At 41.3% G+C, this 144179-nt stretch overlaps 2 protein-coding genes across 4 annotated transcripts in view; one reads left to right on the forward strand and one right to left on the reverse strand.

Moving 5' to 3' along the window:
- Positions 1-2838: 2838 nt before the first annotated feature.
- On the reverse strand, positions 2839-82590 carry Mapk8 (mitogen-activated protein kinase 8). Of its 3 annotated transcripts, none has more exons than XM_055612430.1 (12): positions 82465-82590; positions 31123-31291; positions 28965-29094; positions 22589-22614; positions 22351-22489; positions 12492-12657; positions 9888-9959; positions 8454-8636; positions 7717-7841; positions 7085-7148; positions 4460-4537; positions 2839-3001 (listed from the first exon to the last, which is right to left on the reverse strand). In XM_055612430.1, exons 2-12 carry the CDS (start codon positions 31242-31244, stop codon positions 2856-2858), a joined length of 1251 nt encoding a protein of 416 aa, XP_055468405.1. In that variant the 5' UTR covers positions 31245-31291; positions 82465-82590; the 3' UTR covers positions 2839-2855. The 3 variants fall into 3 exon arrangements, with proteins under 3 accessions (XP_055468405.1, XP_055468404.1, XP_055468406.1); XM_055612429.1 differs by having other exon boundaries at positions 22589-22647; XM_055612431.1 differs by having other exon boundaries at positions 2905-3006; positions 22589-22647.
- Positions 82591-104371: 21781 nt separating this feature from the next.
- The window catches only part of Frmpd2 (FERM and PDZ domain containing 2), a 101280-nt gene continuing 61472 nt past the window's right edge, over positions 104372-144179 (forward strand). The window contains exons 1-12 of the mRNA XM_055612436.1: positions 104372-104408; positions 128363-128488; positions 129915-130072; positions 132742-132807; positions 135011-135202; positions 135414-135546; positions 136865-136949; positions 137238-137251; positions 137773-137897; positions 139134-139205; positions 140546-140720; positions 144064-144179. The exon at positions 144064-144179 is cut by the window's right edge and continues 32 nt beyond it. Of these exons, the coding sequence (XP_055468411.1) occupies positions 104384-104408; positions 128363-128488; positions 129915-130072; positions 132742-132807; positions 135011-135202; positions 135414-135546; positions 136865-136949; positions 137238-137251; positions 137773-137897; positions 139134-139205; positions 140546-140720; positions 144064-144179 (1287 nt within the window). The 5' untranslated portion in view covers positions 104372-104383. The remainder of the gene's footprint in view (positions 104409-128362; positions 128489-129914; positions 130073-132741; positions 132808-135010; positions 135203-135413; positions 135547-136864; positions 136950-137237; positions 137252-137772; positions 137898-139133; positions 139206-140545; positions 140721-144063) is intronic.

Consider the following 144179-nt stretch of genomic DNA (forward strand, 5'->3'; position numbering starts at 1 on the left):
TTTTTTTAATCTCAAAATGCTGTGCAGGCTAGTGCTTAGGCAACACTGATGGTTGTCTTCATGTGCATGGCAGGAACTGGCCAATAGTGTAAACCAAGTTCTTTCTGTAACTCAGTAAACAGCTTCACCTGCCTACTGCTCATTCTGCCAGTGTCCTCTTGGCCTCCATGTCTTGGGGTTAACAGAGTGACACAGGCTGACAGGTAAGCTGCTGCTATGTACAATCAAGCTTCTCTTAAAAGCCGAGTGTGAGAGCACTGGGCCTTTGCTTCTTGTGTGCGCTCTTCCAAGAGTTGGCAATGAGCAGCACGACATGACAACTAGTATGAAAGCGTTGAGATGCTCTATTTATAATGAAGCAATCCCAACAACATCGTCATCTTACAGATGGTCAGTATATATGAGGATAGGAGAACTGTAACCAGGAAGACATGTAGGAAGAATCAGGTCTCTTTCCTGACCCATGGAGTTGAATGTGAATTCTCAGCTAAACAACTTCTGGACAGTAAGACAATGAGTATCTTAAATCTATATAATTGAAAAGTCAAATTACAGGGTGGCTTAACAAGTACTGCTAGACAGAAATGTTATTTGTAATTTCTTTAAAAAAATACTTAGGCTTCAAGACTCTAAAAGTACCAATATGATTTATGAAAACATATTTGAGCAAAAACAGGGAGATGTGTAAACAATGGATCTTAAAAAGCTGGGGCAAAACATTTAACAAACAGACTTTGCTTTTAGGGTATATTTGTGTTAAGTATTTCAGTTTACATTAAGCATTGAAAGCTTGTTAATTTTTGTTTGTTTGCTTTTTTAATTCAACTGAAACATGATGGCTGGCAAGTGGGAGCTGGCAATTACATGATACAATCAGAACAACTGGTATTCCTTACTTAACCACAATCTGCATCATGAAAGATGGCTTCTCAGCAATCAAACATAAAACACAGGAAACGAATGAAAGCATGTCAAGCTGTCAAAGTGCAATAGTGACACATCATATCCTAGGAAAAACAGAACCACTTAGTTGTAAAACTAACACAAAATAAGGACACACTCATGCTCCAATTTCCGCTAATATCCTGACTCCAATCTTGTACTTCTACAACCCAGGAGGCATGTCTTAAATTTATACTTATCAAATAAAACTAATGCACCATGTTGTACATGTAGAAAAGGAATCACTAAAAGGTGGGAGGCTAGAAATTATGATAAACTAACTTGCTACATTTAAAAAGATATAAAAGGCTAACATAGCTTAACCTTAAGTATTGCACATCAACAATGACTTAAAATACCTTACTTGAAAGTAATTCTACACTAAATTAAAAAAAAAATGTTAAACAAACTTTCAAAAATTTGCTGAGCTGTGCTTGTTCTTACTCCTGTTGGTTGTGGGCTCCAAGGGGCTTCTTCCCACAACCTTGCAGCTCATGAAGTATGCATTTCCCAAGTCTTTACATGGAATCCCTCTTATTCCAGACAATACCAAAGGTGCCTGGGCATTACAGACGTCATTTCAGAAATAATGAGACCTTGATGACATTTTACTTAGGAAGAATTCAGTTACAGAGAAAGGGTTCTGCAGATATAAAATGTAAACAGTTAACACACACTTGTCAGAGCAGCACCATTTACACTACTCAACGTCCACACTGCGTATTGTATTGGAAATCAAAGCCCCGGACTAAAGAACCACCACTATGCCTGCTCTGCTCGCTGTGAAGAAACAGTCCTTAGAAAATGACATCCTACATATATGGCTGTGTGCTACTATTTTCAGATGAACGGTATATTGCTCATTTAAATGTCACCTACACATATTTAAGTAGGCTTTGGAACCTCCTGACAGCTAGTAGAAATAGGATTATGCTACAGGTAGAATCAAATGGCCAGAAACACCACAACAAACTAGTGCTCAATAGACTGACCCTCCAAGGAAACAGGAACTAAGAAAGGTTCAGAGGCCAGAAACTGTACAAAAGAGAAAGTCCAGACTTTTGACCAATGCCAGGACCAACATAGCCTGAGGAGATTAACTCAGTGTATACTCACCAAGTATCCTCTTGACTTTATGTGGTCAAAAGCTCTAAGCATGCCACCAATGTTCAAAGCATACCACATTTCTTAATTCAAGTTTTCGCTGGGGAGATTCAAAAGGTAGAAGATGTGCCCAACATCTTTAAAGACATGCTCGGAGTTATTCTGCCATTTAGATAACAAGGTGTTTGCCAAAATTTAGGTAAGGTTGTCTATCAATTGTTTAAACTAAGTTGGGATTGGCAAGTAGCAAATATTGGAGGTTTCTTGACACGTTCATCATTTACAGTAGTTATTCCTGAATATAACTGACTACAGGTTATTTTCCCTTACTCCTCTGGGGTTATTTCATTGATAAGCACATAACCCTGAAGGATAGCATCATGAACAAACATCTAAAATAAATTCTAATAAAAAACTTATAAACATCTTAAATAATTCATGATATATGCAAGTCACCACTTAATAGTTGCTTTGATAAACAAAAATCTTACAAATTCAGTTAAAAAAAATCAGCAGCATAAGATAAAGCAAATATGCAAAAATTTAAACCATGATAAAATAATTAGGTTTACATTATACAGTTAATTACAGCAAAAATACAATACAGTTTTGTTGCTGTTTAAAAACACAACTTAAGTTTTAAATTACAACACTTGAAATTAAAAAAAATAAACTACTTTACTACAAAATGAATTCTACATTTTCTGAAAAAAATCACTCAAAAATATGACCACTGAATTGTTTCAAAAGCAGTTCTATCAATGACTAACCGATTCCCCACCCCTCCCACCCTCCCAAGTCCCAAGTAGTCATCTACAACAGCCCAGAGGTCCGGCCGATGCTTCTAGACTGCTGTCTGTATCCGAGGCCAAAGTCGGATCTGTGGACATTGAAGACATGTCATTGACAGACGGTGAAGACGATGGATGCTGAGAGCCATTGATCACTGCTGCACCTGTGCTATGAGAAACAAAACAGCAAACCAGTTGCAGAGAGAGTTGCAGACTGAGCTGCCTGCATTGTTTTGCCTACCTCCAGTGTCAACATCCTTCTCTTCCTGGGCTTAGTGGGGTGCCAAGTCATATTGGACCTAACACTAATGTTTTCTTGTCCACACAAGCTATGGGAGGAGAATTCTGCAAATGTCTAGAAACCAACATTCCTGTCCTTTCCATAGTGCATTTTTAGTTTAAGACAGAAGTTAAAAGTCCACGGAGTTAAAAGTAACATGGAGAATTGCCCTATAGCAAGATCCATGAATGTGCCTCAAGGTGTGTTCTAAGTACACACAAAACTGATTACATTGCATTGTGTTGGAAAGAAAATCTCAAATAACCGAATGACTAAAAAAAGTCTGAGAATTAAAATTACCTTTGGTAGTGTTTCACACACACACACACACAAAAAAAAAAAACAAAAACAAAAACAAAAACAAACAAACAAAAAAAAAAACCAACAAAACAAAACAAAACAAAAGCCACACAGTAGCCACGTGACACTTCTGGTACATCTGACACAACAGAAAGCCAACACAAAGAAACCATTTTGATTAGGGAGGACCTGAATCCAGTGCCCCAGTCTACACGAGATTGTGTGGCTTGCCACAGTAACACAAACAGCCTAGTTAGGGAAATTCAGGTCTTTGATTCTACACTTGCCTGGTAAATACTAAGTGAATATAAATACAGACTTACTAAACAAAGAGAGAGCAAATGTTTTTCTCTGCTAAAAGCAGTATTCAACAAGTATTTCTTGCAGTTAAAGAAACCCAAACCTCACAAAATAGGAATACCTATGCAGAGATAGAAATCCTTTTAAGGGGTAGGCCTCATTCTGGGGTAGGACTATGTTAAAACAACTCAATAATAGGTAGCAACTTTCAAGCCATTAGCTTACTAAATAAGGGTCTCAAGAACACATTTATATAATAAAAACAGTGGGTTCAGGGCCCCAAGGTGCTGATAGCAAACAGGTAGCAACTCTGCTAAGCTACACCTCGGAATCTAAGATCATCCTCATTCTGCATAATGATGAACCCAACACTTAGATACAAGAGGTCCTCCAAGAGCCTGTTTTCAAGTATGACAAAAGTACCAAAAAGAACATCAGTACTTGATAGTACATGGAACAAATTTTGTAGTGATGTTTTTATCTACGCCAACTGAAGACTGTTCAAATCAAAGCATATTGACTGCTAGGGAATTCTTCTTTAAAAACACGGCAGCAGTGCCAATGAAAACCAGGTCTAAATCAGTAGAACAAAGCCAACAGCCAATGTATTGAGATAACAGTGTGCCAGTGCTGTAAAATCTAACTATCAAAGTGAGTGGGCATGAGAAGAACTGCAGGTCTCAGGCCCCTGAAGATTTTAACACAAGTTGTAAACCTCAACCAGGTTTATATTGTAACCAACCTAAAGGAGATGGCTGCCCTCTTATGACTCCATTCTTAGTTCGCTCTTCCAAGTCCATTACCTCCTTGTATATCAGTTCTGAAAAAGAAGAGGAAAAATACATTTTTTGAAATCAGAGTATACAGGTATGTAATTAAGTCAAAGCTTGTGTATCTGTTAGGTGCATCAAGCTGGGTCCTTGCAATGACAGCAACTGCAGGGGATCAAGCGAGTGTTAGCTTCAGACTCATGGGTGTTAGCAATTCAGATCTTCAACCCCAGACTATGTTGACATAAAGCAAAGCTCTCTGCTCTAACTTCAAGCTGGTTAAAGGGCAACTGCTGTCAGAAGCCAGCAACTGCCTTCAGTTTATCAGACACACAGCATTCTGCCTTACAGATGCTTGTCTAACTCTGTCAAAGTGAGGGCTGGGGTCTGTGCTTATCTTCCTTCTACTTCCTAAGCCCTGGCCTTATGCAACATGGGTATAATTACAAAGATTTATAACCAAAGCAGCATTTACAATTAGAATGGGACAGAAAGGTGTTTTTACTGAAGAAAAAGCAGAAGCAGCAGCTTTACCTCCATCCAAGCAGCCTATAGCAGGCGTGAAACCAACACCCCTTTCTAAAACTCTTGTGTCCCTGAGTGTGGGGGCAACAGCAGATCACAGCAAAGAAAGATTTGACTGAGAAAAGACAGTGTGCAGTATGTACCCCATACCCTAATCTTCCATAGCATTGTGACAGTCCATGAACATTCCATGTTCATTACCATTATCTATGACCTCTGGGTCATGCATTCTTTGAAAAATTAAATAAAAGTAATTCTGTGAAAAAGTATGAACCAAAAATGTAAAGATTTCCAAAAGGTTTGTATAATTCCTGAAGTTCAAGCTTTTTATAAAGAAGCCTTTGTGGGAGACTAGGCATGGCACACCTGTAATCCTAGAACATGAGAGGCTGAGAAATCATAGTTTGATGCAAGCTTGGGCCACTTACATGTTTTTATTTTAACATTACCACAATCATCAAAAGCATTATCAAAACTCAATCAATCAATCAATCAATCAATCAATCACCTAACCAATAAATGGAAAATTTCTTTTCAACTATAGAAAATTCTCAAAAAAAATATAAATAAACAATAGATATATGAAAAAATGATCAACATTCCAAGCCACAAGGGACATACAAAAACAGTACCAATATTTTATCCAACATTAATCAAAATAGCTACCATCCACTAAAAAAAGGCAACAAATACTTGCAAAAATGTGGTTAAAAAAAAGGAACCTTCATACATATTACTAAAAATATAAATTAGAATAGTTACTACAGAAATTATTGGTTCCTCAGAAAAAAAAAATTAAAAAACAGAATTCCATTAAAGGAGTCTAAGGCAGAATACAACAAAGATGTCCAAACACCCATTTTCACTGAGGTATATTATTCACAGCAGCAATATATGCTATTAGCCAGATGCCCATCAACAGAAAAATGGGTAGAGAAAATGTGGTGAGCAGGGGTGTGGTGGCATATATCTTTAATCCCAGCACTCCAGAGGCAAACAGCTCTTGGTAAATTCAAGGCCGGCCAGAACTATGTAGTAAGACCCTGTCTCAAAAGAAAAAGTGGTGTATATGTATGCAAAGTAGTTTTAGCCAGCCATAAAGTAGAATAAAATTATGTCATTTCCCAGAAATGAATAGAACTGTAAAGTATCATATTAAGTAAAATAAACTTGACTCAGAAAGATAAATATTACATATTTTCTGTCTTATGTGGAACGAGATTTGATAATATAAATAAGTACGACACAAAAGCATACAGGGGCTTATTAGAGGGAGAAAAGGGTCCAGAGAGAAAATAAGGGAAGACATAAGAGGGTAGTAGGTTTATACGAACAATGTAAAGTGATACACATATCTGAAATGTTATAATGAAACCTGTTACTTTGTACACTAAAATAATAAAGAAAAAGCATCTTTATATATAACCATATTCATAAAATAGAAAAACTAAATCTGATGTTCAAAGATGATAAATTAAGCCATTCTACTGGTGACAGTGAGGATAGATTGGCACTCTTGTGTCATGCTCATCAAAGCGAATTTACAATTTTGTTGATAAAAACCGGGAAGAAACTAACATTTACCATTTGGTCCAGCCTGAGGCTTTGGACTGCTCTCATGAACACAGCAATGGACTGCGTGAAGTCCACACATGGACTTCTCACATGGGAGTGCTTCTCACATGGGAGCTGGACGCAGACAAACTTCTCTATAGCTCCCCACATACCAGCTATTAAACTGCACAGGTAGCTGTGTGGGCCAAGAGTGTCACATTTGAGCTGTATGGATGCATCAACAGACAAATGTGTATAGCATACTGTGAATATAACCACAGCGATACCCCAAACATGGTTGTAGAAACAAAGAAGACACGTAAGTGCCTACAGCTGAGGTGGAGGAGAATTTCAAATATTAAGGAAGGAAACTGACTTCCCACTTTTGTAAAACAAATGAACAAAAACATTACTAAGTATGTTATCAAAACAGAATGTAACATTAATTTCCTTAACATGAAGAAGTCACTGCAGAAAGCCAGAGGGCCAATCAGTGTTTAGACTGTGTTGAGCCTTACCTTTCCACTCCTCTATTGTGTGTTCCCTCTCATCTAACTGCTTGTCAGGGATCTTTGGTGGTGGCTGAAAGACACAAGTCAGTAACAACTGAGTTAGTTTACTAAAAGTATAAACCCTATTAATTATTTGAAGTATCAGCCAGACCTAAGACTTGTAAAAATAAATCATAGTCAAATACTGATCAGTCATCATTAACTTTCTGAAAAGTAGCACTGCAAAATTCTTTTGTAAGAAATAAGATGCTTTTCTTTTTTTTCTTTTATCTCCCCAACTTTTGAAATTGTCCTATTTTACCTGTACTACAGAATTCTGCTGTTTTTGTGTACAAAACATTTCTAACTAAGAAAGCACCCACAGACATCCTAGCTCCTCTAACCAACTATCAATCAGTTCAATAGAGTGAGAAGGTTAGAGAGAAATAGAGAAATAGAGAAATAGAGTGGGAGGTTACTTGACTATGTGCGATGGCTTGGATATATGCTCATTAACCTAAGATTTGCTTCATAAACAACTAGGATAATATTAACATCATCTATCACATTTTTATTTAAAATGATGTTTCCCTTCAAACTCAATTTTAACCATCTCTAAGATTGCAGTATGTTCTTCAAACATTAAGGAAATAACTTACGGCTTCTGCTTCTGAAGGATCATACCAGACGTTGATGTATGGGTGCTGGAGAGCTTCATCTACAGAGATCCTTTTGGATGCATCTATTACTAGCATTTTGGATAACAAATCTCTTGCCTGACTGGCTGCAAAAATAATGATATTAATATGTACCTGTCCATGAGATTCTCCAATTATTCATTTTAGAAAGTTGAGGTCACTTTTATCTTTGCCAAGCATGGTGATACATATGCTTAAATTGGCTGAACTGAGGATGCAGAAGCAAAAAGAATCACAACTTCTAGGCCTGCCTGGTTTACATGAACTTAATCAAACCAAACCAAACCAAAACAAATTCTATTTCTAAAAAGAATGCTTTTATTAATTATTTTTGTGAGTACTAAGAAAAGATTTATTGGTTTTTTTGTTTGGTTTTGGTTTTTTTGAGACAGGGTTTCTCTGTGTAGCCTTGGCTGTCCTGGAACTCATTTTGTACATCGGGCTGGCAATGAATTTGAGATCCATCTGTCTCTGCCTCCTGAGTGCTGAAATTAGAGGCACCACCACAGTCAGCTTGATTTATTGCATTTTTCATTTGTGTGTATATGTGTGTATAAAGGAAAGGGGGAGGCATAAGAACAACAATTTTGTATTCGCTGGCAGACATAATTGAGTTAGATCCTTTAAGAATATGACTAAACATTCCTCCCACACATCCTGCCCAAACAGAATGTAGTGTACACATTTATAAAACTTACCTTTAAGTTTGTTATGCTCTGAGTCAGCTGGGAAAAGCACGTCAGGGAATAGTTTCTCAAAACTATATCCAGCATATTTAGGTCTGTTTTCGACATAAGTCCTTACTGTTGGTTGTAGCTTCTTCATAAACTCAGGACAAGGTGTTCCAAGCTGTTCAATAACTTTATTCCATTGATCAATATCTATTATAAAGTAGCTAAGAAAAATACTCCATGTATCAAATGTTCAACACTTTAATCATATCCACATTAAATACAAGAAAAAGGAAAATTTAAAGATCCTAAAGAATGTGGCCATTATATGTTATTATGTATTTTGTATTTCAAAGCCACCTTGCAAAAGGCATTGATTTACAGTGAATAAGAATAATCAATAAATAAGCTTTGTTAATCTTATTTAGTGTGCAGGTATATATAAACACTAATTTTACCATAAAATGGAGGCATAAACAAGCAAATTCAAAATAAAAATTACAACTATAAACTTTCATTACTATAAAGACTCAATAAGCAAACTACACAAAATTTTAATATGTAAAAATTCACCTTTTTCTTAGCTCTTCAAAAAAATATAAATGCACTGCCTACAGAGTAAGAACTATTTCTAGTCTGTCCTGCTTTTCTGAGTTCTTTACACTAACAGTGATAAATATGACGACTTTGGTAAGTGTAGCATTTTCTTTTGCCATTCTCAGGTTTGCCAATGTTAATCACGCTTGTTAAGCTCTGAAATGCATGAAAATGATACCAGTATCTCAGTATGTTGTAGGCTAGGATTTTCTGGCCTTATTCCTTCTAGTCTTTATGCTCCAAACCTTAGAAGACTAATGTCTTACACATTCTAACTGTAACGTGGTGAATATTCTCATTTTACCTAAAATAACTGTTACTCACTGATCGACACATCATTGTTAACATAAATTAAAAAATTGATGAATTAAAAGCATGAATCTCAACCTAATTACCAACATAAGAAACTTATTGCCAACATTCTCAGCATATTATGTTAACGTAATGAAATAAGACATAACACAAACAGAACAGTAACAGAAAGATACAGAGAACCAAAAAAAAAAAAAAAAGACAAAACAGGAACAACAGATAATTTCAAACTTCATGCTACCTTTAAAGTAGTTAAGGACTTCCTCAAAAGTTAGAAATTTTTAGTGAAAGCCATAATTTCTGTATGTTAATCAACTAAAAGTCATCAAGAATCTGTGAATAGTCACACTTGAGTACGTTTCAAAATTAACATATGACACAATAAATGAGAAAAAGGAAAGTCTATGTCAAGTAACAGGTGGTATTCTGGAAGAGTAATTTAACAATACTTTGTATTAGGGAGAGACAAAATACATTCCACCTGACCAGGTTGACATGGTACCATACATTTTGACCTTTAGAAACTATACTTTAGGCCAAAGATAAGGATACGATCTGTACCTGGGAACAAAACACCACCTTTGATCATTTCTCCCATGATGCACCCAACTGACCAAATGTCAACTGAAAACAAAATGCAATGACATTAACATAAAGATTTTGGTTAAAATAAAAAGAAAAAATATATAAACACTGAAAAAAAACCACACACACCATATACACTTAAAATTATAAAAAGCAATACAAAATAAAAATGAATGACAGTGAATGTACTCTGACTACCAGCAGAGACTGTATGTCCTGCTGCCAGATGCAGCCTACGAACACTTCAGTTTCTTAGCTCAACAATTTTTTGAACTGTAACAGCCACAAACTTTACATCTATTTAAAAACCTCAATGTACAAATGTAGCACATATCCCTTTTCATTAGCAAACAAAAGGAAGCTCATCACCTAGCTGATTAATCTGCTGCAGTAGCACAAGGATACAGTCCCTTCCTGGAAAGAGGATTTTGTGGCAAACCATTTCTCCCATAATGCACCCCACAGACCATAAATCCACTATATGTTTGCAGCACAAAAGAAGGAAAAGCAAAGCAAAAGGTCATTAAAATCAAAGAAGCATAATATGACTGCATCATCTAAAAAACTGCAGAACATCACAAAAAAGGTGGCTTTAATTTCAAATAATGGAATAATTTAAAACAGAAAATATTTTTCAAAAAGCTCTGATTCACAAAAGAAAACATGAAGTATGGCATTTTAATTACATACACTAATTTTAAAGTGAGAGTTATGCACAGAAATTGTTTATTAAAAACTATACATTTTATAACTGAGAATTTGCTTGTAATATACAAAGAAGAACCAAAAAAACTTTATATATAAGGTTAAGAATATATAAAATTACAAAAATAAGATATACTATTTTGAGGTCTAACTGTGCATTTTACTCTCCCTTTAAGTTAAATAAAAAAGCATGAGCAGAAATAATTTAGTATATTAAAAACAAAAAGAATGCCTCTGGATTTCAATGAAATATTAATTTTTCTCAGAAAATTTCAAACTAGATTTCACACGGTTATTCAACTGAAAAAGCTTTGTTTATTCTGAACTAAACAGTAAGTTATTTTCTTGGCAACATCACTTTACATTTATACCCACCTCTACCCATAAAGGAACAAATGCAGAGAAAGAACAGCTCATCTAATGAGAAACCTTGGTAAACAAGTGTTTTTCATTATTTCTATTTAAGGTGTTGTTTGTTTGTTTGTTTGTTTGTTTTTAACTCATAAGACCAAATTGCTTTGGGTTTAAAAGTTAGTTTTGGGTGAATGCAGTATCAAAGGACCTACAGATCTGATCTACAAAGAGCTGTCTTGCAGACCACCATACTTGCTACAAGGGGTCTAATTTTCTGTCAGGCAGTTTAAATAGATTAGATTACCCCAAATTTTCCAAAATATTCTTAAGTACTCTACAATAAAACAAGACAGGAAGTGTGTGTGTGTATGTGTGTGTGTGTGTGTTTGTGTGTGTGCGCGCGCGCACGAGAGAGACAGAGACAGAGAGAGGGAGAGACTGATTGACTGAAAGAACATCATCTGTATGTCACCCCTAAGACATAGTGAAATTTCTATGATAATCAAAAGTTTCACAGCAAAACCAACAGCAATTTGTTTATCAATTCTCAAAACAAAACTTGAAATCTTATGCTGAGACTAAGAAAACAGAACAGGATGTTTACTTAAAAAGTGATAGTGCTGTTTAAAGTGTTTTTAATTAGCTCAAAAAAGAAGAGGAAATTAAACAAGGACCCTAATTTCAATGGTATCATATATGTGCATATGTATCTTGTATGTATGTATAGAGTCTTCAAGACTGACTTAACAGTTTTCTGGTTCAAAGTGAACAACTGTTGCAATTTCCTTCCTAGAAATATGCCACACATAAAAAGTTATGGTCTAACTCAACATATCCACACATCATACCACATGCAATCTCCTTAAGGCGAGATACAGGCTGTAAGGCGAGATACAGGCTGTAATCAAACACTAGTGTTTTGCACAAGAGGTTGACTCCACTAGCTTTCCAGAACTGGGCCTTAATGTAGCTCTTGAATTTATAGTGAGTGCTACTATATTTCATTTGTTTGTTTGTTTTTGAGACAGGGTTTCTCTGTGCAGCCTTGGCTGAATACAATTTGTAGACCAGGCTGGCCTCAAACTCAGAGATCCACCTGCTTGTGCCTCCTGAGTGCTGGGATTACAGGCCTGTACCACCAAGCTCTGCCTGTGAGTATTACTGTAACAATGACTAAAGGTGTTAAGAGATATGAGCAAATATGATTAATAAAAACTAGAATTATTACTAAGATTAAATTACTAAGAAGTGTATGCTCATGTTTAAGTTACAGACAAGCAGAAGTCATAAATCGTGGTTTTAGAATTCTTTATCTAGGGGTAGGACTGTTAGAAAGTATTCACATTTAAGACCTCAAACCTTCCCAAACATTTATGGGAAGATGTTTAAATACTTGATACACAATGGAAACAGTGATGCACACTTAATTCCATGCACTTCAATTTAAATATATAAAAATCTTATTGATAAACTAAATCAGAAGAATATTTCAAAGTGAAAGCATATGCTGACCGTTCTCCTTGTAGCCCATGCCAAGGATGACCTCTGGTGCTCTGTAGTAGCGAGTCACCACATAAGGCGTCATCATAAAACTCGTCCCTGCAGTCCTTGCCAGTCCGAAATCAAGGATCTTCAAAGTGCAGTCTGATTTGACTACTATATTACTAGGCTTTAAGTCCTTCAAGAAATAAACATTAAAATGATTGCTAAGACACAGATTTTACTACTTAACTGAGTTACATAATCTGTCAAACAATATGTTAATTGTTCATTGTTTTCACTGAAATACCACTGCAGAGATTTATTACAAATAGGCAAACCCAAAAAGTCAGATTTAAGATCATTTCATTTACATGAATATAAACCCAGTACAGACATCAGTAATGTTTTATTTCCTAGAAATTAGGACGAGCTAGGAATTCTTATACAAATACAGCAAGAGATAAGGAAAAGCATCATAAAACTCACTTAAGAACTTCTGTGCTAGCCATAGTGGCCTCATCCTTTGACATCCCTGTACTCAAGGACAAAACGGAAAGGCTGGAAGTTCAACATACACAGTGTACTGCTCAGTTGTTTTACTAACTTGACACAGAAGCTAGAGACATCTGAAAAGGGGAACAACAACTGATAAACTTCTACCAGAATGGCCACTAGACAGCTCTGTCCGGGTATTTTCTCAATCAGTAATTGATGAAGGATGGTCCAACCTATTGTAGATGGTGCCATCTCTGGGCAGGTGATCCTGGTTGAATAAGCATACCGTGGAGGAGCGCACCAGTAAACAGTACTCTTCCATAGCGTCAGCTTCCTAATCTAGGTTCCTGCCCTGACTTTCCTCAGAGATAGAGACTGTTACATTAAAATGTCAGATGAAATAAGCCCTTTCTTCCAGATTACTTTTGATCAGTGTTTTCAATGAAAGCAAATCATGACACATAGCAAGACCCTATCTCAGTTACCAATCAAGGACAAGAATTAAAGCTATTATGGTAAGAGTCATCATATATTAGCATTTACATACTAAATTAATAGCATTAAAAATATCATTCTAAAGTTACAAAAAGCTTTATAGCACTCTAAAACCACTATGGAACATTCTGCCAATATTCATGCAATCTTGATATAATCCTGGTATACGTTATTTGGTCAATGATCGTCTCTCATACATATTCGACTTTGTGGGGAGAGAGGCTTGGGAATCAATCTTGTATAATAGATGCTTGGTTGAAAAGAAGAAAAAGAAATTATCAGCCTGCCCATTTCTGACTTCCCACATAATGTCACCAACATTTGCTCACAAACTTTGTTCACACAGAGTGGACACTAGTGTGCTGGTGCCACTAGTTTATAAAATTACTTTCTGTTAAAAGTACTGAATAATGTTTTCGTAAAAAAAAAAAAAAAAAAAAAAAAAAAAACTGCCACTCCGCTCCCGCCAGAAGAAAATCTGTGTGATGCCTACTAAAATGAAGGCAGTGGCATAAAAACCCAGGGCTTTACATCTTCATGCTTTTGCTTGCTGGCTTTGATACATAATCATATCCATAGGATATTATCTCACATGCACAGATGAAGAGCAGATATAAACACTCAAAGCTAAGGCCCTCAAGACAAAGATCTCTTTTTAAATTGGATCTCTTTTTTAAATCTAATCTCTTTTTAAACATGCAGGAATGCTTGTATGTGGTTTCTTATTCTGACAAGCCATCTTAAGAATACAAGGTCACTCCAACAGAAGACAAAAATGTTGTCATTCCTATTCTGCAAATAGAATGTTGCTAACATTTCTAAAATATAGGATATAAAACAAAGAATGTCCATGAGTAAGAATAAACATTATGAATTTCAGTATCACTTTCATGTCTGTTGTTATAGCTGGAGGTTACTGGCTCTTTATACTAGGAAGTTCTAGTCTAGAAAAAGCTCAAAACACTCTTTGTTCTGGAACAATTATGAGCAAATAGATTATTTAGAAAAAAAAAACAGTTTAAGGAAGTAAACTGCCAAGGATATTTGACTCTAAGAATATTAACTAAAATTCACCTTTTTCTTTTAGTGTTTATCTTTTTATATCCTAACATTTTTTTAGTACATATGGGAAGAATGTCTTGGAGATTACACTTATTCGTGCAGAAAGAACAGAAATATACTCAGGGAGGCAGAAGCAAGTGGATCACTGTGAATTTGAGGAAAGCCTGGTCTACAGAGTGAGTCCAGGACAGCCAAGGCTATACCGAGAAACTCTGTCTTAAACACCAAACCGAACGAAACTGGAGACAGAGACACAAAGAGAAAGAGACTAGAAATAATTTAGCATTCCATTTTTAAGCCTCTCCAGTCAGGCAAGGTGGCAAGAGTAGACCTAGTAGGTAGTGTCAACGTGGGAACAAAGTGGAGAAGGAGCAGCATGTGATATCGTACAGATCTTCTCTTGCTTTGGTGATTAGGAACATTCTAGATAGTGGGCATCTATACATTAAGCTAAGTGCACATCCCCACCATGATCTGCTTGCACACATCATGTGGGAAATAAACCTTAGTCATATTTAGCTACTAAGAGTTTGGTATTTGCCTGGGTAGTGGTGGCATACACATCTGATCCCAGCATTCGGGAGGCAGAGGCAGACTGATCTGAGTTTGAGGCCAGCCTTGTCCACAGAGAGTTCCAGGACAGCCAAGGATACACAAAAAAACCCCTGCTTGAAAAGAAACAAAACAAAACAACAAAAAAAGTTTCTGTTACTGTAGCCAAGCCTAGCTTATTCTGGCTGAAACTGACCCATGAATGAGGAGTTACTATTACATGTTGAATATCCCTCATCTAAAATCTGAAAGGGCCAAATATAAGTCTTTTTTTTTTTTAAGTGTAACTGGCAGTATTCAAAGGTTCTTATATCTACTTTGATGTCTATGCTAAAGAAACTTAAAGATAGCCTCAAATCAGTCCACAATACAGGGTCCATAATGCCAGTACTGGATTTCTGATTTTCAGATTAGGGATGCTCATCTGGGAGAATCTATGAAAATATCTAACATTCAAAAAATTCCACAATCAGCTGGGCGCAGTGGTGCATGCCTGTAATTCCAGCACTCAAGAGACAGGTGGATCTCTGTGAGTTGGAGGTCAGCCTGGTCTACAAAGTTGAGTCCAGGACAGCAAGGCTACACAGAGAAATCCTGTCTCAAATATATATTAAGAATTCCACAATCTGAAACACTCTGGTGCCAAGCATTTCAGAGTCAGACAATTTATGCAAGGACACAGGACTATGAGCTTGTGACTGAAGAGCACTGAAAGCAGTTATCAAAATGAAAAAAGACACAAATCATGCAGAAGCAAAGTATTTTATGTCATCTGCACAGGACTTGCATAATGACCAGGGGCTGACAACTGAGAGCCTGATTGCTTTTGCAAAGTTAGTTTTATGCAAACTTAACAACACTAATTTCACCCCGTGTTATCTATGACTGCTTTTGTGACAGAAGGGCAGAATACAGCTAGTAGTTGAAACAGAGGTTATGTTCACAAAGAAAAAAGAAAAGAAAAGCCTCCCAGAATGTCATCTTTACATAAAGTTTTTAAGCCTTGCTCTGTAAGAGGTTAGAAGGCAGAGTGTTGTTGGCGGCAACTGTCTGCCTGAGAAGGAACTGGCAACTTGGAAAGTGGAAGGAAAGGTAACAGTGTCATTGTTCTGGACAAGCTAGATGCGAGTGGAAACCAGGAAAAGGCAACAGATGGCTTAGCTTATCCCTGGACCACCCATCATGGTTTTATATGCCTATCCTTGTGACCTGTTTTAATTAATGGAACACGGACTATAGGATGCTCAGCAGATCTGAAGAAGAATTGTGAACATGCTCAAGCTAGCGGTTGTACTCTTCTCCCAAGGGAAAGGCTACCCCTGGAAGGAGGCCTGCAGCAATGCTGCACAGCCAACACTGCAGACCCTGAGCAGGCACTGTGCTTTCAGGTCGTGGGCACCTTGGCTTATTTCTATGCATCATTTTCCCGTAACAAACAAAGCTCAAAGCCTCTGCCCGTGTCAAATCCTCAAATTGAGGAAATCACTTCAGTCTGTCCAAAGAAGCCTGGAAGCCTGAAGGTAGACTTAAGAGAGCCTCAAGTAACTCCAAGAATATACAGCCTGTCAGCTAACTAATATGCTTTTAAAAGACATAAAATCAAAAAGCTGTAAGAGAAGCTGCACTGCAAGAACAAAACTCTATGTCTGCTGTCAAGAAAGCTGCTAAGCATCTTACATGGATAGGACAGTAAGAAAGAAACTCTGTTCCAAATGTAAATAGTTGTATTTCATGGGTAGGAAGCAGGCCAAAAAGGCTGAGCAGCTCTTTAGTATACAGCCTCCAATATTTACTGGAGATTTATTTAAGAAGAATAAGAGAAAAGGGACTCCTCTAGGGAGCAGTCAGGTAATATAAACAACAGTTCCTCAGAACTCTTACAATGTCCATCCAGCAGAATTCCAACTGCAAGTAATCAACCAACTACTGTATTTTTTAGTTTTCCAATGAGATTGTTGTGGCTCCCCTGGCTCCACCTGACTAGTCTATGGAAGGAACCTGAGAGGGAAGATAGAGCCAGTTCCTATGTTTCTGGGCCCAAAGGATCAATGTCTGAATCTGATATAGACATTAATGTGTATCCCCTTTAAGGTGGTGTAGAAGAGAGCTGTAGTGTGTCAGGTAACAGTTGATGCAGGACCGGTACTCACGAGCATTCATGAGTGGCCCCTCCCATCTCCCTGCTCTTTTATAAGGCAGTCTTCAGGACTGAGTAGTCCGCTGATGCCCTAAGTAGGGGTATGGCGTCACTCCCAGGCCAGAATGTGAGGCAGTGCACTACCGCAGCTCTCTTCTGCTCACAGTGAGGGCTAGTTAGAGAAGTCTCAGCAAGGGCTTGTAAGTGCCTACACGGACATGCAACTGCACTTCCTGGAAGGAATGAAAGTTTTAGATTGTATCCTAAACCAAGTGAGTAATCACAGAATGGTAGAGTTAAGGGGAACCTAGAAAGGAAGACACAGCTACAATTATTGTATCAATTTCTTTTGGTAGTTGTTTCAGAAAAAAGATGGCAAGAGAATATCTGGCAGGAACAGCCAGAATTTAGTGCCCTAAGAGAGTGGGGAAGAGTGATCCATCCAAGGAGTGGTTTCCATAGGCTCTGTGAGGTCTGTTCAGACCCTGGGCTCAGAGACACTTAATTCTTTCATTTCCTAGGAGGGCTGGCTGCTGGTGGCCTTCAGTAAACTCCTCCAGTAACTGATTTCAGTGCACAGGTTAAATAGGAGCTACCAGCTGAGGCTTTTGAAATACATGTAGCCAATGTAACCTCTCCCTTTGTCTATTTTACTTTGTTATGGACACTGATCCTAACAGAACTCTCCAATAAGCTATTTACTTATAAAGCTCCATCCTAGTTTCGTGCATTGTACAGCCTAAGGTACAGGTCATCGCAACACCAGATACCTCTCAGAATGCCTATTGTTAGCTCAACTTTATACATTAAGAACATTTCTATAGCCGAACTTTATTTTTCCTAACATCTTCAAGCTAGACAAGAAAAAAAATAAACAGTAAAGAGACAGGAAGGAATGCTTCCTTTTACTGAGATTAGCAATACCTTGATACCAAAGTCAGAGTAAAACCATCTTCACAGGAAAACTAGAAACTAAATCACTAATGAATCCAGGGGTAAAACTCAATAAAAATACTAGCAAGCCAGTTCTAATAGTATACTGGAAAGATTATATATACAATGTCTAAATGAGATCTATCCCAGAAATAAAGGGGAGTTCAAAATACAAAAAATTTATCAATGTAGTATAATTTATTAGTTGAAGGGAAGCCATATCTTTAGTAATTTAAATTGGTACATAAAACCTTTGGCTAAGTTCAAATCCTTTGTTTGTTTGTTTTGTTTTTGAGACAGGGTTTTTCTGTGTAGCTTTGGCTGTCCTGGACTCACTTTGTAGACTAGGCTGGCCTTGAACTCACGAAGATCTGCCTGCCTCTGCCTCCCAGGCTGTTGGGATTACAGGTGTATGCCCAGCTAAGTTCAACATTCTTTAATGACCAAAAAAATATGCAAATCAGGAATCAAAGATAAATAGAGAAGAATTAATATTCTATAAAAGGGGTCTAACCTTTGCCCTGAACTGCAGGTGACTGCAACCTCTGGAAAATCCTGCTTGACAGGACTGCTCTCTTAATGTACAGGTTTTGGTCATGGACAATCAAACAACAAAATTTATGGTAAGGGCTTTGGAACTTGCAACAGTTCCAACCTCTGGAGGAAATGAAGATGCAATGTATTAGCATGAATCAGAATGATTTGCTGATTGACAGCTAGGAAAGTGGTATGTTGCTGTGACCAAATAAAATACTTGGATCACAAGTCTGGGGAAGTTTCCCTGACTGGTGTCACGACATTATCATGCTTTGTAGCCAACAAGATAACTAAAAGCTCTATGTTGGACTCAGATCTGCATACAAGCCTCTTTCTCACACTGGTCTGACTCTTACCTGTTATAACAACAGCTTAAGTGTGCTACCACTAGAAGTTCTGTGGTCACTCAAGTAAAAACAGTAAACCTTGGGGAGATGGCAGAATTGCTGATTTGTAACCAGATGACCGGAAATGAGGGTAGTTATCGGGACTCTTGAGCCTATACACATTATTATATATTAAGCACACTTTTATGGGGTCTATAACTTCTGAGTAGACAGTGTGATAATAAAAAAGAATATTTATAGAAGCCCTACAAATGGAACCATATTTAATGGTGGCTACAGATTAAGACTGTTTGAGTGTGTTTCCCCAGGGTCTATGTGCTAGAAATTTGGTCCTCAGAATGGCAATGTTAAAGTGCTGGAGTCTGTAGAGGGTGGGGCTATTGGAAAGTAGTTTAGTCATAGGCATTGTTCTCATAAGAGCCTAATGTTGGTCTGTGGAATGGGTTAGCTCTCATGAGGGAGGGAGTGTAAAAAGCAAGACCACCCTCCACACTTGGCACCTTTTTTACACACAATCAGATTTGCTTTCTGTTTCTCTGCCATGCTTGTAACTAGCCTAAGTGGCCTTAGGCTAGAAGCTGGTAATGCTACCTGATCTCAGATTTTCAGCTTCCAAAACTGAGCTAAATAAATTCTTTTCCTTATAAACATCTATTGTGACAACACGAAACAAGAGTAATACAATGGTAAAAGATGGAAAGCTTTCCCATTACAATGACAAGCAAAACAAATGTGCCTATTTTTACTACTGTTCAACACTTTACTGTAAGTTCTAGCTAGAGCAACTTGGGGAGGGGAAGGTACCCAAATTGAATATAAGTAAAACTATGATGCAGATGACATGATGTTAAAAAAGAAAAGAAAAGAAAGAAATTCAGTGTGTATTAACACATAAGTGGAAGTCAGAAAGAAGCATAATGACACACTTTACGGCAGAGGAAAGACGACGTGAAGATAGAAGCGAGTGCTTATGGACCTCACTAAAACTGCAAAGTTTTGGGTACTTGGAATTGAGGAAATATATAAGTCCTACTGTTTCAGCTATTCAACCTATAGTACTACAGACTAACATAACTTAGGAAATTGAAAGATCTTATGTTTACAAATTGGAATGATAAAACCAGCAATTCATTCTTCATATTCAATGAAATCTTTGTCCAAAGTCCATTGGCTTTTTCTGTGGAAACGGAAAAGCTAATCTTCAAAATTCATATGCACTCAAAGCAGTTTCAAAACTACTGAGAAAGGACCCGGGATTCATAGCATCCCATTTCAGAGCAGTACAGAAATACATGTGTGGGCTAGAAAGATGGCTCAGCAGTTAAGAGCACATACCTTACAGGAGACCTGGGTTTGGCATCTAGCATTAAAATGGAATCCTGTAAATCCAGCTTCAGGGGATCCTATCACCTCTGGACTCCATGGGCCCCCATACCCACATAGCATCAATCACACTCACACACACAGACACGACATCACACACACACACACACACACACACACACACACACACTTAAAATAACAAAATTTGTTAAAAAAAAAAAAAAGTGGTTCCAATACAGAGACAGACATAAAGATTAATTATATAGGACCGGCAGTCCAGGATTCTGAAGGGTACTGGTACAACTGTCTGAAGGCTGGACAACTGTAATTTTACACATGAGAGAATGAAGGCGGGCTCTTGCATTATACCATATACAAAAATGAATTCAAAATGGACCAAAGACCCACAAAACTCTTATAAAAAGAGACAATGTTGAATTTTTTTTGATCTTCAATTTGGCAACAGATTCTTATATAAGACACAAGGGCACATGCAATAACAAAATTTTGATATTTCATGAAACCTAAACCATTTAAATATTAATAAGGCATCATTAGTAAACTGAAAACCAATATATAAATTAGTAAATTATGTCTGGTAAAGGTTTTGTATATATGGAACTAGAAGAGCTATACAAATCTATAAGAGTAACAAAAAGGCAAACAACTGATTAAAAAACAAGAGCTAAACAAATACACGGTTTTCAATCACAACACAGAAATGGCCAACCAGAAATGAAAATATGCTTGACCACTGTGGTAGCTTGAATGAGAATGGCCTTCATAGGCTCATATGTTTGACTATTTGGTTCCCAGTTGGTGAACTGTTCAGCAAGCGTAAGGAGCTTTGTAGCTGGGGGTGGGCACAGAGGTTTCAAAAGCCAACACCATTCCAGTTAGCTCTCTCTGTGTTGCTGCCTGCAGATTAAGGTCTCAGCTACTGTTCTAGTGCCACACCTGCCTGCCTGTTGCCATGTTCCCCACCATGAGAGCCATCGACTCACACTCTGAAAACTGTAAGCCCCTCAGTAAACTTGCTCTTTTATAAGTTACCTTGGTAATGGCATTTCGTCACAGCAACAGAAAAGTAATTATGACAACCATCAGTAGCCATTAGAAAACTGTTTCCCAAAACTACAACAAAATACTACTTCATTCCCATTATGATAACTAAAATGAAAGGCTCAGGTACTAAATAGTGGCAAAGTTACAGAAAAACTGGAACTATTATATATGGATTCTGGGAACGTGAAATGGTACCCAATTTGAAAAACAGCTTGATGGTTCCTCAAAAAGTTAACACCACATGATTCAGCAATTCTACCTAGAAAGACTAAAGAAGATGGAATAAATACTGTATATGAATTTTCATAGCTAAACACTAACTGTAATTATCTGTGGAATATAACATGGAATATTATTCATTCACAGAAAGCAAAGACATACTAATATATGATACAGCAGATACTGCAAAAACATTACACTAAGTCAAAGAAGCCTGACACAAAAGGCCATAGTGATTATATTTACATCTACAGCAGATAAATCCACAGTACTGAATTACCAGGGTCTGAGGAGAGAGGAAAAATGAAGAGTGAGGGCGTAAGGGACTTTATCTTAGAGGGTGATGAAATTTTTAGAGTTTGACATAGGTGGTGGTTATACACCACTGCAGATGGACTGATGTTACTGAATCATATACTTCAAAATGGTTAATGTGATGTGAATTTCACTTCAATGATTTAAAAGAAAAAGATCATGTTGGGCTAAAGAGATAGCTCAATAGTTGAGAGCACTTGCAGAACTTGCAGAGGACTGAGGTTTGGTTCCCAGCACCCAGGTGGCAACTCACAACTGTCTGTAACTCCAGTTTCAGTGGATCTGATGCCCTCTTCTGGCCTCTGCAGTCACTGTATGTTGTTCACTTAAATACATACAAGCAAAATACTTACACAAAATTAAAAAAAATAAATCCATAGAAAAAACATGGTGATATTTTTCTACTAACCCGATGAATAATTCCAGCAGAGTGAAGGTGCTTGATTCCACACAGCATTTGATAGAGAAGGTAGGACATTCTTTCATGATCTAACTCCATCTGAATCACTTGGCAAAGGTTTGCATCCATGAGCTCCATGACTATGTAACTTTGTGGGCAGAAAAAGATGACAGCTAAAGTGTACAGCAGCAATCTACAGATAGGCACTAGCAAAACTCTGTATTAACAGCATTTTAATTACACTTACACATCTTGGAATTCTTCTAGGGATTTCTGTGGTGTGAAAACATTCAAAAGCCCAATTATCTGTGGCAAAAGCAAAGAAATAAAAACATTAGAAACTACTTCCTAATGCTTCATTTGGGAACGACAAATACATGTGTTACAATAATTCACTGTCAGTTTATAATCATTTCAGTTTTATACCCGAAGCACAAGTAAACTTACATATGTTTATTAAAATTTCACTGCTAGAAACTAAAGAGGAGAAAAAGAATAATCAGGAGGCAGAGAAGATCTTTGGAGCAAATAAATGAGTACTACACTTGTTCAAGCTTATAGGTTCTCTTAAACCAAATGAACTTTATAGGCTGAGAGCCCAGGTCAGTGGTCACCTTTACTAGGCATGCAGAAAACCTGGGTGAATTTCCTAGCACTGAAAAGACAAAAAGAATAGAATGTAATTTAACACAAATGATGGACTTTGGGTGATTCATTAATGCAGGTTTATCACTATGACAAAAGGCTCACCCAGTAGGGGGACACTGATTTTGAGGGTGCTGAATACATACAGGGACAGGGAATATGTACAATCTTGGATCTTTCTCTCAAATTTACTCCGAAACTGCTCAAAAAGTCTTAGAAAACAGTAAGTCAATAGAAGGGCTTCACAAAACACTTTCTATTTAAAAATACTCTATCAAGCATTTGTTTTCAATCAACATCTACTTAATTTGTCAGCAAATATTAAGTACTTTCTATGGGACTGGAAAGATGGCTCAGAGGTTAAGAGCACTAGCTGTTCTTTCAAAGATCCTGAGTTCAATTCCCAGCAACCACATGGTGGCTCACAACCATCTATAGTGAGATCTGGTACATAGGCACACATGTAGATAGAATGCTGTATTAAAAAAAAAAATAAAAGAAAAAGAAAAGTACTTTCTAATAGTTCTTATACACCTCAGTAGTTCTATGAATTCCCAGTACTTTCTTCCTCTGGTGTTAACACTTCTCTGTGCCATTTTCTTTGTTTTTGTTTTGTTTCAAAGATGTTTTTATTTTGTGTGTGTATGTATATATATATATATATATATATATATATATATATGCATGCACTATGTATGGATTTGGTGTTGTGGAGGTGAGAAATGGGTACTGGATCACATGGAACTGAACTTAAAAACAGTTGCAAGCCACTGTGTAGCTGTTAGGAATCAAACTCAGGTCTTCTGTAAGAACAGTAATTGTTATTAACTGCTGGGCAAGCTCTCCAGCTTCATTTTTGTAATTTTCTTTACTTACAGTTAACCATTGTTTCATCTATGAGAATATTTTATGTCTCACTACTGTCCTTAAGCTTTTCCTTTTTTATGTCTATGCTTTTTCTTACATGCTATCTATGTTTTTTTTCTTCAAAAATTTATATGCACATCATTCTCAAATATACATTAGAAGCCTTTACTTGGCTTATCAGTTTCAAAGATTCATGATGATGAGTCCTTTCTCAGAGTACCCTTCCTTTTATAACAGAAGGCTCAGAGTGACTTCTGACTCCTTATCCAGTATTAGTACCATAAGCTATTTCAAAGAATATTGTTCATTCAATCAGTCTATATTTCAGCCTTGTTTTCTCATTCCTTCCATGTACTTACAGGCCAAGGATTCTACAATCACATCTATACTGTTCATACATACTATAATTACTTCTAATACTAGACTAGCAGGCTGATCACCTGTGCCTGCCCCAAATTCATGCTTAAGGCAAAGACTCTAATGAGATGGTATCTACAAATGGGGCCATTAGGGTTGGATTAGGTTATAAGACTGAGGCCCTCATAATGTTAAGATTAGTGGTCTTGTAAGAATAACAACAAGAGCTCTTTCTCCATGTTCATGTACCACGGGAGGACAAAGCAAGAAAATATTTGTTTGCAAGTCAGTAAGAGAACAGTTAACAGGAACCAAGTCAACCAGCACCTTATCCAGGACTTTCTAGCCTCTATAATCCTAAAAATAAGTCTTTGATGCTTAGTCCAAACAGTCTGTTTTATTTTATGGTGTTAGTCTGAACTTACTAGTACAAGTAGAGTCTTTAACAAATCAGTAAATCCAGATACCATTTTACTTCCTACAATATAGGAAAAAAGACACGATTCTATTATTTATCACCTTCAAAATTTAAAGCCAGTGGCCAGTTCCAAGCCTCCCCGCAGCCTACCTGAAGTCCTCCTGGGTGCACACTAACTACCCTTCTTTTGCTAAATATGAAATGCGTCACTTTGGCCACACCAACGTAATTTCAACATGTTAGTTTTTAAAAACCCTTTAAATATACTATTTCTGTATTTGTCATTTATTTTCAGAGCTTAAAGATGGCCCTCCTTTGTACAGTCTAACAATCCCTAGCCTTGAAAAGATGACTATTCTATTTGGCTCTGAGGCATTGACCATGCCATTCCTACACCCAGCACACTGTAGCAGAATGTCATTTTCATTACAAGTTCATCAATCATAGACCACAGAGGATCCTTGTTAGAAAGAACTAGCTGATCTGCCTTCATGGGTCAGTATGCAACAAAATATTTTAATGTCTACTGGTAAAGGGACTGTTTTCCTAGACATAATCTTCATGGGAACAGAATGGATGCTATTCATACATACATTAAGCTCTGCTTATAGAAAGTATCTGTCACTAAATATTCAGAAAAACATTAAGCCAGAAAGGTTAAAACTAATTATTTAAGATAGAAGAAATAACAGCAAAACACACAAACACACACACAGACACCTGACTACTATAAATAAATTTGAGCCTCTCAACCAGATAAAGTACCTACAAAGAGACCTGGACAAGTAGTAAAATTATCCTTAATAAATATTTTGGAAAACCAAAAGTAGAAGAGAGATATTAAGCAAAATGGGGTTAATGGATGTTTAGAGCTGTTAGGTTTGGGAGATAGGGGAGGACAGCAAAATGATACAGAGTTTCTTTCTGGTTAAATATATTAGTGAACATATTAAACTATTTAACTGTTACTTTAAGTTGGTGAACTGAACAGTAATTGAACTGTATCTTCCTAGCTTTTTGTAAGGCAAATGGAAACACAGCTGTATTATTTTTCAAAAAAGCAAACAGGAAATTATCTTAGATTAGATAGTCAAACAAAAGTCAAGGACTGATTAGTGGATGGGATATGACTAGATATCAAAGAACTAATAATTACCACAACCAAGTAAAAACTTACTAAAAACACTATTTTCCTCTGTGGACAAAATACAACAAATAATAAGAGTAAGAGAGGAATAATGCAACTAGATACAGTATTTAAAGATTTCAAAAAGGGATTTGTGAAAATTGTCTCTAATTTCATGCGTTGAGCATGAAGAAGAATTAGGGGAACCTGGATCATTCTGATAGTTATACATGGCAACTTCTACAATAGCTTAGTGGTTCCAGCTATTATGAAGACAATCTGAGCAATTCTGGTAAGTGAAACAGTAATGTAAATTAAGAATGAAGATTTTGTATGCATGTATGAGGTGTAGGAGTGGGGATCTCTAAAACTCTGAGAATAGCTATACTTTACCTTTGATACCTAAAAGGGAACAGCAGAAAGTACTATACTTGATTTTCTCAAAGCAGCAGGATGCAATGTGACTTGCTATCAAGTCACACTGATAACTGTTAGACAATGTGAGTCAAGTGGATTATTATCTGCAATAGAGAGACAGACCTCACAGCTATTAGAGAAATCCATCAGACATACAGCACTGTGCTAATTGCCTCATCAGAGAGGCCAGGTGAAAAGAGAAACTAAGAATTACAAGAACCTTGAAAAAAGTGGGGAAACAGTATTTCAAGATTATCTGTCAAGAACAACAAAGTGCTAAAAACAGAAAACATTACAAAATACCACTCATACACCATAAGTGGCAGAGTAGTTTTTACGATATTAATTTTTTTATATTCATTCAATGAACAAACTATGTTGAGCATCCAGTCTGGGCTACTTTAGATGGCTAAGCATACAGGACATGCTTCCCACAGTCTCCATTTAGCAAATGGAAAGACTTTGTTGCCACCCATGGTAGGGGAAACAGCATCTGAATTCAACAAAGAAAAACTGAGGCAACACTTCTACAGCCCTAAAAGAAACTATGTCCAGACTAGAAAGGGCATGAGCAGCTCTAGCAGAGGTAGGGACCACAAGCATAACTCTGGCAAGCACCATGTCTGGCTCCCATCTTCAACAAGAAATACTATAGTTTCTTCCTTGATAATGAACACTTTCCTCTGTCAGCCCCCTTTTTCAAAAAACCAACTTTCACCTCAACTTTTAATTGTCAGCTTAACAGAGACTGAGGGAATGGCCAACCAATGATTGGTCCAGCCTGAGACTCACCCCACGGTAGAGAGCCAGGCCCTGACACTATTAATGATGCTCTGCTCTGCTTTCAGACAGAAGCCTAACATGACGGTCATCTGGGAGGTTCCACCCAGCAGCGGATCAGAGACAGACGCTAGGACTTGCAGCCAAGCATGGAACAGAGCTCCCGGCATCCTGTGGAAGTGTTGGAGGAAAGATGGAAGGACCTCAAGAAGACAGATACCCCATAAGAAGACCAACAAAGACAACTAAGCCAGACCCACAGGGGCTTACAGAGACTGAGACATCAACTAAGGAGCATGCATGGTCTGGACCAAGGCCCCCTGCACATATGTGGCCGATGTGTAGCTTGGTCTTCATGTGTTTGCATGGTGAGAGGAAGGAGTGTTTTTAACATGGACTCTACTGCCTGCTTTTGGATCACTTCTTCCTGGCAGGGCTGCCTTTCTTGGCTTTAGTAGATGAAGATATGCTCAGTTCTGAAGTGACTTGATGTGCAGGAAAGGGTCGGTGCAGGGAAGAGGGGAGCTCCCCTTTTCTTGGGGGAAAGGGAGAAGGAAGGGGAAAGGAGGGACTAGAAGAAGAGTGCCCTTGGGAGGGGGTGCCTTTGGGATGTAAAGTAAATAAACTTAAAAAAAAAAAAAAGTCAGCTTAGGTCTCCTCTCCTGGCCTGGTAAGCCTTCCCAGTTCACTGACACAGAAATCTCCCTCTTGAGATCTCAGCATTTACTGTATGCCCTCTATCATCTGACAGATAAATTATTACTGCGTTGTGGTATTTAACAAAGCATGTTTCACTGCCTTCAAATCAGTATCATAAACTTCCCAAATAATAAGCCTAATCCTTAACATCTACACATTTCTCATTGGTGATGAATCTGTAACTTTAATATACAAAGGTTCTAAAGGTGGGCTAGATCACAAAATGTGATGAACTGTATATTCTACACCAGAAATGGAACTCACTGTATCTTATAAACTGCACTAGACAATATGTCTCTGGCCAGCACTTTCCGTTTAATGCTTCATAAAACTGTTCTCTATGCAATTCTCTCCTAGTTTATATCCTCCCAGTTTGGAAGGACTGTCGCATTAAGATAATCACAAACATATAAGTATGCTTAATGCAAAATTTAAAACATTTAACTTTTCATTATCAAAATGAATGAAAGTTTTCTTTTCAGCTGGGTGTGGTGGTGCATACCTGTAATCTTAGCACTCTGGCAGGCAGAGCCAGGCAGATCTCTGTGAGTTCGAGACCAACCTGGTCTATAATGTGAGTCAAGGAGAGCAAAGGCTACACAGAGAAACCCTGTCTTGAAAAACCAAAAAGTTTTATGTTCAAGTTAGAAATGTTTACCTCGTTCCAAAGTTTTTTTTTTTTTTTGTTTTTGTTTTTCGAGATGGGTTTCTCTGTACAGCCTTGGCTCACTCTGCAAACCAGACTGTCCTCAAACTCAGACATCCACCTGCCTCTGCCTTCCGAGCACTGGGATTAAAGGCTTGCTCTACCAACAGCCAGCTATTTCCAAAGTTTTTCTTCAGCTATTATTATCGGTGGTTATTGGAGTAAAAGTACTGATTCCATTTCTTAGAAGTCAGAATTAGGTGCAAAAAAGAAGTTTGAATTTGGGTTCTAGTAAGTCCCAATGTTCAAGTAAAATGGAACTGAATTCATCTCTGTACAGCTTTCTGAAATGCCAGCTTTACAGGGAACAAAAAGACGTAAGATGAATAAAAAGCTTTTCAAACACTTATCTCCTTAAAATACCTTCTATGAATTCAATGCCAGGAAACTATCCAATCTAAATTTTAGAAGTCCTTCATTTTCTTTCCACACTATATATAATAATGGGGGTGGGGTGGGGAAGATTACTCCATAGATTTTAAACAATGTTTCAATCTAGAGAAGCAATTTAAAGCCCCTAATATATTTTTTTTTAACTTTGACAGGCAGGTATTCATGAATAAATCTTGATTCCACCTATACTTCAGAAACGTGAAATATTCACTTACATTTTTGTGATTAACACATTTCATAAGAACTAGTTCTCGGTAGGCTCGCTTAGCATGAGTCTGATTCTGAAATGGCCGGCTGAGCTTCTTGATTGCAACATTTCTTTCAAGAATGGCATCATAAGCTGCACTGTAATAAGAAATTAAAAAAAAAGAACCCAAAAAAACATTAAGCACAATACTCTCTAAAACCAAATTTACACAGCAACCATGCAGACTTCTTACTTTTTCTACCCAGACTGTGTCACCTAAGATACACTGAGCACAGGCAGGAACTAGCACACAGTATTTTGTTTTTTTTATTTTTTTTTTAATTACATTTTAAAAGTTTATCTAGTATGTGTGTATGGGAGTAGGGGGGTTAAGGATGTCATGTGGAATACAGAAAATAGTTTGTATGACTTGGTTCTCTCCCTCCACCACATGGATCCTGGGGAGTGAACGCAGGCAGTCAGTCTTAATGGGAGGTTCCTCTCTTTGCCCGTTGAGCCATTGATGCACAGCTTCTTTTGTCTGAAGTCTAAATGACTCCTTTACCTTGCATCTCTATCAAGAAAGACAGGCTATGTGGTCATGACTTCTACTTAAAATATTTACTGAAGAATTCTGGGGCTGGAGAGATGGCTCAGCTGTTTAAGAACACTAGCTGCTCTCCCAAAGAACCCAGGTTTGATTCCCAGCACCCACATGGCAGCTCACAACTTTCTGTAACTCAAGTTTCAGGGAATCCAATGTCCTCTTCTGGACTCCACAGGCACTAAACACACAAGTGGCAGACAGACTCATACGCAGGCAAAACACCTATAAATGTAAAATTTTAAAAATTATAATATATTTAATGAAGAATATTAGAGTTTTAATAGGACACAAGACAATGAGTACAGAAAGGAAGCTACATTGAGAAGACTAAAAAATACAAATCCTTTAACATTTTGTTTTGGAGAAGGAACTAAAAACTCAAGTTATTAATAAATATGAATATTAGATCTGATGACATTAGAAAAAATAGAAGTCAATATTTCCATTATATAATTCTGTTCATTTTACTATTTTAACATAATTGTTCTGATTTAAAAAAAAAAGTATTACAGGTAAAAAACTTCCTACTCTTCGATTCTCAGAGAAAAGCTTTTATCTTTTGTTTTGTACACTTTACATTACAGAGAAATAAGGTGCCCTCTTTTTTTTTTGTAGATTGCTTTAATACTCAGCTCTATACTTCTGATAATGCCCAACTGACACATATAGCTCTAGTTCATTCTAATATTGCATAGTATTTTGCTGTTTGACTCTATCATAATTTTATGTTCCTGTTGCCAGACTTGACACTGTTTCAACTTTTGTTATTAGAATAATTTTTCAAACAGCTCTATGTACATATATCTGTACACATATGCGAGAGCTTTCTAGAACCTTACAGACATGCTAAATCATAAACACTTCCAACTTCCAACTTCTTTTAACAAATTTTAAATAAATTTTAAGAAATAATAACAACAATAAAAGAAATAATAAAGATGTTAATTATGCTTGGGTATGGTTTAGCATTTCCTAAACACTAGACTATAATGCTAACCTGGTGGTTCTAAGTCAGTAGCACAACTATACCAAGGCATATTTTCTACTTCAGTTTATAAAGAATTATGCTCATCTATAAAACCTGGGCCTTTTTGTAGAAGTTAGCTTATAAATCAACTTTAAAGATACATAAGTTTTGGAACATAGTGAGCTGTATAGCGGACTTTACTCCCCAGGGTAAAGTGGTAAGATTTCTGAAATTCCTATTTCATTACAGAGTGAAAGGGGAGATTAAATGAGGCATCTCACTAATGAGCTATGGGAAAAGGTAGACTCATGGAATGAACAAGCCTGCCACTTCCTCTTTCCTGATATAAGTATATGTCTCTTATAACCTTAACCAAGTAAGTATTTAATCATGATTTATATTTCAAGATAGCAGTGTTGGCTAATAGTTACATCTTATGCATAATAAAAAAGACCTGTAATTATTGAGAAAAAGTTACCACATTATGGCTTCCATTTATATAGCTCTGACTTGTTTTTTGAAAGAAGTCGAATACTTACCAAAGGATCTGTATTACAAAAAGAAGAGGTAGCAGTCCAAGACTGTCTGCCTTACATTGAAATAAAAACTTACCACACTATTCCTTGAGCCCCTGAGCCTATTGGCTTTAAATTCTGGTATCGTTTTAGGACTGTGAAGGTAGAGTCTCCAATCTCTACACTATAAAAATTGTTGTCACGTTTGCTTCTGCTCATGATGGCAAGCAGTCAGTTTAATGGCTTCATCCAAAGATCTACCGAGGCTGCAAAGCAAAAGACAGCATGACATGAGAAAGTGAATTTGTGTCAGTTCGTAGTCTATTCACCACAGAACACGGACTGCTAGGTCATCCTCATTAAGAACACACCTTTAATAGTTTTTAAAGCGTTTCATATCTGAGTTTTATGAACTTCATTTTTAATTTGTAATAAAAGTTTACAACTTGATTTTTTTCTTTTTTTAAATCAACAAACTGCAAGCACCTGTCAATAAAGGTCTTAAAAAAAAAAAAAAAAAGGAGTGTATCTCAAGAAACAAAACCACCACAGAACTTTGGTTAGTACATGTTACATGTTAGTTAATGCTGACTGGCCCTTTAAAAACATTTTTATTGTGATGAACTGTTTCTCTAATCTTTAAGTCACTAGTATAAAGGCATACATACTTAAAAAAAAAAAAAAAAAGATGGGCTAGAGAGATAAGCTGTTCAAAAGACCTCGTCATAGAAGTTTGAGGGTCTGAGTTCAGAGCACCCACTTAAGCTGTGTGAAGAGCACCATGTACAGTCCCAGTGTAGGGGAAGTGGGCCATCGCTGAACAGCAAGCTTGGCCTTATCAGCAAGTCCCACATGCCAGCAAGACTGTCTCCAAATACAGAATGGCTGTCCTGAGAAACATCTGGGGTTGACCTCTGACTTCCACATACACATGCACCCCCCCAACAAGAACAAAAGTAAGCAAATAATCACAATTAAACATGTTCTAAAAATCATTATCATTTCTACAATGGAAAGTCAGGCAGTAAATTATTAGCACATAATACACCTATTTAGCAAACAAGGTTCTTTTATTATGACAGATCCTCTACACCTAACAGTGACCTTCTAGTAGAACTATAATGGCTGAAGGGGTAAGAAGAAGCAGGACAGAAAACAACTGGTCAAGAAGTGGGATGGAACGTCACACACTGAAAATATATGTATGATCAAGAAGTTCTGCAAGGGCTTCACACATTGGCATGGAAACAATATTCTTCTAACGTGGTCAGAGCTTCAAACAATTCATCTCAGTTTTGACCACAATTGTTTACCAACTGTCAGATTAAAAGTCAAGGCATCTTTTTATGCCCTCTCTCCTTCCTTAATAGGCAAGTACTCTAATTCAAAATGCACGTACTGGGTGTGCAGGTTGAAGCTATAACCCTGACTCTCTGGAAGATAATGCAAACAGGACTATTTAAACCCAGGAATTAAGAGTAGCCCAGGTAACACAGAGACTTCATTTAAAATAAAACAAAATAGACAAAATGTATGCAAGACAGCTATAAGCTACCATTCACCAACCCAATAAATCACCAAAACAGTGGAATCCAAAATATTTCTGGTTGGTTTGTGTTTGTGTGTCACCCAGGAGCCTGTGTTACTGGGAGTAGAGAATGAAGGGGGTGCTAAGGTAATGATAATAACAATAAAAATTGACAACTTAGTTTTCTTTTCTTTTTTCCAAGACACAGTTTTCCTGTGAAGCCCTGGCTATTCTGGAACTTGCTCTGAAGACAGGTTGCCTCAAACTCACTTGTCTCTGCCTCCTGAGTGCTGGGATTAAAGGTGTGTGCCACCCACACCAAAATGACAATTTTTGTTTTCTTTTTCTAAAATTTTTTAATTAATATACTTTACATCCTAATCATAGGCCCCTCCTACCTCTCCTCCCAGTCCCACCTCTCTCTGCCTGCAACCCCCTTCCCTACTCCTTACCCCACCCACCCCAGCTCATTAAGTCTTATAAAGACTGAGCATATCCTCATTCCCTGTTGACTGACTAGGCAGTCCCACCATGGGGGAGTAATCAGAAAGCAGGCAACAGTCATGTCAGAGACAGCTCCCGCTCCCCTTACTAGAGAACCCATATGAAGTCTGAGCTGTCCATCTGTTACACCTGTGTAGGGGGCCTAGGTCCAGTCTATGCATAGTCCTTCGTTGGTGCTTCAGTCTCCACAAACCCCTCAAGTTGACTCTGTTGGTCTTGTGGAGCTCCTGGCACCTCCAGGTCCTATCCTTCCTCCCACTTTTTCACAAGTCTCCCTAAGCTTTGCCCAATGTTTGGCTGTGAGTCTTGGCATCTGTTTCGATCCCCTGCTAGATGGAGCCTCTCAGAGGACAGCTATGCTAGGCTCTTGCCTTGTTCCCTCTTTTCAGCCACTTCTACTGTGATCCTATTTTCTCTTCTAAGTGAAATTTAAGCATCCTCCTTTGGGTCCTCCTTGTTACTTACCTTCTTTGGGTCTGTGAATTGTAGCATGTCTATTCTGTACTTCGTGGTTGAAGTCTGCTTATAAGTGAGTATATACCATGTGTGTCTTTCTGCTTCTGGGATACTTCACTCAGGATAATCTTTTCTAGATCTCATTATTTGCCTGCAAATTTCATGATTTCCTTGTTTTTAATAGCTGAGTGGTATTCCATTGAATAAATGTACCACAATTTCTGTATTTATTCTTTGATTGAGGGACATCTAGATTGTTTCCAGATTCTGGCTATTACAAATAAAGCTGCTATGAACATTGTTGAGCAAATGTCCTTGTTGTATGGTAGAGCAGCTTTTGGGTATATGCACAGGAGTGGTATAGCTGGGTCTTGAGATAGAGCTGTTCCCAATTTTCTGAGAAGGGCCAGATTGATTTCCAAAGTGGTTGTACAAGTTTGTACTCCCACCAGCAATGGAGCAGTGTTCCCCTTTCTCCACACTCATGGGCTGTCACTTGAATTTTTTATCTTTGCCATTCTGAGGGGTTTAAGATGGAATCTCAGCGTTTTGATTTGCAATTCCCTGATGACTAAAGATGATGAAGAATTCTTTAAGTGCTTTGCCATTTGAGATTCCTTTGCTGAGAATTCTCTATTCAGCTCTGCACCCCATTTTTTAATTGGGTTGTTTGGTTTGTTGGTGTTTAATTTCTTGAGCTCTTTATATATTTTGGATATTAGGATGTAGGATTGGTGAAGATCTATTCCCAATCTGTAGACTGCCTTTTTGTTCTATTGACAGTGTCCTCTGCCTTAAAGAAGCTTTTCAGTTTCAAGAGGTCCCATTTATTAATTGTAGATCATAAAGCCTGAGCTGTTATTGTTCTGTTCAGGAATTTGTCTTCTATGCCAATGAGTTCAAGGCTCTTGCCCACTTTCTCTTCTGGTACATTCAGTGGTGGTTTTATGTTGAGATCTTTAATAAACTTGTACTTGAGTGTTGTGCAGGGTGATAGATATTTTTCTACATGTAGGAATCCACTTGTACCAGCACCATTTGTGGAAGATGCTTTCTTTTTTCCATTGAATGGTTTTGGTTTCTTGGTCAAAAATCAAGTGTCCGTAAGTATGTGGGTTTATTTCTGGATCTTCGATTTGATTCCATTGATCAACCATTCTGTTTCTATGCCAATACCACACAGTTTTTATTACTACTGCTCTGTAGTATAGCTTAAAGTCAGATACCTCCAGATACCTTCTTTTATTATATAGGATTGTTTTAGCTAATCTGGGTATTTTGTTTCCCTATGAAGTTTAGAATTGTTCTTTCAAGGTCTGTAAAGAACTGGTTAGAATTTTGATGGGAATTGCATTGAATTTGTAGATTCTCTTGATAGGATGGCCATTTGTACTATGTTAAACCTACTGATCCATGAAGACGAGACATCTTTCCATCTTCTTATTATCTTCTTCAATTTCTTTCTTCAGAGACTTGAAGTTCTTGTCATACAGGTCTTTGACTTGTTTGGTTAGAGTTACACCAAGATACTTTATATTATTTGTGGCAATTGTGAAGGGTGTAGTTTCCCTATACCCTTTCTTAGCTTGTTTGTCATTTGTATACAGGAGGGCTACTGTTTTTTGTTTGTTTTGTTTTGAATTAATCTTGTATCCAGCCACTTTGCTGAAAGTGTTTATCATCAGTAGGAGTTCATTGGTAGAATTTTTGGGGTCACTTATCGATACTATATCATCTATGAATAGCAACACTTTAAGACTTCTCCCTTTACAATTTATATCCCCTTGATCTCCTTTAATTGTCTTATTGCACTGGGCTAGGACTTCAAGTACTATATTGAAGAGATACAGTTGAGAGTGGGCAGCCTTGCCTTGTCCCTGATTTCAGTGGGATTGCTTTAAGTTTCTCTCCACTTAATTTGATGTTGGCTATAGGCTTGCTGTATATTGTCTTTATTGTGTTTTGGTATGTGCCTTGTATCCCTGATCTTTCCAGGACTTCCCCCCCTTTTTATATTATTTTTTTATTATTATAATTTATTCACTTTGTATCCCAGCTGTAGGCCCTTCCCTTGTCCCCTCCCAATCCTATCCTCCCTCCCTCTTCTCCTCCCATGCCCCTCCCTCAGTCCACTGATAGGAGAGGTCCTCCTCCCCTTCTTCCATCTGACCCTAGCCTATGAAGTCTCATCAGAACTGGCTGCATTGTCTTCCTCTTTGGCCTGGCTTTCCAAGACTTTTAACATGAAGGAGTGTTAGATTTTGTCAAATACTTTTTTGGCATCTAATGAGATGATCGTGTTTTTTTTTTCTTTCCCAACTGACATTTTTTTAATGCAAATAATTAACTCCATAAATATCATGGGCAGTCTAGGGCTAGGTCATAATCTATGGTGAGGAGGTCAGATGGAAGGCTTGGAAGATGGGAAGCAAAATAATGGTATTAGCTTGCAGGAGAAAGAAGAAGCAGAAATAAAAGATGAAAAACTAGAGAAATTACTGCATAGTCCACAGAAGAGCTAGGAATCAGCTACCTGGGCACCTATGATTCTCCTCAGAAACAGAGTGGTTGAAGAACAGCAACCCTTCTGATGGTGGCTGACCTGCAAGTTTGAGTGCAAAGAGCTTATGGCTAAGATGACAGACCCAGGAGTCCATAGTGCCAAGCTCTGACAATTGAAGTCTTATGGCTCAGGACTCTAGAGGGCAAATATACATATGGTTCTAGAGATCTAGGCTGGCTGCTTCATACACTGGGCTTTACTGGTGGCTTGGGATTTGGCAGCTACTGCAAGCCCTGATTATATCTGAAGAGTATAGGGAGCCATTTTTACTACCTCTATGCCTTGCATGGCCCCAATTCTAGGATTGATAGGTAAATATTTATGACACCCAATGTTTTCCTTTCTTTCCTTTCACAATTCTCTTCCCCCTTGTTTCCCTATTTTAACGAACAAGAGGAAGTTCAAGGTAAGATAGGTAAGAGATTAGTGTTGAAGAGTTAAGTTAATAAAGAAGGAAGCTGAGACCAGCTGCCCTTCAGAATGAGTTTTTTTTTTTTTACAGTGATAGGTATATATCCCTAAACATGGGCCCTGAGGTGGAAGAACATTAGGAGTGACAGTACGTCATAGAGAGGCAGAATGATGGGGCACTAAAAGGAAGGAGGACCTTTCCTTCAAAAATCTGGAGAGGAGCTTCATTAGAACAAAGAAGTTACTTTTATTTTATCTTATTTACATCCTAATAGTATCCCCTCCCTCTTCTCCATACCCCACCACCCATCAGAAAAGGGGAGGTCCCCCCAAGCCCACCCCAGCACATCAAGTCCTATCAGGACTGAGTGCATCCTCTTCCCCTGTGGCCTGGAGAGGCAGCCCAACCAGGTGGAAGTGATCGAAAAGCATGCAACAGAGTCCTTGTAGACAGCCCTGCTTCCCTTACAAGGGAATGCACATAAAGACCAAGCTGACAATCAAGTACATATATGTAGGAGGCTTAGGTCCAGTCCATGAATGGTCCTTGGTTGATGCTTCAGTCACAAGCCCACCCTGGGCCCAGTTCAGTTGGCTCTGTTGGTCTTCTTGTGTAGTTCCTGTCCAATCCACACAATCCCCATCCTTCTATCCTCCCCCACAATCTTCCACAAAGTTCCCTTGTGCTCTGGCCAATGTTTGGCAGTGAGTCTCAGTATCTGTTTCAATCCACTGCTGGGTGAAGCCTCTCAGGACAGCTATGCTAGATGCCTGCCTGCAAGCACAGCAGAGTGTCATTAGTAGTGTCAGGGATTGGTTTGCTCCCTTGATATAGGTCTCAGGTTGGGCCAGGTATTGGTTGGATATTCCCTCAATCTCTGTTCTACCCTACACATCTTGTAAGCAGGGTAAATTTTAGGTTGAAGGTTTTGTGGGTGTTCCTCTCTCTCCACTAAGAATCCTGTCTGGTTTGAGGATGGCTTCTTCAGTCTCCAGGACCCTTGCTACTAGGGGTCTCAGCTAGAGTCATCCCCATATCCTCCCAGGAGCATACCCTGTTGTAGGTCTCCAGCTTGTCTCAGAGATGTCCCCATATCTATCTGCAAGCCCTCTGTTCTCCCACCCCATTCTCCCACATCTGACCCCCACTCTCATTTCCCTTAGAACTCCCTCTTTTTAAATAATACCAGAATGAAAAAAACAAAGCATACTTTAAGCAACAGAACACAATATAGATATACTACCATCACACTTCAGTTAGCTGGTACCTACGATCCTAAAATTACATTTCATTCAAAAAAACAAATGTCTTAAAACTTATCTTCATTTATCTTTGGGTAAAGAATATTCTATGTGGGCCAGAAATTACTCTTAAGGTGGCTGGTCAAACTGGTTGGACCTAAAATGTCCAGACAACCTCTAACTTCATTAAAATCTGCATCTTAAATAATATACCAGAACAGTATATAACTACTGGGACAACTTCCAGAAAAAAACAAAAATACAAAAGACACAAGAGGAGTGTATTGGGCACTTCACATACTGCTAGAACAACCCTCCTCCCCCTTTTTTTTTCTAAAGGAAGGAAGTGTTTATTTTGGGTTTCAGTTTAGTTAATCATGGCAGGGAGTGATGAATGATCAATCTCAGCTTGCTTTTTCCTTTTTAGGAAGTCAAGGATCCAAGCCTACGGTATGGTGTGTCACCTACATTTAGGAAAGGTCTTCTCATCCCAGTCAATCTAATCTAGAAAATCCCTCACATATTCATATTTAGAGGTTTGTTTCCATAAAGATTCTAAATCCTATCAAGTTGAAAATCCAAATTTATCTTAGGAGATACCCAAATTATTAGATCTCTGCCCAACTCCAAGAAAGAGATGACTTGATCAGCTTGCCCCTGCACTCTTATTTTTTACATTTATGGGTTTTTTTTAAGACTATAATTACATCATTTGCCTCTTATTTCTCTCCCCAACCCTCCCATGTACCGCAATTTTTTTCTCATTCAAATTCATAGCCTCTTTTTTTTTAATTATGTGCATGCATATATGTATGTGCGCATATATAGTCACACACACACATATACACATACATATATTCCTAAATATATTAATACAATCTGCTCAATCTGTATAGTGTTACTGTGCTCTTCCCAGAGAAAGCCTTCTTCTGCTCTCAGCATTCTTAGCTGCCTGTTGTTCTATGTGTGAAGTTGAGGCTTTCCCTCTTCCACATTGGTATATCTGCTGGTCATGCTTCTTCTTCAGGTCATGCTTAGGCAGCCATGTTGCTGAGACTTCACGGATGTAGCTTCTTGGACATTTCTAGTCAGCAAATACAGCAACTTCCTGTTCTCTTACAATTTTTACATTCCCTCTTTTGGAATGATTCCTGAGACTTTCTTTAGGTGCAGGAATTGTGCTATAGACTAGGGGCACTTGGGACTAGGCTTTACAATTCTGCATTTTACCTTAGCTGTAACTAATAGCTCTCTAATTAGACTTAATTAAGACTTAAGGCTTACTTAACAAGAGAAAAACCATGCTTGGTAGAGGAAACCTCTTGTTTCTTTTGTAATATGTATATATACATACATGTATGTGTATACATACACACGCACACACACAACTTCTTGAACCCAACAGGCTCTGAAGTTGATCTTCAAGCCCTGTCTCACTCCTATTTAGCCTTTAAGCCTTTAAACAATAAGTCTCCTTTGTGTCTCAATTAGACACAAAGCTTTGTTTGTTACTACTGGTTCTACAATTCCAACAAGGAAAAAAAAGGCCCTATTTGGGATCAAAAGTTGATGATACCAACCCCAAGGATTCCTAGTTTTAAAAGCACCTTTGTACTATTTGGGGTTGAATCTTTACCTATACAAAAAATTAGTCATATAAAATAAAATGTCTTGGGATAGATACAAATGACTGACATTTTCTAATAATAACTTTTGCCAAGTATTTTACTAATAAGATTCTCGGGGCTTATAAAAACCACCACCAGAAACACTTTCTAAAAACCACAAATAAGAATAGCAAATGATATATGTCTCAGATGCATTTTATAGAGAATTTTATTTGTTAGTTAGTTCCACATATAATTACTACCAGTTTATACTGCCAGCAATGTAATTGTATTCAGAAGTCTTAAAAAGTACTGTTGATTTCCTTCACCTGTCTGATTGTATTTTCCTTCAATTCCTTCACCTGTTTGTTTGAACTTTCCTCTATTTCTTTCAGTGATTTAATTATTTACTCTCTAAAGACCACAAACTGGCTACAATCCCACAACAAAAACATTCTGTAATTAAATGTGCCTGCTCCCAGTAGGGATTTTTAAAGGAGGGAGGGAGGGAGGAAAGGAAGAAGGGAGGAAGTGGATCCAAGATGGTGGCACCAAGAGCACACTGTGTCTGACAAGCAGGACAGCTGTGACTGCAGAGAGACAAACAGACCGAACTGTGGGCCATAAAACAGCAGCTATTATGTTTTCTAGGTAAGAAGAAAACCCAAATTGTGGGAGGCAATCGGGTCCAATCTCAGGTCACCCAACTAAACCCCAGAAGAGTTCCTGGCTGGTGCTCAACTGCCAGCCCAGAGACACGCCTGTGCCCATGACTCACCATCCAGACAGAACTGTGGGCTCCAAAATACCAGAGACTGAGTTTCCCTTTCAGAAGGAAACCCCACAGTGAAGGAAACATTGGGTCCAACCTCAGGACACCCAGCCACCACCCCCTGAAAAGTTCCTGGGCTCCTGCAGGCATTCAGTTGGCAGTGTGGAGCCACTTGCCTGTGCCTATGGGCTCTACTCACCATCCCAGACTGAACTGTGGACCTCAAAACACAACATACTGGGTCTCCCAGTCGGGAGGAAACCCCACGGTGAGAAAAACATCAAGGCTGGACCTCAGGACAGCCAGCTAATCCCCAGAAAAGTTCCTGGGTTCCTGTAGGCTCGGAGTTCTAGCCTCCAGCCACATGCCTGTGTGCTGTGCTCACCCTCCACTGATTACCGCTTGAGTATTGGGGCACAGAGCTCCAACCTCAGATCTACAAGGTGCCTGGGACCCATAGCATCCGCCCCCAGGCACTGCTCCAAAGCACAATCTGTCTCCCTAGCTAAACTGACCAAATCTGGGAGCTTCCTGGTTCTTAAAGATGGCTGCGCCCAGCAAACACAGTGTAAGAGCAGCAGCAGATCCACTAAAATCAGAGCAAGAAACTCAGTGGCACGGCAGCAGTTCCCAGGACTTCTGATGGTGAAAGAAGAGCCCCTAGACTACCAATGAGCCCAGTTACCCTACAGGACCATATACCTGAGGTGAGCTGTGGCAATTCCCTGAGAAGCGCCGGCCATTCAGTGACCACAGCCAAAAAGCTGAGGAGGCATCCTTCAGGAACAACCATCTTCCTGCCAAGGCGATTCTCCCCACCCCAGGATTCCAACCAGCACCGGAAACTAACAGCCAACACCTGAGACTGCCAAACAGGTAGAGGCCGGCGTAAAAGCATAAATAACAAAAGCCAAAGCAATATGGCATCTCCAAAACCCAGTTATCCAGGGACAAGTAGCCCTGGACACCCTAACATAAGTGAAATTCAAGAAGATGACCTTACATCTATGCTTACGAAGAGGATAACAGAGGAAACAAAATGCACAAAGAAATAGAGGAAGATACAGTCAAACAGATGATTATGGCCATACGTAAAGAAATAGAGGAAGCTATTGCCAGTTTGTGGCCTTTAGAGAGTAGATAAATAAATCACTGAAAGAAATAAAATAGAGGAAAGAGGAAAGTTCAAACAAACAGGTGAAGGAATTGAAGGAAAATACAATCAGACAGGTGAAGGAAATCAACAAAACGGTTCAAGATCTGAAGATAGAAATAGAAAAATTAAAGAAAACACAAATGGAGGGAGAACTTAGGGAAGAAAACAGGAACTATAGAGGTAAGCATAACCAACAGACTACAAGAGATGGAAGAAAGAATCTCAGGTGTTGAAGATACAATAGAAGATATCAATGTATCCATCAAAAAATAAAATGTCACCTAAAAAATTCCTGACACAAACCATCTAAGAAATTCAAGACAACAGGAAAAGACAAAACCTAAGAATAATAGGAATAGAGGAGAGCTGTCTCCCAGGCCCAGAAAATATTCTCAACAAAATCACAGAAGAAAATTTCTCCAATTTGAAGGAGAGGCCTAAAAGCATATAAGAGGCCTACAGAACACCTGATAGATTAGATCAGAAAAGAAAATCCTTCCACCACATAATAATCAAAACAGTAAGTATACAGAAGAAAAATCTAAACTAAACTAAAAGCTACAAGGGAAAGAGGCCATGTAACATATATAATGGCAATCCCGTCCGAATCACACCTGACTTCTCAACAGAGAAAGCCAGAGGGCCTGGACAGATATCATGCAGACCCTAAGAGAACACAGATGTCAGCCCAGACTACTACACCTATCAAAACTCTCAATCATCATAAATGGAGAAAACAAGATATTCAATGACAAAACAAATTTAAACAATACCTACCCACAAATCCAGCTTTACAGAATACTAGAAGGAAAAATACAACCCAAGAAAGCTCACTACATTCAGGAAAAACAGGAGATAAATAACCTCACTACAGCAAAACTAAAAGTAGCCAAGCATACAAACATACTACCACAACCAACATCAAAATCAAAGGATCTAACAGCCACTGGTCATTAATCTCTCTCAATATCAATGGACTCAATTCTCCAATAAAAAGACACAGACTAACAGAATGGACACGAAAACAAGACCCAAAAATCTGTTGCATACAAGAAACACACTTAAGCCACAAAGATAGACATTACCTGAGAGTAAAGAGCTAGAAGATGGTTTTCCAAGCAAATGGACCCAAGAAGCAAGCAGGAGTAGCCATTCTAATATCTAATAAAATAGACTCTCAACCAAATTAATCAAAAGAGATGGTGAAGGTCAGTTCATACTGATCAAAGGAAAATTCCACCATGAAGACATCACAGTTCTGAACATCTATGCCCCAAATACAAGGTCAACCATATTTGTAAAAGAAACATTAATAAAACTTAAACCACACACTGATCCACACACATTAATAGTGGGAGACTTCAGCACCTTACTCTCAACAAAAAGGACAGGTCGACAAAACAGAAATTATACAAAGAAACAATGACACTAACAGATGTCATGAATCAAATGGGCTTAAGAGACATCTACTGAACTTTTCACCCAAACACAAAAGAATTTACCTTCTTCTCAGCATCTCATTGACTTTTCTCCAAAACAGACCATACAGTTGATCACAAAGCAAGCCTCCACAGACGCAAGAAGACTGAAATAACCCCTTGTATCCGATCAGACCACCATGGACTAAAGCTGGACCTCAAACAACAGAAATAGCAAAAAGCCTACACACCCTGAGAGGCCAAAGGATTAAAAATCAGTGGCTATTATTTTAAAGTTTAAAGCACAAGCCTGAACCAAGGCCAGCCAAATGGAGATATGTCCAGCCTTAATGCCCTGGGGGGAAAAACTAGCCTCACTGCATTCTTTCCTGCCCACTAATTATACAGTTGCTTAAAAAAAAAAAAAAAAAAAAAAAAAAGGCCCATATGGTCAGGCCAGAACTGTCTGTAGTCTTGGCGCCTAAAGTGGACCAATCATTTCAAAAGTTAATTTCCCTTACCCAATCACATAATACCAAAGCATATATGTGCCTGCTTGTGTTTTTTCCCTTTAAAAACTCTGTACCCCTAGACCTGGGGGCTGCATTCCTCTCCTGTTTCCTCAGGCACTATGTTGACGAGGTATGGAGAGAGTGGCAGCCTTGCCTTGTCCCTGATTTCAGTGGGATTGACTTAAATTTCTCTTCGTTTAGTTTGATGTTGGCTATAGGCTTGCTGTATACTGCCTTTACTAGGTTTATGTTTGTGTCCCTGACCTCTCCAGGACTTTAAATATGAACAAGTGTTAGGTTTTATCAAATGCTTCTTCAGCATCTAAGGAGATGATCATGTGATATTTCTTTTTCTTTTGGTTTGTTTATATGGTGGATTACACTGATGGATTTTCAAATGTTGAACCACTGCTGCATACTGCCATGAAGCCTACTTGGTCATAGTGGATGATATCTTTGATGTGTTTTGCTTTGTTTTAAACACACTTCTCCCTCACCACTGAGATCAAGCAGTACTGCACATACTCTCAGAGTACACACAGCTTTCCTTCATGCTAGCACACGTACTACTCTAAGGTCTAAGTGTCTGAGTGTCATAGGACTAAAGCTTCTTTGAAGGCAGAGGATATTTTTGCTCATAGTTGTGCTTCTAGAATTACAGAGCAGACACTCAAGATAGGTTTGGATAAATTAATATAAGTGGTTGTCAAATATTGTTTACTTCACTCTAATTATATTGGTAAGTTGCCGTTTTGTTTCCATAGATGCTGCCCTACTTCAAGCCCATTTCTCTTCTAAGCCACTTCAATCAGTTTTTAAATGTTCCCTATTTTTGCTTCATTCATATCTATCAGTAGGCACTGACTGCAAGAAATATTAGCTCTTCCCTCTGCTCAAAATATTACCTCTACAACAATTAACTATTTTTTATTTCTTGAGTATACCAAACCTTTCTATCTTTATGCCTCTAGTCTTAAGTGAAATGTACTATCTTCAACTATTCAAATGTAAAGTATTGTTTAAGGTCAGAAAGCTATGGTCTGAAGACATTCAATAGTTTTTATTTATATCGTATTAAAAGTTATAAACGTATCTGACTAAACTTTTAAAAAAGATTTATTTTTAATTATGTTTGTGTGTGTGAGTATAGGTGTCTGTAGAAGCCAGAAGAAAGTATCAGATCCCCTGGGGGTGGGGTACTGTTGCTTATGTGAGCCACCTGACAATAGTTTCGTTCCCCTGGTCCTCGGGGGAAAACAGTACATCCTCCTAACTCTCCATCTCACCACTCTGCCCATTAGTTGAACCTTGTTTTGCCAACCAAGAAAAGCCAAGTTTCTTGTTTCTGCAGAAATAAAATATGTGGGACTAGAGAGATGGCTACTGGTGCAGAGTGTACACTTACAAGAGCACCAGGTGTTCCCAGGTCTGCTGACTCACAGCTGCCTGGGACTCCAACTACAAGATATCTAATGCTCTGGACTCACACATGCAAAGGCCTGGTGCCCCACACATACACACAATTTAAAATAAAAAATAGGTAAAATATGTAGGCAATTCAATATAAATGAAGCAACTAAGTTATTAGTGCTTGCAAATATTTTCATAATAGTCACAGTTATAAAATTATACTTTAGGATTTTTCATATTACAATGCTCTCATTACTAAGGATAAATGGTATATTCTGCTTAGTGACATTCTTTGAATAATTAACTTGAAAACTGGTGCATATATTATATTTACATTCTTTATTATTTGTTTATTTAATGTGTATGGGTGTCCACAATACACAATGTGGATCAGAGACAGCTTATTAGAGTCCATTCTCTCCTTCTATCATGTGGGTCCTGAGGATTGAACTCAGGCCATTAGCTTGAGGGCAAGCACACTTATCCACTGAGCCATCTCATAGGTTCATTTATTATTTATTTATATAACTGAGGTAGGCACAAATAGGGAACAGCTCAGTAACCTGGAATGCTCTGCTTGAACTACTTTTGGGTGAACATGCAACCACAGACCTTTGAGGAAGAATCCCTAGCAGCCAAATTATGCCTTCTACATAGTTGGGTGTGTATATGATTAAAATCATGAGCAGTGGAAAAAATAATTATGAAACCTAATCTATAAATCAAAATAGAACTTTACTACACCCCAGGTAACCAAACTCCTCCTCCTGAACCCCATAAGAGCAAGCCCTCAAAAATAATCTGGGCCCCTGAATATCTTCACTCATAGCTTGATGGCTCCCTTGCAGTATACTCTGGTATTTTCTATTGCTTTGTTTTAAATAAAGTTTCCATAGAACTTCTGCAGATATGTGTGGGCTTTGTTTCAATTCCTTGAAAAAGAAGCCAATAACCAAGAAACACGAGTTCCTAACCACTGGTAAAACTACTAGTTACTAATATGGTCTTAATTTTAAGAATATATATTATAAGTAACTATGAAATCCCAATCAATACTATTTTCCTTCGTCAGTCATACTTCAGATAGTTCTTGGGACAACACCTTAAATATCTATCTATCTATCTATCTATCTATCTATCTATCTATCTATCTATCTATTATTAATACAGTGTTCTGCTTGCAGGCCAGAAGATGGTACCAAATCTTACTATAGATGGTTATGAGCTACCATGTGGTTGCTGGGAATTGAACTCAATACCTTTGAAGAACAGCCAGTAAGTGTTCTTAACCTCTGAGCCATCTCTCCAGCCCCAAGGGCCAACAGCTCTCAATCATTTAAAAATTTTAAGTTCAGAAAACAAAATTTAGTGACCATGTAAGCACTGGAGAGTCAAGAAACTAAGTTTTGCTATTTGCTTTACAAGGCTGCCACTAACCTACAATAAACCTGGTTAAATATCCAGTTCTAGAATACTACACCTAGGGTAAACTTTAGCTTTAATCTGCATGGCAATGTTTTTCAAATTGATGGATTGTGACTACCCTGAAGCATGAAACTCAGAAATGACTAAGAATGAACTATGCTATTAATATTTGGATTAAGTTGATTCAATAATCTAATTACCATACCATAACTTTAAGCCATTAAACATGCTCACAACTTGACAGCTGGAAATTCCTTTCTTATATCTAAACATTATCAGGTTACATAAGCTTTCAATACTAAGATGTCTCGAAAACCAGCAGACAGAAATGATCTGCCAAAGATTCTTTACTGACAAGAAATACTCCGACATTTCCTCTAAAAGACAGAATATGAATTCTCGTTACCAACTGGTTATCAAAAAATTATAAGTCAGGCCTGGGCACACCTTCAATCCCACCACTTAGGAGGCAGTAGCAGGCAGAACTCTATGAGTTCAAAGCCCAAGGTCTACAAAGTGAGTTCAGGACAGCCGGATCTGTTACACAAAGAAACCCTGCCCCAAAACAAACAAAAAAGAATAAACAAACAAACAAAAGTCTGGCAATTTTTATAAAGGTAACATGGTATAAATATGACAATAATATTGATGATACTTAATAAGTCATACAAATAATAAAAATTTCAGCATATAGTCAATGTGTAAGATAATTTATAAGGTGGCATGTAAGTTTACTCTTCATGGGAGGATGACATCTTAAGCACAAAGTTACATCAGTGGTTTAGTCAGAAGTTATAATCATTTTTGTATGAATAGACAGCACTCCCAAAACTGTTTAGACTGTATAATAACTTAACAGCAAAAAGGACCAAATTAAGTGCTTCTTTTGTAACATTTAAAACTGTTATGACTCAGGCCCACCTGCCACCTTGTGCCATGGGGTGGCGGGCACTACTATGATGAACAAATCTGTGATGGAGAGGTGGAAAAGATAGAAAAACCAAGCACTGTGTGCAGTATGAAGAGAGGTGGAACTGGAGACATAATGGTGATGACAGGTGAAGAGAAGGCTGACTGTGACATGCAGTCATTACCCAGAAGGGTTTGTGGGACAGTGTACAACAGTCTAGAGTTTATGCAGAGTTTAGGATTGTCCTGGCTCTAGGCAATGACGGAGGCTAGAGGTGAGGAAAAGTTCACTTTCTGGATTGGACATCCTTGAAGGACCACCATGGGCCAGGAAACCACGGGAGGTAATGTTGCTGTCTGTGGTTGATGCTGTGGCCCAGGCCATGAGGAAGCATGAGATCCATGTGGACATTTGCAGTCTGTGGTGCTGACTCACTGATGCGCTAGTGATGTCCTCAGGCTTTTCTGCCTCAGGGCCCATGTTGAGGCCTGTGGGCTACGCAGCCACTGAGGGTCATGAGTGGGTCAGTAGTCCTGATACGGCCAGAAGCCCTGTTGAAATCTGTGGTCCATGTTACCACAAAGCCCATGGAACTGTCTGTGGTCTGGGCTGCCACTGGAGCCATGTTGATGTCCATGGGCGTGGGAGAGCTGGGCCTGCTTCTCCCAGCAGCCACACCAAGACAAGGATTTCCTCAGTTGTTCTGGCTTGGATACAGGCAAAAATACTCATCCTACCTTGTGGGGGTTGGCTACTAGGCATTTAACCATGCTCCAGTGAGTATACAAACAATACAAAAATAACTTTTTAAAAAAAAATGTTTTAGGGAGAAAAGGGTCATGAAGGAGGGGGTGAACATGAGAGGAATAGGAGGTGAGCACTCGGGGTGCATGACTTGAGATTCCCAAATAATCAACTTGAATAAACTTTTATTTTATTTCACCTGTTTCCTTAAGAAAACCAGGTAACCACTGTATTTCCTATTTTATATAATTTGTCAAAAGGACTAAAAAATAAATCAAGGGAATTTTATAAAGACAGACAAAGCCAAGACATAGAGGCCACGCCTGTAGTTCAGCACTGTAGAGGCAGTAGGATGACAAGTTCAAGGCCAGCCTGGTCAACAGAAAGAGCTAACAGACCATTCTGAGCTGCAATTTCAAGATCCTGTCTCACTACCTAGAAAAGACAAATTTATCTAGTTCCAACACTTCATACATATATAGTTCAGGCTGGCCTCACACTCAAAATTGTCCTAATTCCACCTCCCAAGTGCTAGGAATACAGAAGTAGACTACCATGTCTGCCCCAAACCAGCTGTCAAGTCAAAAGCAAAATATAAAAATCTTCTAATTATGTAATGCACTACCTTTACTTTTGATATGAGGAACAATGGCTGGCAAATGTCAATCTGAGCCAAAGTGGTGCACATGAGCCACCTAGTGGATAATATTTAAGTTTAATTATAAGGGAAAGGTTACTGGGAACAGCGTATTATAATCCACAAAGGCAGAGAATCAAGAAGATGTCAAGAAAAATGAATGATAGAATAGTCAAAAATTTAAACAGAAATCAGATATTACAGGATAGTAAAGATGAAAGCATAAACACTCATGTTTGTTTTAAACCATATAACCTGAATTTAAACAAACATTACAAAACATAAGGATGACCTGAAAGAGAATAGACAGAAAAAAGAACAGGCGGTGGCTACTTGCTGGCAGGGTGGTAGAAAAGAAGGCCAGGACCAGCAGCCTGAGCTTCTAGGAAGAACTGGGGTACAGCAGTGTATTGTGTTCTGCTGGACTCTCATTCAGCTCAACTGCAGGACTGAGAAAAACCTAAGAAGACCAGGTCCTTGGAAGATAAAGAAAACATAAACTTATAAGTAAAAAAGACCCTGTACGAAAACAAAACAAAACAATAAACCTCTTCAGAGTACTCAAATCAACGTGATTGCCTTGGAAAGTCAAATGGAGTCTGAAACTATTAGAGAAGCTACAAATCACATGAAATAGTATAACACTGTGGGTTCACTCCCAGTTGGGAGGTGTATCTTTCTCGTGTACAAATTAATGTCTTCATATCTTCATACGATAAGTCACTGGTGTGACTGCTTTTATTTCTAAAATGCAATGATTTCAGAGGCACACTACCTAAAAATCTAACAGGGTAACAAGAAAATGGTTTCACTTGTATTTTTCCCATGAAGGAAAAACAGAGATGACTTGATTCCAAGGAACACAGAAACTAGGTTATGACATACAAGTCTAAGAAGGCAGAAACAAGAGATAGGAAACAAAAAGCAATAAATGTTACAGAAATCTCAGCTATGAATTCAGTCTGAAAAACATCAGTATTTTTTCTTTCTGAGATTTACTGTTCAGAAGGAGAGATGGAATGGATGTAAAGGGGGTGAACTGTGGGAGGAAATACAGAGCAAAACCAGCAACTGCTGGAAGAGTAAACAGCTGATTTGACTGTGTAAAAGCATTTCAAAAAAGTCTAGAAAGGTAGAATGGACTTTTTCTGCACCACAGAACCTGGAGAACTTGGCCCAGGTCAATGGAAATAAGGAAAAGATTTGATCAGTACTGTAAGGAATCTATACATTCAATGAGCAAGAATCTAAAACAGAAGATACACCAGTGTGTGACCAAAAGGGCAATGATATAGTGAACCCAAACAGAATCCACACTTAGTGCACATGTATACCTAGTACATCATCTACCTTGTGGAATAGTATTCCAGTACAAATGACTGTGATCAAAACAACGCTATGGGATGCCCACGTCTGCTTACAACTTTCCTAAAGTATTTGCCCAATTTTCTAGGAAGTCTGGGAGTTAACTGCTCGTTGACAGCATAGATAAAAGCACACCTTCAACTTTACTAAGTGACAGAAAGTTTCCAACTGGAGTATGAACTCTTCGAACTCTAAAGTTTTCTCTCTCTCTCTCTCTCTCTCTCTCTCTCTCTCTCTCTCTCTCTTCCTCTTCCCCCTCCTCCATCTTGTTTATTTTTAAGGTTTCAATTGTACTTTTCTGAATACTAATAAGACTGGGTATATTTCATGTCTCCTTACCTATAAATTTTTCTCAAATCTTTTTCTAGTTGATTTATTAAAGTTTTTAATAATTTCTTGGAAAAGGCCCTTTCAAGTTAGGTGTTGCAAATAACTAATCATCCCCCATGTCTGTAAGGTCAGTGCTTTTGGAATCCTGATTTCTTAATTTCTCTTTTCCAACCTGCAATTTTTTCTTCCTTCATATTATAACTCTATAGTTATAACCTTTTACACAAAGATCTTCATTCAGTCTGGAACTGATCTTCATTTGGTGTGAAGGAGATATCCAATTTATGGCTATATATTTGGATATCCAATGTATATTCAATTATCTGGGCACTGTCAGCTGAAAGACAACTGTCATCAATGACTATCTGCTATAGTATTCTATCCTGTAGGAATTACTCACATATACAGAGGACAGCTGGTTGTAGGCTCTTCCTTCCATTATCTATTTTCTACCCTTATTCTAATATTGTAACAATTAATTTTTTTTGTATTTTAATAATAGCTTAATATCTGAAAAGGAAAATCCTGTAATTTATTAGAAAAAGGTACAGATGCAGACAATATAAATAAATGTGTGTAAACACTGAAACAATTGAAGTTAATAAAGCTATTCATAACATTTGATCCTCAGCACTAAAAAATTAAAATTAATGTGTGACAGGCTTTCTAAAGAATGGCACAACTAAACTGTATCTGAAATGGAACCATAAATTGCAAACAAAGAAACTACAAAAAATGAAGGTTAGGATTAAGTCAACAACAGAAACTGACTTCATCAGTGGAATGAAGCAGTTTGAAAAAAAATGTATGCCCTTAAAATAAGTAAAGCCCTAAAATGAGAGAGAATAAAAAACAGTATGACGGGGTTGGAAAGACGGCTCAGAGGTTAAGAACACCAGAGGATCCGGGTTCAAATCCCAGTTCCCACATGGCGACTCACAACCACCTATAGTGAGCTCTGGTGCCCTCTTCTGGCATGTAAGTGTACATGCAGGCAGAACACTGCACATACAATAAAAAAACCTTAAAAAAATGACAAAATGTCAAATGATGAACAAAATCAAAAGTTAAGTCTTAAAATATAAAATGAAGTTACAAGACACATACTTTCTGATTCCAAAATTTAATGCCTAATTACAAAAATCATCATCAGCACAGTTCTGTTATCAGATAATATAGATGAATAGAATAGAAGCCAAAGTCCAGAAATAAATGCACACATCAATGATCAATTGATTTTTGACTAGGGTGCTGAGACAGTTCAGTATAGAAAGAAAAAGTGTCTTCAATAATTACAATGGAAACCAGGTTATCCAAGTGAAAAGTAAAGCAGTTCTACTGACTTATGCTTAAAAACGAATTAGAAAAGATCACAGACCTAAGCTTAAAAGTGAAAAGTATAAAACAGAAGAAAAGATGAGGAAGGGTCTTTATGCCTCTAGATTTGACTATGAGTTTTGGTCAAGAGACCTAAAATATAAATAATACATGAAAAATATGCAGACGAGGCAGACTTCAATAGAATTAAAATCCATGCATCAAATGAAGCAAAAGACAATCCACAGGACAGGTGAAAATATCTGAAACCGAGAAACTTGTTTCTAAAGTAACATCTACAGTAACTAACAATTAACATCTAAAGTAAATGTAGAATTCTGAGTTTAACATGAAAAGCATAGGCTTAACCTCCAATTCTCCAAAGAAGATATACAAATGGCCAGTAAGTACTTGGAAAGTGTTGAGTCATTAACCATCTGGCAAGTGTAAATCAAAACCACAAATATCTGACGGTGATACTAAGAGACATGCTAACATAGAAGGAAGCCCATGATGCCTCAATTCTAGACGAAGACCTATAGGCAACTAAGGGCAACAGGAGAAACAGTCATCCCCAGGAAGAGAATACCAATTGGTTAACCATTATCAAATGATCAGTCCTGGAAACAGATACGTGTAAGTAACAGTATAGAAATGCAGCAGGTTGAATTTAAATATTTAGAAACACACATAACAAACACACTTTTTTAAGGCCATAAATTTGAGAGAAAGGTACAGGAAGCAATTGGAGGAAGGAAAGGGGAAAATGATGTAATTACTATAATCTAAGAACAATTACATTCTTTTTCCCACCAGAGGACACACCTTCATATTCATTAGGGTGGCTATCTTGCAAAAGACAGATAATAAGCTTTGGCTAAGATGTGGAAAAAACCCTTGTACATCACTAACAGGAACAGAAGATGACAAAACATTTTATGACAGGTGAATACCTCAGTAAGTTAAAACACTTCAATGCTAAATCTACACACACACACACACACAAAAAAAAAAAAAAAAAAAAAAACTGGAAAAATGATACCCAAATTAAAAAAAATATGCATAAATGAATGTTCATAGTAGCACTATTCAAAATACTCAAATGTTATAAGTAACTCAAGTTCATTGGATAAATTAACTATGGTACATACATGCAATAGAGTATCATTCAGAAATGAGGTATTGACAGATGATACAGAATCGATAAATTTTGAGGACATTACATTAAGTCAGACATATATTATATGGCTCCACTATATAAAATAATCTATGGACAGGAAGATCTACAGAGAGAAAAACTAGATTGGCAGCAGTCAGCAAGTTAGGGTAGGACAGACAGAAAATGACTACTTCACAGACACAGGATATCATTTTGAGGTCAGGAAATATTTTGAAACTGTGGAGTGGTTGGTGACGGGTATCTAGTGTATGTATACTAATGGTAAATTTTATGTATATTTTACAATTAAAATGTTACAAATAAGGGAAGACTTGTCAAAAACTCATCACCCAAGAAAGACCACTCATATATTCCAGTTCCTCAAATGCTGCTTGAAGTTAAGAGTTTCCATGCTTAAAAAAAAAAAAAAAAAAAAAAAAAAAAAGCCTTCCTTGGGGGCCCAGGAAATGGCTCAGCACTGAGGAAGACAATGCAGCCAGTCCTGATAGGCTAGGGTCAGATGGAAGGGGAGGAGGACCACCCCTATCAGTGGACTTGGAGAGGGACATAGGAGAAGAAGAGGGAGAAAAGGTGGGATTGGGAGGGAATGAGGGAAGGAGCTACAGCTAGGGTACAAAGTGAATAAATTGTAATACATTAAAAAATTTAAAAAAGAAAAGAAAAGACATGGCTCAGCAGTTAAGAACACTGGCTGCTTTTCCAGAGGACCTGGGTTCAATTCCCAGAACGGACATGAAGGCCCCCAATCATCTGCAACTCCAACTCCAGGAGACCCAGTGCCTTCTCTGGCTTCCCTGGCCAATGCATGAAGACGGTGCACAGACATACCTGCAGAATCCATACACAGAAAATAACAAGAAATCTTTTTTAAAAATTTAATGCCTTCCTGGATAAAAATCTGGGACTTAAGTTTCTAGAAGTGCTATGCCTTCCTTTAGCTTGTTTCTGAGAATTTTTTTTTAACCTGATGTTTCAGCTGAGTTTGTTGTTAAAGCAATTTATTTTGAATAAGTAAAGCTCAAAGAAAGTAAAATGTTTCAAGAACAGTCATTTCCTCGAGACGAGACATGAGACATCTTCGGTGCATTCAAAGCAGGACAATCCTACTCACCATAAAAACAAATGTGATACATGCAACATTTTAGATACAGGTAAAACAAAACAAAACAAACCCAACTTTTTTCTTAAATCTGGTCTCAAACAAAAAATTGTAGAACTAGAGAAAAGATGGCAGACTAGCTCTTGCCAGAGACTAGAAGTGGAACTGTGAGAACAAGAAGAAGAGGATATTTTATAGTTTTAAGACTTATGGATAGATCTGTAATTCATTTTGGAGAAAATTTTGTATCGAATAAGAGGTTTAGTAACAGCTCATTCTGTAGCCTATCAATACCCAAATTACTATACCAGCACTGCCCACTGAAGATGCCATCCTGGCTTGAGCAAATTGTACACAACTCTGTCAAAAATCAACTGAAGGCCTGGCTCACTACATGCACCTATAATCTCAGCTTGGGCGGCTGAGGCAGGAAGCCAGAAGCCAACTTGTACAACATAACAAGACCCCATCTCAAACAAAACAAAACTCACCCAATTGTTCTTGTGTGGAGCAAAGTCTGAGTTTCTAAGCACTGAGTTTCAGTGCTCTACTGACTTATATGGGCCAGTCATCTACCTGTCTACCAAGGCCACACTGTCCTGATTTGATTAAGTATGCGATGAAAAAGTAATAACCGCTGGGAAACAACACCAGATGGCAACAATTTTAATCAGGGGTAGCTCTTTAGGAATACAACAAGGAGCTATAAATAGTACCAGAATCTGTAAACTCAAAAGTAGCTCACAAAATTTGTACGGCTTTTAAAATGTTATGGAAAAAGCAAATCTGTTACCCTAAACTTTTTAAGTTCCATGAACCACATTTACACACAAGATTTTTTTCCAAGATGACCAACTATAACCTGATCTGTGATAGTACATTTGGTAACCCCCAAACTTGGGAGACTGAGGCAGGAGAATTCTGAATTCAAGGCTAGCCTGGGTTATACAGTTCCAGTCTTGAGCTAAACAGCCGGACTCTGTCTCAAAACAAAACTCAAAATATGACCAATCAGAATTGTGTCTGTGATCACAGAGGTGACCCATAATTAAAATCAAAATAAGTGACCTTTGTTTACTCTGATAAATTCTGTTTTTACCAACTATTTAATTCTCATTCCCTAAATGCAGCTTGTCTGACGAGAGACATAGTAAGCACCTCAGAAATAGTCACTGGATCATCAATCAAGGATTCCAAATTAAATAGCTCAGGCTTATAATTGACAAACCTATGCACATGTTCCCACATACATTTACACATGTCTGTGGCACACGGTCTTATCTCCACATCTTTTCACTCACCTACCTAAAATTTCCCCTTTTACTTATTAAAGCATAATATAGTGAATGAGATCCACACATAAGACTAAACCCTCCAAAACTGAAATCTTTCAGTTCTTTGGACATGATCATCAACAATAATCTAGCTGTATTCCTCACCATCTGAGATTATGGTTATCACCTGAACTGATTCACCTTTAGAAATAGCCACGCATCCCTCGAAAACCATAATCTCTTCTCATAGCTTGATTTATTATCATCAATATGAACGTTACCTGATGTAGAAGGAATATCTAATGTGTTGTATAGATGTAGCACTTGTCAATAATAAATCTGATGGCCTATAGCTTAGGCAGGAATGGGAGAGAGAGTAGGCAGAGAGAATTGTGGGTGAGAGCTGTATCACTAAACTGTTCTCTTGTATAAGAGTTCAAAAATGCTTCCCTAAACCTATCAGGTCTCAATAACTGAAATCAGTTTTAATCTTATAATAGCTACAAAGCAAACAAAATGAATGAAACTGTAATTAGGTGCTAGAAAACATAAAGACTGGGGCTCTAACCCAGGTCATAGGTTTCTACTGCTGGAATAAAACACCATGACAAAAAAGCAACTTTGAGAGGGAACAGTTTAGTCCACTTCCACATCTCAGTCATGAAAGAAGTCAGGGGAGTAAGTCCAAGCAGGAACCTGGAGACATGAACTGAAGCAGAGGCCATGCACAAATACAAACACTGCTTACCAGCTTGATCCCTATGGCTTGGCTTACTCATCCTGCTTTCTCTGTGTACGTGTGTTGCAAGGTCTGACAGTCCAGGCTGTCCTGGTACTTACTGACTATGTAGACCAGGCTGGCTTCAAACTCACCAACCACCTCTGCTGGGTCTAATAGCGTGAACCAGCACACCTGGTCCTCTGTTTTCTTACAGCACCCAGGACTACCAGCTCAGGATGGTGCCATCCACAGTGGGCTGGGCCCATTCACATCAATTATTAATCAAGAAAATGCACCACAGACTTGCCCACGGGCCAATCTGGTAGAGACATTTTTCTCAAAGATGATTTCCTCTTCCGAAATGACTCTAACTTGTGTTGTGTTGACACATAACTAGCCAGCACACCCTGGGGAAAAACAAAACAACAACAACAACAACAAACCAACTAAGTAAGCTCTCTGTGACTGACATGCTACAAACGCAGTGTCCCTTTCCAGAACACTGTAAGAAAGGCCATGATAAACACAACATGGTAGCTTCGCTGAGCTAAGGAGAGAGGAAGACAAATAACTGGAATCTGTAGGTCGGTGTAAAGGCTAGAGAAAAACGCCGGAGTTCTACTGCAGCAACCCTCCTGAGCTGCTGGCTGAAACTACAAGTGCATAGGACAAAACTTCAAGTATGAGGCAAAAGCCAATGTCTGAAAGCTGCATGATTACGAACTTATTCAGGAAGAAAGACCAAGAAAGATCAAAGAATGGTACAGATTTCTTTCCTATCTAAAACTAAGGGAGTCCAAGTTAAACTTTTTTTAAAAAGGTTTAATTTAAAAAGTTTAAACTTTAAAAAAAAGTTTAATTTGGAGCTAAAAAGATGGCTCAGTTAAAAGTGTCTTAGTTAAGAGCCCTTGCTGCCTTCAGAGGATCCAAATTTGGTTTTTTTAATTTATTTTATGTGCATTAGTGTGAAGGTGTCAGATCCCTTGGAATCGACATTACAGACAGTTGTGCACTGCCATGTGCTGGGAATTGAACCTAGGTCCTTTGGAAGAGCCGACATCTCTCCAGCCCTCCAAATTTGGTTCTTTTTTTTTTTTTTTAATTTTATTTTTTATTTTGAATGCTGTATGTGCATGTACACCTGCATGCCAGAAGAGGGCAGTAGAGGGTATAGCAAATTTGGTTTTTAACACACCCACCACCTGTTCCAGTTTCAAGGACTTTCAGGCCCTCTTCTGACCTCTGAGAGCACCTATCCACACACATATCTTTAACCTACAAGTCATGATATTTTTCTTAACAATGACTCCACTCCAAACCAATCAAAATTAACACAGAACTCAAAATGACACCATTGCTTCCTACTTTAAGTCTGTTTATCCTGTGGATGATAGATAAATGATCCAAACTAACTGCCAAATGTGCTAGCATTCTTCCATTTCCAAACTAGCCTTAAAGAAAACTGTATGAGGTCACAGTAGTACAGCAGAGAAACCATGGCCTCTGGACGTATGTTTTCACAAAAAGGATCAGACTGGTTTTACTTTTTAATTAGAAAAGTGTTCTTGTTTTCTCCAAAAGCCCCTGCCATAAACACTCTTACTATGGTCTCTATTCTTCAAGTATGACTTTATTTGATTAATAGTTGTCGTTGAGGCACTTCTTACAGGCTTCTATTCCTATGAAGCTGGTTTTCTACAGGTGATAGTTCATGATCAACACCAATAGTTACTGCTTCCGACAGTTAGCCTCCTGCCCAAAAGAGAAGGCATATCCACCAAAGAGCAAATCATCAACATGAACCTCTGTCCTTGCTGACCATCCAGCTCTCTGCCTCTGTGTATAGCCTGTCCCCTATCTCCTAAACCTTGTCAGAGAACATCGTGGTTATGTGATGAGGGGCCTGCAAGTAACCATAGCAGTTGGAGAAGTAACTACGGGCTAGGTTAGCAGACGGGTGAGCACAGTGAGTGCAGCACATTGAGTAGAAAACAAGGGAAGAGTGAAACTGCCCAGTTCCAACAACCAAATGGATCCAATCACAAGTGGTTAGCAATGCCCTACTCACTCTGTTTTAACAGTTTCCTGAGAGCCCTTCTAGGGCTCAGACCACACTATGACAAATGTAATGTAAAACAAAAATAAACAAAAAACTAGGACAATGTTTAGGTAGACCTTACTGAAGCAGTATTTCCCAAATGATCAATACATGACGTTTATAACTCAAATAGGCAAAAGACTCACTTAAAATACAGCATATATTGGCGGGTGGTGGTCGCATTCTCCTTTAATCCCAGCACTCGGGAGGCAGAGGAAAGCTAGCTTGGTCTACAGAGCAAGTTCCAGGACAGCCAGGGATACACAGAGAAGCCCTGTCTCAAAAAACCAAAAAACAAAGCAAAGAAACAAAAAACAAACAAAACAAAAACAAAACACACACACACACACAAAAACACCACCACCACCAGCAACAACAACAAAAAAACCAACATAGATCACTGGATTTTAATACAGACTATAAAAATATTGTATGATTTCAGATTCCTCATTGCAATTAATTTCCTAATTCTGGTGTAATATAAGAATTACAAATGATCTGTATTATGACAGAGGAAGCATATCTAAGCACTCCTTTCCACTATCTGACAAGGTACAACAATCCCAGAAAAGCATCTGTGAGCCACTTTTTCATGGAACACTATTTTCATAAGAACTACTGACACACAAACTATTGTCATTTGCTTAGGTGTGTGCATGCCTTTTGTGTGAGTTGTGTTATGTTAGTGAGACAGTCTCACTATGTACCTCAGGCTTAACAGAACTCAGGATCCTCCTACTTCTGCCTCTTATGTGCTAGTTACAAACTATAGTGACTTGAAATAGGGCACATAAAAAGATTTTCTTGATAATGAATAAAGTGACTTATTGCTTCAAAGAAAAGTACATAGCAGTGTTCACTGCCAACAACAACATTCAAACTTTCAAGTGCAAATTAAAATTTCAGAAGATCTATATCCATTCTATGAGAAATCCAGAAATTTTGCTGATATCATATAATGCAGCAGCTTTCAAAACCCTTGTTGTTGCCAGGCATGGTGGTACATGCCTTTAATTCCAACATTCAAGAGGCAGAAGCAGGTGGACCTCTGAGAGTTTAAGGCCAGCTTAGTCTACAATATGAGTTCCAGGATAACCAGTATTACACAGTGAGACAAAGTCACAAACATCAACAACAAAACAAAACAAAAATCTTTTCAAAAGCAGTGTTGTTATGAGGGAGTGATCAGCAGGCCCTAGTAACTTTAAGGCACAGGATAGGACAAAAATAAGCCAGAGAAAAGGATGTAAGAATGCCAAATCAACATACTAAAAAATTTGAATTTTAAATTCTGACCCAAAATTAAGACTGTAAATAAACATTTTTTCTATTAAAATAAAAATCTTCCAATTCTACCAGTAACTATACACAAAAACTAAGCTACAGATATTGTCTTAAGTGTTTTTAAGTCTTATTAACCTTATACTACACAGAATACTTTAAAAAATTCATATTCTAAGTAGACTTAATATACATTTTAAGGCCTCAATCTTTTGAAAGAAATGTCATTATTCATGAAAATGTCTATCTCTTGGCCAAACAGAACTGCAGCAAAGAACACTAATTCAAAGGAATGCACAAGAGGCTCCAGATCCTTTCAATTAAGGACCTCAAACTTCTGCTCAAGTGGGTCTTGTAATATCAAACCAAGGCACTACGGTAACCGGACACCTATTCCACTGTAATCAACAAGAAGATATAGAAAAACATGATGCAGAATCATAGTCCTCACTGTGCATCAGATTGTATATAGCCTTGTTACTTGATCTTATCCTGCCTTAATTTCCCTTCTAAAAAATTAAGAAGAGGCAGGACCAAGAATATTTACACAAAAACTGTTGGGAAGAGTATATAAACCAGTAGTTGTGAAGTACATTTATATACTTTTTTTTTCTTTTTTCCCATTACACTAAAATTCAAATTCTTTAAAAAGTGGCAAACGTAGAGATGCAAACGTCAAACCAGCTAACCCAGAACATTACAAAGTTAATTATTAAACTTTTTTAAAAGGGTATAGCTGTCTGGTAGCCAACTGTCTCTTCATCTAGTATACGGTCTAACTGCTAAACTACAAATCAATAACGTACCTAAATTTAGCAAGAAAATATTGTTTCTGAAATGAAGAAATGTCTCAATCACTCTTGCACAGTCTCCCCTAATCCAACAGGCAAATTATTTCAAAGTTTAAAGAAAGGAACAATCATGTAAAATTAATCTGAAAACAACTTCTTAAAAAAAAAAAAAAAGTGTTTCAGGTTAAGGCAAGATAAACACAAGTGCAACACTCACTCTGCCAGCAAGCAAGGAATCAATCAGTGAGCAGTCATATCTGGTCAAAATGACAGAGAACCTTGAGAAATTCCCATTGAATAAACATGGAACATTATACATAAAAATTAATAATATCACCTAAAGCAACTATCACAAGAAAAACTGGGTAGAAACTGATGAGCTGAAAACAGAAAAATACATGAAACCATCAAAACCCCAAATCTGACTATCTGAAAACATAAGTAAAATAAACAGCTCTCTAGGCAGGGAAAAAGTGGAAAGTAGTGGTTTGGGAGAAAAAAGGAAGAGGGGGAAGGAGGAAGCACCAACATTTGGGCCTTGTGTAAGCCTGTACTTGCAGCTGCTAAGAAGGCTGAAGCAGGTCTTCAAGGTCTGCAAGAGCTACAAAATGGGTTCAAAAGCAGCTGGCCCACTTAAGAGTCTGTCTCAACATTTAAAAAGAATGCTGGGGATCTAGACTTCTAACCTAGCATGTATGAGGCCCTGGGTTTGATTCACAGTACTAGTGAGAAAGCAAAGGGGAAACAGAGGGAAGAGGGAAGGAACAGTGAGCACAAGCTACTAGTATAAAAATGGAAGAGGAGCCATCATTACTGTCTCAAATGATACTGGAAGTATGATGAAGGGGCAAGTGTGATGGCACACATTTGCAACCCAACACTCATGATGCTAAGGCAGGCCAGAGTGGTCTAAGATGTGAGCTGCAGGACAGCCTGGATTACTAGCAAGCACTGCCCCTCTTAAGAATAACAAAGGAATACTATGAATTACTGTGAACCCACAAACTGGTAACTTTAGATGACATGAGCCATTTCTTTGAAAGAAACAACTCACCAAAGCTCTTACAAACATAAACAGAAGCATATACACGAAAGAAAAGGAATCAGTTACCTGAACAGAGCTGTAAACCAGTTCTGTTCAGTTCAACTCATTTTCTTAAGCAGAAAGCACAAGGCTCCAGTGATTTCACTGGTGAATTTTGGTAAGCACTTAAGAAAATTTTCTCTTTCTCTTTATTTATCTTATGGGCATGAGTGCCTGCAATTAAATATGTATACCACATATAAGCCTAGTGCTGTCAGATGATGGTATCAGAGTTGTAACCTAAGTTAAAAAGAGATTGTGAGCTACCATGTGGGTGCTGGGAACCAAACCTAGGTCCTCTGTAAATGGTTTATGCTCTAATTAACCATTGGCTCATTTCTCCAGACCTCCTTAATTCTTTATAATCTCAAAAAGGCAGAAGGCCTATGTTCTAACTCACTCTAAAGGAAAGCATTTCCCTAATGCCAAAGCCAGACAAAGATGAAAGGAAAGCTACAGGTCAATAACTCGCATGAACACAATGCAAAAATCCTCAACAAAACATTAGATGATTCTCTGCACTCTGCCCAACGTTTGGTTATGAGTCTCAGCATCTGCTTTGATACACTGCCAGTTAAGAGTCTTTCAGAGGCCCTCTGCAGTAGGCTTCTGCCCTGTTACTTGTTTTCTCCTACTTCCCCTGTCCATCCCATTTGTCTTTCTAAGTGTGGATTGATTATCTTACTCCGGGTCTTCTTTCTTGTTGGGCAGAGTGCAGAGAATCATATGAAAGAAGGGGGAGTTAGTATGACCTAGAGAGGACAGGAGCTCCACAAGGACAAAATATATAAGGGCACGGGGGCCCTCTATGAGACTGTTTCTCCAACCAAGGACCATGTATGGATATAACCTAGAACCCCTGGTCGGATATAGCCCATGGTAGCTCAGTAATCTAGTAAGGGGAACAGGAACTAACTCTGACATGAACTCAATGACTGGCTCCTTTACCTCCCTCCGCTGAGGGAGGTACAGTCTTGCTAGGCCACAGAGGAGGACACTGCAGCCAGTCCTGAAGATACATGATAAGCTAGGGTCAGATGAAAGGGGAGGAGGACCTCCCTAGCAATGGACTTGGAAAGGGGCAGAGAGGAGATGAGGGAAGGAGGGTGGGATTGGGAGGGAATGAAGGAGAGGGCTACGGCTGGGATACAAAGTAAATAACCTGTGATCAATATAAAAAAAATTTAAAAACATTAGATGAATTTCAACAAAGTATAAAAGGAATTATTCATTAGGACCAGGTGGGATTTACCCCAGGTGTACAAAGCTGGGTTTTGTATAAACTCTCAAATTACTTGAGGGTTACATATCAACAGGTTGAAAAACCATGTGGCTCCCAGCAACAGCTGCACAAAAGGCATTGGGCAAAATCTAACAGCTATTCATGATAAAACCGTTAGAAACTAAGAGGACAGATATCTTTAAAACATAACTCCCCCACTCTATATGAGTTATCTCTTCCAAATACTACAGGATAGAAGAAGTTGGGGTGGGGTAACACAGGAAAACTCTAACAAGCTCACCTTAACCAAGAGAGCAAGGTCAACAGCACCAGCTGCAAACTATATAGTGTGTAGCCTTGACATGTGATGAAATGGTACTGTACCTCTGCGATTTCCCTCTCAGAACTTACAATCATGATCTAAATCCAAGGGGGAGAGGGAGGCAAGTACTTGTTACATAAGCATGACAGCCTGAATTCAATCCCCTGCACCCACAGAAAAGCCAGGCCCATGCCTGTAACCCAGTGTGCAGGAAGAAACAAGAGAATCCAGAGGATTCCTGGGGCTCCCTGGCTTGCCAGTCTGGCTGGACCAGGGAACTCTAGGTTTAGTGAGAGACTCTGTCTCTAAAATGAGTTATGCAGGAATACACCAGACACTGACCACTTGGTCTCTATCATGGACATACACAACCCCACGACATACAAGAAGACACACACACAATCTCTGTGATACTAAGAAGAAGAAAGTATTTGATACCTCCTACAATGAATATGAACCAACTTTATAAAGAGTTCAAACATTAAGAAAAATTAGCATTTGCCTTCTGTCAGAACTTCAGAGCTCAAGGATTTAAAGAAATGGCTTCTTTTGGGGGTGCGATGGTGGGGGGCAGGTCGTGATATGCATTTCAAACTCCAAATACTGAAATTGTAGGTGTGCAATGCTGCACCAGGCTCCAGAAAGTATTTGACCAGAATGGAAAGCTAGCTAATAAACTCAAAAGACTGTTAGAAAAAACCCTGCTCTGCAAGACCAAATGAAATAACTGATTCAACCAAAGCTGATCAATGGATGCTAAAAACAGCAGGTAAAGTCTACTGAGAAACAAGATACAGGGAACCACAATCTCACTGCCCTGATCAATGACTAACAGCATGAGAACAGTTCTGATCTTTATAACACCTCTGCAGAAACACCCCCTTAACTTCATGACCATACTTCAGAGCATGTCCTGAAGCCTTGTCTTACATACAAATATAACGTAAACAGTAGCATCAAAGCTGAAAACCCTAAATGCAATGCAGTCTGTAAAGCCAAGCCTCTGTTTTTAGAAGCAGTTCCTAAAGATACAAGTTAACCACAAGGAAACAATCAGCTAAATGCATAACGTGGGAATCATCTATCAAACAACCAGCCTGGTGTGTTCAAGGACCCAAGCATCAGGAAAAGAAAAATCAGAGGTAAGGACAACTGTGGTGAGTTACCAAGTATGAATCCTGGCTGGAGACAAGCGGGGATGGATTGATTTTTGTAGGCAAAGAGGCAGAACAAAAGAGTGGAACAGGCCTTTCTGATCATAACCCATCTCCCCAATATCAAATATGAACTATCATACATGGAAATACCTTCACAAGAACCCCACAGCACCTGGTGGCAGCAAACTGACCTTTGAAGGAACAAATAAACCAGACCTAGCAGCACTTTTCTATCATCCCAGCATTTGGGAGGCAGAGACACAAAAGTCTAACCTGGTCTATAAATCAAGTACTGGGCTAGTCAAAGCTTCACAATGAAACTATTTCAAATAAAAAAATAAAAAATTTAAAAGTCACTGAGGGGGGGATGAAATGTTTACTACTGCATGAGTGACAGTATACGTGTTCCCTACAATATTCTTTCAAATTGTTTATATATATAAGTACTCTAAAGAAGCTGGGAGTCATGTAAGGGGATCAGTTAATATGGGGTTGAAAAGGAAAGCAACCAGCCAACCAAACAATAGTAGCAGAGTGTATGGACAAGTGCAACAAAGAAACCCTCCTCTTAAACTAGCTCTTAGGACATATTAACTTTGAGAGAAGAGTCCATGAAGAGAGGCAACCAATTTAAGAAACAACTTCCATCTTCTGAAGGTTTCATCAAAGATTGCCGAGAAAACCATCAAAAACAGAACACTTCAGTAACTCATTTCTCAACAAATGCTACTTTTCCTCTTCAAATACAACAGTCAAGGACGATGGCAAATTTATGATTCTGAAATTCAGAAGTATAGAAACAGGTTAATGAAGAACACAAACCAGCTCACAAAGACCTAAAAGCAGTTATATCCATGTATTGAGATAGTAATAAACACTAAATCAAATTGTCAACACTCTTGCATCTAATGGGTACTACAGAATTACAACCTCTCCAAAATCCTTTCTCATACTAACAGATACACTGTGGACATGGAAGTGACAAGGCAGTTTTAAACTCAGCACTGATGCTGACGCTCCAATTCACTAACTCAGAAGTCATTAAAGGGTTTCTCTGTAGAAATTGTAAAAATTTCAGTGTGATTTCTTGATGCATCCTTTACAATGAGTAGGATTCGACAGCTTTTAACCATGACAGCTTGCCACCACTTTATGTCAGGTGCCTTTTTCTCTCACTGACATGAAAACATTTTTATCTCTCACAAACTTTGCCAGATCAGTCTCCTCTGCCACCTTTTAAAAAATATTTATTTATTTAATGTGTGTGTGTGTACACATAAGCTCATGGAAGTTAGAAGAGAAAAATGGAACTGGAGTTACAAGGGATGTGACCCATCATGTAGATGATGCCCAGATCCTCTGTGAGAGCAGCAAGTGTTCTCAACCACTAAGCCATCTATCCAGGCCTCACCTTTCTCTTTTAATTTTTTCTCCTTATCCTACTGTTCTGTTTTCTACTAAGTGATAATGCACAGCTACCAATACTCCAAATCTCTTCCTCAAGGGAAGAACTAAACCATAAACACTAAAACGTCAAATGAGAAATTTTACTCTATCATCAGACTAACAAATCACTTTCCCCACAATTGTGAACTAGGTAAATCATATTAACTGTCTCACTGGGAGAAACTAGAAAAAAAAATGGACACACTAAAACAAACAAACAAACAAACAAACAAACAAACACCCCAAAACACCCAGGAAAACTTGAAAAACAAAACAAAAATTGAAGACATCTGAGTAATTTCATTCTGAAAGATCAGGATCTAGTAAAATAAGAAAATCAGAAACCCTGTCTTTCAGGCTAGCTGCCAATTCCTACAAGGTGGTTAAAATGGACTTTCAACAGATCAACAAGGTTAAGAAGGATTAAATACTGCAGCCAAGAAGCCAACATACCACGGCATGGAGAAATAAGCTATCCTCTGGCTAGGTCAGACTCCAAGAGCAAAGAAAACATAAAACAGGGCTGGAGGGAAAACAAAACAAAACAGTCTTTTTAGAAGCCATGGCCTAGCTCTGAAGCATCTCAGTCTCTTAACAAGAAAGATTAGAACAACCAGTAGGTATATATAGTGAGACCCTATCTCCCCTTTGAAAAGAAAAACAAAAGCAAAAACACACACAAAAAAACTAAAACAACAACAAAAACCAAGAAACAAAATATCCACCGCCAGAGTCCTAGAGAACTAGAACTAATATCAGTGTTCCTATCATAGGAACTAGTCACATCTCATATTCCTGCTGTGCCAACTCTAATTTACTTCCTGAATTCACACTGCAACAGTGCTCTATAAATCCTTTCTTTTACCCACTTCTTTATGCCATGTCTTCCAAAATTTCTAATTTGTAACAAGCACACTTATATACTACATCAATAGTCCTTTCCTGCTGCCATCTGCCTTCCTTCCCTCATCTAGAACATTGAACAAATAGCTCATGAAACCTGGTATGCATCTTTATTCCCATCACAGCTTGCTGACTTCACATATCCATGCTAACCCTTCTATGTATACACACACATACATGGTGCTAGAGATGGAATTTAGGGCTAATCAAGTGCAAAGAGATCTACTCCTAGCCCCACTCTCTTTAATCAATATCTTCCAAATTCCACAAATTTATCTCATTCCCAGCTCAGTAACCCGCATAAAGGATCATCTTGGGCATTACTAATGCCATAACTGATACCCTAATGGAGTGGTTCTCAATTGGGACAGTCCTAATGGAGTGTCCTAATGCTGCAGCCTGTTAATATACAGTTCCTCGTGCTGTGATGAACTCCAAGCATAAAATTATTTCACTGCTTCTTCAAAACTCTAATTTTGCTACTGTTAGGAATCTGATATGCAACCCCACAGGTTGAGAACCGCTGCCCAAGTGAAATTCCCTCCACCAAATACTAAGAGAAAATTTCGGCATCTCTACGCTATAACTTGTTATGCACATGTTGACTTAACCTCCTCTCATCCGTGTCAGATTCCATGAATCTCTATTGCTCCTCTCAGCACTCCTTTTTAAAAAGCCTTATTTCCTTCTTTCTTCTCTTGTGCTAAGCTGGTGTGATAATGAGTTTTGTGTCAACTTTGTTAGACTATTGTATCAAGTTATTCAACTGAACACGAATCTAGGAGCTTATTAAGGAGACATTTTATAGATGCTAATATCTGTAGTTGGAAGACTTTAAGCACAGGAAATTATTTTTAATAATGTGGGCAGGCCTCCAACTGGCTGAAGATGAAAATCTGCCTCAGGGGTACACATCAGACTTAAGCACAGATGCTCAACCTGTGGGTCAAGGAGTTAAAACTACCCTTTCACAGGGGTCACCTAAGACCATCTGAAAACACAGATATGTAGTTTACAATTCATAACAGTAGCAAAATTACAGTTATAAAGTAGTAATAAAAATAATTGTATTGGGGGGGCTCCAAGATGGTGGCGACCGGTGCGCACCGTATCTGAGGGGCAGAGGATCGGAAACTCCAAAACCGGCAAGTGGAGGGGCTGCTGGAGCCAAAGCATCACTTTCCCAGTCTGGAACTGGGGAAGATTGGACCCAGGACCACTGTGGATGTCTCCGGGGTCTGGGAGTGGAGAACTATGGATCCCCTGCACTTTGGTGTGCCCTGGCGGCAAGTGCTTAGCCCCAGATTCAGGGACCCTTTGCTCTAGCGGCCAGATAGGAAACCCTACCAGCTACCCTGCAGTCCCAAATCTGAGAGTAGAGAACCAGAGGCCCCTGCGCTTTCCACTTACGCCTGTCAGTGAGTTCGTGCAGAGCCCCAGATCCAGGAAGCCTCTGCGCTAGCAGCCAGACATCAGATCCCTCCACCTACGCCCCCACTGTGGGCAACATCGGGATCCCTGGGTCAGCATTCTCAACATTCGAGATCTCAGTGACTGGAGCAGAGTCCAACAAGCCTTTGGGCCACTGAGCCATTCAGGGCACCTACACACGCACACTGCGCCCACAAACCAAGCCCCACCTGCCCTTACGGTCCACCGTTCCAGGCATCCATATGGGCTTGGCCTAGGCCCTTCAAGGCAAGCAAGCTTCCATGCACACACCTGTGCTTGAGCATATGCAAACTTCCTTCCTTAGCTGCATCAGAAATTCCAACATCCACTCTCACACCCGTGGACCTCTCTCATCTTCCTGAAGAATACCCCAAGGCTCCAGAGACAGGAGGACCCAGTCTGCAGTACAGGCTCCAGGAGCAAACAGAGAAGGCTACAGACAATCAGATGGCTAGAGGCCAGCATAAGAACACATCTAACAAAAATCAGGTCATCCTGGCTTCACCAGCAACCCCAAAAATTAATGGATATTTTAATTCATTGGAAATACAGGACAATGATCTTAAATCTATGCTTATCCAGTTATTAGAGGCACACAAAGAGGAAACAAACAAATCTCTCAAAGAAATACAGGCAAATACAGGCCAAAGAGGCACATACAGAGGCTCATAAAGAGGAAACGAACAAACAAACACAAAATACAGGCCATCATGGACAGACAGGAATCCAAATTCAAACAGATGAAGGAAATGGTGTAAGACATGAAAACAGAATTAGAATCAATGAAGAAAATACACACTGAGAAATTACTAGAAATGGACAACCTAGTGAAGAGATCAGGAATTACAGAGGTAATCATCACCAACAGAATACAAGATATGGAAGAGAGAATACCAGGTGCTGAAGACACAATTGAGGAAAACAATGCATCACTCAAAAAAGACATAAAATCAGAAAAGGTCCTGACACAAAACATCCAAGAAATCAAGGACACCATGAACAGACAAAACCTAAGAATAACAAGAAAAGAGGAAATGAAGATACCATGCTCCAAGGTATAGGAATTTTTTTTTTTAATCATAGAAGAAAAATTTCCCAACTTAAAGAAATGTCCTTGAACATACAAGAGGCTTATAGAACAGACTTGACCAGAAAAGAAACTCCTCCAGCCACATAATAGTCAAAACATTAAATCTACAGAACAGAGAAAAAAATATTAAAAGCAGCAAGGGAAAAAGGCCAAGGAACATATAAAGGTGGACCTGTCAGAATCACACACCAGACTTCTCAACAGAAACTCTGAAAGCCAGAAGGGCCTGAGTGTACGTCATGCAGGCACTAAAAGACCACAGATGCCAACACAGACGACTATACCCAGAAAAACTTTCAATCAACATAGATAGAGAAAACAAAATATTCAGTGACAAAACTAAATGTAAATAATATCTACAAAGCAACCCAGCACTACAGAAGATACTCGAAGGAAAACTCCAATCTAACCAAATCAACTACACCCAAGAAAACACAGGATAACTCCACAACAACAACAACAAAAAAAAGAAAACAAGGACACAAACGCACTATCACCACCAATGCCAACAATAAAAGGAACTAACATTCACTGGTCACTATTATCTATCAACATCAATGAACTCAACTCTCCAACAAAAAGACACATATTAACAGAATGGCTGCTGAAACAGGTTCCAACATTCGGCTGCATTCAAGAACACATCTCTGCAACAAAGATAGACTCTACCTCAGAGTAAAGGGCTGGAAAAAAGTTTTCCAAGCAAATGGACCCAGAAAAGAAGCTGGAGTAGCAATCCTATTATCTAATAAAATAGACTTTCTACCAAAATTAATCAAAAAAGATGGGGAGGGACACTTCATTCTCATCAAAGAAAACATACAACACGAGGACATCACAATCCTAAACATCTACGCCCCAAATACAAGGGCACCTGCATACGTAAATGAAATGTCATTAAAGCTTAAATCACACATTGATCCCGACACCTTAATAGTGGGAGACTTCAACACGCCAGTCTCACCAATGGACGGATCATCAAAACAGAAGCTAAACAGAGAAATATGACACTTACAGAGGTCCTAAATTAAAAGGACCTAATAGAACTTTTCACCCAAACCCAAAAGAGTATACCTTCGCTCAGCACTTCACGGAACCTCCTCCAAAACTGACCACATAGTCAGACACAAAACAAGCCTCAACAATACAAGATTGAAATAATCCCTTGTATCCGATCAGGCCACCATGGACTAAAACTAGACCTCAACAATAACAGAAATAACAAAAAGCCTACACACAAATGGGAACTGAACAACTCTCAACAGCTGGGTCAGGGAAGAAATAAAGAAAGAAATTAGAGACTTCCCAAAATTCCATGAAAATGAGGGCACAGCTTACTCAGACTTATGGGACACAATGAGAGCAGTGCTAAGAGGAAAGTTCATAACCCTAAGTGCCTTCAGAACAAAGTTTGAGACATGTCTTACAAGCAACTTAACGGCACACATGAAAGCCCTAGGGGAGAAAAAAAAGCAGACATACCCAAGAGGAGTAGACAGCTGAAAATAATCAAACTCAGGGCTAAAATCAATAAATTAGAAATAAACAAACAATTTAAAAAGTCAATGAAACCAAGAGCAGGTTCTTTGAGAAAATCAACAAGATAGACAAACCCTCAGCCAAACTAAAAGGCAAAGACACTATCCAAATGAGCAAAATCAGAAATAAAAGGGGGGCCATAATGACAGAAAATGAGGAAATCCAAACAATCATTAGGTCTTACTTCAAAAGCCTACATGCCACAAAATTAAAAAAATCTAAATGAAATGGACAAATTTCTTGATAGATTACATTTACCAAGGCTAAATCAGGATCACGTCAATAAATCAAATAGTCCTATATCCCCCAAAGGAAATTGAAGCAGTCAACAAAAGTCTCCCTTCAAAAAACCTCCAGGACCTGAAGGTTTGGTGCAGAATTCTACCAGTTTTTCAAAGAATATCTAACTACAGTACTCTTCAAACTATTCCACAAAATAGAAACAGAAGAAACATTATCAAACTCATTCTATGAGGCCACAGTCACCTTGATACCTAAACCACACAAAGACCCAACAAAAAAAGAGAACTTCAGACCTATCTCTCTTATGAACATTGATGCAAAAATACTCAATAAAATACTTGCAAACCGCATCCAAGAACACATCAAAAATATCATCCACCATGACCAAGTAGGCTTCATCCCAAGCATTCAGGAGTAGTTCAATATACAGAAATCCATCAGTGTAATCCACCATATAAACAAACTGAGGGGGGGGGGAAACACAACACATAATCATCTCCTTAGATGCCAACAAAGCATTTGACAAAATCCAACGCTCATTCATGTTTAAAGTCTTGGAGAGATCAGGCACATACCTAAACATAATGAAGGCAATATATACAGCAAGCCTATAGCCAACATCAAACTAAATAAAAAGAAACTTAAATTAAATCAATCCCACTGAAATCAGGGACAAGGCAAGGCTGCCCACTTTCTCTCCATTATCTCTTCAACATAGTACTTGAAATCCTAGCTAGAGCAATAAGACAACTAAAGGAGATCAAGGGGACACAAATTGGAAAGGAAGAAGTATCACTATTCACAGATGATATGATAGTATACACGAGTGACCCCGAAAATTCTACAGAGAACTCCTTTCAGCTGATAAACACCTTCAGCAAAGTGGCTGGATACAAAATTAACTAAAAAAAAAAAAAAATCAGAAGCCTCCCTGTATAAAAAAGACAAACGGGCTGAGAAAGAAATTAGGGAAACAATGCCCTTCACAATAGCCACAAATAACATAAAGTACCTTGGTGTGACTCTAACCAAGCAAGTAAAAGACTTGTATGAAAAAACTTCAAGCCTCTGAAGAAAGAAATTGAAGATTATCAGATCTCCCATGCTCATGGATCGGTAGGCTTAACATAGTGAAAATGGCATCCTGCCAAAAGCAATCTAAAGATTCAATGCAATTCCCATCAAAAACAGCAACACAATTCTTTACAGAACTTAAAGAACCATTCTCAATTTATTTCATATGCAAAAACAATCCTGTACAATAACAGAGCTTCTGGAGGTATCTTTACCCTTGATCTCAAGCTGTACTATAGAGCAACAGTAGTAAAAACAGCATTGTACTAGCATAGAAACAGACTGGTGGATCAATGGAATCCAATAGAAGACCCAGAAATAAACCCACACACCTGCTGAGACTTGATTTTTCACAAAGAAGCCAAAACCATACAATGGAAAAAAGATAGCATCTTCAACAAATGGTGGTGGTCTAACTTGATGTCTACACGTAGAAAAATGCAAATAGATCCTTATTTATCACCCTGCACAAAACTGAAGTCCAGGTGAATCAAATACCTCAACATAAAACCACACATACTAAACCTGTTAGAAGAAAAAGTGGCGAAGAGCCTTGACCTCATTGGCACAGGAGACAACTTCCTAAACAGAACACCAAGAGCACACACTCTAAGATCAACAATCAATAAATGGGACCTCATGAAACTGAAAATGGCTTCGGTAAAGCAAAGGAAACTGTCAACAGAACAAAACAACAGCCTATAAACTGGGAAAGGATCTTCACCAACCCTGTATCTGACAGAGGGCTAATATCCAGTATATATAAAGAACTCAAGAAGTTGAACACCAACAAACCAAGTAATCCAATTAAAAGATGGGGTACAGAGATAAATAGAAAATTCTCAATAAAGGACTACTGAATGGCAAAGAAACACTTTTAAAATGCTCAACTTCTTTAGTCACCAGGGGAATGCAAATCAAAATGACACTGAGATTTCACCTTACCCATCAGAATAGCTAAGATCAAAAACTCAAGTGCCAACACATGCTGGAGAGGATGCGGAGAAAGAGGAACCCCCCTCTTGCATAACTACTTTGGAAATCAACCGGGCACTTTCTCAGATAATTAGGAATAGTGCTACCTCAAGATCCAGCATACTACTCCTAGGCACATATTTGAAATATGCTCAGATATACAATAAGGTCATTTGCCTAACTATTTTCATAGCAGCTTTATTTGTAGTAGACAACCTAGATGTCCCTCAACTGAGGAATGGATACAGATATTGTGGTATATTTACACAATGGACTACTACTAAGCAATTAAAAGCAAGGAAATCACAAAATTTGTGGGCAAATGGATAGATCCTGAGGTAATCTAGAGGCAGAAAGACACACATGGTATACACTCACTTATACGTGGGTGTTACTCACTTATACGTGGGTGTTAGACATAAAATATAGGATAAACATACATAAACATACATAGTCCTAAAGAAGCTAAACAACAAGGAGGACCCTAGGGAAGATGCTTAATCCTCATTCAGAAGGGCAAATGGGATAATCATAGGAAGTGGGAGAAGACAGGGAACAGGATAGGAGCCTACCACAGAGGGCCTCTGAAAGACTCTACCCATCAGGGTATCAAAGCAGATGCTGAGACTCATAGCCAAACTCTGGGCAGAGTGGGGAGAATCATAGAAAAAGAGGGAGACAGAAAGACTTGGAGGGGACAGGAGCACCATAAGTAGACCAACAGAGTCAAAAAACCTGGGCCCAGGGGGAGCCTGCAGAGACCGATACTCCAACCAAAGACTATGCACCGAGAGGACCTAGAGCCCCTGCTCAGATATAGCTCATAGGCAGCTCAATTCCAGGTGGATTCCCTAGTAATGGGAGCAAGGACTATCTCTGACATGAACTCAGTTGGCCGGGTCTTTGATCACCTCCCCCTGGGGGGTACAGCCTTGCCAGGCCACAGAGGAGGACAACGCAGCCAGACCTGATAGGCTAGGGTCAGATGGAAGGGGAGGAGGACCCTCCTATCAGTGGACTTGGGGAGGGGTAGGGGGAAAAGAGGGAGGGGGGCTACTGCCGGGATACAAAGTGAATAAAGTGTAATAAACAAACAAACAAACAAATATTTAAGAACCATTCAATGACTTGGGGTCCCAACATGAGGAACTGTGTACTACAGGGTTGCAGCACAGGAAGGTTGAGAGCCACAGGTCTAAAGGATTCTTTTCCTACCTACTCATGCCAAAGACTGCAAACCTGACAACACTCACTAGGAAATTCTTGGAAACCTTATCTATCTACCCATCTGTCTATACCTCCTACTGTTTTATTTTAATGATTTAGTTAGCCAAGTGTGGTGGTGCTAGCCTTTAATCAAAGCACTCAGGAGGGAGGTATAGGCAAGAAAATGGACATCTGTGAGTTCAAGGCTAGCATGGTCTGCAAACTGAGTTCAGGCCAACCAGGGCATATAGTGAAAATTCAGTCTCAAAATAATTAACAATACTAATTTAATTAGATTTATTTATTTTTACGTGTATCAGTGTTTGCCTGCATGTCGGTGTACCATGTGCATAATTCATGCCGGCAGAAGCCAAATCTCCTGGAACTAGAGTTACAGACGTGTGAGCCACACCATGTGGGTCCTGATAATATAACCTGGATCCTCTACAAGAGCAGCAAGTGCTCTTAACCACTGAGCCATCTCTTCTACTGGTTTTGATTCCCTTAAGAATTATGTTAAAGCCAGGCGCAGTGGCGCACACCTGTAATCACAGCACTCTAGGAGGCAGAGGTAGGAGGATCGCTGTAAGTTCGAGGCTAGCACAGTCTACAAAGTGAGTCCAGAACAGCCAAGGCTACACAAAAAAAACCCTGTCTTGATAAACAAAACAAACAAACAAAAAACTGTTAAACCTGGCAAAATCTCACCCGAAATAAATCTGAATGTCTTACTTACATTTCTTTATAATTGCTTAAATAATGTGGTATTTGGGCAGGTGAGGGTGTCACAAACCAGACTGATAGATTTAAATAGATTTAAATTCAAGAGTTCATACCTTAAAGGAACAATTCAATAGCACCTGGCAAAGTGTTTCAAGTGCCCTGCATTCCTATCCTCTTCTGCTTGTCTGAATGTCCTACTTTATTGAAAAAATAAAAATCACGGAGATCAGAGTCAGAAGTATTCACCTTTCAAATACCACGCTTCCTTGGAAGAGCACACACTGATTCCCTCATCTGATGGAAAGCACCAATCCTCTGACAAGGACCAAATATACCCTTTCCTAAACATTCCCATTTTCACTCACTTTTTGGACCCCACATTTTCCTCCTTTAAATGTTGTCTACCTCCACACTGTGTCCGAATTTGCTCTTTTTTTTTCCACTGTTAAAAAAAAAAAAAGCAAAACAACAAAAACCAAAACTTTACCATTTAATCAACTTTAATTTGGCTTCCTGTTTAAAATAACTGTTCATTATCACCAACACCCCCTCCCCCAGGAATATCTGTAACTATTTTCCTCATCTGTAAAATGGGCCAGCATGTCTCAGGTCATCACGGGATGCTTAAATAATGTTAAAGCACTAGAACAATACTTGGAATATGGTATGCCTGAATCAGTATCAGTTATTTTACTAGAATACTCTGGAATCCCATTTTCCCAGAATTCTCTTTTTTTTTTTTTTTTTTTTTTTTTTCTAGCTTACTCCACAATGTGAGGGTTCTCAGTAGAAAACCACCTCAGGTTCTACAGACCAGGAACAGGTGGGAAGGTCAGGGAACAGTAAAATGCAGGAGGGTGAGATAGCCCTGAGGTCATGAGAGCTGGCCCCACCCCCTGCCTGGGCAAAGTAGTACAGCGGCTCCTATGGCCAGATGGAGAAGTGCGGGAGCGGTGAGCTACTGAGCTCCCACCTAGGTCCAGATCCCGGGCTCTGAGTTGACCCAACCCAACATCTACCCCAGCTATAAAGTGCTGGAGCACAAGAAAAGGTCAGTCCTGCAGATCAAAGACTGCAGAATCTCAATGACACAGACAGTAGGATACCTAAGAGTCCCAGTGAGGATCCAGGATTGATAGTGTAGCAGAAGCCAGAGGCCTCAAACCAGACCAGTGACTCACTGCAATGAACATGTGCAAGTAAAGACAGTTGGACAAAGGATATACTGTGTGACATACCGTGCATACTGCAGTATGATCTTTTTGCTTTGTTGTTTGTGTTTTGTTTTTTATTTTTTGTTTTCTTTTGGGGGAAGTTGCAAGGGCAGATATAAAAGGACAGGAGACGAGTGGGACTGGGGTACATGATGGCAAAATCACAAAAAAATCACTAGAAAGTAAAAAGAAACGGCAGAAAATCTTAACAAAAAAGTGAAAAAAGAAAGAATAAAAGAACGAATGAATGAACGCATGAACACAGGAACTGAGGCTAGAGAGATGGCTCAGCGGTGAAGAGCACTTGCTGTTCTTCCAGAGAACCCTTTTGAGTCACAGCACCCATATGGTGGCTCACAACTGTCTATAAACTCTTATAATGTCTATACATTTCCAGGGAATATAATGTCCTTTTCTGGCCTCCTAGGGCAATACAGGTATGTGTTGCATAGGCGTATGTGCAGGAAAAGCATTCAAACACATAAGTAAATAAATAAATCTTAAAAAAAAATAAACACCAAGCTTTAAAATGCTATTAGGAACTCCCAAAGAGACTGAAACAAATAGTAAATATTTTCTATGACATTATTCTGTTGGTACTTCTCCTATAAATACAAAAACCAAATCTCCATGACAAATTAGATCTATGTAATTGAATTCAATCATATTTGTGGGTGGGTGGAGAAAATATCACTCAGTGTGAAAACGCTCTCAGTGATGAAACTGTTCTCTATCCGGACCTGTAGGTTCCACAAATGCGTTCATACACAGACAAACTTTTATGGGTTATGCACATATAATGTGTGTGTAAACGTTATCCCAATAAAATAAAAAATAAAATGATCTCAACAGAAATGGCAACAGGATTGGCAGAGGAGTAGTAGAAACAATTCCTTGGCAGATTGGTTATGAAAGCTCTCCCAAACTAGAGAATGGTTCAGTGGTTAAGTATATGTACTCTTCTTGCAGAGGACACATATTCAGTTCCCAGCACCCATGTTAGGTGGCTCACACCTGTCTGTAACTCCAGCTCTTATAGGCCCTCTTTTTGCTTCAAGTGCACACAAAAATCCTGCCATGCACAAACCTAATCTCCCTATACACATACACATATAATTTAAAATAACAATAAAACTTTAAAATTTTTTACATACCCAAACAGGCCAGAAGCCAGAAAAAATAAAATAAGAAAATGAATGAAAGGAAATTAGCCCCACCAGAAAGCACACTATACTATAAACAGCAATTAAAACAGAATGACTTGGGGGCTGGAGAGATGGCTCAAAGGTTAAGAACACTGTCTGTTCTAGCAGAGGTCCTGAGTTCGATTCTCAGCAATCACATGGTGGCTCATAACCATTTATAATGAGATTTGGTGCCCTCTTCTGCCCTGCAAGACACATGCAAGCAAAACATTGTATATATAATAAATAAAACAAAAACAAAAAAAACAAAACAAAAATCAGAATGACTTCGCTTCCAAATGCTATACAGTACTCAAAGGAGTACTAATGGCCTAAGCACAAGTAGAAATTCAGTAAATAATAAAGGTGACAGTTTAAATCAGTAGGGCAAGAAATTATTATTTATTAAGTAATGCTAAGGCAACTGGATGATTATCTGGTTAAAAAAATGTGACTGGTCACATACACAAAATCACAACCTAGGAAAGGCAGACAACAAATTTAGAAAACACATTTCCAATAAGCAGTCTGGAAGTATTTCCCTAGAGAAAAAGATAAATTTTTACAAATCCAAGAAAATGAACAACAAAATCAGGGATAAGGTAAGATAAGAAAGAAAATACAAACAGCCCTTCCATGATACTTAATCTCACTCCTAAGGCAATGAAGAAAGAAGCAGTTATCCTTACCCAGTGCTGGTCCAATGGAAGCTGGGCAACTTTAGTGACAAATATCAAAATGACAAATGCACAAACATACTGAGTCATCAGTTTAATCTTATACATTTTTACATAATATAAAGTGATGTGTACACAAGATAATCTTCCTGGTCCAAAACAATCTAATTGCACATCAAAAAGAGCAAGCTAATTTAATAGCATTCTTTCCTTTTTTAAAGACAGGGTCTCAATATGTAGAGTTAAAAATCACTGTTAGACCAGGCTGGCCTCGAACTCAAAGAAATACAACCTGCCTCTGCTTCTGGAGCATCAGAATTAAAGCATGAGGCAACACATCTGGGCAAACGGCACACCTTCATGATGAAACTAAGGTTGGAACATCTCCAAATGTCTCAAAGGCAAAAGAAATTCCTGATGAAATGGCCAATAATATTTGTTTCTCTGTGTTAAGACATGCATGCTTGTCCTTATCCCCTGAGAAGTAGACTCAGATCATAGACGGGAAGTCAATACTTCACTTCAGTACATCAGGCTCCCAAATCACTTACTACACTAAAATGGCATAGAGTGGGTTCTCGGCATATCTGGCTTGTGTACCATCAGTGTCTTCACAGTTGCTATCCCCAAGAAGGAACAAGAATTTCTGTATACCATTTATTATATCCCAGAAACTGAACAGAAAATTAATAATTCCAAGGAACTGCTGTGGTTACCAGGTTTCTGATAAATTTGCATTCTTCAAATCAAAGCCTCAATAAGCCTAAACATAAAAGATGAGACAGCATTCCATTTTCTTCCAATATGTTACATTAGATTAGAATTATTCTCAGCTCCTAGATTACAACTTTACAGATACTTGCCAAAATAAACCTAGGAACGCACAGGGAATACTTCGTTGTAGGAAACGGCTTAAAAGGGGGAGGAGTAATGGCATTATACCAGAGATTATTACTTTTTTTGGAGCATTTCCAAATTTTAAGGCAGAGAAGATTACTGGTCCAAATGTCAACACAAATAAGCTCAGTCAACTCAGATTAGTTGAGTATTTCAAACTTTAACAAATCCTCTAGAGATACAGTCAGAAACAACTGGCATATCCTGGAGACTGTAAATACAGACTCTGCATCAAAATGATTTAAACTGTACTTGACATTTTTCATTCATTCAAAGCTTTTTTTTTTTAAAAAAGTGAAAACGTAAACTTCCTGAAAATGGTTTATCTGCCACCCAAGAACCACAGTAGTCTCATGTACTGCCTAATATAAACCTCAGGACACTATGGGATGTATGGTACTCTTCTTCTCATCTAACAAAGCTGACGCAGACACGCTACATAACCTCAACTAGCTATGTCACACTACTTGCATATGAAATATGAAATATGGACTGAGATTTAGAGACAGCCCCAAAGTCATGCTAGCCATTTCTTAAATTTTGGTTCCCAAACTTTTTTTTAAAGAATTGGCAAATCTCAACCAAATCTGTAATCTCTGAAGACATAACAGGAGACACAGGTAATTGATCTATTTGTGATACAACTCACAGCACACCGAAAAGAATGGCACAAATTTTCTCAAAGTTCTCACACACACAAATTTAAAAAACTAAACTCCTCATAGACATGCTGCAGACTTTGGTTAGGGGAAGGCTTTTCACATCCTTTAAAGGAGACTAATTCCCTGTGTAACTATTCTTTAAGCCCTCTCTTTTGACCATAAACTTCTTGAGGTTAGTAACTGTTCATTTTCACATCTTCCACAGTCTTGGAAGAGTATTTCATCAGAAGGCATGGTGCTATGAAACAAATAAAATTTGCCATTCAAAAAAAAATCTAGCTTATGAAAGAAACTTTTGTATAAGTCTGATACTGGAGACAAATTAACAATTTTTTGATTCTAACTTTTCTTGCCTAGGGTTTTCCAGTCACTCAAGAGCTCCAACAAACAGCTTGCAGAGCAGGCTCCATCCACACTTGCTGATGACAAAGTACCAAAAAAACAACACAGGTATGATTCCTCCACTATCTTATTCTCACCTATTGTTCTGAATGGCAGGATGACTCATTTCAGTATTCCTGCCACCTTTTAGTAAACTCTGAATCCTGACTCTTTTCTAAAACCAAAGCTTGGCTGCATTTGGGTAGGAATGCATAGATAGCTCCTGGATGCTCAGGTAGTGACCAGGACTGAGACAAAAAGCATCAGAGTTAGAAGAGGCAAGTGATTCACATGTAAAGCTCCACGGGTTATGACTTTCTTGCCCTACATGAATCAGAAAACCTACTTACTATCCATACCACTGACTTGACCAGTCTTCTAGGGAACTGGCACCTAAGTCAGACCTTATACTTCTACACTGGCAGCAAAGCATCTCAAATATGGAGATGACTAAAATTTGTCAACTGACAGGAGAAGCAAAGCAACAAGAAGCTGGCTCCTGTTCAGCAACCCCTTAATTACCACTAGGATAGTTTATGGCTAGTTATTAACAACAAATTACTGTTTCACTGGGCTTCTAGTATCTTCTCCAGGCCATTTCCATAATATAATTCATGGAACAAATAATTATGATTCTAACTGTATTCATTTTGGTACAATTTATTCTTTAGCTTGGGTGGCTCAGACTAGCCTCAAACTCACTTTGCCTTAGCCTCCCAAATCCTAGTATTACAGGCATTCACCACCATATTTGGCTCAATTTACTCTTACACTAATTTCCTTTCCAGGTGATTTCTCTTGGGATTAAAAGGAACATGAGGTATACAGTTTCCTAGTCTGCCAAGACAACTAAATGGTACTTATTTCAAACTCATTAAGGGAACATATTTAACAGAATCCACACTCTCTTCCTTTCAACCACCAAACAGCTTTTAAAAAAAGTTGTGGTGGGGTCTTTGTGGCACAGTGAGGCTCCAGAATAGTATACTAGTGATCAATGCGTAATTATAGGAATAGACCATAAACCACTAAAAAGTATACTCTATAAGGGCAACTCTTTTATGTGAATTAAATCTCAAGAAAGCTGTTTAAACAACAGAATTTAGAAAACCTAACTCAATCTATGTAGTCTGTGAATCACTGCCTTCTGGAAAACTAGGAAAAGCAATAAAACTTTGGTACCTCAAGACCTGTGTCTCATAGTAATAGTCATTTTCTTTTATTTTTTCATTCCTATTTTATAGTAAGTTCATATGAACTACTTTCATATCAAAAGAAATGTTTGTTTGTTTTTTTTAAATAGTGGAAATGTGCCAGAACTTGGAGTGTTAAACCCATATGCTTTGTGAATTGGATAAGTGTAAGTTAAAACTTAACCTTTCACTAGAAAGGTTTTCAGCACCTCTGAAAAATTCAGCAACCTAAACTACTAAAGTGAAATATTTGTAAAATACATGTAAATAGGTTCTTGTACTTTTCTACTGACAGAAATCATCAAAAAACAAAACACAAAAACTTGTGAAATAATAGTCACCAAAGAATAAATATGGTGCAGTGGGCCTGGCCCTGAAAGCCTGGGAGCCTGAGTTCATGTCTACAGTCCATATAAAGGTGGAAGAGAACCAACCCGTACAGCTGTCCTCTGGCTTCCACAAGCACAGGGGCACATGTGACCCCTCCCCCCAAAACATCATGCACACACATCCACGACAATAATTTTTAAAGGGAGAGAAATGCAATCATGTTAGAGTCCTAATGGAACACCACTGTTGTGTCTCGGTGTAGTCATATATATGACTGGAGAAAACCCTTATCTAAAATACTGGAAGTAGACAACCAACTTTTACAGATGCTCAACTTTTATACAAGTATATACAGACAGACAAGCCACAATCTTCTACTTTATTAACTATATACGAAAAAAAAAAATTCAGGGGTAGTTTAAGAATAGATAATGGCCTAGAAGTGCAAAAAAAAAAGGTGATTCCAAACCACCCTCTGTAGTCTTAACAGGTACCTTCTATTAATTTATGGTCTAGCCAACTAGGAGTGACATGTGACATTTTGAAACTTCGTGGACAATTTAAGGCTAATTTTACATTTTTGTTTATAAAAGTCTTTTAATCAACCCAATGTGTATGACTTCCAAGTTAAGTGCTGGAGAGATGATGCAAGATAGGCCTCTAAGTACCATTTTGATTGCTTGCTTTCGTCAGACACAGCAGCAAACCTCCCAGGTTTAACAGCCTCAGCAAGAGAACTGAGGTAACCACTACAAATGACGAGGAAACTGGAGTAAAGGGGGCAAAATTTAAGAACAAAGATGGTATATTTAAGCCAAATCTAGCTCTTCTTCCTAACATAACACTACTACCCTTGGAAGTTCCAGGATAATGAGCCAAATATCTTACTTAACATACACCCTTTATGTAACCGTCTCACTTAAAGGCACATGTATTCTGTTCCAAAGTACCCTGTTTTTAAGGGTCTTTCTCTTGGCCTTCAAATACTCTCATCTGGGTACAGCAGTAACAGTTGCGGAATGAATGAATGAAATAAACAATGTTCTAACTGACCAAAAGGTGGATGCTGATCTCAAAACACAATAGGCCGACAGGCCAGAATCCTGATGAAAAGACAATTTCAGAAGTAAAAATAGCAACTACCGGACACCGTGCAGTCAACATGTTATTAAATTCCCGGTGGCACCGGGAACTTTCGGGAATGAGGATGCAAAGTGTCCCTCACGGCACTTTCAAATGGACTCGGTTCTTCTACCTGGTCTGGACTGGGAAGCCAACCGCAAGACAAAGGGACAGTGGTGGAGGAAAGTCAAAAGGTCAGCGCCAGGCGCCCCTCGGAAGGCGCGGCCCGCAGGCCGGCGCGCTCGCCGTCACCGGACTCTCCCCGGCGTCGCGGCACTCACGTCCGCACAAAGAAACCGCCCACAGTCAAAACACGCTCCCCGTGGGTGCGGGAGGCGTCTGCACGGCCGCGTCGGCCAGCGCTCCGGGGGAGCACCTTCGAACTTAACCTCCCCCCGCCCCACGGCCCCCGCGCGACGTGGAAGCGGGCCGGAGCGGCGGGGCCAGGTCGCGCCGAGCGGACCACGCCCCCCGCTGCCCCCGCCGCCCGCGCTATTGTTCCCGCGCCGCCCCCGCCCCGCGCGCGTCCCCGGGAGGGGGTCACGGCCGGGGGAAGGCGGCGGCCGCCCGAGCCGCGGCGCCGCGCACTCACCCGGCAGTGCAGCCAACGGCGACCGGGAAGCCCGTAGCGGAGAGCGGCGCCGTCCCGCGGTGGCCGCGGCCGCTACTCAGCCCTGCTCGCGGCTCCGCGATCCGGCCGTAACGTCCGGCCTCGGCCGCTCCGCTGACTAACAGGGACGCGAGCCGTCAACGCGCACGCCCGCTCACGTCATCGCGCAGGGCCCCGCCCCCGCGCCTGCGAGCGGCCCGAGGGCGGGGCGGCCCCGGGGGCCCGGATTACGGGGGCGTGGCCCCGTGCCTGGGGGCGGGGCCATACTGGAGGGCGGGCTGCGGGAGCGGAGATCGCCTGAGGGCGGGGTCGTGGGCGGGTCCGGGAAAAGCCGCGTGTGAGAGGCGTGTCCGGTAGCAGCAGGAGGCTGGTCTGCGACGGCACGTGGCGGCGCGTGGCGCTGAAACACTAGTCGTAGCCTAAGACGGTTGGGTTGCTAGCCTTGCAGGGAGGGGGTGGGGGTTAGTGTTTGAAGGTTAGGCACGCGTGCCAGGGTGCACACCCAAATCACCGAGGCTCTTGCTTTGACCGACTCTCTTCCAGGGCCTACCACCCACCACCAAGTAAATGTTCTCCAGTTCCCTGGGAAAAGTTGTCTCTTTCCCCCTCCCCCTCCTGCTCTAGAGTCCTTGCATTACCTGATTTTCCTCCAAAAAGGCCTCGAGGCTCCCGCACAAATATTAGCTGTGGACTGATAAACCGACCAGCCTAACCATCCGACAATGGATGAAAAGGCACTTGAGTTACTATCATCCATGCAGTAGAATATATCTAGCATTTTAAAGACCATGTATTCAAAGGCATTGTTACTAGCAAGAGAAAGAAGCAAGAAGCCACGTACATATAGAATGATTCTACATACATATGAAATATATTCACAATATATAAAAAACACTTGGAAAGAAATATGCCAATTGTTTTGAGAGCAGGAAATAAAACGCGGTCTCTCTTACATCCGTGGGGTATCCCATGATTTCCAAAACATATAAATAAATATGTATCGAATAAATTCAGGTAGACTATGTTCCCATTACACATCGAGATGCTCTATTTCCAGTTTGCTCTATTTCTATTTGCTGGCATGAAGCAAATGTGAGCACTCCTTCATTCAGTCTTTCCCCATTTCATCTCTCCCTTTCGGCAGTTTTTTATTTCTATTCTTTATTTCTCCAGTAACTGTTTTATCACTTGCTCGTTCTCTTAAAGGCAGTGTTTTAGCGCCAACAATAAATAGAGATTATAGAGAATTCTTGTGATATGAAAATAATAGCTAAACGCAAAAGTAACAAAATTAGAATACAAGTTATAAGGATATATTAGACTATGAAAGAAACCAATATATTACCAAGGCCAGGAAAGTTTTCTCTAAGGCACTGCCTTGTGAGTTGTGAATAGGTTTGACCAGGCAGAGATTATATCAGAGTTAACTTGATGTGAGAAGGTCCTGTAATGAGAGAGCGAGAGAACCGGGTAAACTGAGAAAATTGAGGACAGGCCAGCTATGTTGGAACACCAAAAGAAAAAGAAATTACAAAAGGAAAATGAGAAGACTGAAAAAAAAAAAAAACATAAAAATCTACATTGAAATGGGAAGGTATATCTTCAGCAATGGAGAGCATGATCTTATATCTCACAAAGATTACATATTGCAAAGGGGATTTTCTAGGTCTTTCAAGATGGACCTCTTCTCCATCTACAATTTTTACTAAAAATTTTCTTCTCTCCAGAGTATTTTGCCAATTATAATTCAGAGGTACTTCAGGACACATGTGGCAGAGAAGATAGCACCCTTGCCCTGGCCTTTTCCTTTGGGTGACCTTGGGGAAGGCTCACTGTTATCCCTTCCCCCATCTGTTCCACTGGTACGTCTCTCCTTATCCTTGAGGTACCAAACTGTAGCTCATACCAGCTGGACAGCATAACTCTTGGCAGAAGGACCCCTATGATTTTCCAATCTTTGCCAGAGGTGCCTCAGTTAGAGGTGGAATTTTGCTCTTGATGACACCATTAAGTAACAGGATTTCCAACATCCCCCAGTTAAAGAGTTCTTACCTGTGGATGGCAGGATTTTGAGGCCCTCAGCAAGCGTGATGCATGTGCCTGCTGTTCCATTGCCAGGGTCCTATAATAGGACAGGATTGGTCTCACCTCCCTGACGTGGAGGGAAGCCCTTAGGCCATCTGATGCTAATGAAAAGTCACAGATCCTTCAGGAAAGTAGAGGTTACAAGGCAAATTGTTCTCTAATACAGCAGAATAATCAAGGCAGAAAACAATAAAGTACATATTTCAAACAAGCAAGTAGAGGGATTTTGAATATTCCTTAAGGAGAAGTTGATAAGGGCTGGAGAGATGGCTCAGCCATTAAAGCCTAGACTCACAGCCACAAATAGGAGTTGATGAAAGTTTGAGGAGATACTATTACACCAAGTCCCCTGATCTGATCATTACAGGTTGGATGCATATGAGAAATACTGTACTAAGCTCTAGAAGTAGGTACAATTAATATGTTAATCTTAAAAGAGAAAGTGGTTTTTAAAGAGAATTTGGTAAAGAAATCTTCAATAGGTCTTTAATACTGCTCCAAAGCACTGACAGTAACACCGTCAGTTTTGACAGCCAATATCTTTGCCTCTCTTACTAAAAAGCATACGGAATTTACTCTAAGATAAAGGTTGACATCACTGGTCAGCCTTTCCAGCTCCACAGCTTGTGACCTTGGGAAGTGGTTGGAAGAGATTAAGGTTTAAGAGCATGGGAAAGGCAGAGAGAAGAGTCGTGAGCCTTTGGAGTGTGCTTCCCTTTAACGAGTGTCACGGGAGCACAGGTGAGTGCTCTTTACTGAAGCCGAGGCATTCTACACTCCATAGTGATGGATAGGAAAAAGTCAGTACCCATCCTAGCAGAAGCAGAGACAATCTAAACAGAAACCCTGGGCCCCTCCCTGTGGCAATCAGATGACTGAAACAGTTATTCTCCAGAACTGGAATTCCCCCAGGAATTGAATGCTGGGAAAGGAATAGATGGTACACAAAGAAACCCTGTCTTGAAAAACAAAAACAAACATAATAATAATAATAATAATAATAATAATAATAATAATAATAATAATGAAAAAAAGAAAAGAAAAGGAATAGCCTTTTGAATAAGCCTAGTGCTCACTAGAAAAGAAACTTGTCCCCCAGGAAGAGATTTCACACTGTTCTGAGTTCCTGTCAGGCCACATTGCAAGGGAAACCGGAGCCCAAACAAGAATGGGTCAGTGGTGAGCAGGGCCATACCCTGATTGTCCAGGACTGCTTAGTTACATTTACCTCTAGCCTTCTATTTAAACCTAAACCCTGTGTCAGTGGAACGGGTGTCACTGAACCTTGATATCCATCTTCCCGAAGTGGCCACATTGAATAAATTTTTTTTCTGCTTTGCACTATTACTTGTCTGTTTAATTGCTTTATTGGGCACGAGTTGCTAAGCCTAGCTTGTCCAGACTTGTTAAGACCCAAGCTCTGATACTAGCAGCCCTGGTAACATTTTTTTTTTTTTCTCAAGCCATGTCCAGGAGAAAAGATAAGTTTTAAGTGTGTAGCTACTCATAGAACATTGACCCTGAATGGGCAGCAAAGACTGAATGGACTCAAGAAGGTGAGGTCCCTTCACCCCAGGGACTTTTCTTCTTCCCATTTCAGCATCAGTACTTCTTCACTTTTATTTGGGGAAGTATAGAAACAAGTGTCTAGACTTTGGACTCTTGAGAAGGTCTGATTCTTGTAAGTTTCTCCCCTATGGGTACAACTCAGGCTTTGCCTTCCTTCTTAGTTTGGGGTCCTGAGGACTAGCTTTTTTATTTTTTTTTTTTTAAGCTGTGTCAGTTCTGTTGAACTAGCTGGCTTTTTGTGCAGTTTAGAGGGCAGGGTGTCAATTTGGAAGCTTTTCTGAGCAGATTTTGCATCACCTCGAAATATCTGAGAGCTGTGTTGGTGGTTAATCTTGACTATAACTTGATGAGATTTAGAATTACCAGGGAAATCAATCTCTGAGTAGATCTGAAAGGGATTGCCTATAATGGGTTAACTGACCTTCCCTAAATGTAAATGGTATCATTCCATGGGCTGTGGTCCCAGACTGAGCAAAAAGGAGGAAGCGAACTGAGCACAGACATCCACAGCTTTCTGTCTCCTGACTGTGGGGTGGGGTGTGACCTCCTCCTACTGATGCGGAACCTTCCCCAACAGGATGGGCTGTATCCCTGGAACTAGAACCAAAATAAACCTTCTCAACTTTAAGTTGCTTTTGTCTGGTATTTTGTCATATCAAAAAGACAATCAATGAATACAAGGATTTACTTACTGTATGATAGAGAAGGCTGAAACACTCTTTCGAGCTTTGTTGTGCCATTGGGGTACTGTGGAACCATTGAGACAAGGTTGTTAAGGAGGTTTCTACTGTGATTTGTGTAACTACTATGGAAACTACTAAGTCTATCTCGCTTGGTACCAACCAGAGAAAGTTCTGGATGAGTAGACTTTTGTAAATGTATGGCTTCTTTAAAGGTTTGTTTCTTATTTTTAATTATGGCTGTGTGTGTGTCTATGATGGATAAGGGCACCTGAGTGCAGGTGCTCTCAGAAGCCCAAGGTATCAGATTATCCTGGAGCTGAAGTTACAGGCAATTATGACCAGGCACACACAGGTACTGGGACCCAAACTCACTGAGCCATCCCTCTAGCTTCATAAACTTCTGATTTCTAAAACACCATGTGGTAGAGTTTAATCTGTTCCTGGAGTTTCTGAAAATAACTGAGTTGCAAATCTGTGGCCACCTTATTCTTTAATTATTTTTGAACTTACTGTATGCTAACATTGATATTCTTGGCACATATAATTTGAAGAATGTGTATGTTTTACACAAATGTGAGTATTTGGGACCATTAGGTGAACTATGTTAATATTAACATATAGGAGTGATGCATCTGCTTACTTGTTTTCTTTTTTTGGCAAAAGAGATTAACTAAAATGCAAGAAATTGGTCTGGGGAAATGGCTCAGTGCACAAAGTACTTGCTATGCAAGCATGAGGAACAAAGTTTAGCCCCCATATAAGAGCTGGGCCTGGGTGACAGCCACCTGCAAACCCGGTGCTTTAAAGACATGAGACTGGGGGTGGGGGGGAAGGAAAGCTGGCAAGCTAGACCATCCAGAAAAACAAAAACCCAAAACAAACCCTACTTATCCAGGACTCTACTTGAGTCAGACCTACCTAACTAAGCTGTTAACTAATTGAAATGCTAATTTGAAAAATATTTATTGATTTGTGTGTGTGTGTGTGTGTGTGTGTCAGGTATATGTATACATGCATGTGCTTGTTGTGTGTTTGTGCATGAAGAGGAGCCAGGGTAGAACACCGAGTGTCCTATTCTATCACTTTCCCTGTGTTCCTTTAAGACAGAGTATGACACTGAACTTGGAGCTAAGCTGATGGCCATCAAGCTTCAGCAATTATTTTGTCTCTGCCTCTTAGAGCATGATGGTCAAAGGCATCTACATGGCTTTTTACATGGGTACTGGGGGATTTGAACTCAGGTCCTCTTACTCACTGAATCATCTGCCTGTAACTGAAATGTTAGCTTTCAGCTTTCTTTGTGGTGTAATGGCTTGAGTCTGGCGCTTTTAAATGTTAGTTCTAAATGTTTGTTGTTACGATTAAAGCTGAGGCCCTCACAGCCTTTAAAGATCAAAGCTGTCCCACACATCCTCAATAGCCCAATTAAACAATGGTAATGGTGAAAAGTAGAGAAAGAAACTGTACTTCATATGGTCAGTGAAGAAGAAGAACAAATAAAAAGGTGCAGTGATCCCCTGAGAACATTAATATCGATTACCAACTTGATGGGATTTGGAGTCTGATAGAGACCAGACTCTAGGCAAGTCTGTGAGGGATTTTTCAGATTAAGTTAGTTGAGGTTATAGAAGAAACACCATCATCTTGGGCAGCACCATTCCATGGGCTGGGTACAGGATTTCTTAAAAATGAATTAGCTGAGCACCAGCATTCATCTGTGGCTGCTTCCTGACTGCAGATGACCAGCTGCCTCAGGTCCCTGCCACCGTAACGTCTCTTCCTTGATAGACTGTACCCTGGAGCTGTGAGTCCAAACAAACCCTTCCATCCATCAGTTGCCTTTGTCAGGGTATTTTGTCACAGTGACAAAACAAGTAACAATATGGATATTTGTACCAAGAAGTGGGGCCCTGTTATGATAGACATGACCACGTGATTCTTAGGCTTTGGGAACTGATTTGCGAGAGGAGGGTGGAACAGTTTGAAATTTTAAGCTAGAAAGCCTTTGAATCCTGTAAGCGCTATTCAGTATCCACGGGCCGTTCTAGTGGGAACTCACAATACAAGGATGCTGAGAAAACTGCAGACAGAAGAGGCTGGGGCTGTGGGGGTTTCTACACGGGGAAAAAGGACTCTATTGGGAGCTGGGCTAGGAAGCATTTTGTGATATTCTGACAAAGAACCTGGTTCCATTCTGCCTGTGTCCAGAGAACCCCAACAAGGTTGGAAATAGGCCGGCTGAGGAAATGTCAAGAGAGGATAGTGTTGAGGCTGTTCCACGGTTAGTCCTCAGTGATCTCTGGATCTACAACCTGTCAGACCACCTTGCAGGAGAAACTGGAGCCCGGGCAATGATTCATCCATGGTGAGCAGACCCATACCTGACCAGGCCTGCTTAGTTATACATACCTCTTGTTCTCTCTATAACCCAAACCTCCTGTCAAGACCATGAGGATGGACTTGTAGAGGGTTTTGGGCGGGGGGGGGGGGGGGGGGGGGGATTGCTCGACTTTTCTTTGTCTTTTCCTATTTGAATACATCTCCCTTGAATGCTTTTCACTATTACTTGACTCTTTACTTGGTCTGTTGAGGATGAGTGACTGGCCCTACTTGGCTGGGGCTGCCAGGGTCCAGGCTTTGACCCTAACTACTCTGGCAACACTCTGAGAAGTTGTCAGAGCTGTACAATATGACTTTCTTAGACACAGCTCCCTCTTTTGGCTTCAGCTTTTTCCTTTTCCCACTATAAAATTCCTAGGGAAATTTCAGTTTCTTGAGGTTTTTTTTTTTTTTTTTTTTCAAGAGTCTAAGAATTAAAAGGATAGGTACAGTGTCCCCTCTTTTTTAAACAACATCTTCATTGTCATTCCTGCCACAGCAATTATAAATACAAGCCAACACCAGAGTCAGAACTTTGGCATACTGTGATCTCAAAAGGGTGGGACAGCAGAACAGAATCTTACTCAATGTTTTAGAGATGTTAAGCCTCAAGAGGAAGATTGGACAAGGGTGAAGAAGAAAACAGAATATAGAGAGCTTGTCTCTAGGGTATGGATTTCAACTCCAAAGGGGAAATAGCCCTACAGTTTATAGATCCAAGGCAGAATGTGTAAGAGGGCCAAGGTAAATTCAAGGATTCTTGAGTGTATTTAGCCAAATCTGAGAGCCAGGGATTCACAGTGACAGAACTATGAACATTTCTCTGTAGTCCTATCATTCTATGTGGAGACAAAGAGACAGCTCTTCCAGCGAGGGGTCCAGGAGGTAAGGCTTTTCTGGCATGTTGGGTAGAGAGATGGAAGTTAAAGTAGTTGGAAGTGCCTGAAGTAGCAAAGTAAGGTAATAAAGATGCGCAAGACAAGACTGGGCAGGAAGAGCCATAAGACTGGTAGAGAACAAAGAGACTGGGGCAAAATCCACATGGAAGCAAGTCCTTTTGTCCTTTAAGACTGAGAATAGAGGCCACGCCTGCCAGAAAACCAGGTAGTCTGCATTCAGACCTTTTCTTCTGTTCCCCCAGATCCGGTTCCCCAGTATTGTCCCGAGATTTGCCGCAAAACACCTGGAGCAGCCTTTCCTGCTCCCCTGTTTCCATCTCCTGTGGATCTTCCCCTTCTAACTTCCCTCCCCCCATTTGTTGCAGGCACCAGCCCCTGCTAACCCAAGGGCCACGCTCTCCAGGGAGACAAGTTGGCTGACATAGCGTCCACAGCTCTCCTTCTGCTCCTCCAGATCCAATTTCTCGTCTGCAACTCTGTAGCAAAAAACCTACTACTATCTCCCTTTCCTCTCTGACCCCACCCCCAACAGGTCATAAAGATTTCTCCTTCAACCTTCTTCCCCAAAACTCATCCTGGTATCCTAGCCTCCAACACCAGCAGGCATTTCAGTGAACACACCAGCTGAGCAGGCCAGGCAAACAAATAAGCTGAGACCTTCGCCACTCCTCACTCTCCTCCAAACCCAATGCCCCAGTCTCATGCCATCTCTGCAACAAGTGACCTGCTGCTGCCCTGCTCCCCTCTCTCCCCACATCTCCCCACTTGTTACTTTATCTCATCCTCCAACTCCAGCCAGCACTCCCTGCTAACTCACAGACCATTCCTGTCAAGGAAGCAGACAGGCTGTCTCCTATTCCTAGATACAAGCACCCAGTCTCATCCCTGTCGTAGACCCTCTGTGCTGACCTCTCTTTACTGTCTCCCTCTAGTCTGAGGAGATGAGATAAGCAGATCCTGGTTGAACACTCTGCTATTCTCCCTCCTGTGAACCCTTCAGACCCCTAGCCTATCTCCAATCCCAAGTGTCAGCTCCCAATACCCAGAGACAAATCTTACCTGGAACCCCCAGTAGCCACAATTATCAAGTCCAAAGAAAATTTCCTACCAGGCAACACACAGCCATCACACTCTCTGATAATCCAGAAAGGAAACAAAAACCAAGGCACCCACCCCACAAAGACAAATCTAGAAAAGCACCTAGACCTATAGTCACCCAATGTCACAGGCCTAGACACCAGTTCCCTGACTACCCTTGTCACCCGAGACAGTCAGGAGAGCTGGCCCTGGAGTCATGAGGGCAGGTGATTCGGCCTGTCCCTCGCCAGCTGCATCACTTGGGGTAGAGGGCCCTGCATCTCACCTGGGCAGCACAGTAGGGCTGACCCTGGCAAGGGGGCACAGGCCAGCCAGCTCTAAGGGCGAGAACAAGGGCCAACTGACCCTGACACTCTTCTGCCATGAGGTGGCATAGGAGCAGGAAGAGAGTGAGGCTCTTTCCTCTCCAACGCCCCTTACCTCCTGCAGTAGTCTGGAAAGCTGGCCTGGAGGGCATCAGAGGGAGAAAGCTAGCCCTGCCCTCACTGGCTGTAGCATTCAGGGGAGTGGGCCCTGCACATCATCCGGGCAACACAGTGGAACTAATCCTGATGACGAAGGCACAGGTGAGCCAGCCCTAGGGTGTGAGAACAGGAGAGCTGGCCTAACCCCTCACAGGCTACAGCACTTTGGAGAGCAGGCCCTGTGACTGGGCAGCACAGTGGAGCTGGCCCTGACAGCAGGAGAGCAGAAAAGCTGGCCCTGCTTTCTGCCCAATGGCAGCATTGGGTGGCCTAGCTAGAACACTGCTGGGGAGCTTACACTGATGGTATGGATAAGAGAAAAAGCTGGCTTGCTGACCAGCTCAGCTACCACTCAGGCCCAGATTCAGGGCTCTGAGTTAGCCACCTCAAAATCTATATCATCTGCAAAGAGCTGGGGTGTTTGAAAGAGCCAGTCCTGCTGATCCATAGCTGCAGGATCTTCATTATGCATGTCAATAATAGGATAACTGAAAGAAGGCCCAGTGAGGATGCAATATTGACGGTGTCACAGAAGCCTGAGATCTTGAACCAGACCAATGACTCATTTGAAGATTTGTGACAAAGGGATATAGGACTGTAAAACACACTACAGACTACAGCTTCCACCATGAGATGTTTCCTATGCTTTGTTGGTTTTGTGTGTGTGTGTGTGTGTGTGTGTGTGTGTGTGTGTTATTTTGAAGGAGACTTGCAAGGGTGAAGGGCAGATATGAGGGGGTGGGGAGATGAGTAGGTCTGGGATGCATGATGTGAAACTCAAAAAACAAAAATCAGTAATAAAAAGGTTAATATATATTATTTTATATATATATGTATATATATATATATATATATATATATATATATATATATATATATATATATATATATATATATATGTATATATAGAGAGCCAGGGCAATATGTCTCCACTAGAGACCAGCTATTCTATTACAGCAGGCACTGAATATTATAATGTAACTGAAACACACACACACCCCAAACTGACTGTATAAAGATGATAGGGGTCCCTCCTTAGTGAGGAAATGAATAAATCCCTTAAAGAAATCAAGAAAAACACAAACAATGAAAAAAATGAATAGAACTGTGCAAGACCTGAAAATAAAAATAGAATCAATAAAGAAAACCCAAACTAAGGTAATTCTGGAAACAAAAAATACAGGATTTTGCACAGGAACTGCAAAGGCAAGCTTCACCAAAAAAAAAAAAAAAAAAAACAAAAAACAAAACAAGAGATGGAAAAGAGAGTATCAGGCACTGAAAATATGATAGAATAAATGGATACATCAGTCAAAAAGAAGTTAAATCTAAAATTTTTTTGACACAAAACATCCAGGAAATCTGGAACACTATGAAAAGACCAAAGCTAAGAATAATAAGAATAGGGGAAGGAGACAAAACCCAACTCAAAGTCCCAGAAGATGTTTTCAACAAAATCATGGAAGAAAATTTCCTAAACCTAAAGAAGGAGATGCCTATAAAGGCACAAGAAGAACACCAAACAGATTGGACCAGAAAAAAGAAGTTCCCTCATCACATAATAATCAAAATACTAAACATACAGAACCAACAAAAAAATATTAAAAGCTCCAAGGGAAAAAGACCAAGTAACACATACAGGCAGTCCTATTAAAATTACACTTGACTTCTCAATGGAGACTCTAAAAGTCATAACAGCTTAGACAGATGTGCTGCAGACTCTAAAAGACCACAGATGCCAGTCCAGACTACTATACCCAGCAAAACTTTCAATTGCCATAGATGAAAAAAATAATATATTCCATGAAAAAGCCAAATTTAAACAATTTTCTGTGTACAAACCCAGCCCTATAAAAACCTAGAAGGCAAATTGCAACCTAAGGAAGTTAACTACATCCATGGAAACACAGGGAATAAAGAATCTCAGACCAGCATAATCAAAAAGAGGGAAATACACACACACACCCACACACCCACACCACCACCACCCCACAGAATAACATCACTCAACATTTGTTGGTCCTCCTCTTAAGGGTCCAGCCCGTGGGTGAGGACAGTGGGTCTAAGCCAAGGGGGTAAGAGGCTCCACAGTCACTGCACAGACGCCAGGAGTTGGGTGAATGCAATCCGAGAGCAAGTGGATGCAGATTGGTTTATTCCTGGAAGAAAGGGCACATTATATAGCTTTGGGTGACCAACTGGGCTCCTCTACACCATCTCTGAGTCTGCCATTGGTTGTTGGTCTCATCAGCAGAAGTGTGCCCAGGCTGTGGGCCCGACTGATCTCTTGCAGGGAATGCCCACAAACGTTAATGGTATCAATTCCCCAATAAAAAGAAGAATGCAAATCCATTCACATTTATCAGATCCATATCTGACACACAGCACAAAACTCAAATCCAAACAGATCAAAGGCCTCAACATAAAGGCAGATACACTGAAACTGACAGAAGAGAAATTGGGGAATAGCCTTGAACTCATGGTCACGAGAGAAGATTTCATGAACGGAACACCAATAGCACAGGCACTAAGATCAACACTTAAATGGGGAACCTTATGAAATTGAAAAGCTTTGACAAGGCAAAGGACACCATCATTCAGACAAGGTAGAAGCCTATGGAATGGGAAGGGATTTTTACCAATTCCACAACCATTTATTGAAGAGGCTTTCTTTTTTTCCAGTGTACACTTCCATCTTCCTTATCAAATATCAGTGCGCATATGTGTTTAGATTTATGTCTGGGTCATCAATTCAGTTCTTTTGACCAACATGTTTGTTTTTATGTCAATACCATGTGGCTTTTAGTACTGTAGCGGTGTAGGACACCTGGAAGGCAGGAATGGAGGGACATATAGCAGTTCTTTTATTGTTCAGGATTGTTTTAGCTGTCCTCAGTAGTTTGTTTGCATTTCCTGGATTTCTAATGATGTTAAACTTTTTTTTTTTTTTACTTGTTATTCAGAATTTATTGAAGGCATATGTCAATACAACATTTATCGTTATGTTTTACAGTGATCCACATCTCTTTTCTGGAAAGAATACTGTAATATTTATAAGAAAAAATATTTTTTAACTTTCTTTTTTTATAACTTTTAAAAAATTTATTTATTTTTTATTAATTACAGTTTGTTCACTTTGTATTCCAACTGTAGCCCCTTCCCTCAGATGTTAAACATTTCAGAAAAGTATTTCTTAGCCATTTGAGATTCATTTTCTGAGAATTCTGTTTAGATATGTACCCATTTTTTGATTGGATTATCTGGTTTTTTAAAAATCTAGTTTCTTCAGTTCTTTATATATTTATAAATTCCTCCATCAGATTCTTGCAAAGGATCCAAGTTTTATTCCTAGCACCCACATGCCACCTCACAACAGTCCATATCCAGTGAATTCCAGTCCAATTCCAGTGAATCCTATGCCCTCTCCCAGGCTCCATGCACAGGGTACACATACATGCAGGCCAAACACTAATACATGTAAAATAAAACAAAAAAATCCTTTTTAAAATATTGAAAAAAAAAGAAAAAATATTGAGAATGGCTGCAAATGCAGAGAAGACCAAGCAGTAGGGAAAGGGACAGATGAGCTACCATGGTATGCTTCTGACGTGGAATACCCAGAGTTACCTACTGGAATGTGTATGGTTTCGCACCAGGAGAGATTCGCACTGAGAGCGAAAGAGCCACACAAGCCTTTGTGGACAAGCTGGCTCAAGTGCTTCAAGTTACTCCACTGTGATTATTAATAAGGCCCACGCTGTCAAAAATGTCCGTGTTTGAATGTCATGGACTGCCTCACTGTGGGCTTAGAATTAACAGAGTTATGGATTAGAGACTAAAATCCCTAAACCAAATAAATCCTTCTTGGTCTAGGTTATGACTATTGAAAAGTACCTAACAAATGGTGCTTGCTTCGTCTGCTGCTCTGATGTTATCAGCTTAAAATTTTTATAAATTAATCTTTGGACTAGAGCTTTGTAAATGAAGTAGACAAGCCAGGTAGCAACGTGTACAGTCCTGGAGTTACACCTGCAAGCATTCCCAGCTGCCCTGGGATTTTTTTGTTTTATTTTTATTTTTTTTTTTTTGCCTGTAGAATCTGGGACACTCTGAGACACTGAGAAGGAGATCAAATCTAGAATGTGAGCCTATATTGATGTTGGCTGTGGCAGCTGCTGTAACAGTGGGAGAAGTGATGGGGGAAGTGGGTAAGAAGCAGGAAAAGGAGGAGGTGTGGGGAGACCTGGTGGGCGGTATCCTCCAGTGGATCTCTAGAATCCATCCCAACGAACAAATATGAACTCCTTGGTCTGAAATCCAGAATAGAAAATGTCTGTACCCATGGCAGTTAACTTACAAGGAAAAAAAAATGATTGTTTTGCTCATAGTTTTGAAAGTCCTAGTTCACATCAGACCTTGCTGATGGTCCATGTCCCTTCAGCCAGGAGTAATGCAGCACTTCATGTTGGGAGCATACGGCAGAGCAAATCCAGTCATCTCATGGACAGGAAGAAAACGAAGGCAAGGGCCTGGGCTCAGGATTCTGTTCCAGGGCACACCCTTTTGACCTAAAGAGCTCTGACGAGGCCCTGCCTCCTGAAAGTTACAGCAAATTCCCAAATCGGTGCCCTGGGAACTAAGCCTTTAGCATATGGGCATTTGGGGGGACATTCAACATTCAGACTGTTTAAGGGAAAGAAGTCTTTGTTAGGTTCAAAAGTGTACTTTCACCACTAACTCAAGAAGCAGTGTAGGCACTGAAGTAAAACATTCCGGGGGTCCTGAGAGTTCTCTAAAAAGTATAGAATGTCGAGTCTTGAAAACATGTCACAGTGTAAACATCTGCAGGCTTGAAAACAAATGAAAATGAACTGCTGTCACATTCAATGAAAAAGGACACTACCTGCATGTGGAGCTTTAGAGAAGCCAATTATTAAAGGGGAAAACATATTAAACAGACTCTTCCTGGAGGCAGAAGATACATCGGTATAGCAATAATGCATAAATAAGTGCTTTAAATTATGTGCAAATCATGAGGCCACTTTGTTTCTTGTGCAGTTTCAAGTCGTAAGAAATTCTGGAGGAAACATTAAGATGCTGTTACATTAATTTGCATTTCAATCACACAACAAGCACAAAACCATGTTGCAGAAATAGTCCTTTTAACAAAATTGTTCCTTATAACTCATCTGGGAGCTGGGGAGATAGCTCAATGGTTAAGAGCACTGGCTATTTTTTCAGAAGACATGGGTTCAAGTCCCAGCACCCTTATGGCAGTCTACAACCATCTGTAACTCCAGTTCCAGAGAATCCAGTGACTTCCTCTGGCCTCCTCAGGCAGTGTTCATACGTGACGCACAAACGCGTACAAGCACAATACTCATTAACAAGAACAAAACTAAGTAATATAAAAAATTAAAAATATGTCATCAATGCAAGACAGCATAAACTTGATAGTTTTGAATAATTTATCAGAAAATGTCTCACAGCCTACAAAATGTGCTTACCAGTTCTAATAATTTGTTAATATTAGCAGATCAGATTTCAAGTTATTTGCTAACTTATACTTGCCAAGAGCAGCCAATGTTACTTACATGCATCCCTTCGTGTTGATTTGATGAGAATGGTCCCCAGTGCGTGTGTTCAAATAGTGAGTCCCCGGTTTGTGGAACTGTTTGGAAAGGATGGTGAGGTTTAGCCTTGTTGGAGCAGGTAGGTCGCAATGAGCAGCCTGCGACATTTCAAAAGCCCACGGCATTATCAGCTGGCTTTCTCTTTGCCTCATGGTTGTGTCTCAAGAAATGCATTCTGAGCAACTGCTCTGCTCCAAAAACTGTGCCTGCCTACCTGCCCACTGCCACACTCCCCATCAGATGGTCATGGACTCACCCTTGAAAACTGTAAGCCCCAAATAAATTCTTCATTTTATAAGTCACAGAAATAAAAAAAAATAAATAACTAAGACATACTTGAAAGCTGATTCTTGAAACTATACATTTTGTTGATCTGGAAAATGAAGAAGAGCCTGGAAAATGTCATGGTCAAGCAAGATGCCACGTTAATACAGTAATAAATTAGTCAAGTATTGTTACTTATTAAGTATTGTAGTACTTTATGACACCAAAAAGAAAATTGAAAATTTGTTTAGTAACCCCATCATTTTTTTCTTTAAGATTTACCTTGTGTTTATTTACGTACACCCGTGCATATCTCCTGTCAGAGGCCAGAAGAGGGTGTTGAATCCCTGGAGCTAGAGTTACAGATGCTTCTGAGCTGCCTGATGTGGGTGCTGGGAACTGAACTCTGACCCTCTATTAGAGTAGTGAATGCTTATAGCCACGGAGAGATCTTTCCAGTCCCCAAGATTCGTGATGTGTAGGTTTTGTTGTTACTTACTGAGGAGTTTTTTATTACTCTTGCTGTATTTGGTAATCAATATGCTATTGCAAAGAAAAAAGCCTTCCCTTCTTTAGTGCTACTTTTTTCTTGCCTTTTGAACATATTAGTTTGCACTGGACCCCACAGTTTTTCTAGCTTTCTCCGTCAAAGATATTGAAGTTATTCAAGAGCAGTGTGCAGTACTTGGTAGAAAAATGTGCCTAGATACCTTGTGGACATCAGACACTATGGAAACAACAGAGTTGCTAGGTCTAGGGACTGTGGCCTTTCACAAAAGGAAGGATCAAGGCCTAGAGAATGAGAGCCCTTTGCCTAGGGGACATGAGAGGACAGCTGTGTCTGTGTCTCCAGCTATCTCCAGGGAGAACTGAAATTAAAGTAAGAGTATGTAGAAAAGTGTCTCTTGGGGGACCAGAGAGGAAGTTTTTGACTGGCTGGCTTTTCTTCAGCCATGGTCAAGTAAAAATGCCCATCAGTGGGATCAACGTAATTGGTCATATGTGCTCATCAGTGATAAAGAGGTTGTGTCAAGAACCGAGAGCAGACACAATTGACCAAGGGGTTTCTTCAGGAACCAGAGAGCAGATACAGTCAATCCTACTTACCTTTTAAAGACTTTTAACAGGTAGCTGGGCAGTGATGGTATATGCCTTTAATCTCAGCACTCAGGAGGCAGAGGCAGGTAGGTCTCTGAGTTTGAGGCCAGCCTGGTCTACAGAGTGAGTTCCAGAATAGTCAGAGCTACACAGATAACCCCAGTTTGGAAAAACTGAAAACAAACAAAGCAACAACAACAACAAAAATCCAACCTCCCAAAACCAAACCAACCCCAAAACCCCAAAGACTTTTAGCAGGGTGTATGCATTATATATCTGTATCAGTAAATATTCTCAGGGGAAAGAGGCCCTCTCAGTTGGGGCTATTAAGTAGAACTTAGTAAAGAGCTAATCCCACAAATGTGAACAAGATCCAAGGAGACCAGCACATGGCAAAGCAACATTCTAGGACTGGTAACAGCCTGGAGATGTACCAACTGAACCTCAGCACCTCTGAGGAGAGGAAAGAGCCATGGCAGGAGCTGTGTTCTGTAGTACACAGATGGTCCTTTGTGCTAGGTGGAGAGAGAGCAGGGTGTTTTCAAGTCATGCCCCCGAGTCATGGTAATGGACCAAGCCACAAGCAGGAGGTCAGAGCCTTCAGGTGTAGTCCTGTGTTAGTAGTTCAGATGAGATGGTGGGGCACAGGTCTGCAGGATCCAGTAAAGAATATGCAGCTCCAGGTATTCGTACATGAGATGGTCATGTGGTCACTGTCTATAATAGCTATGATGGCTAATGTAAATAGAGAATGTAAACATGGAAGCCCTCCAAATCAAAGGCACTCTATAATGTATAAATCATGTACACAGGCACATTTGTATACTACATGCACTGTATTATACATACAATATTCAATATATTTGTATAGCTAGTATGCACATGTATGTAATATGCATATAGATGTATATTTATATGTGTAAGTGCATATTAGGAAAAAAAAACAAGTTAACTTTGGGAAGTAAAGAAAGCTAACAACTAGGTTAGTCAGACCTCCTGACTTACGGCAAATCCAGAGGAGAGCAAAGGAGAGGGAATCTCACCTTTTTTGAGGTTTTAGTTACGGGCCTGGGCCCTGTCATTTTAGGCCTGAGGTGAGGCTGAACATGAGGGAGGTGAGGGTGTGTGGTGGCCACTTTATGGTGGCCAGGAAATAGAAGGAAAGAGAAGATGACTGTGCCAGCGGTCTTTTTCTTTTTTCCTCTCTCTCAGTCCACGCAGAGCTTCATTCTGTAGGATGGTACCACCCATTCCGGCTTCCTCCCTTAGGAACCCCTTTCTGGGAACATCTATAGACATACTCAGAGGAAAGCATTAGTAATCTAATTGATTCTCTGTCCCATCAAGTTGATGATCAAGGCTAGGCATCACATTGACAACAACAACAACAAAACTACCACCCCTTATGTGAGAACTGATGGTTCTCACATTCCTGTTCTTTCAAAACCCACTGAATATAACACTAGGAAGGAAAGGAATGTTTTCTGGCTTGTCTGGACTTTTCTAAATGGCAGGCAGGAACTAGTAGAGGCTTGAGTTCCTATAGGAGAGAGAAGTTGTAGGTACTACATATGCAGGGCATATGTGCCTCTGTGTGTGTGTATGTGTGATGTGTGAGAGAGAAATTTTGTGTGCACATCTTTTCATGAAAGTATATGTACATGTGTGTTTGTGGACATATATATGTATATGTGATTTTCTGTGCATATGTTTGCAGGTGTGTTGTGGTGTGTGTGTGTGTGTTTGTGTGTGTGTGTGTGTGTGTGAAGACCAGAGGTCAATGCTGGATATTTTCTTTAATTAATCGCTACCTTATTTTTTTGAGACAGAGTCCTTCAAAGACCCTGAAGCTCAGAAAATGAGATAGGCTGGCTGACTAAAGAGCTCTAGGGATCCTTCATTTCTACCTCACCAGGGCTGAGGTTTGAGGCAGGTGCTGACATGTCCAGCTTTTTTTTTTCCTCCTCATAAGTACCAAGATTCCAAATTCCCATCTTGGAGCTTGCATGGCAAGCAATTTACTGCCCGAGCCATTTCCCTAGCTCAGATGTTAAAGACTTCCAAATTAACAGTGATCTGTGTGAATGATACTCTGTAACCAAACTGTTTCCTGGGGTCTTCTGCAGCCTGCCTGTTTTCCTTTTCTCCTTCCTATCCTAGATCAACTCTGGGATGCCCAAATGCTTTCACTGTTACTGCCCAAGGTTGAGGGTATACATGCTGCTACACCTTGAATGTGAAATGTTCCCAGTAGGTTGTGTTCGAACATCTGGTGACCAGCTGGTGGCACTATTTTGGGATGCTGTTATGGAACATTGAGGAGGTGGAGCCTGACTGGTGGACATGGATCACTGGGGACTGGACCTTAAGACTGGCCCTGCTTCCTTTGCCATTGTTTACCTTCTGATCTGGTAGCCACATGAGCAGCTTCGACACATGCTCATGGCACCGCAAAATCACTCTGAGATGCTTCTGAAACTATGAGTCACAAAAAAAAAAAAGTTGCTGCTGTCATCATATCTTGTCACAGCATCAAGCAAAGTAGCTACTACACAGGCTAAGTATTCAGCCTCAGGAGCAGGTTGTTTGCTCTCAAATTTCTTACTGAGTTAAGAGAGACAGAGAGTGAGAAAGGCATCTCAACAAAGAATCGTCAGACGCTTCTGATGAGAGGCCCAGACAGTGACTTCCAGTGTCTCTCTAACGGGCTGAAGTAGTCTTTAACAGTTAAATGGTCAATTTGTCCATGCCGATCCTGATTTCCAGTCATCCTAGTCGGGAGGGCCAAGATCCTGAAAGCACAGATCGTAAAAGCAATGAGACTCAAACCTGCACAATGGCAGCAGTGTACACCGTTGGCACACAAGCAGTTAGGATTTTGCCCATAGATCAGGGCTGCTTGTACCAATGCTGCATATCCCAACCATTAAGGAATTATGCATGTACGTTATGCCCTTGGATCCTGATGTGGCTGGAGAGACAATCTGACAAAGGGCCCTTTTCCCTGGGACCTAGACTGAAGTCGTGAGCTGTGGGCCAGTGTGGCATTTGTGTCTAGCTTACACATGCCCACTACTCACTTTAAATCATCTACTATGTCTTGTGGTTATGGTCTGTGGGACACTAAAACAACCTAATTTAGGCAAAATTGATAGTGGCCCAGGCAATGGAGTGACGCAATGGAAGTTAGCATCATTCCAACAGATAACGAGAAATCACTTTTTCTCTCAGGCCAGCTGTTGAGCTGAGGCATCAGTCTTTAGCCACTGGGCTAGGGCCTAACCCATTAGCTTTCCTGATTCTCAGGCTTTCAACCCAGCCTGGAACTGTTTTATCTGCTAGAGTGAGGATTCATCTGGCAGATGGCCGATTACAAGACTTCGGCTTTGAGGTGGTTTAAATAGGTATAGCCCCATAGACTCATGTGTTTGAATGTTTGACCCACAGGGAGTGGCACTGTTAGGAGGTGTGGCTTTGCTGGAGGAAGTGTGTCACTGTGGGGGTGGGCTTTGAAGTCTCATATATGCTCAAGCCATGCGTAGTTGGACAGTTTCCTTATGCTGCCTATGGATCAAGATGTAGAACTCTCAGCTCCTTCTCTATCACCATGTCTGCCTGCGTGCCACCATGTTTCCTGTCATGATGAAAATAAACCAAACCTCTGAAACTCTAAGCCAGCCCCAATTATGTGTGTTCCTTTAAAAGAGTTGCCGTGGGGCTGGAGAGATGGCCCAGAGGTTAAGAGCACTGACTGTTCTTCCGAAGGTCCTGAGTTCAACTCCCAGCAACCACATGGTGGCTCACAGCCATCTATAATGAGTTCTGGTACATAATAAGATCTGGTGTATGCATAATAAATAAATAAAATCTTTAAAAAAAAAAGAGTTGCCGTAATGTCTCCTCACAGAAAATAATCTATGTATGAAATACAATTATGGTCTATGTGTATATGTATATGCGTACACTCTGTCCAGAGAAACTTGCCAACTGGCATTTGGTTTCAGTGTTGGATCTCCATTGATGCCATGCTTTCAAGGAGACTGCATAACAGTGGATAAACAGGTCTTGAGAGTGAAATAGTTGAAAAGTTTGAAAACATAAATTTGGCCATTTCAGTACTGAAGCAAGATCTTTCCCCTTTGTTTCAATCTGATTCATGGATCTCTCTGTAGGAGCTCGATGGAGGTCCATCCGGTGACTTTAGGTGGACCGGGGCCACCTGTGTAGCCAAAACGGAGATGTTCTCCTGTGTTCTACCACAAACAGCCACAGGACTAGAGAAATTCACTTTCTCCCTCTGGGGCTGTCTTCAATCATGCACGGCTGGCATGAATACATTACTAAGTGCAAATCACATGGGAGGCTTGCTGAGAACACCTGTTCCTATCTATGCCTCGGAGACAAAGGCTCAGAAGATCCAAGGCAGTGCCTGCAAATCTGAATTGTATCAAGTCCCTGGTTGGATCTGATGTATAGGTAAATTTGGGAGAGCCAAACCAGATACTCACAAATACCATAAAATACCTTTTCTAGTCAGAAATGCCAGCAAAAGTAACTCCAAGTGGGAAAAGATAAATGTTTTTTAAAACATTGTATATTTTCTGTTTTTAACCAATATAATACGAAAAAATAGGAAATAATTTTTGTCTTCAAAATCTACCACTTTTACCTTTTTGAGCCCTGCAAAAATAAAGAATATTTATGTATGTGCTTTTTTTTTTTTTTTTTGTATTTGTCCCATTTTAAAAAGCTTTCGCGTATGGGTGTTTTGATTGCATGTATGTCTGCACCACATGCATTCAGTGCCCTCAAAGACCAGAAAAAGACATTGTATCCCTCTGGAACTGGAGTTTCATATGTTTGTGAGCTGCCAAATGGAACCTAGGCCCTCTGGAGGATCAGCCAGCGTTCATAATTACTGAGCCATCTCCAGCTCCATATACTTGTTTTTGGTTTTTGTTTTGTTTTGTTTTGTTTTTATTTATTTGCAATAAAATGAATCATATTGGGTTACCTTTTGTTTTTAAAAACATTTTATTGACAGCTGCCCAGTTACTGTGCTTTAAAGCTTTTACAAATCCAAGAGGTCTCTGTCTCGATTATTTGGGAACTAGCTGGGATAGAGAGTCTAATATCTAATTCCACAACACAGCCCTTCCTGAATTCAGGCACCAGAGGCTGGGGAACTCCTTTTGCTGTTCCACCAGCAGTTCCAAGTCCTAAGGGCTGGGTAGGATCTTCTATGCTCCTGGGTTAGCTTGGGGGCAGGTGTGGAGTCTGACTGTTCCCTGGCAGGGAGGCCTGGGGAACTCATGAACCCAAACTGTAGCTCTTGAGATTCTTCCCTGTGAGCCCCTCCTTGCCAAGGTCTTTCTTTTATTGGACCAGGTGATAAAGTGACATCATTGTAAAAGCCTTCCTGAGCCGGCTCCCATGGCCTTCAGTCCTCCCTGCACTTAATCCGGTTGAGCTCTTACTGCTCATTCACTGGCCTTAAGACTGCTCTGGGTGGCTCCCTGGCAGTGCAGCCAAGTGGAGGGGCCTTGTTGACACACTTCCTGGGCTTAGTGACTGCCACCGAGTACTTAGTGACAGACAGTAAACAAAGGCAGCCTTAGGAGGCCTGGGGCTGCTCCTTCAGGAGAGAGACTTGCAGGCCATTGATCCCTGTGTATGGCTGAGAAGTTCTTCCAAGGCGAAGGCATAGACCAGTTTGCAGAGACCTCTGGATGCAGTCATTGACAAAGGACACAGGTACTGCTGCGCACGGCTCTTTTCTCTTGTAAATCTGGACCAGGGAAAGACTGAATCTCTGGCAGATGGGGATAGGGAAATTAGTGTGACACAACTGGGCCCAGCCCTGCATACTGACTCTGAGGCTATTATTTGCTCTAGGCCTCCACTAGGGCCTGATAACATCACATTTGTTTTCTAAGCAAAAAGGAAGGACTCAAAAGAGAAGATATTATTTGATATCACTGTTTTGTTGTTTGGCTTCTATGCAAATTCAAACAATGTCTTAAATTTTCTAAGACTCAGTTTCCACATCTTTAAAGTGTTAACAACAACAGTCACATGTTTAGTGTGTACTCTGCCAGTATTTAGTGTTTAGTGTGTACTCTGCCAGTAAGCAATGGCATTTCTGTTTCCTAGAAATGAATATTTTTGTTATTGCTTAAAAACATGTCCCTTTCAACTTCATGTTCTTTGATGTGAATTTGGGTTGGCAGAGACCACAACAGTAGACTTGAAAGGCAATATGCAATGCTAATATTACTTACCCAGAAATTTCTGTGTCTATCTATGTATCTAGCTATCTAGACATTCATTTATTTATTTTTGCAATAAATCAGTACTGTTGTTTTTAACAGTCAGCTACCAAAACTCCTGGTAGTTTCAGCAGGGAAAATAGCTGTCCTCTGTTGTTTCAGTGCTCGTCATGCAGGCATCAGTCCTGAGTTTGTATTCACTCCACCAACAGAAGAAGCCAAGCATGGCAGCTTGTACCTGCAATCCCAGATATAGGCTGGCATGGACAGTTGGACGTTTAAAGCTTGCTGGCCAGCCAGGCTGGCTGAATCAGCAGTATCTAGGTTCAGTGAGAGATCTACCTAAGACTAAAAGATGAGAAGTAATAGACACCTGATGTTGGCTTCTAGCCTCTGTAAGCAGGTGGATACATGAGTATAAGTGCACCCCGTCCCCCTCTCCCAGGCACATCCCCCCTCCCCCAGTACACACAGGATCCTTCTTGGGAATATTGTGATTGGCTTCTACTGGCTAGTTGGAGTCTCCTTCAGGATAAAAGGAAATTTCCCAAAGCAAGAACACAAAGATGGAAAAGTGATGAACTGGAGCAGGGAGGGGACATTCAAGGAGAGATTCAGGATTACCTCGCTCTTTTGCTTCAAAGGTGTACCTCACCAGACAGTTGGAATATTTGGAAAGCACATGATAAAAAGATGGTTCTGAGATTAAATGTAACCCAGGTACTACAGCCTGAAATTCCTTAGTTAGAAAGCCTACACAGGAGGGTTATGAGTTTCATGGGAGTCTGAATGGCAGAGTGAGAACCTGTGTCAAAAAGAAAAAAAGGAAAGAAAAGAAAACCTAACCACAATAACAAAAACTGAAAAGAAAAAGACATTTAAATAGTAGAGGAAGTTGGAGGGTATTCACAGGCTTGAAGAGAACTGACAGTCCTGACACCAGCAAATCCCTGGCAGGGGTGGGGAGAAGAGAGGTGAGAGCCACTCTCTGGATTCCCCTCATCCAGACATGAGTCTTCCATACCATGCTCAGCACGCACTACTTTCATTAACTGAAATATTTAGTCTGACAGGATTTCACTTGGTTAATTATTCTGCTTCCTTTCATTTTTACTGCTGGCTTTGTCCGCCTAGAAAAATGAAGATAATGTACCTTCCCAAAAAGACGTATTATATACCAGATGGCAAATGTGCAAAGCAGTAAAGACATTCCTTCAAAGTCTATGGCCTTCCTGTGCTTCGCCTGCCCCTCAGTTATGGCAGCGGAAGCTGCAGAGCGGTTTGCTAGGCTAATGGAGTATGGTCAGGCTTGCAGTCTGCATGGGAGCAACAGCGGTGGCGCCTTCTCCTCCGCGCCCCCGAGATCTCTCTGGTCTCTGATCCTTTTGGCCACTCTCAGCCCATGTTCTCCTTTTCCATCCTAAGCTCTGAGGCTCAGTATCACATAAGGCCACCTGATACAGAGAGTTTGCCTTGGCTTCTGTTCTAAATCCTTTGTCTGATGAGTCCTCTAAATTCCCTCCCTTCTGGCCTAAGAAACAATTACCCAGGTTCTGTAGACCATTGACTAGTCCTGGTTGCCGGCCTCCTTGATTATAGTACAGCAGTCCTACCACCAAATTCCAAGTGGCTGCAGCTGGTTGTAACTGGTTCTTCCGAACACACCCCAGGGGCTCAGAGAAGTGGCGCCCTGAACTTTAACCATGCAGATGAATCTCCAGATGATGATGCAGCTTCTGACTAGGAGGTCGGGGAACACCAGATGATGCCACTGTGGCTGCTCTGAGTTGGAGGGATAGCCTGTAGGTCCCAAGGCCACTTGCAGCCTTCTCTTCTGAAGCCCTTTCTCTCCTCAAGCCACACATTTGTGGGTTTACAGCTGTTCCACCTCCTGTGCTCACCATGCCAGTGTTAATAACAGGAGTAGAAGGTGTTTGTTGAGAAATTAGCAAATGTCCGACAAGGTGACTTATTGTGCAAAGAGAATTGAAGCGGGTCTGGTCCCCTGCTGACCCCAGAACTCTTTTAGCCACTCCACTGAGCCATTCCCAGGTCCTTGTGTCTGTGGCCTTGTGATTGTTCCAGGGGTCCTTAACAGAATTATCTGCAGCTTCCTTCTTTGGAGACTGTCTGGAGACTTAACCTTTGTTGTGCTCTTGGTTGTTTCCAGCTCTGTTATGAATTATCTGTCCAGCTTTTCTTGCCTTGCACAGATCTCCTTATTTTTCTATCTCTAGGAGGTAAAGTGGTTGTCTTTGCCCAGGATTTTTGGAAATAGTGCAGGTGCTTATGGAGATGATGAAAGAAGAGAGGAAGTGTTTAGAGGGTGGTGCTTAGACTAGTCCTGGTAGGTTGGCACCCACTGAGTGGCAACATGTCAAGACTCAGCTGTCAGAACTTACTTTCCCACAGATAATGTTGTGTGAAAACAGTGTCCTGGCATTTAAAAATGTGCCCTCCCTCTAAACATTTCCTTCCTTCCTTCCTTCCTTCCTTCCTTCCTTCCTTCCTTCCTTCCTTCCTTCCTTCCACTGGCCCTCCCTCCCTTCTTCCATCTCTCATTCCTCTTTTCTGTTCCTATTCCTCCTCCTCTGGGATTTTCATGAAGTCTTGTTATGTAGCCTAGGTTTGCCTGGAATTGGAGATTCTCCTACCTCAGCCTCCTGTCAAGCACTTGGATTACAAGTATGACTCACAATGCCAGACTTTATTTACTTCTTCATTTCTGGGTCAAATATACCCACAAAATAGAAGCAGCTCTCAACATCTTCAGCAATTTGCCCAGTGTCCATGTTGGTGTAGCAGGGACAGGAAAGACTGTGGAGTGCATCTGAAGACAGTAAAGGCTGTGGTGATATGGGGCAACTGCTGGAAGGGCTGATCGGAGGTTCCTAGAGTCTTTTTCAGTAGCCTCTATCTAAGCAGATCCTGTAGAGATCCGAAAGTTGCTGAAGGCCTGTACACGGAGAACTAATGAGATTGGATTTGTGTTTTGGGAATCAAGGACTCTGCAGGATAGAGAAAATATTGGAACATTAGCAAGACTGCATTGAAAGAAACCATTTGGAAGGATTAGAGTGAGCATTCAAAGGGTAGTGCTAATGACCTAGACTACAATGGTACAGGAGGGTTAGAGTGAGCTTTCAGGGTGTTGTGCTGATGCCTTAGACTATAGAGGAGAAAGGTTCAGTTGCTCTGGAGAGAGAGATGGATTTTTAAAAAAGATAGGTGGACGGAGAGTTGAGGGATGAAAAGGAAACACCAGTGGTGCCTGGAGGTTTGACTTGAGTGCCTAGAGAGGCAGTTGTCTTGGTCTGTTAGTAATGCTACAGAGGAATGCTGGAGACTGGGCAATTTATAAGGAGCAGAGCTGTGGTTTTTACAGCTCAACTGCCTAAGATAAAGTCTAAGATGACACCACTGGACAGCCGTTGGGTGATGGTCCAGTCTCTGCTCCCAAGATGGTACCTTGAATGCAGTGTCCTTTGAGGGGAAGAATGCTAGTATGGCAGAAGGTAGAAGGGTATCAAGTTCAAAAGGCACCTGCTCCCATTTAGAAGGGCAAAATCCCCATGGTCATAACTCCAAGTTCTGCCTTGCTGGTGATCCAGTTCCAACATGGATGCTGGATGGAGCAACGATATTTAAACCACAGCAGTGAGCACACCATGGATTTGGATAAGAAAGGACAGAGGAGGAGGAGGAGCTGAAGAGAAAGAGTTCACTCCTGAATGACTAAGCAAGGTTAAGCAGCAGCTGTAGACCCGGAGAAGGCTGAGCTTGGGACTCAGCTGTGGAGATCATGGGTTGACAGTTGATAATTTCAGAGCATGTGAGTGATTCAAAAAGAGTTGCTAGGGCAAAAAGTATCCTGAAGAGCAACATTTGGCTCTTCATTTTTGCGACAGTGCCAAGGAAAATATCTTTCCACACACACTTGTTTGTCAGTTATATCCTTAACATAAATTCCCAGAGAAGGAGAATGTGATGGCAGGTATAAACATTCCTTGGCTCATGCTGTAGAAGGCCAAATTGCTCTAGAGACCCAAAGAAGCCAGCAGCTCAGGACTCTGAGGGCAGCAGCCTCTGGAAAACCTTAGAGCACTGAATGCCATCCACAAAACTCATTTGGTAAGTAGAGAAGCAACATCTTGCTTGTTTCTGTTTGCATCTCTTTTGTTTCATAGAAGGTAGATAATCTCCATGTTTTTAAATAATGCATTATATTTTTATGCCTTTTCATTAAAAAAATGGTGTGTGTGTGAGTGCGTGTGTGTGTGTGTGTGTGTGTGTGTGTGTGTGTGTGTGTGAAAAAGGTATCAGATCACCTGGATCTGGAGGTACAGGTAGTTTTTAATGCTCCAAGTGGGTGCTGGAAACCAAAATTACAAGAAGAGTCTGAGCTATGAGCTCTTAACTGCTGAGCCATCTCCTTAGCCACACGATGCCTTTTTTTCAAATCTCATTCTCCTGCATATAGACTTATCCTGGGACCCATGGCTCTTTCATCTTTAGCTGCTCACCCAGAAGTCACTTTCAGCTTAGCCTTTATATTTTACCTCATCTGGCTGTGTCTGCTGCACTGCACTTAGTAGATGCCACAGAGGAAACAGCTTCCTAATTTCAGGAGTGAACTGGGTGTCTGGGTTGGGAGAGATGAAGCCCAGAGAGAGCTTAGCACCTTTTCTTCCAAAGTCTTTTAGAATGTAATGCTGGGAAATGCCTATGTGGCTCTTACATGGCCTGCTTAAAGGTTTCTTCTCTAGCTATTACAATCTACTCTGTGTACCTTTGGTTGAATGGTATACCTTTAGTTCTGGAAGAATAGTTTAAAACAGTTTGATTCTGTGGGGTTTGGGACAGAGTGAGAACCCCCATGAGCCTCTGCCCTGTCTGTGTGCCCTTAACCAGAGATTTCTCCCTCGGTGGTTTCTGAAGATGGGGTGGGGTATGTTCTCTTTATTGGGGGTGCCTGCCAGAGCTTCCTGGTCCTGGCTCCTGTGGGAATCTGTCCTTCGGATATGTGTTTATCTTACCGCTGGGCACTCTCATTCCAGGCACATCTACTTCCCCTGTCAGTGACACCCTCCTGTTCATGTTGGCCCGTGTAGCATTTGGGAACATCTTGTAGGTGATGATAAATCGGTGATGGATTTGAAGGATTATATGTTCAGTTTTAATAGGTCACTATAAAAAAAATCTAAGTAAGTTTAATTCCCAGATTAAATGGGGGTTGTGAGAGGGCCCAGTCTGCACCCCCCCCAACTCGCTAACACATTCTATAACTTATTACACAATAAGGTGAAACTGGCAGTTTTCATTTGGCTCAATGTCCTTGGGATCCATCCACATTGCTACACATTTCACTAATGGATTTTTATTTCCTAGTGGTATTTCATGGTTTACTATAGCATAATATGTATATCTCATTCACCAGACAAAGGGGGTTTCTGTTTTTAACAGTCTTTGCTATTATAAAGAAAATTTATGTTATGAATAAAACAAGCAATTATAATAGGTTTTCAAAATTCAGATATGCTATAGCATGCATCATTACTTTATTCCTTGTGTTGTATGTTCTTGTGCTTAGAAAATTCTTTTTTTATTTCTGATTAGCTGAGAAATCATGCATGGGACTCAGAGCTTACAAATACCTTTTCTGTATTATTGGGTATGAGCACACAGTTTTTCTTTACCTGTGGTAGATATGAGTTCTATTAATAGATTTTTTGAATGTTATATACCTGGATTAAATTCTGCTTGCTCCTGGTGTATGGTTGTGCTTATCCGTGGTTAGATTCAACGTGCTCAATATTTTCTGAAGATTTTTCATCTTCACTCCTGAAAGATACTGGTTTGTGGTTTTCCCTTATTGTCATATCATTTTCTGGTTTCTGTCTTAGGGTAATCCTAGCCTCGGAGAATGGGTTAGAAAATGTTAATTTTGCTTTCCTTTCCTAAGTACGGAGAGCACATGTCATCTTTCCCTTCAGTGTTTGGTAAGTTTTGTGACAGAACTGTCTGGGCCTAGTCCTCTGTGTTTACATGCAGAAGGCTATCACTCACCGAGTCACGTCTTAACAGATATATGCAGACTATTTCTTTGTGTGAGCTAGGAATGCACGTGTGCATGAGTGTGCATGTGTGTGTGCGTTTGGGTGCATGTGCACATAGAAGCCAGAGGTCCAAGCTCAGATGTCGCTTCTCAGAGATCTCCACCGGGTTTTGGTGTCCCGTTGGCCTGAAACTAATCAAGCAGACCAGTGGGGCTGGCCGCTGGTGATTGCAGGGCTCTGCCTGTGCCAGCCTCCCAGGCCTGGGGCAGCAAGCGTGCATCACCATACCCGGTTTCACCGCCAAATTATTTTAATGTGGGTTCTGGGACTGAACTGAGATGAATGCTTGTTTGGCAAATACTTTACTGATTGTACCATGTCCTGGGCCTTCTATGTGTAAATATTCTTAGAATATGTTTGTCAAGGAGTCAGTCAATTTCATCTGAGTTGCTAAAGTGTGGCTGCAAACTTGTTCATATTATTCCTTTATCATGGGATAAGAAGTGATGGCTCTTTCATTTTATGGTTTGCTTATTTATATCTTTCCTTTTTTTCTTTGCTTCTTTTGTCTGTATATTTGTCAATTTTACTTATATTTAAAAATACAAGCTTTTGGCTTCCCTATTGTTTTCCCGTTTTGACTATAATGACTTTTACCTATTTTATTATTTGTTCTCTTTTCTTCAAGTTCACATTCCTCCTTTTTCTGTGGTGTGCTACATGGAAACTACAATACAGATTCAGATCTTTGTCGTTCCCTGGTGGTATATTCAATGTTATACCCTTGTGCATAAGTACTGCTTTTATTGCATCTTACAAATTTTCATTTAATTAAAATATAGTTTAGAAACAGAAATTTCTCAGTAGTAAAGAACGCTGGCAGCTCTTCCAAGGCACCCAGGTTGATTCCCAGCACCTACATGGCGCCTCACAACCATCAGTAGCCCAAGTCCCGGGGATCTGATTCTGTCATCTGGCATCTATGGGCACCAACACACACATGGTCCATGGACCTACACACATGCAAAACACCCAAACACATAATAAGATACATAAAAAATTTCATGTTTTAAAATTTTCTCTTGGGATTTCTTTCTTGCTCCACGTGAAGTCTAATACTCAAATATCTGAGGATTTAAAATATATTTTCTGTCATTACAGCAAGTGTGTGCACATGTGTGTGTGTGTGTATATATGTTTGCTGCATGTGTTGAGGCACATTCTGTGTGTGTGTGCCTGTGGAGGATAGAGGTTAACTCTGAGTGTCTTTCTCAGTTACTCTCTACCTTATGTATTGAGGCAGGGTGTCTCGCTTGAACCCAGAGCTCGCTGATTTGGCTAGTCTAGCTGGGATTACAGGCAGGCTGGCATGGGCTGTACATGGTGCTGGGAATCTGAGTTTCAGTCCTCCTTCTTGTCCCCAAAGTGATTTTACCTGCTGGTGCATTTCTCTAGTTCCTCTGTTACTGATTTATCGTTTAATTCTACTGTGAACATATTTGTCTGATTTCTGTACCTGTTAATTTGTGAAAGTGTGTTTTAGGGTTCACAAGTGTGGCAGCTCTTGGTGAAAGGCCTGTTTGGGCCTGAGAAGAAGATATAGTCTGCTGGATAAAGTAGTCTACAGGTGTCCTTTGGACCCTGCTGATGGATGAGGTTCTCGGCTTAACTACATCGTATTGATTTTCTGCCCGCTGAATCTGTTCATTACTGATAGGGAGTCGACATCCCTAACTGCAACAGTGCACTATTTATTTCCATTGCCGTGGCCTCGTGTGTGTGTGTGTGTGTGTGTGTGTGTGTGTGTGTGTGTATGTGTGTGTGTGTGTGTTTAACATACAGAATAATGGACCTCATTATGACATTTAAAAAATGTATATCATTGCCCTTTGCTCATATTCACTCCTCCACTGTTCTCTCTTGTTCTTCCTTTTCCCTCCTGCTGGTCTTCTTATGCCTTCCAGACTGTCTTCCCTCTGACATATACGAAACCTAGAACAGAAAGCACGCATACGTTTCTTTTCCTCATTGTCTAGTCCTTCACCCCTCCCACCTGGATTATTTTGCTTAACATCATATATCTAGTTTCATCCATCTTCTTTCAAGTGACATAATTTCATTTTTACTTGTGGCAAAACACAACTCCACTGTGTTGCTGTAGCGCATTTTCTTTGTTCTTTTCTCTGTTGATAAACATCTAAGTTGATTCCGAACCATGGCTATTGAGGAATACTGCAATAAACGTCGGTGTGCTCATATGGCTGTGGCAATCTGACTGAGACACCTTTTGTTATACTTCCAGGTGCGGTATAGCTGGATCATACAGCAATTTTAATTTTAGGTTTTTTTTTAAAGGAACATCCACATTGATTTTCATAATGTTGTAGTAATTTATATTCTTGCGAGCAATATATTAGGATTTCTTTCGCTATTGTTTGTTTCTTGATAATGGCCATTCTAACTAGGATGTCTTAAATGCTTTGATGCTCTGCTGTCAAATGCATACATATTAACAATTTTTATGCCTTGTTGGAGTACTGACATCTGTCATTGTGCAGTGTTTTTGACAGCTTTTCATTCTCTGAAATGATAATAATTACTGCAGCTTGTATCTGTGTTCAGTATGCTGCATTTTCGTCCCTTTGCTATTTTTTAATTTAGTTTACCATTTCTCTTTATTTGTTTAAGCTATCTACTTCTAGCCAGTTTGGTAGGATTTTCTTTTTAAATTCATTTTTTTTTTCAGTTTCTTTCAGTCATGATCAGACCATTTATAATTTAAATGATAGTGATGCATTTGAATCAATAGTGACTGTATTTATAACTTTGCTATTTCCTATGCTTATCTTTGTAAATCTCCCAGTTTTGTACCATTGCTAATCATACTTGAAAATTTTATAAGGTTCTGTTCCCATATCAACTTTATTTCTTTTTACAAATGTTTCTGGTAGTTAAGCTAGAGTTTGCAGTAAACATTTACAGGGTCCCTGGATCCACTTTTAAACAGTAAAACTGTAGTTGGATGCTAATGACAGATAATCACGGTGTCTCTCCTATCCTTCATCACTGGCTGTCACTCACTGGTTTTTTTTTGTTTTGTTTTGTTTTTGTCTGAAATGTATAATGGACCAACCCTTTGTTAATCACTGTCATTTGCACAGTTAACTGCAAGGCTCAACTAAGAATAAGGGAAATAAAAATGTCTAAGACCTGAGTTCTTGGCATTGATAATTTTCTTGTTCTTTGAAGAACTTAAAAACTATTTCTTTCAAGGCAGATCTCTGAGCATCAATTTTCTGTTTTTGCTTATCTGAGATGTTCGTCTCCTAACTTTTGAGAGACAAATTTTGCTGGGTACAGAGTTGTGGGTAATTGGTATTATTTTAGGTCTTTAGATATTTTGGTCTACTGTCTTTTTGCTTGAGCGTTTTGAAGGCAACTCCAATATAATTCTCACCCTTTTTATTGTAGGTAAGTTGTGATTTTTCTTTAGTGTACTCCAGGTTTTTCTTGTATTTGGTTTCCAATATTTTCTGTATAATATGTCTATGTGTTAATTTTTTTTGTCCTGATTAATGTTCTTTGAACTTCCTGGGTCTGTGTTTGTTATAGGAAACTGCTTAGAGGTTATATGTCAATATCTTTGTTTTGCCATTTTTCTCTTACTAAGAGAGCAGATAGAGTCTTTGCTATTGTACACAGTTCTTAAATAATCTGCTTCATATTTGAATTTCTTCCCTTAGCCTTGAGTTTCAATTGAGGAAAGTCTGCTGATACATCTTCAAGGTCATTGACTCTTTCTTCAGATCATGATCAACCCACTGAGGCAATCTTCATTTCTCTCACAGTGTTGCTTATTTATTTTTTTCTTGTTTGTTTTTGAGACAGAGTTTTCCTATATATTCCAAGATGTCCAAGAACTTTCTGTGAAGCTGAGATCAGCCTTGAACTCCCAGTTCTTCTGCCTCAGTTTCCTGAGTGCTGGGATAATGGGGCCTCACTGCTGATTGCAAGCATTTCTTTTTTTATTTTGTTTTTATAATTTCTACTTATATTACCTTGGCATAATATCCACTTTTAAGTATAGAGATCTTAGTGTATGAGCCAGTTATCTTGGCTCTCTAGTATGGTAACTCAGTGATGTTTTCCATACCCCACTCATTGGTTGAATCATTTGTCTTGTCTCTTCAGATTGTATCGCTCTTGTTTTCCTACGTAACTTGTACATTTTCATCAACAACCCTGCATGATACATTTGGTAATATGAAAGGAGATGAATAGGCCTTTAGTGTGGGCATATATGTTTGTCTATCTAGAAGCTGGACTGTTTGCTGTAGTTGTAGGTACAGCAGTTAATTTAATGTATAGACTAGATTGGGCCACCAATATTAAATATCACTTGAGCCGTGTCTGTGAGGGTGTCTCTATTTGAGTCAGAGGTCATGGTGAAGCAAATGGTCCTTCCCAGTATGAATAGGCCTCATTTAGTCTGTTGACGACCTGGATAGGAAGAAAAGCAGAGGAAAAAGAAATTCATTCCCTTTCAGCTTAACTGCTTGAACTGGAAGATCTCATCTCTGGCTTCAAAATGAAAATCATGTGATCCATTGTCTTGCCTCTAGAGCCTTTGAACTTGGACTGGATTATAGTACTAGGTTTCCAGTTTGTAGATGGCAGATCATGTGGCTTCTCAACCTTCATAACTGCATGAACCAATTCCTCATAACAAATTAGTTTCACATACAGATACACAGAGACCCAGGCACGCATCCCTACACACCCCTACACAATACACACAAACCCACTTATACCCGTTGCCTGTTGATTTGGTTTCTCTGACCTCCAGCTAATGTCTGAGGCTTCAATTTCCTCCATTTTTGTTTTTCTCTCTCCTGCTGCATTGTTTCTCTAGAAATTCTCTCTCTGCCTGTTTTTTCAAGACATGGTTTCTCTGTGTAGCCCTGGATGTCCTAGAACTCGCTCTGTAGATCATTCTGGCCTTGGACTCCAATCCACCTTCTTCTGTCTCTCAAGTGCTGGAACAAGAGGCAAGCACTACAACCGCCTGGCTAGAAATTCTCTCTTAAGTATAATCTGAGCGCTTTGGAGAATAAGGTCTCAACAGTCATGAATTAGTTGAACTTTAACCAAACACCAGACCAAATGGTTATTTTCAGATATAAGTAAGTCACTAGACTGGTGGAGCAGAGCATTTTGAAGTTCAACTCAAAGGCTCAAGACACAACTACTTTTTAAACTCACAACCTAAAAAAGAAAAGAAAAGAAAAGGATGCCAATTTGACACAGGTAGCTCTAACCAGTCTTTTTAGCCCACAGGTCCATGCCCCCCCTGTAATAGCCACTTGGCTTTTGTAAACCTACAGCAGTTAATTTTCACTTCCTTCACCTGGAGAAGGAACCTTTTTTTTTTTTTTTTTTTCCTTGCTTGGTTTAAAGTATTTTCGTGGCAACTGCAAAAATTTAAGAAAACTCTGAAAGCTGTCAACCGCTTTATCCCCCACAACTCATTCCCACAGAGTGTGAGAGCTGAGGAGGTAGTATGAGTCTCACGAGGCTTCAGAAAGGCAGAAGTGCTGCCTCTAGAAGGGCAGGCAGGACCCTTGTGCAATGGTAGAACAGTGGCTTTGTCAATAACCTTGAGTTATGTTTTTGACATTTTATTTTAAAATTTTCAGATAATGTCAAGAAGACAGTATATTTAGAAGCATAGACTTGTCCCATTTCTCAAACTAATTGCTTCTTTCAAAAGAAAAGACCAGGCCCCAGACTCAGAGCCCCTGGAGAAATGAATTCAATCCCTTGGAAAAAAATGGTTATAAATACCTTCTAGTTACATCTAATGATACAAATTTCTCATTACTATAATAACAAATGGTTTCCATTGGCAATAAATGCATTTATATGGGGGAAATTTTTTCTTAAGTGAATGAACTGTGGAAAATACAAGAGTCAGTATGTAAAAGACTTGGGGATAGGAGACATGCCACCACAAATGGTTCTAAACTGTACCTCTGTATTTATGCCACTGTCTACAGTACAGACGAGAGGGCCATCCATCTTGGAGTACCAGGTAAAGCTAGGCAGTTGGGCAGCACCAGCTGCTATTCTTCGTTTGCCATGTTTAACCTCTAATGTAGGAACTGAGGTCTCAGCCCTTACAAATGGGAGGTGTGAGTTCAAGAATGTCCTTGCTCAAAGTCCTGTCAGACAGTGCTGTCTCCATGATGAAGGTGGGTCATGAGGCTTGGGGAACAGAAAAGAAACGATACACACGGAGAAGCAGTGGTTGTACAATTTCAGGCACTATATGATCGCTATGATATGAATCTGGAATGTTCCCCGGAGTCTCATGTCTTTAGGTCTCGTTTATTGGCTGGTGGAATTGTCTCAGGAGGCCACGGATCCTTTTAGGAGGTGGGGTCTGACTGGCCTAACTAGGTCACCAGTAGCAGGCCTTGGAAGATCAGACCTGCCCCTGGCTTCACCTCTCACTCTTCCTTCTGTTTGGCCATTGTCTTTGTCAACGTTCTATTGCTAAAAGGAGATGCCATGACCACAGCAACTCTTACAATAAAAGGTATTTAATTAGGGCTTGCTTACAGTTTCAGAGGTTTAGTTCATTATTTTCGTGGTGGAGAGCATGGTGGCACAGCAGCGATGGTGCTGGAGTGGTTGAAAGTTCTACATCCAGCAGGAAGAGAGACAAAGTTGCTAGGTCTGTGTGGTGGTTTGAATTGCAATGGCCCCCATAAGCTCCTGAAGTTGAGTGCTTGATCAACAGAGAGTGGCACCATTAGAAGGTGTGGCTTTGTTGGAGTGGGTGTGTCACTGGGGGTGGGCTTGGAGGTTTCAAATGCCCACACCAGGCTCAGTGTTTCCCTCCTCATGCTCCCTGCTGATTGGATGTGGAACTCTTAGCTACCCCTCTAGTACCACGTCTGCCTGCATGCTGCCATGCTTACCAACATCATGATAATGGACTAAACCTGTGAACAGTAAACCAGCCCCAACTAAACATTTTCCTTTATAAGAGGTGTTTTAGTCATGGTGTCTCTTCACAGAAATAGAAACCCTAAGTAATACAGTCTGGCTTGGGCTTCTGAAACCCCCAAAGAGCAGCCACAGTGACACACTGCCTTCAACAAGGCCACACCCACTCCAACAAGGCCGCACCCCCTAATCTCACTCTCTGATGACCAAGTACTCAGATATATGAGCTTATGAGGACCATTCCTACTCAAACCACCACAGTCATCATGGGAGGAGCTGCCATCATGAGTACCACTGAGATCATTGTCCTGATGGAGAGGTGCCTTTGGAACCAAGACAAAGAAACTCTCCTCTACTGATAAATTGTACATGTCAGGTGTTTGGCTGCAGTAATGCAGAAGTCACTGCAGGGCAGTCTAGAAGGGCAGAACCCTGGCATCTTTACTTCTTTGAACACAGGCACAAATGGAGCAGAAGGCTCTTCTCCTTTGTCGGGAGGGCAGAGCTTCTCTAGTGGCAACCTGCCCTCAGATATTGATTTGACTGTGGGTGGATGGTTTTCAATGACTTTCTAAAGGTGTAAGTGGGGATGGTGGTGGAGGGGTTACAGAATAAGCAGTGGGGACAAGATCATTCTACAAGCTGTAACTCCTTGGAATCTCTACGCCCTCCTTGCTTTCTTCTGGGGTGTCTGTTGTGAGGGCCTTGAGATAGCTGAAGCATTTCAGTGAGGTTGAAAATGGGATTGTTTACAGCACCTCAGTCCTGGCAGACAGATGGAAACAATTAACAACATATCTTCAAAGTCATGTCTTGGAAGCTGCTCACAGCCCTGATGTTTAAAAGCCCTGTCTGGATGGTTGCACCAGAGATGGAAAAAAGATGAGAGTCAAGATGAGCACAACTCCTTTTCTATTCTGAGCATTTGAATATAATCTCAACAGTTCTAGGATGCAGCAGCTGTTGACTCTAGTCCTCAGATAACAAAACCGAGGCAGAGAGGTTAAGCCCAGGCCAGTGCACAGTCACACAGCCACAGGGGCAGCAAGCAGGGATTCAATGTCTAAAGCTCATTTTGTGTCTTTTCCAGAGAGAGTACAGAGTGAAAACAGGGCTTGAGAAGGCCTGAATAACACCCTCCACAAACTAAAAATAGGAAGATCTACACCCTAATTTTGGGAATCTGTGACTGTTACCTTATATGGCAGAAGAAACTCTAGATGCAATCAAATTAAAAGGTCTGAGATGGGAGAGTATTCTAGATTATCTAGGTGGATCTTAAACATCATTGTGCTGGGAAGAAGGTGGTAGAAGGGGATTTACAGCAGGCAGAAGACATCATGACTCCAGATTCTGAAATGATGTGGCCGTTAACCCAGGAGTTCTGACAACCATCAGAAATTGAAAGAAAAGGAATAGCATACCCCCTCAGAACCCCCCACCCCCAGCTTTGGAAGGGAGCACAGCCCTGCCTTCACTCTGACTTTAGCCCCTCAAAGCTGATTTCAGACTTCTGGCCTCTGAAACTACATGAAAATGAATTTCTGTTGTCTTAAGTCACTGAGCCTCTGGTAATTTAATACAACAGCCATAAGAAAATAATATAGGACCTGAGATCAAATCCTGGAGACCAATACTTCAGAGAATATGAAAGGCAGCACAGATGCTGAGTAGGTTAGGAGAGGCAGTAAGAAGTAACAGAATACAACTCTAGGGAACTGTAGTACCCGGCCACCTGTCACCAGGAGGTATATGCACTGTCCACACTCTGCCACCTTTAGCTGTACATGTATGCCTTTATTTTGTGGGCATCAGAATCCTGAGCCCCAGAGATAAGAAAATGCCCAAGACCGGGGACCAACTTCCCTTCCAGGGCATTCCAGAGGGATGTGTATCTCTCTAAAATCCATGGGGCCAAGGACAGAATTCCTCCATGGTTCCTTGATAGAAGCTGGAGAGTGAATTGAGAAGTTCACAGAGTTTCACTGCTCAAGGTCATAAATAAGTCAAAAGACGTTTAGGGCTAGCAGAGACTCTTATCTCTTCAGAAGCCAGGACCTGGCAAACATTGCCCAAGGGCTCGGCAACAAACACACATGGAATTTGCTGGGGTAGGCCTCAGTCACAAGCAGCCACGCAGTGATCATCACTCAGCAGCTGTCTGGCCCACGTGGATGCAGGGCCCTTCTTGGGGATGGGACAGAGGCAGATGCGATCCTTGACAGTGATGGAGAGCATGCACTCACATGACAGTGAGGAACAGAAGAGGTGAGGTGTCTGACACACACACACAGGCGCTGTGCTTCCTTCAGCCGCAGGCCTGGGCCTAGAGGCTTCAGCCTGCCTCAGAGGCTTCAAGTGTGCTGCATTTGTCCTCTACGCCAGCAGCCAGCAGCCAGCAGCCAGCAGCCAGCAGCCAGCAGCGCGCTAAGTTTCCTGTTGCTGCTAGGCAAGAATACACACTGTTTGTGTTCATCCCTGTGACTTGGTCTCCTCATCACTGTCTCAGGGTGATGAGAAAAAAGAGGCACGGCTTTTGAGTTCTTGAACTCTGTGAAGACTGAGGAAATTTGTGTCTGTTCTTTGCCTGAATTCACCCCTACTCCCACAGTATGTTTTCTCAACTTCTGAGTCTCAGCCCAAATGCCACCCCCCAAGATTCCTTTCCTGGTATTCTGTTAAAATACTCTAACCCTCTAACTCTAACCCTCCCTCTAACTGAATGCTGGCATACATCAGCTTGCCTCATTTTCTTTCTGCAGCCTGGCAGTTTATGTGACAGAGTTATTTTATTTGCTTACTTGTTCATTGCCTGTTTTGTCATGCATGACCCCAAACCTAACAAAGGTAGGGGGTTATACTGGCTGTTTATCTATTCAGAGAGCTTGAAGCACACTATGCCCTTAATAAATACCTGTTAAATAAAGGATGGCTCTGATATCCATGCCAAGACATCCTCTCAGGTGAAATTCTAGCTTCTGTCTCCCTGGTCCACATGAGAAGCACTAAAGGCTGTGGTCAGCAGACTGTGTTAGCTTGTGCCAAACCAGGCTGAGGGCAGCTGAAGGCTGAGGGGTTACCAAAATGAATCTTGGCAGATAGGATGCGCAACAGCCTGGAAATGCACAGGGTTGGCTGTGTGAATGTATATACAAAGGCTAGGATGACAAGAGGGAATCTTAGGTTTCAAGATGACTCCAGAAGTCTTCAGATAATGAGGTCCATGGAGATGAGGTAGAGGAAGGTGAGGGATGAGCACGGGGGTTGTGTGTGTCAGCCAAAGCAGTGCCCATTGGCATGCTTTTTCAGAGATTCCTCAGTGGCTGGCTGACCAGATTGATCTGTGTAATGGAATCCTGTATTCTTTTAATAGTTAACAATACCCTTTTAGTTTGTTGCACAGCAGGACCCTGCCCAGCAGACCATTTAGAGAAACTTGGAGGCCCAGAGGAGTCATGGTGTGATGAAAGGCCGAGGACTGCCTGTTCCCCAGCTCCAGACTGCTGCTCTGTAAGGTGCTTCATGCTATCCCCACAGCCAGCAGAATGTGGAGGGGAAGTGCATTGCCCTGAAAAGCAGAAACGTGAGCCTAAACCCAAGCCATCTGACACTGGCCAAGGCATTCTATCTCTGCCCCTCATCTTCCACATCTGTAAAGTGGGCATGACAACGGTACCATTTACCTTCTGTAAGGAGGCTAAAATAATTGACCCAGTTAATGCGATGACCTCTGCTTGACATCTGCCGAGCCCTAGGGAAGTGTGGTCTTGTTCTCATTAGAGGATATGTCAATTAGAACAGAAGCCACTTTTGAAGAGGATGTTTACTGCAACACTAAGTTGGCTCTTGAGGACCGGCCTGGAGTGGAGTCTGTAAAGTAGACCTGCGAGAACTACTATTGCTCATTGGGATGTCTCCCACGAACAGCTAGTGTGGAGGGTTGCCACTAAGGTCTGCCAGGAAACACAGAACTCTGGATGGCCAGGCCATATGCACTGCTGTAGCTCCCGAGCCAGTCAGACAGGAGTCTGCGCAGAAAAGTGAGATGTGCAAATTCCTTAGTGCAGAGACATCGTGCTTGTACTTTGGAACAGGTATGGAGGTGGGCAGAGGGGTGCACTCAGTGTGGATGCTGTGACATTGGCATTTTCCACAAAACAGCCACAGGGTCAGGTCTCAAGGACCTCTCCTCCTTGACAAGAGAGGTGCTCGTTGGCCTATGTGAGCATGGGTGTGGTTCTCTTCAGGTTGAATGCTATCCTTCCTTTTAAATCAAGGGTTGCAACGGACCTCTTTTATGTTACTTTTACTGGTGCTCTTATTTCTTGTGTGGGTCTGAGTCTAGTGTGTGCTTGTCTGAAGGACCCCTTTAGCTCTTCTTGGAGGGCAAACCCACCAGCAACAATTTAGTGCTTTTGATTATGCGGAATGCCTTGATTTCGCTTTCAGATTCTTCTTAGACTTACTTGTTTGTTTTATTTGCATGCATGTGTGTTTGCTTGCCTGAATTTATGTGCACCTTGTGTGTACAGGAAGCCATGGAGGGAAGCAGAGGGTGCCAGTTCTGGAACTGGCAGTTACAGGTTGAGAGCTGCCACGTGGGTGATGGGAACCAAACATGGGTCTTTTGCAAGAGCAGCAAATGCTCTTAACTGCATCTCTCCAGCACCTCTCCTTCAATTTTGAAGGACTGCTTTGTTGGGTACAGAATTCTTGACAGCTTTTTCCTTCCTTGCACTCTGAATATGTCCCTCAGTTACCTCCCTGCACCAGCATGAATTTAAACGACAGATCAGCTGTGTGTATCTTACTGAGGATTTGCTGCCTGTTCCTCCTTCCTTTTTGCTGCTTTCAATGTTCTTTACTTTGTTGCTTGTTGCTTAATTATGCTTAATTAAGATATGGTGAGCTGTAGATCATTGTCTTCCTCGGTCCTTGCCGAGGTTCTTAGTTGTGTAGCTTAATGTTTTCATTACATTCAGGGAGACTCTGCTCATTGTTTGCTCTAATCTTCTTTCTTCTTTCTCAGAGATTCTGGCTCTAGAGTTAGTGAAGCTGATGGTGTCCTAGAGGGAGCTAAACAGTTGCTCATTTTCCTTCATTATTGTTTTCTTCCTTTTTCCTAGACTGATAATCTTCATTCCCCTGTTTTTTGAGTTCGCTACTTTTTGATGACATCAGCTGTTGAGGTTCTCTAATGAGTCATTTTAGTCACTTATCTCTTTGGTTCTTCTTAGATTTTCTATCTTGTTACCTCTCCTCTGCTTAGTGAGGAAACTTTCTCCTGCTTTCCCTCACTACTTCTCCTCCTCATTCTTTTGCTTAGTAAAAGATTTATTTATTCATATTTATGTGTGTGAGTGTTTTATCTGCATGTGTCCAGCTACCATGTGAGTATAGTACCAGCAGAGTACAGAATATTCACCGGGACTGGAGTTACAGGTAGCTGTGAGCCACCATGTGGATGGTGGGAGCCAAACTCTGGTCCCAGGCATGAGCAGCATATGCTCTTAACCTCTGAGACACCTTTCCAGCCCCAGTGGGAAACTTTTCTTGTTTCTCTGCATGTATCATTTTTATTCTGGGGTGGATTTAAACTAGGACTTTAAATAATACAATAGGCACTTCTGGGAAATACATTTCCTGTTCTTCCTCAGGATTTCTGCAGTTCTTCATTGCTACTGCTTGCATCTTTAGTTACTTTCCAAGCCCTGCACTCTCTGTAATGAGTGTCCACTGAAGTCTCCACTCAGTAAATTTTAGCAGTCACTTAAGGTTGGTGAGGAATGTCTTTACCTGCCTGGATCCAAAAAGTCTTTCTGAGAGTCATTCTGGGAGGTCTCTGCAAACACCAAGGGCAGCAGAGTGTTGATCTCTGGGTGAGGCAGAAAATCCAGTTCAACACCACTCAATAGCTGGTTTTGGTTCAAACTCCCAATGTTGGACAGTGGGCAGTTTATCATAGGCATAGTTAAGTATGGTACAATTCGAGAAAAGAAAGTTTCCTGGTCTAACACAATCCCCAGTGCACAAGTATGCATAATTACATCAGAACTCAAAGTTCACGTCACTTCTTCCATGAGATCGATTCCAGAGATAAGCTACATTATTAACTTAAGGGCCGGGTGGAGGATCTGGTGAGGTATTGGTCATAGATCATACAGATAGCGGTCACCTCTGGTCCTGGTGTTGGAGGTTGGTGTGGCCTGGATCTACAGAGAGCACATTATCTCCTTTTGGATGGAAAACAGGTTATACATCTGTCTCATTGAAGATACAATCCTGCGTGTTTCCCATTCCTGGTTTCCTTAGTGCTTATCTTTCAGCACAGGGACCTCTGTGCTCCCAGCTGGTCTTTGACTGATGCAAGGACATGCCTTCATCCATCTGCTGAGCCGCCCAGAAATCTGGCTTAGCACCTGCCTCCTATTATTCAAGTGTCTAGTGGTGGGCTAGAGGTGAATGCTTGGAGCCCTTGGGAGTAGTCTGAAGCACACGCACCACCCTGAACCGGAACACAGTTCTACACATAAAGGCGACTTTCTAGGTCCTTGGAGATGTCTGAAGACTTTTCAGATTAGCTATTTCTAAATAATGTCTTCTTACTCGCCAGCATTTTCTTTATGGATTTTTGTTTCACTCATTGTCTGTGCAAATATTATTGTAATTATGGACAGCCACAATATTAAATAATTGACACTGATTTTTTTAATACCTCCATAAAAATTTCTGTTGGCACTAGAGGATCTCTGAATTGGGTCAGTACAGATAATGATTTTCTTTTTTAGAGCCTGTTTGAGGCTAGTTTTAAGATTTTACTTTTTTTTAAATCATGTGTTCTTTGCGAGAGCAGTACATACTCTTAACTGCTGAGCCATCTTTCCAGCTCCAGAACAAACAATTCTTTTGAGAGATTTCCAGGGGCCATACTCTCAGGTCAGGTAGCAACAGTGTCAGAGAATAGGATTATGAAGAGCCACCGCTGGGGCCTAACCCCGAGGTGTCTGAGGGAGCTGCTCCTTTCATCACCGCTTCTATGGATAGAAAGCCTTGGGAAGGTTCCACTTTGGCATTCTGAGACCTCCCCCTCCTCCCTTGCCTTCTATAAATATTGTCTTTGTTGAGGTCCCCAGTTGTTTGACCTGCCCATTTCCCATTTTGGATTTTGCAGTTGCGTTTCTGACGAAGTTCAATGTGCCTCTTGGGTGCTGTGTAGCCTTTGCGCAGGGGCTCTGTGCTTGAATGTCGAGACTGTCTCAGTCCATCCATGTGTACGCATGTGCACACACACCTTGCAACCGGGGCCGCCAGCTCCAGTGGGAGCCCTTGGGCAGGGCCGTCACACTCAGAGTGGGTACCTGAGTATGTGTGAGCATGTTTATTCTGGGTCATACAGCAATTGCATGTTTAGACCCTAGCAAACGGTTTTTCAGGGTGCTCATCACAGAGCCCCACTGGCTGTGTGAGTTTCTACGCACGCTTACCAGCATTTGGGCAGCATCGCGCCATTATGGCTTTAATTTGCATCTCCCTAATATCCAATGATGTTTAATATATTTCTATGGGTTAAATTTAGCATCTGTGTAACTATCTTTGGAAAAATGTGTCATTTCCTAATTATATCGTTTATTTTGTGCGTGTTTGTACAACTGAACAAGCGTTCATGTGGGGGAGCGTGGGCATGCATGTATCATGGCACGTGCATGCACATCAGAAAATGACCTTGGAGTTAGTGCTCACCTTCCACCTTGCTTGGAGAAGGGTCCCCTAAACCCTGCTGGGGCTGCCTCTCTGTATACCAGGATAGCATCCAGTTCACAAAACCCTTTGCCCAGTCTCAGGCCCTACCTTTTCTCCTTTGCTTCCCCAAAAGCGTATAGTTTTGTAAACTATGTTAAAATGCACAACCCACTTTGAATTAATTTCTGTAAAGCTCTGAGATTTAGGCCAGTGCTCAGGGTCTCCATGGCTGCTGGAAAAGGCTCTCATCCCTTGTCCTCGGCATTGCTGTGTGGAAGTGACCATCTCAACTAGCCTGCCTGCCTAGCAGATTTATTTGGAAGTTTTTTTTTTTTTTAATCAATTCTAGTCATGGCTTTCCTTGGGATTTTGAGATTTTCTGTCTTAGAATCAAAATCATTCACTGTGATTACAGAGTTAGAAACTTAGGGCTAAATGGTAATGTTTAGCCCTTAGTTCTCAAACAGTTTTTAAAAGGCGAAAAGGCAAAAGAAAAAGTCAGAAAAGAATGGAGCAGAGAGGAAAAGAGGAAAAAGGAAGGAGAGGGCCTGGGCTGGGTCCTATTTCATCTCCAGAAAATTTTAATGAATGCACATAATTATACAAATATGGGTATAACGTGATTCTGATGAACACAGGCACCATGTAATGATCAACTAAGCATAACCAGAACACCCAGCCCTCAGATACTCACCTGGCTCTGTTTTCTGTTTGTGATATAGGACCCTCAGAGTTGGCCCAAGACCAAGTTTTCAGCACAAAATAGGTTTATTTTCCCCAGAGGGACAAAGGGTGGGGAATAAAAGACAAAGGCAGGAGATAGAGGACTATGAGAAGGGGAAGGGAACAAGGGAGAGAGGGAAGAGGTATTTGTCCTAAAGAGACAAAAGAACCACTTCTGGATAGAGAGGAGACAGACTTGGCCCCTAGGAAAATAGCAGTTTATAAAGGCAAAAGGGGGAGCCCCATGTTAGAATGAGATGTTTAATTTTAATTGGGCATCTTAATTAGGTGAGCCAAAGGGGACTTTTGATTGCTGGACTTCAATACTTTGATAGCTGGACCTTGGTAGTAAGCCTCAGGAGGAGGAAGTGGCCATATAACAGAATAGACCTTGGTGTCCAACTTATCTAATGGTTTTTAGCAAGGCAGAGGGAACAGGAGAAAAGGGCAAGGCCCGCCAGAGCCATCTTCACCATGCTCCCCATGCCATGCTGAGACTGGCTGGAGTCCCTTCAGTGACTGGAGACAGCAGGTGCCCTCACAGACTCCTTGTGAGGGATCACAGCTCTCAGGTCAGGTGTCCTCAGCATAGCTCCCTCCAGGTGTCCAGGGGCAGCTGAAGAGCCAGGAGTCTTCCTCCACCCCCCAGGGTGCTGTGCAGCTGCTGAGTAGCTTCACGCAGCACCAGGAGGCTGGGGGTGCCTGTGGCCTCCCTACCCAGCCCCACAAGGTACACCTGCCTTCCAGGCGCTGGCTATAGAAAAAGCTCCGCAGCCATAAACAGATTAGGAAAAGCTGCAGCCTGGGCCTCCCAGCTGCCTCCCAGCAGGGCTTTGGAGATTAGTGGGGATGTCTTTGTTGAGGGGAGGGGAGGCAGGTTGAAATGTCAGCTTTGGTTTATAGGATCCTTCTAGAAGGAAAGAGAGCAGCTTTCCTGGCATGGGCGTACCATCCAGCTTCTCTGTGTGTCTTTCCTGCTCTGAAATTTAGGCTCTTGTTCCCAACTCTGCAGGTGAGTGTTGGCAGAAGGGCCATGCTGGTTCGGCAGCCAGCTCAGTGGTGGCAGGTCATGACTAAAGGCACACTCATGTGTCTCAGGCTAAAATGGTTGTGGGTCTGGCTTTCCAGACGGAGACGAAGGGTAGGCATTGAACACTCTCACGTATAGGGAGCTTCCCGTTACTTGCTACGTGTCACTTGTCCTTCGTTTCTTCAGCCTTTCATCTGATAGCCAATTGGTCCATTTATTTGCTTCCTCACTAAGAAGCCACTGACCTGTCTGTCCAGGTATAGTGAACGCTTCTGCTTCTGCCTCAGAGGTGCCAGCAAGGAAAGCAGTGTGTTCCCGCACTGCCAGGTAGCTGGAGCGATGGAGCATTCCCGGGCATTGCGCGCCCTGCCACATGCTGTTATACCCAGTTCGCGAGCCCCCAAAAGATCTACAGGAGTCGACTCCGTTGCAAAACACATGAGGGTCTTTTTATTGTAAATTACAAGCTGCAGCTTGGGCCCACACAGCCCCACCGCCGAAGCGGTGAGAGCTGAGCCCCCGTGCCCAGGTTAGTTGGGTGATTTATAGATTCTGGTCCATCCCAGCATGCCCAAGGCAGGGGCAATTCCTGCCTGGCAAGCATCTATTGGTCAAAATGCTACATTTTTGAATCGATTGGCTATAGGAAGGTTCCCAGGCCATTAATGACCAGGTGTTCCTCTTTAGGGGGATGGGCTAGTTTCCTAGCAACTGTATCTCTAGTGGGAAAGAATGCAGCAAGGTAGCTCTCCCCTCAGAGCATTACTAACTACTTTAGTAATGCCTCAGGGCATTACTAACTACTTTACCGCACCTACTCACCTACTCTAGGTTTTAACGATAGCTGTCACTTTGGTCTCTCAATGTGTGTCTCCACAGGCATGAGTGTGGCCTCTGTGACACTTGCCAGTGCCCTGCAGGTCAGGGGTGAAGCTCTGTCTGAGGAGGAAATCTGGTCCCTCCTGTCACTGGCTGCTGAACGGCTCCTGGAAGACCTACGTAATGGTAAGAGAATATTTGGGGCAACTGAGTCACAGGAAATTGAAAGCAAAGCTTCCTAAACAAACTTCCTTAGCTTCTTGATCTGTGATCAACCCTAAGCTTTTAGAACAGGAGAGCAAATGGTACCCACCGCGCAGCTGCAACAAGTGTTGGCCCGCCTCCAAGGCCTGCGCCATGCAACCAAGGTGAAAGGCCGCGCTGACCAGAGGCAGCAACACAGGCCTCTTCCAAATGCCTGGGACATCCTTCTGTTAGAGTCTGTAGTAGTGTGTCCCATCGGAAGGCGGAACCTCCCCTGTGTTCTAAATGCAGGAGGGTAACATGAGCAAACACCAAACTGTGCTATGGATACAATGGAAGTATAAGGAAATGTAAGGAAATTCTATACAGATCTCTGGAGCTGTGAGGGACAAAGCCCTCCCTGGGTTGGGTTTTGTCCTGATGGAGGAGCTGTGCCTGTAGCTCATGAGGATGAAGGTCCCTGGCCAGAGGCGGACTTCAGTCATGGTTCAAATGGGGCAGAGGTAATTGTCGGAGGATGACTCACAGAGGGCCTGGACATTAGGGGCACGCTAATTTGGAATCTGGCACGCTTAGGCTGGTGGTGTGTGAACAGGAAGACTGGAGCCTGCAGGTGGGCAGGTCCATGAGAAAATAGTCATAGGGTGAGGCCAGGCCTTAAGGTCTCCAAGGGCTTTCATGTCCTGTGGCTGAGTCCAGGAAGAGGTGCCCCTGCCTGGTTGTTTCATATTCATACCAACGGCTCCTAGACATGGAAGGAGAGGCCCTGCTTCCTGAGAAGTCTCTGCTGAGCCTCTTCTGAGAAGAATGTTCATAGTGCTGACAGCAGAGATGCTTAGATGACTAGGGATGGAAAGGCGACCTGAGCTGTAAGGTATTCAGTTGGCAGGTGAGGTATTGACTGGGGAGCCCCAGACTCAGCAGCCGCAGAGCATGGATGGGGTGTGTGAAAGCACATAGGCTCCACCGGGGGCTGGGTCCCAGCATCAGCCAGTGGAGAGAGGCTGTGTTCCTACGCCTTAGCTTCTCTTCATCGTGTCTCCTGCTCTGGGGGGAGGGGTGGCGAGGGGAAGAATCTGATGAACTTCTGTACAGCCGTGCCATGATGAGCTACCTCAGGCCCAGAACTCTGCAGCAGATTTCAGCTGGTCTTGATCGCTTTTGACCTTTTCCTTTAAAATTTTTAGTTCCTTGATAGATTCAGATATAAGCACTAAATTCTTGTCCACAGTTACAGCTACCTTTTGTAACACACATTTCTATGTGCTGGTTGGAATTTATTTATATGATTGGAATTTATTTATATAGACTAAGGTCTATATAGGCCCTGGTCAGAATCAGTTCTAGAAACAAGTGCTACCCGGGACCCTGGCCCTGTTCCTATACCTCATCTCTGCCTCATTTTCAGATTCCTCAGACTATGTGGTTTGCCCTTGGTCACTCCTGCTTTCTGCAGCTGGAAGTCTTTCTTTCCAAGACCATGTTTCCCACATAGAGGCTGCCCCATTCAAGTCTCCTGAGCTGCTACAGGGACCAGATGAGGATGAGCAGCCCGATGCCTCACAGGTAGGATGTGTGTCCCGCCTCCAGTGGGGGAGACACCCCAAACTGCTCACTCAGCTCCAATTTGGAGGGAGAAAGCATCTTGTTTCCAGACTTTCTTGCTGGCAACTTATTAGCTCTTGGACAAGGCAGTTCAACATCACTGAGCCCAAGTTTGTCGGTCAGTGAAGTGAGACAAATCCAACGTTGTGGATCCAGCTTTATCAGCACTAAAAATGGTGTTGGGGGACTGAGGAGATGGCAAATGCAGGGGGCATGGCAAAGGACTAGTTGTCTAAAAGGACAAGCTCTAGCCAGGGGTAGGCAAGAGGGAGGGACTGAGAGAGCAAATCCTCTCTTCTCTTTCCCCTCACGGATGAATTCAAAATGTGCAGTCTCTGCACACTGACTAGAAATCTCTTCCAGGGTCTAGGGAGCCATGCCTGCTGGCCATCCTTGGCCTCTGTGGCAGCATGGTGACTTTGTGTGGCACATCTGTCCTTGCTTTCTTGCCCTTTCTCCTCATTCTCTTTGCCCGGGGCTTATAGATTCTAAAGTCCTTGCCTCAGACCTTTTTTTTTTTTTTAGAGCACCTTAGCTGAGATAGATACTAAGAGTTTCTGGGGACTTTCCTGGGTCCTCCAGCACATGCTGAGAAGGCCCCCTGTGGCAGTTTGGCTTCCATAGAGTGCCTTGAGGGAGGTCTGGCTGCCTTATCGTTCAGAGTTAGAGAAAACCTAGATCCCCTTCTTGCTTCCTCCATGCAGAAGTGTCAGGCCTTGGGGGAATTCTAAGGCCAGAAGAGGCTGAGTCCAGAACTGGTAGGAGTGCTGCTAAGAGGCTAACTAGGAAAAAAAACCAGACAGTGCATCTGAGTCTGAGAGAGCCGGTGTAGGGGTGAGACTAGTTCTAAACCATCTTGAAAGTGTATTGGCTGCTTACCTCTCTATTTTTGCTAACCTCTGAAGTACCTGCAGGAGGGGCTGAAGGCAGTACCCTCTGCTCCCTTAAGAAGAATCAGGCAGTGTCACCTAGCCTCACGATGTTCTACATCCAAAGAGTTTTGGTGACCATGGCTCGCTTCCATTCACCACATCAATTCTCTCTTCATCCAACTTGACATAAGGTTGTGAGAAAGATCTGAGAAGTCAGGAGAATAGAGGTTTCAGCAGCAGCTGTGCTTATGACACTTTCCAAACCCTGATTTTGTTCTGAGACTGACATCTTACTCTAACCAACACCTCAGCATCATGCCCATGTCTAGAATAGACACAGGTGGCAGATGTGGGCGTGTCTCTAGCTGGGAGGCCCTTGAGCTGCCTTACCTCTCTCACCCTCCCGTCAGGCAGATGGCATTCTTGTTCACAGAGTTGCTGTCAAACCCTTCTCCTTAGCATTCTGGTATGTCATGCTGGAGGCTGTGTTTAGGATTTGGGATAGAGCCTACTGGGTTCAGCTTTGCACCCAGGATGCAGCTTAGGAACTTTCCCATGCTGGGTATGGAGTTGGGGCTGGGCTTTAGGGGTGCAATATCAGATACAGATAATAGTTTAGTGGCCAGGTGACGCTTGGTTCACTCCTCATTCCTGTGATGTGGGGCCTCAACCCAGTTGTGTGAGACACTGCACCCCTGTCTGCTCCAGTAACCACAGCTTTAACACACAATTTGCTGCTTCAAGGCTTCTCTTCCAGCGTTCCAAAAGTCTTTTCAAGACAATGGGCTTTGCCTCCTACAATGAAAGCCTCCAGCATCCACCATAGGACAGCCATTCATCTGGAAGCTACAGCTATGATGCTCAGGGCATGAGCTCCAGAGCTGGGTTCAATCTCACATTTGGGTCTTATTAAAGCAAACCCTTTGCTTTTCTTTGCTTTAGTTTCCTCTTACCTAAAACAGGGTGAGTTAAACACCTGCCTCAGAGGGTTGTTGTGAAGACTAAATACATTCGAATAAGCAAAGGCTTATAGGCCTATAATGGGGCTTGGCCTGATGATGGCCACTCCCCTGTACTTTTGTATTCCATCCTTATGAGGGTTTGGGCAGAACGCTCCCTAAAAACAAGGCACTTCAGAGAAGTCGGACCCTACTCTTCCTGTTATGCTGTGTCCCTTTCTGACAAGATAGAGGCCATTGTAGTAAGACTGACCCATGTCATGTAGTGGGCAGCTGGCTTTGGTTACAAGAAACAGAAAGTGTAACATGCAACAGCCAGCTCCACAGGTAGTCTTCAGTCACTCAGGAAGGGAATTTAGGTGGGAGTCGCAGCTCAGTGACACCAGCAAGGACTCGGGTTGTATAGTTCCATCCTTGTGCTTCTTTCCACACGCTTATAAGATGGCTGTTGTGGTTCCACACGTCATGTGGTATTCCAGGTAGAAACAACAGGGCAAGGGTGGGACCGGACACGTTTCTTTTCTTTTTTCTATAAAGCCAAAGTTTCATTTTGTTTTGTTTTTGTTTTCTTCCAAAAGCACCCTAACAGATGTTTTCTCTTATTTTTCACCAAACTGGGAGTCACAGTTACTGCTGGAAAATGGAAAATGCATTTCTAGTCTGCAGCGTGGGAGGCAGTAAAGGTCAAGGGGTGCAGATGGTGCTTGGCTAGGCAGATTCCCAGCCCTTGCTTGTGAAGCTGTTTGGTGCTTTGGAGTCGCATGCCTGACTTCTAACCATGTGTTCTTCTCTTGGGCAGATGCACGTCTATTCCTTAGGGATGACTCTCTACTGGTCAGCAGGATTTCGTGTTCCACCAAACCAGGTCTGTAAACAAGAGTGGCTCACATCTCACCAGCTCATCCTTCTGGATTAGCTGCGAAGCTCTCCCCTGGCTGGGCCACATGCATTGAGTATGGCTGTCACTGCCCTTCTGTCCAAAGCCTTACCCAGGAATTGCCAGCCAGTTGTACAACTTGTTCCCGTAAACAACCTCAGCATCTTCTCTGACACTTCAAGCAGACCAAGTTGGGACTGGGAGTAAATGTACAATTTACATGTTCACTCTGCCTAGAGGAGGTAGCAAGCCAGAGGATTTCATACATAACAATGACAGTCAGTTATGTATTCTCTCAAATGCTTTTAAAATCAGCCCTTTCTGAAGGGAACTGCTGCCCTGAGGAAAGGGTTCTGTGCTCGGTAATTGAGGTAAAATACACCCTGCAATGTCTCCTCTGGAAGAGGTTTCAGACTAGCTTGTTATTGACTATGGCAAACCTCAAGACATAGAAGCTTTATGGGGTAAAGCATGTCGCACAATTCAGTCTATGAGCGCATGTACTGTGTGTATGCATCCATTCACGTCTGTGCATGTATGTGTATGTGTGCCCATATCTACAGGAATGTGTGAATGCACATTTTTATTTGACATCATAAGAATCTTTTAAAAACATCATTGACCCTGTCCACGGGGTCCTCCCTTCCTTTTCACCAGCCCACTCCTTTCTTTCTTCCTCCCTCACTTACCTCCTCCTACCTCTAAGGCAGAAAACCATTTACAACTCACCCTGCCCAACGCTGCCCCCTACTCGCTACCTGCTGCCCTCATGATTATATTTCAGCATCTCATCAGCGAACACAGATTCCAGAATTTTGTTCCTGCTCCTGTCTGCTGGTTCTCTGACATCCCCAGGGCTTGTGTTTCGGATGTATGATTTGTAATCCCATGCTTGGCTTAATCCTCTGTCAGCTCCATTTTGGACCCAGTACTTTGGGGCCCCACACTTCCATTCTAGCATGGGCCCTAGTGTAGCCCTTTCAGACAGCAGACACACAGACACCAGCTCACTTCTACCAGCTCATTCGCACCAGCTCGCCTATACCCCTCTGCTTTTGCACATATGCCACCTGAAAAGTCTTTCTACCTTGTCCCTAAACCCCTGCTGATATCTGAGGTCTGCCTGGGTCAGGCTTTTGCCTGAATACTCGTGGGGTCCTGTGTTTCCTGAGGTCAAGTCTTTGTCATCTTTAGCTGTTCCTGCTCTTTATAACATTTGTGTGGAACTGCGATAACATTTGTGTGAGACTGTGATCTTTAAGGTAATGAGGATGAAGAATAACTGGGCTGGACACAGTGGCCTCCAGTGAGCTCTGTAAATACTCGACACAGTGGCCTGCTTGCTGTGAAGCCAGACACCATACAAGGCTTCCCGAGAGCGTGAAGAGAGTACTTGTACAAGACTACTTTTTTTTCATGCTGACATGTATTTTCTTTTTAAATTTTTTATATTAATTACAATTTATTCACTTTGTATCCCAGCTGTAGTCCCTACCCTTTTCCCCTCCCAATGTCACCCTCCCTCTCTAATCTCCTCCCATGCCACTTTCCAAGTCCAATGATAGGGGAGGTCCTCCTCCCCTTTCATCTGACCCTAGCCTGTCAGGTCTCATCAGGACTGGCTGCACTGTCCTCCTCTGTGGCACAAGTATTCTTTTTCTTTGGCTTGAAATATGTATGCAGCATAGAGTTTTAGCAATGGTGACCGAGCCCTTTCCTCCTGCTGATGACTCTGCATGAAGGCCACTTGAACTTGAAGATCTGATTCTCTTGGACTCATGTTCCAGATGGAAGTTGTCATGAGATAACTGCTTCCCCCAACAACTGTAGGAAATACCAGGCTACAAGGTCAATGGTGTGTGTGTGTGAGAGAGAGAGAGAGAGAGCATGTGAGTGCAAGTGTGGCTCACCACTGGTGTGGTCAAGCATTTGGCTCAGGTCAAGGTCCACTGCCTTCAGCACAGGCTTTCCAGCTTAGAGCAGAAGAGCTACAATTAGAGAGCAGTCCTGTGCACAGTGGCTATAGAAACCATTGCTTGGCCTTAATGGTAGAACAGATGTCTGCTCCAGAAGAAGCAAACGTGTCCTGGTTGTGATAAATGTGTATTCTGGAGCAGCATGTGGGCCTTGGCTCCCCGCATGCAGCAGCCATTTCTCCTGGCCACATTTCTCACCACTGTATGCTCTGTAGCCCCTGCAGCTTCTGGAACCCCTACACTCCCTCCTGCTGGCCATGTGTGAAGACCAACCTCAGAGACGGAGGCCACTGCAGGCAGTTCTGGAAGCCTGCCGGATTCATCAGGAAGAAGTGGCCGTGTTCCCAGCCCCTGCCAGTCTTCATGTCAGTCGGCTGGTGGGCTTGGTGCTGGGCACCATCTCTGAGGTCAGTCATAGCATCCATCATTCCCATTGGGTAGCCACTAGCTATTCGTAGCGATTGGAATTTAATTCAGCCAAATACTGGGGCTCAATGATAGAGCATGTGTCTAGCAGATGTCTGTAAGGAGTTAGTTAGCCTGAAAGATGGCTTGCACGTGTTGGTATAAATGCACCCTTCTCACCTGCTGCTGATTTGCCATTCCCTCAATCCTCAGGTGGAGAGGAGGGTTGTGGAGGACAGCGTGCAGGAGCAGCAGAGCAGAAGCTGCTTTCTCAGGAGCAGGCTGCAGCGGGCTGGCAGTGAGAGCCCCGGAGCTCCGGCCTCTGACACTATGCAGCCTCGGAGAGGTGAGTGAAGGCCCTGAGTGTTCCTGTTTGGACAGAGGGTACTTAAGGTGACCCTTCCATTGTCTCCCACCCTAAGTATCTGGACACCCCTGCTACATACTCAGAGAGCTCCTGTGTAAGTGCCACTCTCTCCGGAAGCACTACGGGCCTAGGGTCACAGTGCCTAGTAAAGTTTTAACAGCTGACTAGAATTAATTACATTAAATATTAGCTCTTTAAAATCGAAGTCTAATTGTTCAAATTGATGAGAGCAAGTTAGAAAAACAATGAAAAGGTTTTATTTTATTTTATGTATGTGTGTTTTGTCTGCATGTATGTCTGTGCACCACGTGAGTGTCTGATGCCTGTGGAGGCCGGAAGGGGGCATAAGATCCTCTGTAGCTGGAGTTACAGATGCTTATGTGTGATGGAAATTGATCCTGGGGCCTCCAGAAGAACAGCCAGTGCTCTTAATCACTGAACCATCTTTCTAGCCCTTCTACGTAGAATGACACGCAAATAACTCACAAAAGACTTTTGTTGTTTTGTTGTTATTTTAGGTATGCTTTTACAATAAGCTTCAAATATGCTTTTACCTGCTTTTCAACTATCTGAACCTGAGTCATGTTTTCATTATTTTTCTTGTTGCTGTGAGGTAACAACAGCGCATGAAGGAGGCAGGGTTTGGTTGTCTTCACAGTTTTAGGACACAGTCCATGACGTAGGAAGCCATGCAGCAGGAGCTTGTGGCAGTGGAGCACATTGCATCTTCGGTGAGGAAGCAGAGAAAGATGGATGCTCTTGCTTTTTTTTTTTTCATTCTGTCTGGGATGGCAAGACTCATCATTACAGTGGATCTCAGTTAAACCAATCTAAGAAGTTTCTTAAGATGTGTCCAGAGCTTTGAGTCCAGATCTTGTCAAGCTGACCAGTTTTAACCATCACGCCCTATTTATTTGCTTATTTATTTTGAAACAATTTTATAGTCTAGCCACAAACTCTTGGTCCTCCTGTCTCAACCTCTGAGAAGTGAGATTATAGATGTCTGCCACCAAACCTAATTTTACTTATTTTTATTGAAAGTTACTGTCATTATTCCTAAATCCAGGAACCCCTTTGCTTTTTGTCATTAGGATTACACCCACCTCTAACACCCTCCTCACCTCCCTACTCTGTGACTGCCATTTCCACTTGCAGTCTGAGAATACAGACTCAGAGACATTCATTTTCACCAAGGGCACACAGCTGACCAGTTGTGGCGGTATCCACACACTCTGGGCTGCTTATCCTGTACAGCCAAGCTGTTTGCACCTCCCCTACCCACCATGCTCTTTGGTAGTTTCCAACAGAAGCCCAGAGACGCAGAGCTCCTTGGAGCGGTGCTGGAGTGCCACAGCGCACAGTCGCAGCAGCTTCGTTACCAGGTCAGTCTCCTGCTACCGAGCCCTGCTTCTTTGCTGATTAGTGATGTTCTTCAGAAAATGACACGAGCAGGAAGCCAAGGTATGTGGGCCCTGCTGGCCGCAGTATTGTCAGGAACCCCACATCTTCTGGGAATACCAGTAAGGCTCAGAGATGGAACAGCATGAGCCTTGGTGCTTTAGTGGTGATTCCCAGGCACATCCTGTTTGCTGCATAGCAAACAACCATGAAGCACAGTGGCTACAGGCCACAGTGACTCAGAGCTCATGACTGTGCCTTGGTGATTTCAGCAGGGGTCAGCCAGGTCTCCTGGCCTCTCTGAGGCCAGCTGTAGACTGGAAGGGCTAGCTTCACTCCTGGGGAGTGGGTTTGTGGCCCCAGCATCTCCATGAGAGCATGATATACTGTGCACACTGTGATGGCTTCAGCCTCTCTAGCTGACAAGAGTGCACCAGCTCCATTGTCTCACAGGACTCCTGTTGGTCTTCTGAGGACCAAGGGGTCAATCAGTAGGTGGTACATGACTGTTTATTGTCAAAACAGTTGGGATGTCTAAAGTTTCAAAAACAAATTCAGAGCCGTGATCTCTTTAGGGATGGTTGGGATCTTGGGTTCATGGTGAGCACAGAGGCAGAATTCTGGGGTAGAGGAGGAGAAGATGTGGTTGTATCCCCACTCTGTGCCTGTGTAGCCTTCACTTCCGAGGATCTCAGCTTCACTGATGGAAGAGGCTGTGTAACCTCTCAAGATGTGGCAGCTGAGTCTCTCGCAGGATGATGCATCAAGTGCTTCATTCTGCCTCACTCCTGTCCAGTGCTTTCACAGGGGCAGGTCCCTGTGATTGTGAGGAGGGTCCTCGGTGTGGCTCTGTGCCTATGCTCTTGGCAGAAGCAGAAAGCTCGCAGCCAGCGACATCTTCTCCAAGGGATTTCCTGCAAAGAAAGGGAAAGGTGAGCAAAGAGGTCTGGAACTGGAGGACACTGTCAAGAATGTGCTTTAGCTAGGATCTGAAACACAGAGGGCAAAGACAGGCAGGGGCTTCAGGACTCAGAGACCTTGAACTGGGATTCACTGATCTGTACCGGCAGAAACCTGAACCTGGCCACTCAAAGCTAGGTATCATTCAGTTCTTCCCAGCTCCGACTGGCCATACCATAGATGCTGCTTAGGGAGTGAGGCTGGTTTAGGCACACTTCTGAAGTTTGAGGCCACGTGTGTGGAGAGCAACAGCACAGTGTGGCATATAAGAGAGCTGTCAAGGTAGAATGCACTTGTCAGAGGGCCCCTTGGGCTTACAAAAGGCAGGGACATGCCTGGGATTGCAAGATGGCTAGTAAAAGGTGAATCTTTTTTCTTGTTGGCTGGTGGCGGTGTGTGTGATAGGATTGGGAAAACATAGGGGAACTGAGGCCAGAGAGCAGCTACACCAACTTGCCCAGCCTTGAAGGTCAAGCTAATGGGACATACAGATACAGGGTGGCCCCTGAAGTCTATTTATACTCCTGTGGAAGAACTCTGCTGATGAGTCAGTTAGCTTACTGAGACCAGTTTGCACGCCACCTTGACTTTCTGAGGCAGGGTCTCTCCCTGAACCTGGAACTCTCCGCATTCAGTTAGACTGCCTGACCAGTGATGCTGAGGGAGCCTCCCGCTCCCATCTACCTGATGCTAGTGTTAGAGATGCGCGACATCATGCCTGGCTTTTACACGAGTTCTGGAGTACTGATCTCAGGTCCTCATGTAGTACTTGACACTTTACCCACTGAAAACCTCCTCAGCTCTTGGTTTTCCTTAAGGTCTTTTTTTGAGATAGGATCTTACTGTGGAAACTTCTGATGCTCCTCCCTCTACATCCTGAGTACTGATATTAGAGATGTGTGCCTCTATGCCCAGCTTGTTTTTGGTACACGTGACGATTACATACAGCCGTTTGAATGCTACCCTCTAATGATGCATCCAGTGAGAGTCAGCATGCTGTCAATCTTCTACACCTCACTGTCAGGCCTCCCTCTGTTGAGGTGGACAGAGTGGAGGGGTCTCTTGCCTCTATCATATCTGGAACCTGTTTCTTGGGGGGGGGCACCCTGGGAGGCAGAGGGCTGTAGAAGGCAGAGGAGCATGAGCTCCAAGCCTGGAGCCTCCTGCACTTCTTTTTTCACCTTTGGTATCCTGAATGTTTTTCTCAGTGCCCCAGACCAGAGTTCATCCTGTTGGCTGGAGAGGCCCCGGTGACCCTACATTTGCCTGGATCCATTGTGGTAATTACTAGTTAGACTGGGTGGGATGGGAAGGAATCCTCAAGACAAACAAACTCAATGCTGACTGTACTTTAAATAGTGTCTTCCAAGGACATCTGGAATCTCCCTGAGCTAGGCCCTTCTCCCCTGAGTCCCCATGTCCCTCTTCCTTTCCTCTTCCCATCCCTGCTCATGCTGCCTTTTCAAAGTTGTATAAAGAATAGTGTTCTCCTTTCTAGTCACTCCATCTTCTATCTCTTCCATCCCTCCAGACTCTTGCCAGGGCATGGCCACCCCACTCCTGCCTCTCATTTTCCTTTAAGAGAGGAGCTCCTTGTGGCCTTCTGTCCTTCTCTCACCTACTCCCAATCCAGCCTTCATCTGCTCATTCAGCACCGATGCTGTGGAGTATCTCCACAAGCTGGTACTCTGCCAGGCCCCACTGCATGCTGTGGCAAAAAAAGTCCTTTCCCTGTGAAGCCTACAGTCTGACAAGAGGAGGAAAAGAGAGACAAATTCATAATAAAAAAAGAACGCCAGGTCATGATTTGTGCTTTAAAAAATTTTTGAGAACACGTATAAGGGTAGAAGAGGTTAGAAGACGATGGAAGGGGATGAGGGAAAAATGCTCTTTTACACAGGAAGTGACAAGAGGGGAAGGAGAGAGGCATGAGGGGTTTCAGGAGAAGGGTCTGACAGACTGAGAACACCATATGGGTGTGCTACCCAGCTTAACGGAGTACACATCCTCATGGCTCATGCCCAGCCTGGGGCCATGAGGTTCTCAGCTAATGTTGAGCATTTGGGATGATGATCTTCCCATTTCTCATACTCCTAGAGCCAAGATGCCTATCTGGCCAACCCTGTACTTCAATTCTGCCTTTTGGCTCATGGGTCTTCTGGAGACAGGGCTGTGGGAAGGTTGGGATGGTGTCTTTCTTTTCCCAGGTTTCTATGGCACCCTCCTGCCTGTCTTCTCTGTAGCTCAGGGCAACGCAGATGAACATGAGGAAGCCCTCTCTGTCTTAGTCAGGCGTGTAGGACTCGTGGATGGGTCTGAAGAAAAGCTGGGGAAAGAGATGGAGCAGTCTCACCTCCCCACAGTACTAACCTCAGAGACTCTTCATAAAGCTCAGACTTGGGTCTGGGTTGTGCCCTTTACTAACTGTGCAACCCTTGAAGAGTCCCCCATTGTCTCTGAGCCTCAACTTCTCATCTGCTACCAGGGAGCAAAACTATACTCATCTCATAGGTAGTTAGGCAATTAAATGAGTTATTGCATGGAACATGCTTAGCCTGGTGACTTGCCTAAGTTAAAGACTCATCTTAATTGTGAGCATTGCTACTGTTACTGTTTTCAGACCAAAAAAGGGAAATCCTACTTGGCTCTCCGAGACCTCTGTGTGGTCCTACTGAGCGGACAATGTCTGGAGGTGAAGTGTGATGTGGAGTCCACAGCAGGAGCTGTCTTCACTGCTGTCATGTCCTTCACCAACCTTGAGGAGACCACCTACTTTGGCTTGGCTTATGTGAAAGGTAGGTGTTTCCTGGGGACACTATTGACCTGGAGCTTCTGGGAACCCAGGTACACGAGCATCTGAACTCTGTTTCTCCTGAAATGCTACTTGATCCTGGGACACCTTACTTTGCTGACCTCAACACAAGTTGGCATAAAGGGTGCTGTGTGAAAAGCACAAGTGAGCACAGACTGTCATGAAATAATGTGGGTAGAATGTGGGTTAGTGGCTGGCCAGGTCGGATCAGTTATAGTCCTCTGAAGTTAGACAAACAAATATTGAAAACATTTCTAAATTATCTGGGGTGATGCTGGCATTTTGTACCTTGGCTCCAAATAACCCAACTTAATCTTTCATGAGAGAATGGTTTTTATATTTCTTCCCAAGTCTTTCTCTTCATGAAGGCCCTTTTTGCCTGTGAGTTCTCAGGGTGGCACAGTGGGGCTGGTGGCAGTGTCCTTGTTTCCCAAGAGTTCTCTTCAGCAACTCTACCACAAGGACCCCATTTTCAAACAGAAGGAACAGCCATTCTGTGCTGTTATGTAGGTCGTGACTGATGAAGTTTAACTTATGAAACAAACAAACTAATGAAAGCATTTTTAGGAAGCATATTCTTTTTAAGTGCCTTCTATATAATAGAAACTACTCAAATCACTTTGTTTTTTTTAAAAAAAAACATTTTAGTTAAAATATAGCTACATCACCTCCCCTTCCTCTCCTCCCTCCAACCCAATCCATGCCACACCTTTCAAATTCACAGCCTCTTATTTAATAACAACAACAACAACAACAACAATATTGTTAGGCACACAGACACCCAGACACACATACACCCTGTTGCGTCTCTTTAGTGATGCCTGTAAGCATATGTTTTCAGGAATGACACTTGGCATTAGATAACTCATTAGAGACCTCATCTCTGGGGAAACCTAATTCTCTTTTTCAACAGTCATTAGTGTCCTGTAGCTTTTCATCTAGGGTTAGAGCCCCGTGCGCTTGCCCCCAGCCACACTGGCATGCCAATTGGCATCGTTACTATTCAGATCTTGCTTAGGCAGCGATATCGTTGCGATTTCATGGGTATGGCTTTCCTGTCATATGTAGAAGACACAACCTTGCAGCAGACTTCCTGGTCTTCTGGCTTTGACAGTCTTTCCACTCCCTCTTCCACTGTGTTCCTGGAGCTTTGGGTGTAGGGGTGTAGGGGTGTAGGGGTGTAGGGGTGTAGGGGTATAGGAGTGTAGGAGTGTAGGGGTGTAGGGGTGTGTTGTAGTCATACCAGCTGGGGTTGGATGCCCCATGGCCAGTTGTTCTTCGTGTTTTGACAAGCAGTGGCTTTCTGTAATTGTTCCTGTCTTCTGTAAAAGAAGCCTTGTTGATGAGAGGCGAGAGCTACACTTCCTGACTGGGCAGCCCACAGAAAACATTGCATTTTATTGATGTGAAGTGTATAATCTCAGTAGAAACCAGGGCTTGGGAGATGACTCAGTTGGTAATGTGCCTGCCCTGCAAGCAGGACTTGCATTTGATTACCAGGACTCATGTGTAGAACAATCTAAGTGTGACGGTATGCCACCATAATCCCAGTGCTGGGGAGGCAGAGGCAGGCAGATCCCTGGGGCTTGCTGGCCTGCCAATAAAACCTCCCTGGGGAGTTCCAAGACACCTCGAGTCCCTGTCTCACTAAAAGTGCTGGATGATGTTCGAGTAATGGCATTCAAGACTGTCCTCTGGCCTTCACAGGCACATACATACATGTGCTTCCACATGTACACAAAAATGCACATATATGCTCAAAACACTAGATGAACAAATAAGCAAAATGTATTTGAATATAACCTTTTCCCTCCAGTCAAGGAGGAGCTTGTAAACACTTCTTATGGGGATGATACCTGGGTTTCTGGAGCTGCTTAGGGAGGGGCCTCCTGAAGAAATCTGGAAAGAGACCATCTTGGGAGGATTTGCCAGCCAGACTGTACTTGGAGCTCATTTCCTCTGGGAGAAAATCCAACATATGGGACAGTGAATGTGGGGTGGAGAGTCAAACTCAGCAGAAAGGGTGGAGTGTTGGGATTCTAGGGTGACAGCCATTAGAAGTGTCTGGACAGCTACCTACCTCTCCACACATAGCAGCCCAGGCAGCAAGGCTGTGGCTAATTTCAAAGCCCTGCTTTCTAACTGTGGTGGGAGTCTCACCCTGGAACAAATCACTGTCCTACACACTGAGGTAGGAGGGTGGAGCATAGGAGCAGACAGCTTGGTATATATGGAGCTTCAGGCAGGGGTTGACCTGCAGGAATCCTGGGACCCTATGTTTCCCAGTTTGACTGAGAGCAGCTTTTCAAGGAGAAGAAGGATGGGGACAGCATTCAGTAGTTCAGACCGATTTAACTGTCCATGTGGACGAGATGGAGGGACTGCCGCAATAAAGTGGCATAAGTGGGTGGCTTAAACAGTAGGCTTTTTTCTCTTCAAAGATGGGGTCTTGAGGTCGAAGATGAAAGCGTCAGCCGATTTTTATTCTTTATAGTGATCTGCCCTCTGGATCACAGCGGAAATCCTTCTCACTGAGTCCTTACATGGCAGAAAGAAAGAATGAGGGGCAAGGGAGGGAGAGAGAAACTGAGTCATGAGTACCATTGCAGTGGGTGCCTGGGCTCACTGGATGAGTTGGAGGAGTATGCAGATGTTTAGTAGTCTGTGTCTGGGAGGTGCAAGATGGGCCAGTCGATGCAGAAAGACCTGGCATGTGGCAGAAACTTCATACTCCATGCCTTTGTCATAAAATGACAGCTGGGAACAAGGTGCTAAGTGGCAGCTCTTCATCATAAATGCAGTTGTCACTCAGCGTCCACAGGAAATAGATTCTAGGACTCCAGCGGACACCCAAATCCATAGACATTCATAAGCAAAAGGAAGTGGTGTGTATGTGTGCCTTGTGCATTCCCCTGTGTCTCTAGAGTCCTCAGAATGCCCAATTCAGTGTGAAAACTATCCAAAAGGTGCCCTCTTATACCATACAGGGGACATTGACAAAAAGTCCTGTACTTATTCAGTACATGTACAAATATTTCAGCATATGGTTAGTTGAACCTGCAGACTTGAAGGCTGTTCGTGTGGAAGGCTGTCTGTAATGTGTGTTTTTGATCGATTTTCTTTGTCTCCTTCTCTCCACTCCTATGGCCCCTGCAAGAGTCCCCTGTTACCAGATACAAAAGGGACCTTCTGCTCTCTCCTGCACCAATGCAGCTTATATCCCTCCCCACCCCTCTGGGCAGAGCTCTAGGGATGAGTGTGTGTGTGTTGGGGGGGGGGGGAGGCACACCTTATTGATTCTCCTCCAATCTCTTTTTCCATCCCAGATGAAGAGTTCTTTTTCCTGGACACAGACACCAGATTGTGCAAACTTGCCCCAGAAGGCTGGAGAGAGCAGCACCCAAAAGGTTCCATGAACACTTTAACACTCTTTCTGCGGATA

Source organism: Psammomys obesus, unplaced genomic scaffold (genome assembly GCF_907164565.1).
Source record: "Psammomys obesus unplaced genomic scaffold, mPsaObe1.curated_primary_1811, whole genome shotgun sequence".
Lineage (NCBI taxonomy): Eukaryota > Metazoa > Chordata > Mammalia > Rodentia > Muridae > Psammomys > Psammomys obesus.

Excerpts from the sequence above, each read along its gene's own strand:
- Mapk8 (XM_055612429.1), bottom strand. The coding sequence starts at position 31,244 with ATGAGCAGAAGCAAACGTGACAACAATTTTTATAGTGTAGAGATTGGA. Across the intron at positions 9,960-12,491 it reads CATGGGCTACAAGGAGAACG|TTGACATTTGGTCAGTTGGG; the intron begins GTCAGCATATGC and ends TTTTGTTTTCAG. Across the intron at positions 3,002-4,459 it reads AGGGCAGCCATCTCCTTTAG|GTGCAGCAGTGATCAATGGC; the intron begins GTTGGTTACAAT and ends CTCATAGCACAG.